Raw genomic sequence first — 130,420 nt, 5'->3', positions numbered from 1 at the left:
TCTAGATGTTAAGCGTTCGCGCGCGAAACTGATAAGTCCTTGGTTTGAATCTCGTGAGGTGTGATCATGGATGCGCACTGCTGAGTCCTACAATAGGACGAAACGGCCGTTCGATGCTTTCAGGTTTTCCATGGTGATCTAGCTTCAATTGACTCGTGATATTAACTGTTGAAATTCCTAATATTTTCTACAATATGGTAAACGAAACATTACATTTATGTAAATGTGGTGAAAATAACATCAACCGACTACATTGACATTTTGTGAAAATCATTTTTCGAGATAAGATTGTATCATAGTGACACAAAATTTTTGGGATAGATTAGTAAAAAACGCAGCTAGGCAAAAGAATAATAAACACTTGTGCCAAAAGTTGCAATGTTCGATATTCATATCGTTTATATTAAACACTGATTTCCGATTTCTTTGTTATCAAGTCTTGGCTTAACTTAGCAGGTCATTTATTTTTATGTAATTCTAATGAATTCATAGTTTGATTGTGGGTTGAACTTAGTAGTTGGAAACTGTGAAACACTTGATAACTGTTTCATCCTGCCCGGTATGGAACTCTACAGCAGACCACATCCACTATTTTAGAACCTTTATTTCTCATGGCGAGCATTTAATTGTCAGATCACTAAACTGGCATCCAATTATTTATATTTTTAGATTGAGTAAGTCTGCAACATTATGCGATTTTCATCATTTACCATTGGGGGACATCATCTATGTGGTTGAACTATTCAAGTTAGACTTTTTGCCACAATTCCAGGACTTACCTGTGAACAGTTTTCACTAGTGAGAATATGATTATTATTAAATAAGACGTTTAAAAATAGCGTTGTTTTTTTACCCATGCTTATTGCTAGACACTGAATTCTAATAGAATCTTTTGAGTTATTTCTGGAAAAAATTGTTTTATATTAATATAGTCAGCTGTGTACTTATAATAATTTAAAATCATAGTAAAAGCACTGAAATCAATGTACATACATTCACTTTTTGATGTAGTTTTGTTGTGACTATGTAGAATCCAAATAACTGATTCAAAGAAATATTCATACATAATTTTAACCTACACTGCTCCTAAAACAATGAAATGAACAGGTTAATTGATTAAATGGCCGCTTATTTTCACCATTCTAAATCCATACTATATAGATTATTTAATATTTTACACTAGAAAGCATCTAATTGAGTCATGTTTAAGATTAATTAGATATGTGTAAAGTATGTGGGATGATACTTAAATTATCTTTAATAATATAACCTACGTAGAAAAAGTTCCATATTATTTTTAAAATTATCTTTTTGTAACCATTTCAGTTTTAAGAAAAATATCATTCAATCATCCTTTCGGAATGTAACATCAGAAAAACAAATACAGAAATTTAACTTGAAATGAATAACTTAAGGATTTCTAGAGAAAAGTGTTAAATAAGACTGATTTGATTTTTTTTCTTTTGAGATCATTCTAAGACAAACTAACGAGGACGTTCTATTGTATCATAAAATTCAATGTTCTAACTAAGAAGAATTATTTGACATTAGTTGAACATTCATCAAACGTTACATAAAATACGTGGAATTGAAAACGTCATTGACAAGTCTTAGTATTTCTTGATACTTTAACATAAAAACAGACACATCTGAAACTACAATAAGGTTTGGATTTAGCGATTTTTTGATTAACAAAACTGAAATCATTAGACTAAAGTTGACTTTCTTTTTTACTAGTGGATGTACATCAATCGCGAACACATTGTTAGTATGCACGAACAAGCATGTATGGTTGCCTGACTGCTTTTACGCAAGTAAACCAAAAGTGTTTTGGAATATGTTGATAATTCTTATGGGACGTATGTATAATACTCACGATAAACTTGGTAATTTTATACCATTGATCTACAATCCACTGATCTACATTTTCAATCTCAATCAATTTGGAATGTTATCCAACCATCATCCATTGCCAACACTGATACCTGTTTATTACCTGATATAAAGAAACTTTGCAGATCACTGGAAAAACCCCTATTATTTTCAAACACACAGATAGGTAAATACAAAATATCTGCATGGTTTAGTTTCATCCAACTAAGAATAATTACTGTTCAATGACAAGCCTTTTTTATTTTCTAATAAATTCCATTCTATTGATTAAAATCTGAAGCATAAATAATAATTACTTGGTAGAAGTTGAAAATAATCCACGGAATAAATCAATTAATACCATTCCACCATAATTATTATGTTTCCTTTATTAAAAATACATCATTTTTAATAAAGCCTCATTAGTTTCTGCAATAAATACTTCAGAATCCTCAAAAAGAAAAGATGAATCAATTTGGATGTGAATAACGCTGAAAAATAGTTTGGAATATTTACTTAATTTCTGGTACGGTCGAGGGTGGGGAGAGTCAACTCTCCCTCTCGAAATGCTCCCACATAGCTACGCGCATAGAGCCACTACCAGAGCAGTCCCAAACACTGCTTTCCCGTGGGATTACTGTTGTTTACGAAATTGCGAGGACGAAAAGTGAATGTCTGATGCTTTAACCGGGTTGGTGAACACGGAGGGTCCACCTAAGGGGGTCGAAAAACCCTGATTCTGTACGAACGGTGCACATAGACTCCAGGATCCTGAAGGAACAAATGTAGTACAAATCAATCGTTGGTCAGCGGCTATCATGGGACTACATCTCCTGACTTTGCTCCATTGCCTTGTGGATCAGACCTTTAGGTCAAAGGTTCGAGGTGTGACACCTTAAGGAAACCACTAACTTCGGTCTTGGCGCCCGGGCAGTATCACAACCCACATACAAATCAAGTGGTTTGTGTGGCGCATATGTATTTGGTGCCTCTTTTTACCATTATTTATGTGTTCAAATAAATAATAAATTTTTTCAAGACAAAGCTGAAAAATGACAACAATTTAGATTAAACTACTAATTAGTAGTTTAAAAATAGTTTCAAAAGTAGATATTACTGTGACTACTTCAATTAACTGAATAAAACGAATCATCTAATGAAAAATGATTGAAATTTCATCCAGTTCGCTATGTTACAAATAAGTTGAATGATAGAATTTCACCGAATAAAATTTTTCAATGCTCTAGAAATGAACTGAATAGAAAGATATTGTGAATATTGTGATTGCACTCTAAATGAATAATTCTGATATCCAGTAAACTATTGTCTATGGTTTAATTGATATATTTTTTTAATGTAACAGGATTAAAACCTTTTCTTAATTAAAGAGGAAAATATCCAACGTGATAAGAATTATTATTATTACCCTAATAAAAGTGATTTATGCTGCGAACTACAAAAATTCACAAATGAAATACGAAACATTTTGTTGTAATTCTTACAGTGGGACTTTATAGCATCATTGGTAAGATTTTGGATTGTACTACCTTGTTTTTGATATTGATGACAGAATTTCAATTAATCATCGTTGGTATATATACATCCGGAGCTGAGTCCCAGAATATAAACATTTTACTACAAGTTATATAGAACAGCTAGATTGTGACTATTAGGATACACATGTTCCATATATGCCTACAAAGACTGGTCAAGAATTAATCAATAATATCAGCAACCGGATAATCCAAACCTTTTTAATGATTTCATAAATATCCAACCAGTTAGAAAGTTTATTAAACTCCTGGACTCATTAGCTCAGTGGATAACGCGTTAAGGATTTGAAAAGTAGGGTAATAAGTTCAACTCCAAGTGTGTGCATCAATACTGAGATACAAGTTCATCCAATCGACAAGCTTTACATAAGATAAAGCAAACTTTCAAACTTTCACCGCCAGCTACAATCCATCTATCTTATACTAAAGTAAGACTGCTTATAAAGACTTTAGTCAAACAGTTAAATGTATACAAAACTTGGATCAAGACTTTTGCTTGTTATCAAGGATAACAGCTATGAAATCTTGATTCAAAACCTCCTTGTGATTACATTCGTTTATCCATACATTAAATTTAATTCGTTTCAGTGTTTAATTCTGGTCAAATCATGATATATGCCATTCTTGTACTCAAAAAGACTTTGAATATGCATACCTCACGTAAGAGGTCGTGGATGCACCCTGCTGAAGAGTACCATAATGAAAAGAAACACTCATCAAATGCTTCCAAGTTTTTAATAGTGCTTTTACTGAGCTCGGCTTACGATTTCAAGCAAATATTTTCACCTCATTGTGTTTGGACAGATCTATATACTTTTACTGCAGTGTAATATATATGTTAAAATCTTTTATAGACTTATCTTTCGATAGTCTAATTATGGTATTTAGTTCATTAATACCAGTGTTTTAAAGATGATTTTCAGAAGCTCAGGAATCTTTTCAGATCAATTTGGAAAGGATATATATATATATATATATATATATATATATATATATATATATATTAATCTCTTACTTTACAGATTTAAACAAACCAGGGATTCATTCAAGATTATGAAAGTCATTTTCATTTATTTATATTCTCATTTAATTTATTTTAATAAAACAAATGATTTTTCAAGTTTTAATTATAAAGATAATTTACCTCAGTTATATTCTTATCAAACAATTTTTTTAAATCTTATTATAAAACAATCAGAAATTCAACTTATACTAGTCAATATGTATCTAAATTCAAAATAACTTTTACTGTAATTAATCTTTTTTGTTCCCTCAAGTGAATTATAACCAAAGATAATTAAAATTCAAGTAATTTAGTTATAAATGGTCTACTAAATTGATTATTATCAATCGTATGCAAAGTTGGCCACAATAGTGATAAAATATCCTAATGGTTGTTAACATAACATGTAAAATAAATTGTAACAATAGTGAATATTTTATCATCTAATAACTACTATTCTGTACAAATAAAGTTTATCACAAAAAGTTGATTTCAGATCAGGAAGAAATTATTTAATAGTTGAGATCATAAGTCAATTGAAACTAGACCACCATGGAAAACCTGGAAGAATTTCAAGGTCGTTTCGTACTTCCTCAGCAGTGTGCATCTACGATACAGCTGGCGGTATTCGAATCCAGAGTTTTCGGTTTCACGCGCGAACGCTTGACCTCTAGACCAGTGAGCTGGCCGGCATCCAACAGTGTTAATGTCTAACTTCAAATCATTCACGAAATCGCGTGACAATCTTCCATTGTACTGAGGTAGATACCTGTCTCTACCTAACACGGATTAGCTCCACTGGTTTTGCAAACAATATGATATACATGAATTGTAACTAGGATTGAAATTCAAGACACATATTTCGTCTTATTTGAAACTTATTAACGGATGTTTCTAAATCCTTTTTTTGATGTTTAAGCTGTGACTCAATCCCAGTAATCATTTTGTTATAGTTCATCTACTATAAGAACTTGTATCAAAATGGTTATATCAAAGGAATCAACTCTGCATGCATTACATAGCAATAAAACTCAATTGAAATGGATTCCAGATTATGAGCAACGGGATTACTCGAACTCTTACTAAAAATAGTAGGATAAGTACGGTGTAACTTTGTAAGAATTAAAAAGTCTAATTTTTTTAATTCATGAAACCAAACCAAATTTATAACGTTTACTAATCCTACACATGTTGTTCCTTAATCATTTACACACTAATGACTAGCTTGAAGATGAATTTCTTGGAGTCCTAGTGAGAGCTTGTGACTAGTGGAGCTAATCCGTGTCAGGTAGAGACAGGTATCTACCTCAGTATAGTGGAAGATGGCCGTGAAACTCGTGGATTTGTTGAAGTCAGACAATAACACCGTTGGGTGCCGGCACAGTGGTCTAGGGGTTAAGCGTTTGTATGCGAGACGGGAGGTTCTGGGTTGGAGTCCTAAGTGAGGAATTGTGGATGTTCACTGCTGAAGAGTTCCATACTAAGATGAAACGATCGTCCACTGACCTTAGGTTTTCAGTGATGGTCTAAGACTTATCTATTCACGATATCGATCCAAAACAAAAAAGAATTAAATTCAGATAAATGAAAAGACCCGAATTAATTAAACATTGGGAAATTTTTCGAAAAAAGTCCTTATGCGTAAATAAATATGAATGAGAAATGTTTTATCCAACTGTTTTTAAAAGACAATTTGTCCGATCGTAATTAGATAAAAATTGTTAAGATGAAAAGGACTACAATTATATTACTGCAGTATTTAAAATTCGAATAAAAACAAATGAGGTAAATGTTTCATTGAGAAAATTCAAAAGAATTTTCAAAACTTTTTATACAAAGTATTCCGGTGTTTTAATACCTGTCTGTTATATCTAGAGCTTAGTTTCCTAACATACTGCGTACAACTTGAACACTCAAACGCTAGAATCCTTCAAGTCGCAAACGAGAAGATAGAAGACAAATGAAAAAGAATGCTGTTCCAAACAGAGTCAAATATGGTACGAAAATCTCAGACATTTATAGTTTTCAGTAAAAGCGAAGTCATCATTATAATCATCCAGTCCTCATACAGTGGTTTTTTGCATTTGTCCAATAAGGAAGCGACACCTTGCGATTCTGGAATGTTCTTTGAACGATGATTAGATGGAATGTCTCCGAGTCATTCTGAACTTAGAGCTTCCTTGAGTTCACCTGTGGGCAGTTCTCACAACGTCGAATTTGTAAAAATAAAAATTTAATGTAACGTGTTGTAATGAGTTGTAGTGAAATTTTCGTGTTTAAGTTCTGCTTAAACTTTTAATGCAATAACTAAGTAGTGAATCTGTGGACCATTAGTTTATGTCTAGTAATTTGATGATTAAACGAGTAGTATCCTATCATGATGGTGCTTAAAATTCATACAAGAAATTAATTGAAATTAAATGCACTGTAAAATATATGAAAAGGTCTGGCAAACTTTAAATACATAACGGTGTAGGACAGCTATGAATCAGTATCAATTTAAGATAAAAAAAAAGAAGATGGTTAAGTATTTCACCTATCTACACTTAGATTTGATAGATTTGTGATCAAAAATGAACTATGGATATGCCTGATAAAGTTTTGTTTGATTTGAGTATACATAAGTGTTCTGACGCTGACTAAATGTATAACAGTAATTACTTGATTACATCACTTTTGAAAATATTACGGATTAAAGTAGATCCAAGGAATAAAATGTACTGCTTTAAGTAAAGCATGTTAAAAAGTTGATGATTTCATAAACTTCCATTGACATGATTTTACTTTCAATTTTGTACGATACATAATGTTGACGTTACGGATAACTGGATGACGGTGTTAATTAAATCGATACAATCAATCACTTCACATCTAAACCAAGAAGGATGGTGTAAAATGTCTAGTTGCCCCATCTATGGACATTAGACATCAGTATTTGGAGATATTAATAGATATTTCGAGAAATTTATCAGAATTGCTGAGATATATTGATTTCAGATCTAAGTATATTATCAATCTCACTTTTTCTCGCTTATCTGCCTTTCTCATTATAACTGAACACACTGATATGGTTTAATGCAAAGGATATTTAAAGAAAAGAAATAAAGATTTACTATATGCCATAAAATTAATCAAAACTATATCTGAACAAAACATACTTACTTAATCTTTTTTTCTGGTTAGCGGTTTTTTAGCGAGTTATTTTTCTACGGGATGGGGTCTATAACCCCATACCCAACCCTCCTCCTTTATCCGGGCTTGGTGCCGGCAGTAGCCTCAGAAAGGCTCCAAGCGGAGTTCCGAACAAAACATACGAATTGAATAAAGAATAAGTTTTCATTAAAGTCTACATTTATAGATTTGAGTCAATATTCAAAGTCAAAGGCAATTATGTCTCTTAAAACTTACAGTATATGAAATGTCGGAATGATTATTACGTAATGTCGGAATAAGTTTATGCGTTAAATAAAATATAAATAAATAAATCTAAATATATAAAGATGTAAAATTTGAATTAACTAAGTTGAGGAGAATAATGGTGTGCATTGCAAATCAGAAAACATATATATATGGTCAAAAATTACATAATTTGTGAAATGATATGAATTCAGGATCAAATGTTAAGACGAGTTGAATTATAGCTTAATTATTCAAGTCTTTTCAAGATCAGTAATAATACTGCAAAGATATACGAACAAAAATTAGAATGATAATATTACAAATTCAACTTACGGAAAATGTAAATAAGAAGACTTTATATACACTAGCTAAATTGGTTTATCTTATAATAAAGTTGAGTATTAAATAGTTGAATCTGAGGCTGACTGTAGTAAGAGATTTTGTGAGTCGGTACGGTACGGTATTATAGATGTGTTATAGTTAGCCAAGCCTTATCTGGTGAAGCTGATTGATTTTCCTGGAAATGGTTTCCGTTTTCCAAAGCTCATGAACCCACTGCATGGATGTGATTTTGTGAGATCTTTGCCCCTAGGTCTTGGTGCGCGGGTGTTGCCCCAGGGGCAAGCATAATCTACATACATATAGGTAATACATAAGTTTTCATCCATCCCTTGACATGGATATAGGAGAGTAAATGGTCACCTCTGACTTATAATTTATTTACCATAGCTGACTGCCACTTACTCATTGAATACCTACCACTGGTACAAAAGCGTCAGCCCCTGCACTTCATGACCGCACAAATTATCTATCAAGGTTACTTTTTCTACTCAACAGAGCCACGTAGACGCTTTGAGTTGGGTTTTTATGTACTCAAAGCTTTTATTTCCTTCTTATCTCGTTTGGCCATTACTTTCCCTGTTTGGAGGATTTCGAAGTTGACGGATTTTGATAGATAATTATTGACGTGACAGATTACTGTGAACGATTACTTTACACTGGCTGTATGACCATTTGAGTGGAATGGGCTGAGATAGTACTGCTAACTGTATCAATGAACTTCTTTTCTTAACCACACTGGAAGATGTTCGCGTTCGAGGTAAATATAATTCTTAGAACATCTGCCAATATAACTTACTTCATAGGAGTAGCTGAGCTGGTAGGTACAGAGAGGGATCACAAGTCTATGTAAATTCTATTTTGATATCTGTGTCATCACAGGACACGTAGGAAATAGATATAGTTCGCATATTTTCAACGTTCTTTGAAATGTTATACATACCCTCAACACTAACATTTGGCTGGGCGTGTCACTTTTAAATGGTAGCAAGATAATTGCTCCTACAGTTTAGTTTTATTTACACAACTACAATACGTTAATCAATGACTTAATGCATGAACACAGTCTACAATATCATTAGATTAATCTACGATAACCAAAATACTTAGCTAATTTATTGAGTTATACAGCCACTCCTTCCTAACACCCGCTTTTTAAGTAAGTTGCATGAGTGGATTATCTGGAGAAAGTCGACTTACAAACTAATTATTCTTCTTTATAACACAGAACTCTAAATTTCGGATTGAAACCGAAGTTAGAAAATGACTTTAAGAATGAGTTGATTTTTTTATCCTCATGACCATAATTCACTAACATATCAGAAGAATCATTCAAACAGTTATACTCAATATTTATTTAGGTAACCTGTAGGGAAGTGTTTTACCTAAAGACTACTTTTGTCACAAATTAGCATCAAATCAAAAGTCATTGAAAATCAGGGATTGTTTCGTTTAAGCTCGGAACTAGTTGATAATGTACATTTTCGGCCCCATATAGGATTGAGCTCAATGCCTTTGTTTCACAATCAAAATTGCTACGTCCAAATAAATAGATTGAATTTTTTTGGTGGTTATTACCAAATTATTTTTAAGACTAGCTTAACATCACACTGATATTAATGTTGTCTCGAGGCTTGAAACTCTCGATGGTTTTGAACGAGATCTATTGAATAGTCTCGAATGAAAACAAAAGACCGTTTCAAGAGTTTCAGTAGTTATCCAGTGATCATGACAAAAATTAACTGTAAATGCTATACTTGTTATTTCTGTCTATCTATAAACTATGTGGATATAGATGACTTTGTTTTCAAATCTTTAACGTCATGAAAAATTGGTCATATATACTGGTCGTAACCTACTCAACCACTTCTGAAAATGTTATTAACGAATTACTCACTGTAAGAGCCAATTAGTATTCAATGAACGTGACTGGTTTAATAAACGCTGTATATATCTTTTTTGTATTGTACATTTTATTACATCTTTTTGGTATTTTGATATTTTATTTTTTAATCTTGTTGATCATATCAGATTATTTTCCTGACCAAAATGTGATTAATCACATTACCAAGTTAAGATGCTGTCTATCTATTGATTTGAATGAACCATTTACATATTTTCATATCGAACAGAAAATTAACTGAAACTTTAGGCGATGAATTCGTTAAAGGATCAGTAACCGTCCGATATCATAGCATTTCGGAAACTACGTTAATTCTAATCAATTTTATATTTTATTCTGTATATTTGTACCTGAATGTTATTTCCAATAGTTGAGATCATTAATCAGTTGAAGCTAAATCACCATGGAAGACCTAGAAGCACTCCAAGGCCGTTCCATCCTATTGCGGGACTCCTCAGAAGTGCACATTCACGATACCACCTCGCGAAACCCGAAACCATGACCTATCGGTCTCGTGCTCAGGCGATTAACCACTAGGCTGCTGAGCCGGCCGGTATCACATGGTGTTAATGTCTAACTTCAACTAATCCACGAAATTGAGCGACACATCCACCATTGTCATTAGTGAGTTACTACCTCACAATTGACCCGGTTGAACTCCACTGATCACTGCTTCTCACTTGAACTCTAGGATATACATCATGAAGCTAGTCACTAGTGAGCATATGTTGATTAGTATCAGAAGGGATTTTTTTGCGTAGTATAAAGAGTTTCAATGGTTGAGATCATGAGTCAATTGAAGCTAGAACATCATATTATTTTGTTAATCAGAAATACGTTTTCGATAGCTAAGTATACTTTCCTTTAACATTAGTTCACAACAAAATATTTTTTCAATCATTTTGTTTTCATGAGATCTATCATTCTTGCACAATCCACATTAGTGTGTATTCATCACTGGGTAACTATAACTGTAATAAACATGAAAATGTTTTCATCAATAATAAATATACTATTAACTTTTTAATTGTCACTTAGTGGAAATATGTTAACTGAACTAGCTTGTGTATTCATCAATTATCTATATAAAGAACAAGTAATGATTTTTCTTCCCATGTATACATTATCTACCTTAACTGAGCATTAATATCCAATATGGATATAAATGAATTACTTTTAAATTAAATCCACAATTTTCAGTCTAAATTGAGTTATTGTAAGCATAATTCTATTATTATTCATGGGTTGAAATTCAATCACCAACAGTTATCAACAACATCATTCATTCTCAGTTCATTCAATTCTATATTACATCTAAAAAGGTATATTAGTATACAAGTATTGTATGTATGTGAATTTTAGAATTTTATTCAATTACATTAATATGTATGATATTATTTTCAATAGTTTAATAATATCTGTGTAGTAAACACTTAAATTTTTTTTCTCATTATGATTAAAATTGATAACATGAATCTGTGAATAGTTATTAGTGTATTATTTATTCTTAAAACTTTTACTTACTTACACCTGTTACTCCTCTTGGAGGAGCATAGGCTGCCTACCAGCATTATCTATCCAATTCTTTCCTGGGCAATCCTTTCCAGTTTTTATTCTTACTTACTACCCTTATTATCAAAACTAATTTGTAAACTATTTGTGTCTTAATAAATGAATTCACTTTAATTAGAAATAAAATTAAATACATTTATTTTAAAAAAATAAAAAAGGAAATATAATAAATAAATAATATAAATACTTGTGGTGTGTGCCACTAATATTGACATAAGTAGTATATAACACGAGTCAAGAATATAATGTCTGGCAGCAGAAGATTGAGAAGATCGAGAATGTAAGAACGGGACTAGAAAGCAATTAGTATGAAAATGCAAGAACAATGAAGTCCGAGACAAGTATTGAACACTTTGCAAATAATGTATTATAGTATGGTTTTTCTATTTTACCAAATAACTATGTAATTTTGAGCTAAATACGATTCAGTTATTCTCATCTGTGTTCTCCTTCACTACATAACCAGTGGTTTATTTTTTCATCAAAACCAATTATACATGGATGAATAATGTTTCTTTAGTTCATATATAAATAGTATTATAATATCCTAATAAGTAGAAAAGTTATATTTTCTGACGTTTCGTAACTCAATGTAAGCCACTTCTTGAGTAGATAAATAATCAAATCAAAATTAATCCAAGTTTAGTTCAGTATAGTCTTAAACAATATTTATTCCTACACATTAAGAATATTAACAATGACAACCCTCATGTTTGTTTTTTAATGAGAATATGTTGTCTTAACAGTAATAATAATAAATTTTGTACTCTTCCTTTCAATGAGGTAAATTATATAATCAAGAACTATTCACCATCTTCCTAAATAACAGCACTGTCATAATCGTAAACACACACACACAAAAAAACATCTAAAATAAGCTGGATAATCAGAAAATTTATTGTTTAAAACACTGAAAAATAAACATAACATAAATTATTTTTTTAAAAAAAAACGTTATTGAAGGGAAAAAAATCTTTTTTTCCTAAAAAAAAGTCTAAAAAAAGAAATAAGGAGAAAAATAATATTTTGGACTTGATCACATTTGTTTTTAAAAAATTTAATTAAAACAAATCTATTTAGAATAATTTAAAGATTATTTAAATAATTCATACACGTGTTACCATTGTACATTTAACCATAATTTATCTTTTCTTCTATATAATAAAAAGCAGAAATTTTCAAATGATGAATGTATATTTATTTATATGGATAAAAAGTACTGATTACAAACGAGTTTTTTAGTAACAAGAGCGAAATTTGAAAAAAAAGTGAATGATTTTCATTTTTTTATAATGTATAATACGCAGTGAATGGCCGTTTCGTCCTAGTATGGGACTCCTCAGCGATGAGCATCGATGATCTCGTCTCCCGCGACATTCGAACCCAGGATCTATCAGGTTCCAGAGCGAGCGTACACTTTTAACGGTAGTATAAAATCACTCTAATTTATTTAAAAAAACTGATCGTTCTTATCTATTACATTCTTACCTGTGTGTTGTTAAGGTAATGTGTTATTATCTAGAATAGTTTGTATCACTTATTGGATCTAGCCAGACGATTGTTGATAAACCGGTAAGTTTTGTACTAAATAGTGTGAAGCAACATCTTCACTAATGATTTAACTCAACGTATTTAGCAGTCGTTCTAATGACTGTTAAATTAACATCCAGTGATTCAGATCTCTTACTTTATTCAATTCATGATATCTCACAATCATCTATATTATCATCAGTTACACTTGTTAAAGTCCCGGTATCTTTAAAATCTACCAGTGAAACATCCACACCTGAATAGTTGCATACTAGGACGAAACAAATTCTAAGTGTTTTTTAGATTTCCACAGCTTGTCTGATTTCTTTCAGTCCATATTTTAGACTATCTTCAAAGCATGAAATCTCTAATATATTGTTATCTTAGTTAATTTATTTATTTACTAAATAATTACATTTCGTTAACTTCCATCAAAAAACATAAAAATAATTTAATTTATCAAAGTTTCACGATCAATTCGATTAAAATAATTTCAAAGTACCACTACTCTTCATAATTTGATGTTCCACAACCTTATGCGTAGAATCAATTGTACTAGGTACTCGAAGAATTACTAACTTAGCTTAAATGATCATCGAACTGAAATGCATAGCACACATTTAGTCAAGAAAAAACTTCGTTCAACGAAAAGTTCTATTTTCGGCAAATTTATTCTCAAAACCCTACAGTTGCAACTGTTAGATACTTATTTTTCAAAATGATATTGATTACATTATTAGTGATAATAAAGATTTTCGTTATTATCTGTTAATGTTATTATTATCATTTTTGAAAAATAAGTATTTATTTCCGATTGTACAGCATTGAAAATGAATTCACTGAAAAGGGAACTCTTTTCGCTAAGCCAGTCTTTCTTATTTGATATCTCAATATGTATATACGGTTTACATATTTCTTCGCCGAATAAGGTTATATATATATGACTTAGAAATATTGCTGGCGTCTGCTGGGATCACCGGGTAAGTAATAGTGAGGTTAGACGCAGGGTATTAGGGAATGATGGCAAATCAGTTGATGAGGTTGTGAATGATCATTGACTGAGATGGTTGGGCCACGTGTTACGTATGCCTCAACACCGATTACCACGACGTGCAATGCTAACCGGTGTTGGAGATGGTTGGAAGAAAGTTAGGGGTGGCCAAATCAAAACGTGGCATCAGTCCTTGAAGTAACTAATTTCTAGTCTGGGCCATGTTGGGAGATGTAGACTACTTGGTTGGGGTCCGTGTGACTATCGTAACCAATGGTTGGAGACTCTTGGTGACATGGCTCAGAATTGGTCACAATGGTGTAGGTGTATACACTCTCTGTCTTCCCTTAAACTAAGAGATTAAAATTGCTTCATATCTTTCTTTCTATAAACTAATTCTTTCTTCCTGTACTATATACTTATACACAATCTTTTTTCTATTACTACCACTGAAGTAGCTGCTTCTATGAATCTGGTGTTCATCTTGTTGTGCAAATGCGGTGTGACAACTTGGACCGATGCATAAATGTGCCTGATCCTACGTTGTAGCTGACTGAATGATATATATAAAGCTTTTATAATGAGAAACGTTCACAGACATACAGATGCACATATGTTGACACACGTACATGCAAGTGCAGAAGAAGTCAAGTAAATTAAAAGAAATAAATAAACATAACATAAAGAAGTAGGAAAAAATAGTAGTTGAAGAACAATGAATTACACATTAATTTATGATATTATCATCATTAGAATTTATATATATTTACACAATATTTGTTGTAGAGTACCTAGTATTCAACTCATAAAACATTTTTTAATGCTTCAACCGACGCAAAAACACATGCACAATTATATACGCTCGTATAACTGAAAAAGTGTACATATATATACTTATCACTTGTTTCATGTTTCTTTCATGTTTTGATGTACTACTATTGTCAGTAGTAGAAAATTTAACACTAGTACTTGTTAGATATAGATAAATATATCCAATGAAATAAACAAATTTAGTTGAATAAATAATACTGTATTGACCTTTAGAAAGCAAAATTGAACTTTCTCTATAAAAAAAAACAACTTCAGAGCATCATCGAAATAATGATAATGATAATGATTATAATCACTAATTTGTATGTTTATCAAATTTGATTGTTTGATCTCTGTAACCGACAGAATGCTAAAAAATGAAACTTCAAATTTTAACATTGTAATAATTGCTTAGCGTGTGTAATTTATACTACAATAATTAATATATAGGTGAATAGATTAGAACAAAAAACAAAACTCTGGCTATATATTACATAGTTTTATGGTTTTTCTTGTTGCTTCAAGTTAAAGATGAGTATGAGAGAACCTAAACGAAAAGTTAAATGATGGATCATAAATCTACAAATAATTAGTTTCTGCCTGAGAAATTAAACAGCTGAAATGATGTGAAAATCTCAATATTATATTTGACTTAACTGGTTTGCTTTAATTTTCTCAAAATAATATAAAAATAATAATAATAACAGATGAAAAATGAATTAGTTACTTACTTTTTCTCATTTATTTCTTAATTAAAATAATCAAATATAAACTATAGGAATCAAAAGTGAATAAGAAAATGACATGATGATGATGATGATGATGATGATGATGATGATGATGATGATGATGATGATGATGATGATGATGATGATGATGATGATGATGATGATGATGATGATGATGATGATGATGATGATGATGATGATGATGATGATGATGATGATGATGATGATGATGATGATGATGATGATGATGATGATGATGATGATGATGATGATGATGATGATGATGATGATGATGATGATGATGATGATGATGATGATGATGATGATGATGATGATGATGATGATGATGATGATGATGATGATGATGATGATGATGATGATGATGATGATGATGATGATGATGATGATGATGATGATGATGATGATGATGATGATGATGATGATGATGATGATGATGATGATGATGATGATGATGATGATGATGATGATGATGATGATGATGATGATGATGATGATGATGATGATGATGATGATGATGATGATGATGATGATGATGATGATGATGATGATGATGATGATGATGATGATGATGATGATGATGATGATGATGATGATGATGATGATGATGATGATGATGATGATGATGATGATGATGATGATGATGATGATGATGATGATGATGATGATGATGATGATGATGATGATGATGATGATGATGATGATGATGATGATGATGATGATGATGATGATGATGATGATGATTAGTAAACATTCATGGTATACAATGTTCATTTGTTGAAATCACTTAAAAATCCATTTTAAATTATAATTTTTTTTAAAAGGATTCTAATTTATAAATTACTTGAGTGGCCATATTTGATTTAATTTTTGTGAAAATTAATCAGTTTATGATGTATTGTAATCTTTATACAAGTTTCCTTGGAAATGAAGTTTTTTTCACTTTCAACTTCATTGACTCTATAGATTATAGTTTCACTTTAAGATTTTTGTAGGAAAACTGCATCTTGTATCTGATGGCTGGTAAGTACATGATTGTTCGTATTATCTTTTCATTAAATTAAATATTCTAAATTTAGAAGTTTCAAGTCTTTTTTTCACAAGAATAAATCATATCGTGGATTGGTTGAGGTTAGACATTAACACCGTTGGATGCCGTCTGGCTCAGTGGTCTAGAGGCTAAGCGTTGGCGTGTGAGATCAAAGGACCTTGGTTCAAATCTCGCGAGCGGGCTCGTGGATGCGCACTTCTGAGGAGTCCCACAACAGTTCGAAAGGGTAGTCCAGTGCTTCCAGGTTTTCAATGGTGATCTAACATCAATCAGTTCATAATCTCAATCAGAAATATCATAGAATGTTTCATATAATAAAATTCCAATGAAGTTAGATACTAGAAGATTATGAATTGACTGTTGTTACATAACTTATAAATGTGCCTTAATTTCAAATGTTAGAAAACCAATATGATAAACAATATGTAATTTTTATAAGAAGTAGCAATTAAGATAATTAAAGTGAATACAATTAATTTGTTTGATAAAATTCTGTCGAGCGAAGACAAAAAGCATTGTGAAATATAATGAACTGATTTCTTATTATCTTCTATAATTCGTTTGGATATGCAATTCCCTTATGTTTTTTTTAAGATGCAGTTTACATGAAGCATCTTTGAAGATGTTTCGTAATAGTAGACTGCCTAATCATTAACACACTCTAAAATAATTAAATTTTGAGTTTTTAATAATTGAAATCATGAGTCGATCTATGCTAGACTATCATTGAAAACTTGAAAGCACTGGACGACCGTTTCGTCCTAGTAAGACTGTTCAGCAATGCGCATCAACAATCCCACATGCAGGGCTCAACCCCAGGACCCTCGGTCTTGCGTGCGGACGCCTAACCTCTAGACCACTGAGTCGGGATTCAACGGTGTTGATGTCTAACTGTTATCGATCCATTCAGTTTTTCAATGATGATCTAGCATAGATCGACTCATGAATTCAAATCTTAAAGCTTATTACAATTTCCACAAACCCCCATTTTAATAAAAAATTCGAAATGTTTACGAAGAATGCAAATGAAAAGGTCGATTACGTAATCAACACTAAGAGGATATAAGCTGATTTATATTAAATAGGCACATGAGTTGATAAAATTGATGGACGTTTACTGAAAGTAGAGTTATAATTTTAATAATGATAATCATAATTATATTTTAGGAGAATATACAGATTCTTAGGATCAAGTATGTTAAAGATTCATTGACTCGATATTAAGGTGTTAGACACAGTGCAAAAGATGAAGAATATTTGTGATATTTATGAATCAAAAAATAATAAAATATTGGAAGGATTCACAAATTAATTTTGAGATACAGACACAAAGAACTTTGATACGGAATCTGGAAAGGTTGTATATTGAGCTAAGTTCCTATACCACATTAATGGAGCCAGATGAAACTAACAATGTTAAAGTTGTCGAAATAGTGTGTAAGAAATGATAAAAAGAAAGACTAAATTTTGGGAATACAGTGTGAAATGACAGATGACATTAAGCGACACTGGAACTCAAGGTTGAAATTAAAATAATGAGCTAATTCATCCACGCACTTACTGATGGCTCTATACTGTATTATACGAAGTCACCAACTACAGACAGTGATTTTCTCCTGGACCCCATCCATGTACTCTGCATCTTCCAAAACGGCTCAGACCAGTAATCACTGACTTCGTGGATAGATTCTACCTTTCAGTTATCAGAAGAGTATTTTATGAACCATAAACCCTTTTGTGCACATAAGCTGAGTTTTAAAAGTCAAATTAAGCATGCAAATGAATTATCAACAACGCACAACCTTGGTAACCGAAACGGTCACTTCATGATTACATTCACTTAATGATCAAGTCTGCTTACAAAAACGTCGACATAACGTTTACATAGTCTAAATAGTCACATTACTCTATCTTTTGCGCATTGATCCAGCTTCAGGGTCACTTCAGTAACACGTTTAACGATCTCTTTAAGAAATAAAATCGTTGAAAGCAACGAATAGTGTGTACAAAGAAGTTAGTTTTATTGACTGCATTAATCTACCATTATGTTCGTTTATTATTCCGAACGCTGTATTTGGATCGCTTGAATGGCATAGATCAATATGCAAGCAAAATGATACTAAGCATCATTGGGTTGTAAATTATCAAGCTTTTCGTCATATGTCCAAAGACATCCAGGATAGAACCCTCTTCTTTCTTCGGAAATGAGTGCTTCTTCAAGCAGAGGTAAATGTATACAGTAATGAAAGATCTTAAGCGCGCGAGGTGAAATAGATTCATTTAATCGTGCAATGATTGTTATTTGTCCTTTACAAAATAATAGGGAACTAAATATGTAATTCCAAGATATTTCGCTCGACACTCACCGAACGATAGCATTATAGTTTTGCTATTTAAGTTATAAGGACTCAAATGAAAGACTAATGCACAGAAAGTAAGGTAAAGTTATTCTCATATATGTTAATATTATTTCTTCGTAAAAAGAAAATAAATTTTGCATTCACTTTTGTTTGACATTTATGGTGGGTTTCAAAGAAAGACAAAATTTCATTTTAATTCACCTTTTTTGCATAGTGACCAACCAGTATAGTTCAGTTTTTGATTAAACTTTGTTTTAAAATGTTAAGTAATCCTTTATTTGATTTTAACTGTAATTATTTTATCTTCGTTAATATTCAAGATGCAACAGAATACATCAAGTTTCTTCTATACTGATCAGTTGTTTAATAAAAGAAGTGTTATTAGTGCACATTGAATACGTCTAAGATGGCTATCAACACCTGTTTTTACCATAGAAATCATATTAGTTCTGTAAGTAATTTACTTTCCTTACTATTATTCACAAGAATAACAATCTACCAAGCAGCATGAAAACAATATAATTAATATTTGGTTGAGCATAAATATTTAATCATTATAACTATAGACATTATTATTGTTAGTACTATAAACTAACTGAATATCATAACTTTGATGTGCATATGATATGCCGCCATCTCTCTGTCTCTATCTCACACGCACTTTAGGCATAAGTAGACCTCACTATACTGTTAATTCAAAGTTTTATTATTAATATTATTCTAAACGATAACAATTATTATTACTATTATCATCATCTTAATTGTTATTAGTAGTTACAGTTGTAGTATTAAGAATAACTACTAACAAATGTAATTTGTATTAAATAGGCTAAGTAAACATAATTATTTAGTCTGAAAATTATTCATGCAATCAAACACACACTCAAATATATATATATATATATATATATATATATATATATATACACGCAATATAATAAAATGTCTCAGTAGGTAACGCCACTAAATACATTTGTAATTGCAAAATATAGACCTAAAAAGAAAAAGACAAACAAAAGTATAAATAAATAGTAGTAACATGATAAGTAGTTTGTTAAACATACTTATATGAATAATAACAGTACTACTATTATTATTAGCTGCAATGATAATGAAAGCATATGTTAGCCGACCACATCAAAAGACTATTAAACAAATTAAATTTATGTGTGTTAATAAGTACTGGATACAACTACAATTATTATTACCCAATGAATAAAATACTTATCTTTTAAATGGTAATTTTAGGATAGAGACAAGAGAACATAAAACTGACTTGATGAATACTACTTATTTAATTAAATTGTACATGATCTACATAGTAGGTAAGTCTACACTTAGTTCAATGAGGAAATGACTTCACGAGAATGATATTACAATGCTTTCATAAAATATGAAAATCATACATTAAATACATTATTTTCATGTCGTCCATTAGTTGTCCTTTACTTACTTCATGATTCTTCTAATTCAGTCATTATTCCAATCGCTCCCTTCTTTCTTGCCTTCTTTAATTCAATCTTCTGCTGACAGGCATTCTACCTCTGAATAGTGCTACATAATACTTATATCTGTCAACATAATTAGAATACACTACAGTATTTACAATACAATTATTAACTTAAAAACTAGTTTTTTAGGTAATTTCTATCATCTCGTCTAATTAAAACTTGATTTGTAAGCAGCTAAAAAGTAGATCTTATCAACTAAGCATTTAAAGTTATTTAGATAGCCACTGTTTGTTTATGTTTTATATCTTTCATAAATGTTTTCTTAATTTCTGGAAGTCGGAAACCTGGTGATCTATTCAATGCAAGGTTTACGTTTCGAAAAGTAAGCAAATCTTTCAGTTGATCCAACTATAACTGAAAACCTCAGCGGTTATTAGTAATCACATAATGTTTTGAAATGCGTTTTAAACTAAACAGATCAATACAAATGCTTTTACTATCGGATACAGACCAATTCAGTGTTTGTTACTAGTCATGCATTACAGGGATTACATTTTGATTCTTTCATACATTTTGATCTGAAATCAAGGTAGTTGGATGAATTAAGCACTCGATCTAGACATTACGCTCTAGAAGCCATTTCCATCCAGTAAATATTTACGAAATTTATTTCAAAACTAGTTATCAGTAATCACAACACTATGATTACTTATTTGAGCTTCCTACAAAAATCTGTACATTTTGAACAAAGTTTGCGTCATAAACTAGTATTTCCTGTAAAAACCCTTGAAGATTAGTAAGCGTTAAGTAAGGCAGCCAAACGAAAACGTGGCACCAGTCCTTGAAGTCACTAACTTCTAGTCTGAGCCACGTTGGTAGATACTACTAAACTACTTGGTTGGGGTCCGTGTGACTATCGTAACCAATGGTTGGAGACTCTTGGTGACATGGCTCAGAATCGATCACAATGGCGTCGGTGTATACACTCTCTGTCTTCCCTTAAACTAAGAGATTAAAATTGCTTCATATCTTTCTTTCTATAAACTAATTCTTTCTTCCTGTACTATATACTTATACACAATCTTTTTTCTATTACTACCACTGAAGTAGCTGCTTCTATGAATCTGGTGTTCATCTTGTTGTGCAAATGCGGTGTGACAACTTGGACCGATGCATAAATGTGCCTGATCCTACGTTGTAGCTGACTGACTGAAATAAATTTGTCTCAAATAGTTTTAATGCTTAGGTTAATTAATTCTAAATTTTTTTCAAATTAAACTATGCAATTTACAAAATTCATAAAGAAAATATTTACACAATCTTTATGCCTGTTATTTTTCAACAGAAGGTCGAGTGTGGAGTTCATTAAGCAGTAAATCACTTTCATATCAAACCAGTGAAAGTTAATTTAGCTAAATGACTAACAATTTAATTTGCTATTTTAAACAAAAATTCCCTCACTTTTCTCAGGATGTTTTTCAGTATTACTATTATTGGAACGAAAATACACTAAGCTGAAGAGTCTCAAATGAGATAAAACACGGATCTTAAATTTTTCTATTATCTGTAATCCGAAACTATTTTTTAAGTATCTCACTTAACAAACAAATAAGACATAAATTATGATCGTTGTTGAAATAATTTCATGTCATTTATGGTTTGATTTTTTAAATCAAATCAACATTTATCAGTATTGGGTTGTGGAGATTATTAGGTATTTTATTGAGATCATGAATTGATTGATGTTAGACCACCATTCAAAACCTGGAAGCACTGGACGACCATTTCGTCCTTAGCAGTGCGCATACACGATCATCCTCGCGAGATTCGAGCTCATGGCCCGCGGCCTTGATCGCGAATGCTTAACTCTAGACCACTGACCCAGCACCCAACGGTGTTAATGTCTAATTTCAACCAATCCACGAAATTGCGTGACCATCTTCCATTATACTGAGGTAGATACCTGTCTCTACCTGACATGGATTTGCTCCACTGACCACAGCTTTTCACTAGAACTCCGGGAACTCCCTCACTCTTGAGGAGTCTCACAATTGAACGAAACAGCCGTCCAATGCTTCCAGGTTTTCAATGGTTGTCTACCGTCAATCGGTTCATGATCTCGATCAAAAACATCCACATTTATTTGACTATAGGCTATATATATATATATATATATATATATATATATATATATTAAGAAGTTGAAAGTTGAATATTCTTTCATAAAATCTTATTAGTTCTTCAAAATGTAAGTTTATTTTTATACATCAACTTCTTGAACAATTTTTAAATCGACAATAATTTTTCTCTCTTCATTTTATCTGTTAAATGTTGCATAATTACAACCAGGGTTGTAGACAGAAGAGTTTTTCTCGCTTTATATTTTGTACATGAAATTAAAAGAAAACAACTCACTTTTACCTTTAAGGGACTTCATATGATTTCCTTTTTAGAAAAAAACAGTTTTTCATCATTAATTGTTTAAGTTTTAACTTTTTCACTAGTGAGTGAATTAAAACCTACATTTCAATAAACAGCGAAAATGTCCATACAATATATTCGAATCTCTTGCATATATATATATATATATATATATATATATATATATATATATATATATGTACAAAGTTGACTTTTTGGAACTTACCTGACAACAGTTATTCAAGTTTGTAGTTATTGTTGAATAAACCAAGCTAGTTTGTATCTCTTGTATCGCTTATAGACTTGATAAGGGTATCCACTGACTGATTGGTCAGATAATATGTATACATTTGTAGTTGAGTCAATTACATTTCATTATCAATATATATATACCCGTTTGTAGAATAACTAAAAGCCTAGAAATACTATTTTCCATTGAAGTACTAATGTGAAATCCTTATCCATTGGATTCTTTGGATGGAATCATAGTGAATTACATTTCTTTATTATGTTATTGTGATCAAAATAGATATAGAAGCGTATTTCTCTTTTTACAAATTATAATTAACTCATACAAATAATTTCTATCGAATTCACCAAGCTGAGAAAAAAACAAAGTAAATATTACTTTTATTACTTTTATCTCATTTTATTTTATGTAATACATAAAAATGTTAAGATAAAACGAATCATCACAGAAACGAATCGTTAGACACTCATTAAAATAAAGACATCAATCGTTTTCTTCTTTGATGTTACATTTATTTATAATATTAATATTATTTTACTGAATTTTCTCTTAACTACAAAAGTGTAATAGTTGTTTAATTAAGTATAAATAACAGCTGTGCAATAGTTGGCAGTACAAATTATTCATAAATGTAATAGTTTTCTTAACAATAATGATTATGATCTTGTTCATTAGTTCTAGTATCAATAATAATAGTAATAATAATGATAACAATAATGTTAATTACTATCAATACTACCAGTAGTTACGATTATTATAATTACTAAGATAATATTCTCGGAATACTTGAAGGGAAAACTGGAAAATAGTAAAAGAAACGATTACCCTTTCATACATACATATATATTGAAAAAAGTTGAAAATAAATAGGCCAGTTAGCTTGTATACAGCATCAATAAAGATTAACAGTATTAATGTGCATAGTATTAAAGATGAATTGAAAAAAAATAATAAAGATTTATACCGACCATAACGATGACACACATATGCACAAACCTATGTATATTGTTAATAATCGAGTATTTATAGAGATAGCAGTAAGTAATAATTGTACTAGCGATATTACTAGTAGTTGTAGTGGTAATATTCGTAGAAAAAAACAACAACAAAGAATGAATAAATTTTTATTTACGATTATTTCTTTCGTTATATTATTCTGTTCTGTCTGCTAAAGTATTTATGGTTAAATAGAAAAACATTTATACTGCTTAATGATTAGATAGGCGGATAGATAAAATTTACGAAAGACAATGACTACCTTTTTATAGATGAATTCTCTGCCTCTTATATACATTTACATACGTATCTAAATAATATTGTTCAAATGAAGCCGCTTCCCCCCTCTCCAGATACACATATTGATGCACATTCATGGCAAAATTTAAACAATTTACTATTACACATTAAAAGGGCGACATACTTATTATCTATGTATTGCTAGTCTGATCTACAAGTGATCATGTTTGAAATCAAAACATTTTTTATTCAGAAAAGAAAGGTTAAACTTATTTATTTATTCATTTATTCTCTCTTATATCATTATCTACAGCAATATGATTTAATCACGGTGTAGAACAAAACCAAAGGGATGACATTGTAAGTTAACTTAATAATTTAACATGTTAACAAAGAAATTAGAAAAGCGGCTTTTCTTACATCATTTTCAAAAGGATTCATATATATATATATATATATATATATATATATATATATATATGTAAATTATCGAAAAAAACCTTGATTTATGTACATATACTTAAATTGTTTCACTCGAAAGTTAAGTAAATGTTTGACTGTGCAAGTAGTTAAACCGTAGATCAATTCTGGATAACAGTGCTAATAAATAAGAGGAAGAAAAACAGAAAACCAAATGTTGAATCAGAGTCTGAAAATATATTTTGAAAAACGTGTAAAAGAGAAAAGCGAGAAAGTAAGGATGAAAAAAAGTTGAAATGAAAGAATAAGTGGTTATGACGAAGAAGAAGAAGAAGAAGACCAAGACGTAATAAAAGAAATATATATTGTTTCCATAGTACAATTAAGAATGAGTTGTTCACCTGTTAAAATATTTGTTATTTTACTTGTATTCTAGTAAATGAATTGAATGAAGCATGGAAGATAAATCAGATGAAGAAGGAGAGGAAGAAGTACAAACATGATTGAATCTCACTATTAGTTATACATTTTCATTACTTAACAGAAGCTACTTTTTGTAAATTTCGAATTAACAAATGAATTGTAACATTTTCACAAAAGAAGAGCCTTTCCATTTATTTTATATTAATTGATTTAACATATTTGGTGTAAAATCTGAGATTATTATACTCAGATCAATGTAAGAATTCATTGTTACTGATGCAAGTAGATATTTATTGCTTACCATCATGATAATGTACTGCAAAAATGTGTTAACAAGAATTTGTAGAGAAATGATTCTGTCAAAACTGTTTTAATGCTTATAATGAAGAAATATAGCACAAAAACAAAACCATATAAAACTGGTCCCATCTTCAAATATTCATATGAATTAAATAGAGAACAATATCTACGAAAGATGAGCAAAATCTTAGATATCAATTTTAATTCTATGTAACATTTAGTTGCTACTTGGGTTTAAGAGTAAGTTTTATAACATTCAAGTACTAGAGAAATTTCAATGTATTGTATTTGCCATGCAATTTAAAAGACCTAAGCTTGATTTCATTGAAGTGTTGATTGTGGATTCCTAATGACTTCAATATATTCCAATTCAAAAAAGATTTGAAACTTTCATTGGTTCTTATACATTTAGGCTTAATTCACGATGAAAATTGTCTTAAAAGGCAACTAAGTCCTACAAATCACTTAACTGATTAATTTCAAATAAATTTTCATCTTATTTCATTGTCATTTACAGTTTCTTTTTATTTTGTTAAACTAATCTGTAACAATTCTTAATACAATTAAGTGTATAGTTAGTATTGTGCTATTCCAAATTATTTACCACATATCATGATATCACTAACCCACTTTATAAATTGTAAACGACTTTATTTAATAAGTACAACAACTATAACTGCCTTACTAATACAAATATAATACAACTGACTCATGAATTAAATCATTAAATCACTAAAATAACCACAAAGCTATTCCCTGATTAAAATCATCATATGCTCACTAATGACGGTCTCCATGAGGTATTTCCTAGAGTTCTATTGAAAAGCCGTGATCAGTGGAGTTCAGTCGGGTCCGATGTGAGTGAGATAGTATCTGACTGAAAACAATGGTGCAGGTGGCTCCATTTCGTGGATTGGTTAAAGTTATACGTTAACACCGTTTGATGCCGGTCGTCTCAGTGGTCTAAAGTACAAGAGTTTGCGTGCGGGACTGATAGGTCCTGTGTTCAAATCTCTCGAGGCGGTATCGTGGATGTGCACTTCTTTGGAGTCGCACAATAGGATGAAACGGTCATCCAGTGCTTCCAGGTTTTCAATAGTGATCTAGCATAGACTGACTCATGAATTCAACTATTAAACCTCTAATTATAAATATAAATATTTCACTAAACGTTTTTGTATTCATGAACCCAGTTTTAAATTTCAACTATCATCTAGGGAAACGAAAACAAAATATTATTCTAATCATTCACAAAATTCTAGATTCAACAAACTTAATTTGATATTATTCAAAGTTTATCGATTAATGCAATTTTGTTTTGAATATTTTAATCGATTAGTTCTCATTATTATTTACCAATAAAACAATCTTTTTTATCTTATATTACCATACATGTTTATTCAGACAATTCAATAGTGAAAAAGAAGACTAGTTAAGATCTTTCTCATTTGTTTGTATAAATCAACATACTGTATTTGGACATTTAACCAATTATAAGTAGTTTGAGTATGGTTTCTCTTGGCAAATACTATTTTTGTTTTCTTATTTTAAGAATAAGTTTGTGCATGTGTGTTTGTGTGTATCTGAGGCATCACATATGACTGGATACATATCGGATGTACATGAAGACAATTACTCAAAACATTGATTAACAATAATAAATGTAATAAGTGTCTAAAAGTTTATCGACTATCAATTGTTTCCTATTTGCTTTCAAACCATTATAGACTTTTCATCATTTCTAAAGAATAGATATACACTTTTAACTTATCAATGAAGGGGGATTTATAATGTCTCTATAGTGTTCGATCAAAGTATCTAAAGTATATCACGCTATAAATAAGGAAAAACAATATCATCATATATGACAATCACAAACATAACAGTTTATATCTGAAAATAAAATAATTTGTAGTTATTATTTCAAATTAAATAAAATGTATTTCATTTCTGATAGGGATTTATTAGAATTATTCATTATAGTAAAGAACTAATAACTATTTAATGAAAAACTGATTAGTATACAAAGCAGATAATCAATAACAATTCATGTAGTACTTTGGGATAGTTAAATTATTGATTTTTAGTATTAAAAGTGGATTTTACATTATTTTCTATGTTCATGTCATATTGTTTCCGTTGCATGAATAGTTATAAGGAATTAATAAAGTATCTAACAGTTGAGATCATGAGTCAATTGAAGCTAGATAATCCTGGAAGACCTGGAAGCATTGGATAGCCATTTCGTTCTAGTAAGGGACTTCTCAGCAGTGTGCATCCACGATACCGCCTAGCGAGATTTGAACACAGGACCTATAGGTCTAGCGCTTGAATGCTTAATATCTAGACCACTGAGCCGACCAGCATCCAACGGTGTGAATGACTGACTTCAACCAATTCACCAAATTGAGCCACCGTCCATCATTGTCTTGAGTCACTATCTCACTTACAACGGACCCGATTGAACTCCACTGATCACAGCTTCTCAATAGAACTCTAGGAAATACCTTATGGAGACGGTCATTACTGAACATATGATTATTATAATCGGGGAGCGGTTTTGTGGATATTATAGTAATTTAATAGTTGAGATCATGAGTCAATTGAATTAACAAATATTTGGGAAGGTTTTGTTTAAAATGAATACATGATTGTAGAACGTTACATAGTCTGAAGTATTCACGGATTAATCAAGAACTCTAATTCAGAACCTATGTATCTTTTGTCGATCGGTTCAATACTCCTTCAATAATTTTTTTTCTTTACTTAATCTGTAAAGTCTGGTTAAGAAGTTGCAAACATTATTTTATTTAGTATTTTTATATGTTGGCAAAAGCCTTGAACTCGGGAGTTGGCGGTGTGCAGCACTCAATTATAATGTATTTGAAATCTTTATCAAGTTGATAGTCTCTCTCTCACTAAATATTTAAATGCACGTTAATAAGGAGGCACACTTCAAGATGTTATCACTGTTCACTGTTTAGAATTAATTAGTCACCACAGTTTTTAATTTTGTAGTATAAGATAAGGTCGGCCAAGGCTCTGAATAATATAGTTTAGTGTATACATTGCAAAAAAATTAATACTATTCGATCATCATTATAGACTGGACAATCATGTAAATGGTCAATAATTCTTGATGGATTAGCCTAAAGATGTTTACGTACTATATGTTGATTACCGCAGAATATGAAATGAGACGTACCTAGTAATTAATATCTGATAACTTGAATATACTTTGTATTACACTCAAATGTAAATTCTGGTTATTATGAGACCCATAATAATACTATACTCAATACTCGTTTGTCTCGTGCCTGACACGTATCGGGACTACATTGACCATATTGTTTTTACTGTTGTTAGTTACGTTTATCATCTAGTTCGTTTTCTGTAACTGAGGATATTTATTCAAATAATAATTGTTTTACATCTAATGAAGAACTGTTAGAAATATCATGTCTCAAACTAATTCACAAGCTAATTTTAAGTCTATGGTCAACTGATTAAGGCTGTTAATTACAAATATAACATTCAAGATGAATTGATCGACCAAACCATCCAGCTCAGAGAACAAAACTCCATCAAAATTTGGTACCATATATGTGAATACTTTCTAACCAATATGCGTTTATACAATTAGTTACTTTAAATAAGAAATGCTCTGTGACAACACCAAAGTATATTGACAACAAAATTCAGATTATACATATATATATGTGCCATATAGTTCTTATCGGATCCTAAAAATTCAAACTAGCTAACCACCACCTTCAAGCGTCATTCTTTTCCATGTTACTCTTCCCATACTTTCCTATAACTTTTAAATTTCATATGTTCATTTTTACTCTGATTTATTAATTTCATTTTCTTGCATAACTAGTGGAATAACGTAAACTTTGGAAGAAAATATTAGAAAACTTGTTGACGAAAGTAAGATTACACTTCTTTTGTCAAAAAAAATTCTTTTAACATAGGATAATCATAAATATAAGCTAAAAAAAAGATAAAATAATAATTTTACACAATTAAAGTGCGTGAGTTAGCCAGCTAATCATTGTCAGTTTAGTTATTTAGCCAATCAACTAAGTAACCAGTTAGTGGGATAATAAATAAATGATTAACTGTACTTAAAAGTATGGCAACAATAATAATCGTAATAATAACACTCACAAAAAATATATATATTGATGATATGGCGGTAAATTTCAAAGTAGTTTGAAAAATCTGATAAAATACAAAATGAATTCTCATAATAAATACTGTATGAAATTTTCAATGCTATAGAGTTAGTATCAGTTATTTCATATAAATAATGAAATGATATTACAGTAATATGATGTTCTTACTATGGTAATATGAACAATAAAGTAAATAGTACAAAAGGAACGTTGTCTGCATATATATGTATATATATATATATATATATATACCATATACGTACATGTGATAGACGAAATAGGAGAAATGATAACATAAAGATTAAACCGACGAAAGTATTTGATGTTTAAAAATGTTGTTACATATTCAGTAGCAATGTCTGTAAAGTAAAATAGTAAATTTTACGAAAAATGTGTTAATATGTATATATATATATATATATATATAAGCTATTAACTGTTTATTCAATTGCTCAGACAGTTTAGTTTTATAATTTTTCTTCTTAAATACTATTTAACATCCGATTCAGTATTTGTTTTGATGTAATGTTAATGTTTCATTTTTGAAGTAGCTCAGTGCTTATGTATAGTATAAATTATTTAGAAAATTCCATCCGAATCATGTAATGACTAACAAGTCTATTATGATGAATTTCTGTTTGTTAGCAATATACATACTTACAAAGTTATTATTATGGTGTAATACACATCATCACCGAATTTTTCTTATTTTTCGAAAGTTTAAAAAAAGAAAAGGAATTGTAAAAATATTAATGTTACTTGATCTTGGTGTTATGTAACTGATAGAGTTATATATAAGAATGTTTGTTACACTATCAGATGATCATTACAAAGAAAATGTTGATATTTCTAATAACATAGTGGAACTTTCTATAAAATTTTCTACGTTTTTATACAATTGGGTGACAGTAATCTTACAAAAGTTTTACGAAAAAATAACACTGATTGAAATCATTAGTCAATTGAAGCTAGACTACCACGGAAAACCTGGAAGCACTGAAAGACCGTTTCGTCCTGGTATGGGACCCTCGGCAGTGCGCATCCACGATCCAGCACCCCGCGAGATTTAAACTCAGGATCTATCAGCCTCGCGCCAAGCGCTTAACCAACTAGACCACTGAGCCAGCATCCAACGGTGTTAATGTCTACCTTCATCCAACCCAAAAATAACAGTCAGACATGAAACATACATATATATTTAAGAAAGGCAAACAAACATTCCTCCATTATTAAGTAAAAAGCCATCATTATTACAATGTTGGGCTAAACTTGGAATTTTGACTGGGGTCGGTAGCGAACTGCAAAGACCTTATTTTCTTCCTAATTATAAATTATCATCATGATGCTTCTACATTTCAGTGTTGTTATTTTAATTGAGATTACAAATTAACACTAAAAGCTTTGAAGGGGAAAGCATAATTCACTTAGCTACTGAGACTTGTTTAACGAGTGTTAAATTATTTTCTATGTCAAATGCTGTAGATGTACAGTCTTTTAGTGTATAAGGTATTGACGTTTTTAATCATAAATACTCATTTCGATTGTCAAAGTACATATCAACACTGAAGCGGATACATTCAAAATGTCCTTCCTTAATTCCAAAGTTGGCTAATTTCAAACGTAATTGAACCATGTGGCTAAATGGCATAATCAAAGGAGTCTTCTTTGAATCCTAATATAAATAATAAAACAAGTGAATTATAGTCATTAATTTTGACAATGAGAGATATAAACTTACAAAAAGACCTATGAAGATATGTAATTATGAAATTATAAAGCATAAGTATTATTTCCCCGCTTCTTTACTAGATCAGTCTTGTGAAACTTTTTAATGTTGATATTTCCACCAGAATCTAATTATTCATATAATTCCATTGACCATTTCTCCTTCAAAGCCTATTTAGGAAATCTTTTCAATGTCAATAAAAAGTTTAGTTGATGAAAACTTTCTTTTAAAAATATAACATTTCGAAGAATCAAGGCTTATTTCATATTTTCAACACTTAATAGATAAGAGTTTGTTTAAGTACTTAACTTTCAGCCTATTTGATAAGGAACGGAAGTACTACTTAACTACTAAAACTAAAGTATATCTTGTGATGGCTGTAAGTTTGCAACACATAGGTCTTCACATGTTAGTTTATTAATGCCTTGGTCAAATCAATAAAGTAACAAATTCATCTGTAAAATAAATCATGAGCTTAATCAGTGGTATAGAAAGAATTCAGTTGAATAGAATAGCTTTTAATATCACAATTATCAGTTTAGCCATTACTAAGTAGGTGTTGTTTTAGAACATCTACAACAAATCCCATTATCAAAGTTGTAAACATAATACTGATAACGTATTTCTATGTTATATAATAATATAAAAATGTCATAGCTTCATTTTAATCAACAGTGGGATCGAATCGTTCAATCATTATAAGTCTAGTTTATTCTTCTATTGAACAAATCCACTTATAATATGTTAAATTAAACCATTTTTTTCTCCGCTACCTTCAGTTAGCTAATTAGAATGGAAACATTTTTATAAGATATTGGATATTATTTAGTTGAATAACCTAGTGCAACATCTTATAGTGTTTTCATATGAAATTAACAAGATTATTCCTTTTTAAGAACAGATTACAAATTAATAGTATTTGTTTTGATTTTACTTACTTACTACTTATATCTGCCAACATAAGTAGCACACATCACATTTATAGAAAAGAAAACAATATTCACACCATTGAAATTAACTTGTTCAGTAAAAAATAATAAATAAAATAATCTGTATGATAAATACGCGGAAGAAGAGTAAGAATGAGATGTACTTAACACTATAGATTTTTCTTCCCATGTTCTCCAAATAACTCCTCATTGGTATTCTATATTTTTTACATTTTGTTCTAATGTTAACAATAAAATGAATGATAGACATATATATATATATATATATATACATTAGTTTAAAATTTGTTTCCATATCATGTGTATTTGCATCAACTTAAACACAATAATTGTATAAATGAAGAGTATTTGAGCAAACGATTGTTTTCAATAATTTCATCATTAGGCTCCACAGTTAAAAGTCCATAATTATTGTGATATTTTACAAAGGCTAAAATGAGACATGCATTAATAATTTTGGCAATGCTAAATTACGCCTACTCTACATAGCTGAAATCATCTGGATCAACTCCAGAAGACCTGACTTATGTATCCAGAAAAAGTATATCCAGCCTATATGATTATCTGGGCCTACGACTGGATAAGTGGATACCTAAACTGAATATTATACATCTCATACCACCCTCCCATTTTTTTGGATTATATCTATCGTAATCTCCATATTCGCTTTTCCCAATTCACATGAATTTCTTGAATAGTACTTTAAAGTTTTCATTGATACGAATTAGGACATTAACATTAGTTGTTCTATATATGTATTTTTAACTGATAAATCATGGAAAAGGATTCAGTTTACATAGCGTATTTCATTACTAGACGCTGTTAAATATAAATAAATAATATATTTGTAATATCCCAATGAGTTGAAAAATTAGACTTACTGACGTTTTATGACTTAGCGTAAGCCACTTCTTCAGAGAATAAATAACCAAATTAAAATTAATCCAAGTGTAAATAGTACAATGGAACAATAAGAATAATTATTATTGTTCCGTTGTACTATTTACACTTGGATTAATTTTAATTTGGTTATTTATTCTCTGAAGAAGTGGCTTACTTTAAGTCACGAAACAGCATTAAATCTACTCTTTGGGATATTACAAACGCATTATTTATTTATAACAATCTACCCAATGCTCAATTTATTCGAAATTATTAAATCAAACCTTGGTAACGATACCTACATGTCGTTAAATATAGTTAAGATACCAACAAAAACAAAATGTAATTAGTATTGTTTTAAAGTACAATAGTAAATAGCTGATAATAAATATCATTTAACCATTTCAATATCATAAAATTGAATTAATTTTCTATTATCTTGACGCCAATTTTTTGTCTAGTTTTAAAGTAACTATATTCTAAGTAAATTGGAATTAATTAAATCTAATTTATTTACATATACGTAAACCTGGAGCTAATATTGTTGTTTAGTTCTACATTTTATTCTGTTATTACTGTATACTAATAATTATATTTTACCAAGTTGGTGCATAAAGTAACTTACGAAAGTCATTTTCATGATTTCTAACATGGTAATAATGTGACTGAAATATAAACCACTATTAACAACTATTAAAAAATTAGAAGCACTTCATTCTAGTATGAGATTACTTGGCACAGTGTATCCACGATCCCGCACACTGGACTTGAACCCAGGACCCCCAGTCTTAAGCAAACCCAGACAATTGGGATGGGATCGAACGGTGTTGATGTCTAACCTCAAACAATCCATAATATTACACGACCATCTTTCATTGTCTTTGGTTGGTAATTGCCTCACATTCGACACGGTTGAACTACACTGGTCACGGCTTCTCACAAGAATCCCAAAACCTTTCTCTCATATCTAGTCATTAGTGAACTCAAGACAATCTTCAGTAAGAAGTTGTGAAAATTGCCGAATTTCACTAACCAATGGAGCTAATCTCTGTTGTGTAAGAGATGGTTACCCACCGAATATAATGGAAAATAGTCGCGTTATATCATGGATTGGTTTAGGTTAGGCATTAACACTATTTAATTCCAGCCCAGTGGTTCGGCGGTTAGGGGTTTGCCTGTGACTGAGAGTCCTGGTTTCAATCTCTGTGTGCGAACTTGTGGATATACACTGAAGAGGGGTCCCATGTCAGAATGAAGTGCCCGTCCACTGGTTTTAAGTTCTAATTGTGATCTGACATTGATCAGATCATGATTTCAGTGTAATTCAAGGGTCTCCACTTCCATATACTGAAAATTGTAGCAATGTCTCATTAAATACCAGATTTTTGGCTATAATAAAAAGTTCCTAGCATAAAATTAATTAGAGTACAGCGAAGAATATTTTGTTTCGTACGAAATCATTTACTGAAAAAGTCATGCACTCTTGAGATATTGGCAACTTACAGATTCAAATCTGAACTCTGTATGTAAAAACAAAACTTTCGACCTCCCATAATTCCATGGCCCTAATTCCGTTCTCCAGTATTTTTTCATCTTGTTTTTGTTTTTATGACTACTTTTTACTTTTTAGGCCGTTCTCACTTATAATTATCTTTTTTTGATTTTTAATGACTTTCAGTTATTATTATGACCTGTACATTTTTTTCATTTTTGTCCATATATCTGTCAAGTGAACAAGTATCTCCCATATTTCTGATTCATAAACTATACTCATCCTTTTCTCCTTCTCTAACTTCTAGATCATTATGCAACCATCTGATATTTGAAATTTCGGATCATTTTATGATGTCTTATATTCTTCTGTAAACTAATATATTTACCAAACAACTATAGATACGAATTTAAGACTTAAGTACGTGATTTCATTGAAAAGAAAAAGTATTTTTCTGAACTGTTGATTTTATTCAATGACACAATGGGTTACTTTAATCATCTGAATATTTTTCCAAATTACGTGCAGTACTACTAGGAAATTCATGTGTTATGTCTATCTATGTGTGAGTATTTAAATACCCAGTTCCAACTCATCCTAAGCCGTGATATATTTTGACCCATTCTAGCATTGAGACTTTTTCATACATTTTATGGTTAATGCATAAATTCCCAATTCAACTTCTTTCTTAAAATCTAGACAACTGCATACTCGATATAAGTGAAACTTCTATTATAATTAATGTTAGTCAAATACAAGCACAGTTCATTATTATTGTTAACAAAATCAATTCACTTCGAATTTGGACAATTTTGTTTGTAATTCACAAGGTGAGAATTAAGTAGTTTAACTTTTAACATTCACCTGACAAATAATTCCTTAAGTTGAATCATAATTTTGCTTTCATACACCAATAGTTATTTTCAAATAATAGCTAAACAATCCTTAATTCTTTCAGTAATAACATCACTGTTACTTAATGTTTTTTTTTTTCATTATGAAATCCTCGTCATTTTGTTGGGTATGAAATAAAAAGGTGATATTTAGTTTCGATGGTATAATGAAGCATGGAGATGTAGTTAACTAGTTCGAGTCCTCTGGATTCAATCAGGGATTTGCTCTATCTGTCTTTCTTATTCACTTTTGTTCGAGGAGTCAAGTTCGATTATTGGCTAGCATACTCTAGATGTAGGTTGTAATCTGGTGAATAACGTTATGGGTAGACATTGAGATAGATTTTCTATATACGATGTTGTATAACATAACTACTCATTTCTAACTAGAAATGTAAACATGCTAACATCTCTGACATCATTGTATCAACTCTGCACTAGTTTAAACTAGACTAGGTCATTCAAACCAAGTTGAAGTGTTATTATTTCATACGTGTTCTGTCTGATAAAGTAAATTAATCACAAGCTATATTTTTATAATTTCACTGTTCATAATACTATCTTGATTAAATGTACATATCTATTTGTCTAAACTGGTAGAAATACTTATAGGTTTAAAATACTGAGATTGATAGCATTTCACTTTTTAGCTGATCTAATCAGTATTCCTTCGTTTGTGTGTTGTTTTAGATTAATTTTGCCAGAATGCTTCATTTCCATAGACAAGTTTATTATTTGTATTTTACAATGTCAAGCACACAACATTTTCTTAAAATTCCACATAAGATGATACTGTTATTCCTCAAGCAGTTAAGAACAAATCATTTCTAATAATGTTGTTAAATATTAACTAAAATGTATTCCAGGATCTGAAGCTTCTCTAAACTAATATTAAATTTTAGATACATAATCTTTTCATAAAGCAGTGTTAGGTAATCTAACAATCGGATATTTAAATCAATAGTTGTCATAGAGACTAATATTTACTTCAGTAATTAATGGTGTAGAGAAAAATATTCATTTAATATTTCTCAATACAAATAGTCTGTTCGTTGGCTACTATTCATCTAAAATGTTTAATAACCTAGTATACTTGAAATACAAAATTTTCCAAAAACAACTAATTACTCTAATATTTTTACAAATTTTTTTATAGATATTCCAACCCGTTATGGTCAAACCTAAGCAGGTGAAAGTTTATTATTATTATTATTATCAGAAAGGGGGTTTTCGTGGATATTACAGTATTTCAATAGTTGAATTCATGAGTCAATTGAAGCTAGAGTACCATGGAAAACGTGGAAGCAATGAACGGCTGTTTCGTCTTATTAATTTTCTCAACTACGTTTTTACAATTCTCATTCTTACTATTAATAATCTGATTATTCATTTATAGGATGGAATAGTTTGACAGTTTATAATCAATTGATTAATGATAATACAAATTAATAACAACAGGTCATGTTTACTGATTCATGATTTTGATTTATCTAAAGCTAAAACATTGTGGAAATATGAAGATTTTTAAATGTGATTAGCAGATTATTATGTTATGTTATTATTAAAATTCTGTGATCTTAGTCCATATAATGTTTAACTGTGGTACAGTTAGGTTTTATTACCTTAGTTATTTCACAGGTTGAAATCATGAGTCGATTGAAGCTAGATCACCATGGAAAACCTGGAAGCACTGGACGGCCGTTTCGTCCTAGTATGGGACTCCTCAGCAGTGCGCATCCACGATCTCAAATAAAATGCTTATTGTAGTTAAGTCAAGTAGATTTTTGTTACAGTATATGAGCCCCAAATATAAGTGAAAGTTTTAAATTTGAAATATTGGAAAACTTTTATGAAAACACTAAGTAAAAAAGTGCATTGCTAAGATTACGTTACTGACTAATGAGATACAACTGGCCACACACATAGATTTATTGTTTACATTTGTCTATAAATATTCTGATGCATAGCTGCTTTGTATGAAATCATACAATTATTTATTTTCGAAGCGATTTATTTTAACATCTTCCTGAATTCAACTTTTCACTAATATTGACTAAAATGATGAGCACCATATAGACTTGGAATTCATATGATTGTTTGTTGCGAATGATTTTTAGGATCGTCACATTCCTCGAAAATGTAACAAGTTCTAAAAACATGAGTTAACACAAATCATCATTCTATATGATAGTAAAGCAGTTCTGCTACATTCGATTTCGAGTATGGCTAATTTTTGTTAAGCCATTTTATTAGCTTACTTAACAATGTTATTCGATCACTCTATTTCTTTGTAGTATTATGATCATTATTATGTCCGTATAAACGAGTACGCTTGATCACATGTGACAGCCTACACACATATCTCTACCTAGCTTAAATGTTAATATCTTAAATATCGCTCGATGAATCATTCTCTTCCCTATGTGTATATGTACGCGAATCCTATTAATAGATTTTGATTTACCTTGCTGTGCCTTACTGTGCGACTTGACTATAAATTCGCCTTTGTATCCGCTCGCATACACACATCCACCTTTTTGCTCTAAATTCTCTCGACATTTTTCTGTGCTATCCGCTAATAAAATGTAGTCACCGCTTCTCATTGCCTTCTGTTTTTGAACACTGTTGGGATTTATATACAAACGGTTATCAAGGTGATTGATTAACGAAACTAAGCCACTACAATATGTAAAATAATTTTGTAAAATAACGTTCCAGTAATTTCACTTATCTGACTTCGAAATAACTACGATTTCATGAGCATCGGAAAATTACTACTTGTACAAACAGACTCAAATATCAAACCATTTAATAACCAGTATTTGAGTTTACATACATCAACCTTCTTAAGTCATAGCTTCTGGAACATATTTATCCATAACCAGAAATTTTTCGGGATTATTCTTTTCATCGAGTCTTTCATCTTTATTATAATAATTTCCGAAACCATATGTACTCAGTGTGTTTGTTCTTTAAAGTTAAATTTTACAAAGAATAACGTAGATCTATTCTATTAAATAACCAATTTTTTAAAGAAAAGAGTGTATTTGACACTAATAAAAAATATAGACAATAAATATAAGGTGAAATCATTGTATACAGTGATGTATGAAACGAATGTGATAAAAGATGGTAACTATAATTTTTTAAAGAAAAACAAATACAAACTGGAACAAACTTAAAACGATAAAAACCGGCACTAATTGTTTGCTACTAATCTTAATACATCATTACAATAGAAGTTCATTTATGTTAATATAAAAATTACATCAAAAGAGAAATATTAATAATTTTCTATGATACTCCTTTCTTATTCATTTTTTTACTACAATATCGATAAGCTTTTAAATCAGAAAAAATGCTTTACATAACAATTGATGTATGATAAGGTTGAAGTTTATGAGAACTGTTTGATTAGAAGTAAATTTTCATCATCAATTGTAATCAGTTGGAGAGCAGATAGAAATTTGAGGTAGGTATGTCCTTGTTTCTAATCAGCATAACCTGAAAGTGCTAACATGTTAATCGAAATGTATAAAGTATATATACGTTAATAAGCAAAGATGAATGGTGACTAGCAGTGGAATCTAGGGACTTGCCAGCTAGATGTACCTGCGTCTCAGAGTTGAGGTTCTCTCTAGGATTTGAACTCATTATCGTTCCCTCAAACGCCATCCACTTAGCTACTGAGTCCTGGTAGCCAACTGCTTGTGAAGTTGTTGTTTGCTTGTACCTTCTTATTGTTGTTTAGGACTGCAATTGAACAGTTTCTTGTTGGCATATAATGCATCCTGTGCAAATCGCCTCAATATTGCTTTAAGTCACACCTTAAGTCATCCATCTTTGCTTATAAAGCTTGTGACTTAAGGCAATATCGAGGCAATTGTCACAATATTCACATATGCCAACAAGAGATTGATCAAATGCAGTCCTAAACAACAGTTGGGAGATACAAGCAAACGATACCAAGTGGATTTATGAATGTTAATAATTTGAAGAAAAAAACTGCATATTTTTCATTCGACTTTTAAATAAAATACAAAACTATATCGCTTCCTACTGATAAGAACAGTTATTTTCAAATGAAATGTACTTTACAAATATTTTAAAGTTGCCATCATTTAACTATGTGTTATATTCTTTTAGTTATAGTAAAATAAAAACTACATTATTGTATTAAAATATGGTATTAATTAACAGTACGTGCAACAGCCAACTTTGTATATAAATAACCAGTTAGAAATTAAAAATTGAAGACTGTCATATTCCCTACTGACGACTTTAAATATACTTTTAATTATATCACTGACAACGAATATAATTAAGTACCCAAAATACACTATTTAGTTCAATGAGGAAAGTTGGAAAAATTATCATTTTTCAAGTCCTATCAGTTGAATATTCAGATCTCCAATGAATAACTTTTGTTCTTTCTATTCGGTACAACAAAACAATGACGTCATTCAGCATGTTCGGTAATTCCTAACATACTACTTACAATAAACGGTCTTTATTTTATTGTAAACATCTACGTAAATTTATGTGGAAGGGATGACGATTAGTATGATGTGAATTCTCCGTATACTCCATTGTTCTTTGGTTGAGTCAACGTCTGTCCTCATCCACTGAGAACAATTCCTTTATAACCTCAACAGTGAACGTAGAAAAAAAGGTAATTTTAAATTGTTTGATCATCTACAGGATTATGCTTTAAAAACTATTAAAAACAAGTAATTCACTAGGTTTAATACAAAAATGTAAACAAACATTTGGCACATAACCTCATAAATAATATAATTTTAAGATGTAAATCCTCATTAGTTCGGTCAGTTCCTGTCAATAAGATCACGTTTCTCATGATTGGTATTGTTGTTAAGCCAGTAAATGGAGACAATAATATGAATTCGTTGTTTAGGTCACTGTTCATGATCACACTTTATGTCTATCCAGCTAGAAATGTTATCAGATGGCAGTAAGGTTATTGTTTAAAAAAATTTTGAAGTTGAACTTGTTAAGTAAATTATATGATAAAAAATCTTCTAGTGGACTTTGTATATAGTGCCTGAAATTTTGGTACTGGATCATAATATAGTAACAAATTTGAAGATACTAGTGATAGACTGTTGATGTCACAACTGAAATTCGCAAATATAAGATCTTGAGCATGTCTAAACGTGATGAAATATAAATTTCTTTAAAACTCTAACTATTAGTCGTTAATGAATATACCTTCTAAGAAAAAGTATAATGTGCAATCATTTAAATTAGTAATAATATTGTATTCATGAACCATAGCATAAGTCTGCATTATCTGCCATCTACCACAGAAGACACTTTTGTTAAATTTGCAGATGATCTCATTGTATCTATGCCAATTTCTGCCTCATGATATCTCTTTTTAAATGAATGAGTTTTTGTCTTGTATTGAATGGTGGTCTGTTGTTAATGGTCGCATACTTAATCCATCTTAATTTCAAGCTGTTAACTTAAGCATGAGACATGAACAGCATCGAAATACCATTTTGGGATCCCATAGTGCTTGTGCCATTGGAGACTATTCGATAAACACAGTGTCGAAGGTCAATTATCTTGGTGTTACCTTTGATCTATTTTGGTCTCCTCATATTTTACTGTTATCAAAGAAAGTTTTCCGTCTGATTTACTACATAAAGAGGCTGTATGCTTTGGGACTGCTCGAAATTTACTCCTATAATTTCTCAATTCCTGCTTATTACTTATTATTCTTTACTGTTCTCCTTTATTCTTTCCAGGACTTTTGAGAAAAGACTCTGCTGTATTGCGGAGAGTGCTGAAGGCAGTTAGCAAGGTATGTGGTGAATCTTTTGATTTCATTATTAACATGGTTGTGAATAGACATCTAGTCTTTCAAACTCCTGTCAGGTGTTATCTTATCGGATGTTAACCATACACTTCATTCATATCTTTCTTCTTGTATATCTTCTGGTAGAACGAGACGTAAATATATTAAAATCCATGCATGCAAGTAAATGTATAAGAGTTCTAAAATACCTTACCTAGCAAATATACTCTGTGACGAACAGGTTGTTAGAGTTAACCTAGTCAATAACCTGCATTCTTAACGTCTCTAATTTGAAAAGTTGTACAGTTTTTCGGTTTTATATTTTTAAACCTTTTTTTCCTCTTTTTTTTGTTTGTTTTTTGTAAAAGAAACTTGTTGAAATACCTCGTGCTGAGAATTCTATATTGTACCGAAATATAATATTGAATAAAGCCAATAATAATAATAATAATAATAATTTGAGGATTAAGTAGTATGACATACAATATTACCGCACGTATATTTATAGGATGGATAAAAGTTTTATTTTTTATTTATTTACCACATATAAGTGCTGGTACAAGTGTGTACCAGAAGTACTTGTCAAACAAATAGGAACACCAAATTATCTAGAAATAGAGAATGGAATAAGAGATAGTTAAAAAAATAAATGAATAAAAATAGGCGAAAAGAATAATGGATTATAGTAGATTCAGTTCAGTTAAAAATATAACCAAGAATATTTCTTTCTGTTAAAGGAGTTCCTCTCACTTTTACAAAGTAAAGTAGTAGAAACATTAGTTTATATTTCTATCCTTTCTTGGTATCATCTAACGCCACTGAATCGTACCATCTAAAGGAACTTAACCAGGGAGTTTCAACAAAAACGGAAGAAATATCAGTCTTAGCTAGTTTTCTTACATATTAATTGAATACAAGTGGGGGGTAACATGAATTTATGTATTTATAACTTTACGTGTATCTGCCAAACCAGCTACATTGGCCGAACAGAAAGGAGGGCATATCTCAGATTTTTTGAGCATGTTCCAAAAAGCCTCAGAACAAGAGAAAGAAAGACTCTAAATAGTGCGATCACCAAACATCTCTTTGATACAGGATATCAGGTCGATACCCTAAAATCATTCAAGGTGATTGGTAAGCAGCCAAACTCCAGTCTTCTGAAGTTTGCTGAAGCCGTTGCTATCAGACGCCAAAAACCTGATTTATGTGTTCGAAAGCAGATGGTTATTAATCTTTCCTAGCCTTGGTGACTAATATTCCTTCGCTGTATCTTAATTTTTTTTCTTTTTCTTTAAACTCTTTCTTGCATCTATCACATCATTGAGTTTCATTCCAACTATCTTCCAAATTAATAACCTTATTTTATCAACTGAACTCTACTCATTTTATTCCTATCAATATTTACTCATTATATAATCACTTGTTTCTGGCCGTTTGAATTATTGTCACAATCAGTGTTGTAGAATGTTCTTTTACATAGGGTACATATTTACAATATTCAGTCTATTAAATTTTTTCAACACCCTTGCTATACTATACTAATATGTCTTCAATATAACTTTCAATCATACACTTTCATTTAAGTAATTTAAACCTATTATGTAATTATGATGTTTGAATATCACAGGTTGTACGCAGCTGACGAGAACGAACGCAATAAAAATGAATTCATGCTATTGTGCTAGAATGTTTGTTCTTGCTCTTTTCAAAATGATAAAGGGAACTATGTGTATGAAATCTATCTAGATATACCTTCCATGAAAACACCATTGTAGCTTATCCCAACTTGCTAGGTGAAAAAAGCAAATAAATGAAAATTTGGAGCTTGAAATGAAATACTGAATGAAAATTATTCTCTTACATGAAGCATCCATCCATTAAATGAGCAGAAAAGCGCTCCAAAACGCTTGATACCGCATGCACATTAAATTTTGAAAAAGGGGTGCACTATAAACTCATGGACATATATCTTACCTCTTCCGCTCGTCAATAACTAATACTGGGTGTGGATCCTGCTGGTATGTCATTCGTGATTCACGTCCACGCCACCGAAGCCGGTGTTTCAAAATGTTTACATTAACTAAATTATCACCATCGCATCTAAAAATATCGTCCAATCTTATCATAATGAACATGATGCTGTCACTGGATGTGGACAGTCCTTTTGCAACAAATATGATCAAGTACAAAGAGTCCCCAAACATCTTCAACTTAATTTTTTGCAAGCATAATGCAGAACTGCTCAGATCAACGCGTTATGAAAATGAACTTTAACAACCAAACTAACATAATAACGGCACCAAGTTAAGCATGAACCATTTAGACTTTCGCCATCCCTAGCTTTATTTTGCTTATCTGCTCCCAAATCCCCTGGTACACCTAAGAGTGGGAAGAGTGATCTATCCCAGTCAAAATGTTTTCATGTGGCCACCATGCATTTATACTTTATTGCGTTTTAGCTGTGGAAGATGTTTTTTTTTACAAAACTAAGAAGACGAAAAAGAGCTTCCAATGTTTAAACTAAGGTGGTAAATACGAAGGATCTACTCAGGGAAGTTGGAAAACCTTTTCTCCGAATCAATGGTACATCTGAGCTTTAGGATCCTGAAGGAAAGAATGGCATGTGGACCTATATTTGCAACCGGATACTATGAAATCGCATCTGATATCATTCTAATGTTTTGTGTATTAGTTCGCTAGGTTAAAGGTTCAGGAAGTATCCTCCTAAAGAAACCAACTGTTTCAGTTTTAGTCATCAAAGCAATACCCTAGCTCATAAATAATTATATTAATCAATAATTATGAAGAAAATGCATAGAATATTATTCTACCACTTGTAAATAAGTGTAATATCACTAATTTGTACAATATGACTAATCAAAATTCAAATAACCAACCAGTGATCTATTTATATTCATCCATTACTGTATAAAGTAAATAATTAGATGCAAATTTTATAAATGATTAAACTTTTGATTGTAATTTTTTGGTACAAAAGTAAAAAGAAAATCATTATTTTTCTCATTATAATTTTGTCGGCATTTTCTTTTTATTTGTTTGTCATTACAATTTTATCTTATTTTCACAATAAAGACAACAACGACAGTGCCAATGATAATAATAATAATAATAGAAAGAAATTAATGCATATAAATTCAATGCAACATTAAACGTACATAAATGACAAACATGTAGTCTCATTCAATCAATGAGAGGAAAAAAAACATAGTAAATAACAATTTTACTTTACATTTAGTCCAGTGACCTGATTAAATTTTACATACTAAAGAGCAATACACATGTGCTTTTGAATAATATTTTACTTGTATAGATTAACCAATGAACATCTAATATTCATGTTCTTCTAACGTAGGATCGTTTAAAAGTGCACATCTATGATTGTTAGATTTTACATAGAGTAGAATAATTTTTCAACTAAATAGACCACACTCTAATAGACTATAACATCTGACACTAATCAACATATGCTCACTAGTGACTAGCTTCAAGAGATATATCCTGGAGTTCTAGTGAGAAGCAGTGACCAGTGAAGTTCAACCGGGTCAGTTGTGAGGTAGTAACTCACTAATGACAATGGTGGATGTGTCGCTCAATTTCATGGATTAGTTGAAGTGAGGCATTAACACCATGTGATACCGGCCGGCTCAGTGGTCTAGTGGTTTAACGCTTGTGCTCGAGACTGATAAGTCCTATGTTTTAATCTCGCGTGGCGGTATCATGGATGTGCACTTCTGAGGAGTCCCATAATAGGACGAGACGGTCGTCCGGTGCTCCCAGGTTTCCTATGGAGGTCTAGCTTCAATTGACTCATGATCTCAACTGTTGAAATTACTACAATCTCCACAAAACCTTTTCTGATAGCAATTTCAATTAATTAATAATATAGACTATGGCACTGTTACTGTTATAATTGATTATCTCGAGTGGTTCTAGTAATTGTAACTAAGACAAGTCTTAATGATTATTGTAAACCGATTAATCAGTTTAAACAATCAATAAGTTCAAAGAATTAAGATATTTCTGAGATTATTTTAAATAATTTATATAATTCTCGTAAAATAATACAAGATTCTAACATCACCTTAATATTTAACTAATTCTTCAGTTGACTGACTTCATCCGCAGTGTTTCAATGTCTATCAAGTATGTTGTACGTAATACTTTTGGTCATATTCCTGTTCATTTATTGGTTAATTATTGTATAATAGAGGGAAAGTTTGATCAAAGATTTTATTTGAAGAGTATGAAGTTATCAACAGCTATCTGTCATAAATACTCCAGTGAAGAACCATATGAGATCTTTAACGAAAATCACACACTTAGTAGATATTTAGGCTTGAAATAATGTCTTTCATAAGAATTGTACACCATTATAATAAGAAATTTATATTTTTCAAATTTTTTATTTGTGTTTCACTATTGAGTGTTAATAGCTGGATCAAATTATGAGTAAGCCAGAATTTATAAAACTTTTAGCTAATCCGATCAAGGTTCTATAGTATGAAGTATTTGTGCCTTTTTTAGTGAATAGATTGATAATAATAACGGACAACTGTAGATTATTAGATTTGTTAAGTGTATGAATTACGTCTATTATATATCAGTCACCCACTAAATGAATGGAAAAAGGACTAGAAATCCTGGGTACAACATAGTGAATATTGAAAATGTTAGCAATACTCTCAACTCTTCAGTTTTTTAATATGTACTTTTGCAGTAATTAGTATCAATTTGGTAAGTTATTTACTTATTAAAAACATAAAATGATTTTCATGAGGAAAAAAAGCTTGTTTACTCCATTTGTTTTTCATTGTTATGTTTATGGGTTGGAAAACAACTAATTTGAATTCACTGTCAATGTGGTATTAATTATAGAAGAAATTCATCAAACGCTATATTGATTTATAAAGTGGATTTTATCTAAGGATTTAGCTTATCAGTATAATCTCCTTGTATACCTTACGAAGATTATAAATAAGATAGATGTGATTATGTATAAGTATCGATCAATAATATTGAAAATTGTCCAATCGAGTTTTTTTTATAAGCAAATGGTTGTGTAATGGATGTGGTCGCAATTATATTCAACGATACACAGATACTTTCTCTTGATTTAGAACCTCCATAAAATTAGCGTAACAAGCCCTTTCCATGGTCTGTTACAGATGTAAGATCTACAGTGATAACTTTGATGGCGATTGCGATAACACAAATGTCAGCTATATTTGCTTTTACCCTCTCCCCCCTAACTATTTTAAAAGGTCAATCTTATCATGGAGATTTATTGGACTGAATCAAGGAAGACTGAATTTACATTCAAGCTAATATAATCATGTATTGATTCAAAATCACTTGAAATCCATAAGCAAAATTAAGAGAGATATTCTTTCTAGTGGATTGTATTTGGAAAGATTGTATTTAAAATACTAACAATTAATATTTTCAGAAGGGGTTTGTGGAGACTGACTCATGATTTCAACCAGTGAAATTAATATTTTGTAGTTTGTTAAAGGAATATTTGTTGGTATTATGCTTACGAGGAGATTAATGTACATCCGTAAAACTGTTCTATTTACAATTTCTCGTCTTCTTTGTGAATTGGATCAGTCCATCATCTAAAGTAGAAAAGTAAAGAATCCATCCTAAACACCTACTTTCAAACCCTTGTAACTAGGTTGCAATACAACCGACATTACAAATGACTAGACATTTCGTGCAGTTTGTTTTACTGTCAAGCATTCAGAATTAGTCAATAAACTCTAGATACAGATTTCATGCTAATCGATACTTATCGAGAAGTGTGATGAAGGATTTTGAATGAACTCATGCTTCATGTGGCACTGGATTTGGTAAGTTAGTATTTCACCTAACAAAACACCTATCTTCATTACTATGGTAGGTTTTAGGACGTACACAAATTTACTCATAGACGATCTACAAATTGCAGACTAATATGGTAATAAGTATGTATGAATATGTATTTTAATCAATCCAGTATAACTCGGTGACGTTAAAACAGATCACTTATTGCTATAATGTGTACTATGTAGTTTTTGTAACTCTAACACTTGTGAACTAATAGGGATGAAGTCTCCATTCAGAAAAACTCAAATGTCATATACAGAGAAAGTATAACGAGAGTTTACCGAATGAATCATATACAGAATTCATCACGAAAAACAAGATTCAATCCTAACGAGAGATTTTTAATTCAGAGCAGTAATTCAGTGATAGTTATCTGCTAAAACTCTTTAAGTCTTGTGATTTAATACAAGCAGGAGTCTCTATTCTGATGTAATTCAACAACTACAAACAAACAAATTCTTTCGATTAAATGTAGTCAAAGTAAATGCAATTTTAAATTGAACTGAATGACAGTAAATTATATTCAATTTCTATGTGAAAATGTAATAGTAAAATATATAACTATTTAGTGTAACTATGATATCTAGTAAACATTGAATATGAATATTATTATGAATTTATATTTGAAAGTATTTTCATTTTATTGTTCACTCAATTTTATCCATACTATTACTTCATGTAATTGATTAAATTAACATGAAATAAGCGCATATATTAGCTTGTAAACCAACTGTAAATTATTTCATGTACGAATATATGTTGTTTAGATTTATCAAACAATTTGTAAATATTAATATCATGAGCGAATTAATGATAAACCACTATTGAAAACATGGAAGTACTGAACGGTTGTCTCGTTCTGGTTTGAAACTCCTCAGCAGTGAGTGTTCACGACACCGTACGCGGCACTCGAACCGTAGACCTTCAGTCTTGAACAAACACCTAACCTCTAGACCACTGAGTTGACATCTAAAGGTGTTAGTGTCTAGATTCAGCCAATCCACGATACTGAGCGATCATTTGTAATTAAAAAACAGTTCAATGAGGATTTATTATCATTAATGGTTTAATGTGTAACCATTGTTATAAGTTATTCATTTAAATCAGTGAAATATTAGAATGTTTGAAATAATGTAAAAGTTTTTAAATAATTAAGCTTCTACTCTTTCTGAGCGTTTATTTATTGGCTCAACGTGGAAAGTACAACGAATGTGTAAATTCTATATCTTGAATAACTAACCCTTCAAATGTCGATTTTAAGGTAACTTACTTTTGATATACTTTTACAAAGGATAATATTAGCTTAAAGGTTTAGTTCTTTAGAGCTAGTCACATGGTTTTTCGGTATATATATATATATATATATATACAAATGATTTCACTAGGTATGTAGTAGTTTATCCGCACAAAGTAACGCAATAAATAACAAGAAAAGCGCCAAGGTGAGATAAAACCAGGAAAAAAAGAAGAGCACGCGCAAGACAGAACAGAAATGTATTTCTCTATATATTTATTTGTGTATGTTTGTTATAACTGAATGCCAACAGTTAAAAGGACAAAGAGGAACAGAGAAAGAAAGAATAACTGTCTTTTAGTTAGTTAGAACTTGTTTTAAGCTTAAACAATAAATACTACTTATAGTGGTAGCCGTCGTCGTTGTGGCAGTAATAATAATAATGATAATTATAATAACGGTACTAGTAATAATAATAATATTAATGCTATTAACATCAGTCGTTTTAGTATCAACATGTATGTATTACTATTCCTATTGAAACAAACATGCACACGCACATGCGTGCATTCATGCATACATATACATATATGTAGTTAACTAGTTGGGTAGAGATTCCTGGTTTCCTTTGAACTAATGATCGGCATTCTCTAACTTAATGAAGATGCTTTTTTTGTTCTTTGATTTACCGCAGCCATTTAATAGTGAATATTTTCATAACAGAACTAGCCATAATAGGTTTATTCAATTTTATGCCTAATAAAGTAATAACATTGAGTATCACAATCACTAATATTACTATTATTATTACTACTAGTACCAACAATAATATTGGTATTAATAAGAAACTAAAATAGGAAGAGATATAAGCGATAATTAAAAATAAAAAATAAAAATTGTAGTAACTACATTTGAATAAGTATAAACAAGTAAATATCAAATGTTGATTATAAGAGAAATTTCATCTAACATAGATAATGCAGTTAGAGTAGTGTAGATTACAATAAAATTTGAATAGAATTTCATGAGACACAAATATTAGTAATTGTTGTGATTTACATCCATATGGTTATTACTTCCCGTACTCAGGAAATGTTTTTTTTTCTTGGAATGATTATACTGACATAAATAATGTGACTGACTGTATAAATAAAACTCAGTAATCATGAACATAGTCTAGTGAATGAGAGCACAAGTGGGAACAATCGAATGTATTTGAATAGAGTTACAGAACATCTTAGTAAAATCTGTTAGGCATACAGTAAATACTTCATTTGCAAAATGTCAATCACTTGTCTCAGACTTCATTATTCTTTCATTTCCACACCAATTATTCTTTGTTCTGATTACATTTTCTTCGATCTTTTTAACTTTCTTCTTCCAAGTATTTCACTTTCAATTGACGATACATACTACTCATATGTGTTGATATCAGTAGCAAACACCACAATAGTAAGCAGTTTTTATTCGATCCAACAAAAATGCTAATATTTATTAAATTCGCGTTTAATTTGATTATAATACTATGAATATATCATAAAATAGAGAGATTGTCTGGGCTTAATTTAGAATTTAATAGAATTTCAGTAAGAAATGTATTTAGCTTACATGGTATACAGGTTGTGACAGTTAAGTTCATAGCACTACCATGATAGTGTTATTTTTTCCATAGCTTGTTTTAATTTCCTTATGAGTTAAGATTAGTTATATTTTTATAAATCACCCATTACAAATTGATAGTCACAAGCCAGTTAGAACAGTTAAGTTGGATGAAATATGTAAAATGGAATAATATAAAATCGAACCTCAATAGTGAAACAAATGTTATATTCATTGATAAAATGGATTTATTCCTTTACCTTTGATGATCAATTCTAGTTGGAGATAAAATTATCCAATCTCCGAAAATTCCATCCTTAAGAATTGAAGGAATAATCTAGTATAAAACTGATTAACCATTTTAAAATTAATTTAAATGTTTTATTTTTAAGAGTCTTCAAAGAGTTTACTGTATAAATAGTTTTGCGATTCCCAACAAAAATTACTATAATATCGACAAAACCCCTCTCTGATTATAATCATCATATGCTCACTAATGACGGTTTCCAAGGGGTATATCCTAGAGTTCTAGTGAGAAGCCGTGATCAGTGGAGTTCAACCAGGTCTGTTGTGAGATAATAACTCACTGAAGACAATGGTGGACGGTTAAAGCTAAGCATTAGCACTATTAAATGCCGCTCGGCTCAGTGGTTTAGATGTTAAGCGTTCGAGCGCGAAAACCGATAGGCCCTAGGTCCAAATGTCTCGAGGCGGGATCGTATGTGCGCGCTGCTGAGGAGTCTTACAACAGGACGAAACGTTCATCTAATGCTTCCGGGTTTTTTATGGTTGTCTGGCTTCAATTTACCCATGAATTAAACTATAAGAAATAGTTATACTTGATTATATATAAGAAGGACAGTGCCAATCCCTGATGCATCCTACTAATTCCCAGTGTATAACAGTTTTATTACGACCAAGTTTAATAAGTTAAACATTTAATTCTTGATTTTCAAAGGGCTGTATTCATCTACTTAATCATGCAATCTTTTATTTCATGACTAGTAGTCTTTTGTTACTAACTCCTTCAACTTTTTAAATCATTCGTTTAATAACTTCACTACCTCCGAATTTTTAAATCCGATTTCATGTGAGAAATATTAATAAATTTCAGTGGTATTATGTCCTCTGAAAAGAATAATTTTATTGTGGAGAAATCATTATTGGTGTAAAAAATCATCAACCCTGTGACTCCACACAAAACTATTTCACATATGCTTAGTTAGTTTGTTCTGACAATATTGTTTACAACTAACTGTTCTTTTAGGTTCCATTGGTATGTTTGTTTGCATTTCCCTTGATCATTTTGTTCATTTGATCTCGGGTCATTTAGTTGACTAGATCTCCTCATAAGAACTGATAAACTGATTATTTGTTGATGTGTTAATTTTTATTCCAATGAATCATTAGAGTAGTGTTCACCGTTCTATAGTTTTGATTTAGTATGTAATAAATCTTCATTGTTACAGGGGATTTTTGTTTTATTGTTCTTTCTAATATATTTCAATTAAATACGTGAAAACAGAAACCACCATAAATCATAAAGTGGTGAATAACTATTCTGTCATGGTTAGGGATACCTCAACAGTATGAACTGACAACTGAAAACAGACAACATCCTGGAAACATCAAATGTAATGGGATGTACAATACCTTTAGACAACTTAAACAAAATACTAGTTGTTCACATATCCGATTTTAGTCGATTCGCAGTATAACTTGGCCTTAATACGATGTCCTAAACGATATATTCCGTACACCAAGATTGTTTGAATTATTTAATTTACACCACTTTTGAATCGATTCTGATAAAATTACATTCTATAGATGAGTTTCTCTCTTACGAGTACTTCATATACTTAACTGAAGAATTATATGACTTCAGAAAATAATTGGGATTTAAAACTCTATAACCTCAATTTAGGAAACAGTACGATCAATCTTCGTCGAACGGTACTGAAAATGCGTAGACTATATCCTGGCCAGTCAAATGAATGCTAACTGAAGGTCTTTGGATTAAACAACATGCAGAAATAATGAATGGTTGCCGTCCAGTAAATTCTATCCGATAAGCAAGTAATGAAGTTCACGATGCAAAATATGCAGTTAAGTGAAATCTCTTTTAGTAATCGTTCATATCTAGGAATACAAATGACTGATTACAGGAAAACTATAAAAAACGTTAATGTATATTACTCATTATTGAGTTATGTTAATAGAATTTTTATTGTGATCATGTTCAACCAAAGTTGAAATAGTTAACAAAAACCAAAGAGCAGTGGATGATGTAATACTCTATGTTATATTTCTCGAAATATCCTAACTTCAAAATTTTCTGTCATATTCACTTTACTGAAATTTTTGGTTCATTACGACGATACATATCCATTTCTAGACAACTTCCATCTACAAGTATGCTAACTTCTATGATAAATCTGATCTTAAAATATTCTAGGTTGTAGGAAGCTGATGAGAATCTAACTAAATAATTTTTTAGCAAAGGGAAAAAGGATGATGATGATGATTGTAGAACTTTTATAGTTTAAACCACGGAGTGGTCTTAGCTAGGCTCACTGAAAACCTGGGAGCACTGGGTAGCTGTTCCTTTCTAGTACAGGACTGCTGAAGAGTATCCGCAACCACACCACCGACGAACAAAACTAAGACCTTCTGTCTCTCACTTAAACACCCTATGTCTAGATCACTGATCCAGGATTCAGTGATTTACATATCTAACTCTAATCAGATGTGCTGTTTTGCCCAACTTTTTGTTTTTGTTTACTCAGACTTTAAACTTTGATTTTTCGTGTCATAATTCTCCAAACTGAAAATGGATAATAAAACCATCAACGTTCAGAAAGCTCCGGATCGCCTTTTGATTAGATAAAATGTGTCGAAAATTCCTCGGACAAACTAAATCAACATTTTAGTTTTCTTTTTAGTTTTCAAGCCCTTTGTTTACTTTTGTTGCTCATCATTAATAACCACTTCCAAATATACCTAATATCCATAATTTTACATCACGAAATTTTCGTTACCTTTTATTAATTATAAGAATTTCAATGAATTAGTTCCAGAAATAACTTGGAAACGTTTTATTGAAAAAGTTTGTTAAACTAGACCATCTCATTCTGATTGGCTAGAATATACAATGATGAATGGATTCTATCAACCAATCATAATTTCTCGACATTACTAATTGGTTAGTTTGAAATAAGACACCAATTTTTTAATAACAGCTGATATTTAAAGGAAATGTTTACTATTTTAAAAACAGAAAAAGCCCTATATGTTAATTTCACTAGACGTTTGATGAGCAGAAAAAAACATTAACACAATCATTTGGAACTACTTACTCATTAATTTGATTTGTAATTTCTACTTGGAACTGGACTAACTACTAGATACACCCATCTCATACTTCTCATATCATGTATCAAACTTATCAGTCTGTTCATTCATTTGATGCACACACCAAAAGTACAATGGCATATATGTATAATTTCAAGGTATTCATAGAATTTTTATGTCTTACTATTGTGTGGAATTCAGTGATTGCTGTACCACTCATATTCCAAAGTGAAACCCTGGAAGGAAAAACCTATCCAACTGTCGATACAATTGCTCAAATGAATAACAGTAATTATACCATCAGTAGCAATGAAAACAATGAAACAGTAACTACGACAGTGAGCAGTATCGAAGGAACTGGAGGTGTTGTGGAAATACAAACCGTAAGTAGTGTTTGTATACATTTGACTAGATTTGGTTGATTATTACTTTACTAGGTATATTTACATGACCCCATTAAAACCAATAATCAGCATATGTTTATTTTTAAACTGGCTAATTTTAAAAATTAATAAACAGATTGTTGTATCACAGTTGTTACATAATATAAATGAGCCATTTATTAAATTCCGCCAATTATATTAAGCCTAAATAAAACTTGCATTTCAACTATACTAAATACACACAATGTGACTCCGCTTATCCTAATTTACTATTACTTTGTTCTGAATGTGTAGTAATGCTAATTATTACACACTACCATCAAATGATATAAATAAATCTGACTCGTTAGAGATGGAGTAAACAACTTGAGTATGATACATAACAAGAAAAAGAATGATAAAGCTGTCTGTTATGGTTTAAAAACCAAATGATTTACTTTTTTATTTTAAGGTGTTACTTATTAAACTCAGTTCACATAACATTCAATGTAGAGTTTTGGATTCTAATGTCAGTCATGACAACAATAATAAGAATAGGACTTAAAGAGATATATTACTCATATGATGTTCATATAACAGACAACACAATTAAAACACTTATATTGAAAAATAATAAAAGTCAGTTAAGACAACCAGTCATTAAACTTCATATATTGTCTAAGCATATTCGATTATTAAAATAACAAGTTACAATACTTCTTGAATAGTAAACACAATAAATCTATTGTCAACTATTCATACTAATTGATTTTAACGAAGAACCATCTATTACCTTATAACGATGTTGAGTATTTAATTGTACTGTAATAACAATAGTAATACATAGAACTAGTTTATTGATATTTGTTCTTGGAAATAAAATCCAACAAGATGATTAAAATATGATTAACAAAACATAAAATGTAAAATGATATTATGCATCTGACTAATAATAATAATACGTTTTGCCTTAAAAACACATTTACTTTAACATAGTTGTTACATCCATCAGTTTATTTACCTAAAGGCGAATATCATAGAACTAGAGATTTGTATTGAACTCATATTTATCACTTATGCATTATAGTATATGATATATACTCCTGTTTTGTATAATAAGTATAATATTCTTGGAAAAAAACTATCAACAATTGCCCTTTATTATTAAATAAAAAGTAAAATAAAGACGGGTATATTTTAAAAAAGCGTCCAGATTATTTAGAATATCTCTTTAAACTTAAGACTGTAACAAATGTATTCACCTTCAAGGTTCATAGCCTCTCAGATTATCATTTGTAAATTTAGTCGATGTAAGCTTAATTATATGTAGCACAAGGTACTCATTATCTTTACACATTGTCGATTTCACTTATTTCATTAAAGTATATAGTTTGACTTGGATACATAAAATCATCATTTTTAATTTTTTTATAAACACAAAAAATTAGTTTAAGGTGGTATGTAAAGATCACGAAGTGACTTACGTTTGACAACCAGGAAACACGGGATAGTTGTTTAGTCCAAGTATAAGGATGCTCAGCAGTGCACATCCATAGTCGTAATGGTGACCGAGACCGCAAGCTTCAGCTCTTTAGATAAGAGTTTGGACTATGAACCACTGAATCACGATCGAGTAATTAACATATTTAACTTCTACTGATTCGTGAAATTGAGCAACCATTTCTCATTGTGTTCTAATGAAAAGTCGTGACCAGAGGGTTTCGGTCGTTTTGCATGTAAGTCAGTTAGCTACCAAAGACTAACTTAAATCGGTTTGTAATCTTAATAAAAAATAACTAGACTAAATTTATACATTCCATGTATAAAAACATGTGTTTTCCACATGTACCACTATTTAATTGTTAATTTATTATTTATTAGATTGTTTGATCAGCTATTATCCGACATTTCACATACTGACATTTTTCATACATGTCATATCAATTTTATTCACTTCTGATTGAAAAGAGAAGGATTATTATTAGTAGTAATAGTAATAATAATAGTAGTAAGATTATCATTATTGACTATGTACACTTTTACAACACTACAATTGAGCATCCATAAATTGAAATACATTACTTCTACAAATACAAATACTAAGAAATCGTAGGAAAGCTTTTATTTAACGATAAACATTTATCTAGTTTAATTTGACTCTAGGCACTTAAAAGACTAGTTAACTTCCCGATCAAAGAGATAATTAGGTGTTTTTACCCTTTTAAATATATATATATGCAGTCCCGGTAAATAAAATATTTTAACTTCAAATTCTTTGTTAATTTTTGTAGTTCAATTAAATACATACCTTTATATACTTATATGTGAAAGATTAAAGCATATCGAAGGATTTTCATTGAATAGAATACTCGTTCATGTGCTTGTCTCGCTATGTATAGACATACATATATATGTGTGCGTACGTAATATAGCTTGATAGTGTAAACGATTTTACCGTAATAATTAAGTATTACTATTAAATAATGTTAAATATTTATTCATTAGTAAGACAAATCTCTATTTAACTTTATAAATTCAAATATATTGCTACGGTAATTATAATCGGTCAAATTCGAGGAAGTAAATTTATTTTATATGAGACAAATAGAATAGTTTTTTTTCTAGAAAACAAAATGTTTTGTTAAGTTAGTGTATTATTACTATTATCATAGTTACTGGTTTACATTTTGATCAATTTATTGCGCAATTTGCATGCCTGATTATCTATAAAACCCTTACACTCTTTCTCGCTGTCACCCTATATATATATATATATATATATATATATATATATATATATATATATATACTGTCTGCTTCGTTCTTTTGTCCATTCACATCATGCAGTTCCAGTATTTATGACCTTTATTTATATTTTATAATATGATATAAATCATAAACATTGCGTTGTTCTTTTTTTCAGATAACGATGATGATAATGTTCTTTAAGTTAATTATAGTAAGCTTTTGATTGTTTTCTGTCAATCTCAGAAGTTAAAGTAATCAACAACAAAATAGGTATTTGAAAGATTTAGAATAGACTTACCGGTACAAGGAAGTAAACATTAAGTAGTTTAAATATCGAAAATTTGACAGCAAGATTTTCAATATGTCAGAATAGTCCAATTCATAATAGATTTCCATCAAGACCAATGTTCAATATTCAAAATATTCACGATATGATAATAGTAAGCAACTATATTTATTAGGGAATTTAAATGATGATTATCATGGTAATATATATCAAGTTATCAAAACTGAAAAGCACTAAGAAACGAGTGGTTAGACAAATTTATAGACAACACTTCTATTATTGACAACAGATTTTCAAAATATGTTTAAAATAAACTGGTTTATAACTAGTTTTAATATAATTTTAGTATATTATTAACAAATATCATAAGTTTTTCATTCTTATACTGTTAAAATAACAACCAAACCATCTTAACATATCTTAATATTGAGCAATTAAATTTCTAGTATAAATTTTAATGTTCAATAAAAAAATAAAAAAAGATGTTCACTGCTGAAGAATCTCAATCTAAGACAAAACAACCGTTTAATACTTCTACATTTTCAATGGTGGTCTAGTTTATATCGACTCAGATTTTTAACTATTAAAATAAAAGTCGAAATATTCAATTCAACACGTAGACAATTCTTATTTATTTCTATTTTAAATATATAAATATATATAAATGTATATGTATTATAGAGATTATTTAAACCTCCAGTCAATTCCTTTTTTTGTTCTTTTAAAAATTAACAAATCTATATGTCTCATTTAAACTAAACAAGATTTTTCTTATCTACACCCTTAACAACTACATATATATATATATATATATATATATATATATGTATATATACATCTATACACATATATATCTATAGAGGTAATATTTTGTGCACACTTGTTCATTTGATGTTTTAACTGAATACTAAAAAGAAAAAATAATAATAATCTTCTTTTTAATTTTAGCGGCGACATTCAAAGTGATTTTTGTTGATCCGTTAAACATTTAATGAATATCTGTATGCATTATAGTTATTGATTTTTTTCAAAATAAAATTTAGAAAAAAAAAGGAACAAGAAGAAGAAGAAGAAAGAAACGGTTATGTGTATAGACGTTTATTATAAAGTAAAAGCATATAGTAGAATAGATAGAGGTTTTTTTTATTGATCTTATTGGCTTGTTCAGTTAAGTTTAATAAATTCACTTATTTATTTAATCATTCATTTATAAAATCATTTGAGTATTTCTTATTCTTTTCCTGTGCTTCATCATAAACTATTGTTTTCATTGAATTATGAAACATTGATGATATGATGAATGTTTTCACTTTTGTTTTTATTATTGGCTTGTGTAATTCACCAAAAAGTTTTTAATCACTATGATTTTTTTATACGTATAATTTTATCATTTTGTTAAAAGTAAGAATACAGTTTCTAGTAGAATAGTATGAATTCATTTATTTTTCGTTTGATTCTTGTTAGTTGCTAACAACCTGTGATATAACAAAATGGGCACAAGTTACTTATAAGTAATTTAAACCTATTTTGTAATTATGACCTTTAAATATCACAGGTTGTAAGCAGCTGACGAGGACTGTACAAAATAAAGTGAATTCATGTTATTCAACTACAATCTTTGTTCTTGCTCAGGTCATTAAGATTTTATTAATTTCTAGTGTAATTTTGAAATTACTTATTAATGGTAAAATCAACATCAGTATTATAACTGATTGCCATCACAATGATTATTACTAATGTTTAAAAATCTTAATGAAATTTCATTATCAATAATTTTCTTTCATTCAACTTGATAAAACGGAAATTTTTTTGTCGAATACAATCTATACTACTTTAGTATATAGTTCTTAGGATGAATTTTAATACTTAATTAGTAGCATTCCATTGAAGAACGCATTGAGAAATATAGATCATAAGGGATAGTATACAATAAGAAATAATTTATCATAAAAGGTTAATACATTTATAATGACAATATAGTTAGGTGAAATAACTCTGTATAGAATTTTACCCCTTGACTTTTCAGTGACTAATTTAGCTTAAAATTTACTCAGTCGGTGTTTCTCTCTTTTGATCTAATAATTATACAACAACTATAATACATTATTCTTATTAGGTATTCAATGGTTTATATTTTAGATATTATTCTTACTTACTTTTATCTTGTTGCCGACATAACGACCGACCGACTGATTAGTTACACTTCATAAAGCATTAAAAATATATATATACACTACATTCAAAATATATACGTGTAATGGAGGAGTATTTAATTTCAATCAATACAAGTATACGTTTAGAATGGAGCGTGTGTTTGTTTTGTTTTGTTTCAATGAAGTGAATTTTCAAAATGTCAAATGTTTTTTTTAAATAATAATCGAGTTAGTGTAAAATAATACAAAAATAAAATGCCATTTACAATGATGTATCAAGTGTGGAAATACACGATAAATTGTGTAGGGTTTCTTTTATTACCCATCATCGTAATTAGAATTCAGTTGAACTTTTAATTTCCTGTTGTCTTAAAAAAAAAACATAACGAGCAGAGAATGTAACAATAAAAAATTTATCATTGAGCAATAGGTTTAATTGAATTCTATATTTATAGATAAGGCAATGAATTTTGTTGTTTAAATCAGTTAAATATTAAAGTGCCGTTTCATTAGTTAGATTAGATACTCAATGACTGGTGTCACTGAATAAATTTAATGCATCCAGTCCAGTGTATTTAAGCAGTTTTTTCTTGTGTATTACAATCGAAATTCATTGAATTAATAATTAGTGGCTTACTATTATTATTATTTTTGCATTAGCTGACTGACTTGGATTTCGAGCATTCAGTAGACAGACCGTTAGTAATAAATGATCGAGAAAAAATTTACTCCCGACTAAGAACCGAACGTGGATATATTTTACAGCAAATATTATATTTATCATCCCAAGGTTACGTCTTTAAAACATTTATTCAAACCTGTAACTTCAACTAACTAACAGAAAATATTACTCGATTTTAATGTTGTTACAATTTAATCCAAAATAATCTAAACGTAGTCACACACATACAAATATAAAGCCCCGACTAATACAACAAACACAACTAGTTAGTCTTCATCAGCCACTGGCTCTTGTTACATAACCATTACAACTAGCAAGTATTGAACAGCTGCTTGTTCCCCGATGTAATTCCTTGACAGGGTACATCGAAGATTGTACTATGGACCTAACACTAGACCTTCAGGGATTGGGTTGGGTGTTACTTTTGACTATTGAGTTAACCATGGATAATTCTCTGAATAAATACTAGAAAATGATTGTAATTGCCAACTTAGCAAGTTAAAGTTAACGAGGCCACCTTGATCCCTGTAACGCCTAGATTTATGCCCAGGCGGGGTCACGGTTGGACACTTCTGAAAGGTCTTATACTAGGGTGTCTATTAAAAGAATTGATCAAATTTACATTGATGAAGTAAACAGTTAATTAATAGCTAGGGTAACCTGATAACCAATAGCATATTATTCAGATAAACTTCTCAAACTGAAATCAGCAAACAAAATAACAGAAATTACGTTAGCTACCTAAAATAAAAAAGCAAGTATTATAAATAACCAGTAAAATAAATCAATATAGTCAGAAGGTAAACTGTCATAAATCCTTAAAAAATAAGTGGGTTAGCGAAGTGCTCATTAGAGGCAGAAACTTGATGGAAGCAAATGAAATTAACGTTAAAGGGACAAATATATCGTTGATTAATAAGGTAATAAATTCATCATAATTATCTGGTGATATGATGACACAGCTAGCTAATCAGTAATGTTTAAGTTTTAACTGTTCACTTGATTAACATATTTCCTATTATTAAAGAAAACTGTCGTCAAATTAAAATTTTAATAATATACCAGTCCACAGTATTTTTGACACGATATAGATATGTACCAAGACATTAACTGAAATACACATGGGATTTAAGTAATGAATAAATAAGGATTTTTTTGATGAATCACTGACCATCTAAAGTTAGGCATATTTACATGTATAGGCTCTCTCCGTCTCTCACACATACCAATATACACATACGTACACTCATATGTATTTATCCACACATACATATATGCCATTATTTCCCTTTTCTGTAGCTTATCACTTTTTGCCATACACATTGTTTCCTACTATGACAGTGAAATGATAAGTGATTTTATTTTAAGAAAATGGTTTGCTAATATTTTTCTTAACAGGAATGTATTGCTTTTCTTTTGATTTAGCCTGTTTATGATAAATTTAGCAAGGATGTCTAGACTCTAGTCAATAGCTAACAATGAATGGTCGGCAAAGATGAATGGTGGCTAGCAGTTGAATCCAGGACGCGAGTTTCATCCTATTCGGGACTAGTCAGCTGGGTGTACTTGCATTCTGGAGTGGATGTTTGCTCTAGAACTCGAACTCAGTACCGTTCGCTTCAAACGCCATCGTGTAAACCGCTTGGCTACTGGGTTCTGATAGCCGATAGCTTGTGCAATGGAGTGAAGTGTAAATTAATTTTGTATTGTTTGTTTGTACCTTCTCGTTGATGTTCAGGACTGTAGTGGGAAGATTTAAACAAACTATAAAAAATGAAGGAAATGGCCAGTATGTTGTCAAATGAAAAACTTTAAACAGAAAAAATGCAGTTGATGATCTAATATTAAATAGTTTCTACATATTTGAGATGAAATTTTTTTCCTAATTTTTGTTTCTTCTCCCATTCTTTGTTTCAATAATCAGCTGTCTTCAGAAAACTGCTTCTTCATTAATATGATTTTAGCAAAAAACTGGATTGTTTATAAGCTAATTTCAGCTGAATGGATCTGTTAATTTAATGTAGGACTTTTAAGTATTAACTTTATTGAGACTGAAACAAACAACAGCAATACGAAAGTGACAGGCCATGAAAACTGTCAATATTCAAGTATCAAACGAATAATTCAGTCAAATGTATCTTTATTGTATAACCTAACGACTAACAGTTATCTTTAGACTTAAACAAGAATCTTTTGTGTTACAATACTATTGATCTATTAAGTATCGACCTCTATCAGTTAAGATAAATATTGACAAAAACATTTATGCCGAACATTAAGTTGTGATTTATTTGCATCCCAGTGTAAATATCATAATTTCTAAAAATCTTTGAATGTTAAGTAGGTAAGTAAAATACCATCATCGTGTACTTCAAAAATCAAGAATTTTTTATTGAATAATATCTAAAATTCATAGTGACAAGAATTTACTGGTTAAAACTATGTATTGTGATGTCTAAACTAATGGGATTCTTCTTTTTAAAAGGAAAACCAACTGGATTAATAACACCTAAGAATTGTTGAATGTAATGGATTTATTTACTGAGGAATGGTTAGTGCCATCCTTTTTGACACTCAGTGATTAGTTCACTTGATCATCATGGAATACTTTATTTTTAAATGATTCTATATTAACAAATTGAATGACTTAACTGTTCCATAAATGACTAGCAACTTTTAAAAATTAAGTTATCTTCAGCTCAATTTTTATCATATTTCGGGATGATAATCATTTCACAAATTTATTAGGGTGAGTGTTTAAAACCTCTAAATCCCACACTAATAGACGGTATGCTTTAAAATCAATATGGTACCTAAACATTTAAAGGGTATAGTTGGCAGTTAGTGGAATAACAAAGTATTCTATCGCTAATTTTTATGGCTGTACACAGAATTTTTTTACCATGATGTTTATTTGCATGCGCAATACGCATTTGCTTCAACTCACAAAATAATCTGTTTCTACCTTTTACTATGGTTGGTTTGAGTTTTCTTCAATTTTCATTTACCATAACTTCTAAGAATAATCCTCACACTGATTGTAGAATGTTTAATAGATGAATTAGCTTCTTTCCACGTAATACACCACACACGAATATATTAATCACAACTGGCGCATGATCAGTAGTAATAGAGTTTTGATTAACCCATTCAAAATCTAACTAAATTATGATCAATTGATCTAGATGAATGAAAACTCAATAATTTAAACATTTAACTTCCACCTGTAATATCATTAGAAAAAAATCTGATCCCATTACCTGAGTTTGATTAGCAGAATATTTGTCATAATATACGTAACAATATCGACATACGTCAATGAACTGGGTAATTTGGATGGATGCTTTGTTCAAGCACAAATAATTATACATTTATTTTCAGTGCGGAAGTGATTCTGACCACTATTATGAAAATATAACTGAAGATTCACAGAAAAACGAAAGCTTTTAGAATCTGGCTTTTAGATCTCAGTTTTAAGATGTAATGATAAGAACTAATGCTTATAAAAACAATGGATTCTATAGAATAACCTATAATCTAACGATAAATATTAAGTATTCTATTAAGGTATAGTAATATACCTTAATTTCTTTTCTATGCACCATTTGAATACTGGTCTATCAATCATAAACCACTTGGAGTAATCATTTCTACGCAAAAAAATATAATAAACAAAACAGTTGGCAATTTATTTTATTTTACCAGAAGTATTCACTACTCTGAGAATATATCTTGTAATATATAGAAAAGGTAAACTGTTTACTATCAGTATGGGGCTGTGGAGATTATCAAGTTTTTGATTGGAATCATGAACCGATTGATGTTAGACCACCATTGAAAACCTGAAAGCACTGGGTGACTGTTTTATTCTATTGTGGGACTCCTCATTAGTGCACATCCACGATCCCGCTCGCTGGATCATTATCAATCATTTCATGATCTCAATCAAAAACTTACTAATCTCCACAACCCCATACTGATAATTACCACGTGCTCACTAATGACAAGCTTCGTGTGGGAATTCTCGGAGTTCTAGCGAAAAGCTGTGACCAGTGGAGTCCAATCCATGTTAGGTAGAGACAGGAAACTACCTCAGTACAATAGAAGGTCGTCGCGCAATTTCGTGAATTGTTTGAGATTAGACATTAACACCGTTGGATGCTGGCTCATTGATCTAGAGGCTAAAAGTTCGTGAGCGAAACCGATAGGTCCTGCAAGTGAGATTGTGGATACTCACTGCTGAGGAGTTCCACACTAAGGAGAAAGGATCATCCAGTAATTCCAGGCTTTCAACGATGGTCTAACATCAATCGGTTCATGATCTCAATCAAAAACTGTTTACTATTCATTCCTAAATGTTCTATTACCCTTGTATGAAAAAGAAAACAAACTTAATTGTAAATAATCATAACAACAAAATATCTTCTTTTTTATTTTTACCTGTACAAATTCTTTCACAAAAAATATTTAACTTTTATTCATATAAAAAGATGATCCAATATTTATTGAATGTTATAATGTAACTAGCACAGATTATTTTATGATTGTATTTAAACATTAATATTCATTATGAAATATTGATTTACACCGAACTATTGAGTGTTATCGGTCTAAAATAAAAATTCCTAATTCTTTTATTGTAACTCATCATGTGATAGGTATCTTTTTTTCTCTCTTCTATGTGTGTATGTTTATGCGTATGTATGTATGTTATGATTATAAAGCTATAAAAATGAATGTCGGTATTTACTGCATAATTAGTAACTATATAAATATATAATGATTGTTATTATTTTCATTTATAAGTAATATCAATAGTCTATAATAATTTTATTAAAATTTATAATTTAAAACAATTTTTTAAATATTGTATATCTTTGTAGATTGGACGTTTCATTCTAAGCATCCGGTTAATGTAATAAGTCTTTCAACATAAAATATAGATTAATGTAAAGCATATCGTAAATGTGTTATATGACTAACTATAATAGTGATTATAGCCTGTAATCGATAAATGTTTCAAAATGAGTTCATATTTAAAATGGAGTTTCTTTGATAGACAATGATTTCCTTAATAGTGTGTGTTGGTCATCCCACTCAATATATATATAATAATAAGATATTTACATACATTGTAGTAGAAGTGATCAAGAATCATTTGCGTATACTATTTTACTCATTGTTTTATACAATAATGATCACCGTTGTGTTTTCTTCCTTAGGGTGATATACATCAGTTAACCTATTGGTATAGACAGTGAATGGGCACTGCTAAATTAGAAATGTCTAGATTTATAAAAAAAAAACTTCACAAGCACTTAAAGTGATTCACACACGCACACATGCACTGCATATATATATGTATATTAAACCAAGAAAGACCATATTTATCATGCTGGAAAGAAGAAAGTATGAAAAAGATTAAAGTATAAGCGATTCAATAGAAGAGAAGAATAGAAAAATCTAATGGTAGAGATTGTAGCGAATACAAAATAAAAACCCACTCACTCAATTATTCATTAGTTCATTTATTCACTTATAAGTTTTAATTAAAATTTATGTGTATATAAAAAATATAACGAAACGAATAATACTATACTATTACTAACTATCGTCTACTAATATCACTGAATCTGTAATAAAAATAATGTAACGCATTACCATTCATTTGATTTGTTGTTGTTATTGTTCTACTAATTTATACAAATATCCAATAGAATTTGTGTACATTTAAAACTTGATGTTTATCTTGCATTTTCGACATAAATAAATAAAATATAAAAACAAAAGTAAACAGATAAATATTCATAATCATTTATAGAATTACTACTATTATTACCATTATTATTAATAATAACAATATTAGTAAGTGTAATAATCTAGGGAATACTAATCCAATATTTATGCATATATCAAGCTAATTATTATCAGTGGTAGTAATAATAGTAGTTAGTGAATAAGACCAATAATTAAGGTAATATCGAGGCATACGCACAGTATGCACATATGCCAATAACAGACTGATCAATTGCAGTCTTAAACCTCAATGGGAAGATACAAGCCAAACATTACCAAGTGAATAGATTTTCACTTTTTTTATTAATGTGAAATTTATAAATACTTTTTCTTCATATGAATGATGGACAGTAACTTCATAATGAAGTGATTATTGAATAAATCATCAGTTTACATAAATTTCACTGGTTCATTTCTTATTTCTACTAGTTTTTGTTATTAGAAATGGGTTCAAATCTCGCGAAACGGGATCGTGGATGCGTACTGTTGAGGAGTTCCACAAAATAGGACGTAACGGCCGTTCAGTGCTTACAGGTTTTCCATAGTGGTCTAGATCCAATTGACTCATAATTTCAAATATTAAAATTATTAAAAATTAATTTACATTTGAATTGGTGATAATGAAGAAAAAGCAAATGACTGGCATATTTTGAAACGAATTTGTAACAGTATGTTTATATACCATCATTTATATTATAGATAATATTCCATGATAAATATTGAATGCCAGTTTATGATGGGCCAGCGTTGTTTGCTGTTGGTTGTCAATGTCAGATCAATTCTAGATGAATAAGAATAAATTTTACTACTCAAGTTATTCTTATCATTCAATAATAAAAGAAGATACTCGTTTATTTCATTCTGATAATTTCTAAAATGTATAGCAATTTGAATAAGTTAATCAGCATGAAACTAGATCTATTTTCCAACAGTGAATAATCTAGTTTTATTATCAGTATAGGGTTGCGGAGATTATTAAGTTTTTGGTTCAGATCATGAGAAGATCGATGTTAGACTACCATTGAAAACTTGAAAGCGGTGGGTGGCCGTATCGTCCTAGTAGTGGGAATCCTCAGAGTGCACATCCACAATCCCGCTCGTGAGCTCGAACCCAGGACCTACCGGTTCCGCGCACAAACGCCTAACCTTGAAACCAGCGAGCCTAGTTTTATCAGGTAAAAAGAGCATTCCAAGTTTATAAAACTTTTAATTGCTTAAATTTATAAACTGTACTCGAAATATTACATACCATATCTTCTATAAAGATTAATTTTTTCATGGTATAAAAGTAAATTTATTATTTTACAACTGTTTTTAGAATTTCACTTTGAAATTCTTGAAAGTTATTCATTGAACTCATTCACTTATCTGACAATAATCATTTATTGTATGTAGACTTAGAATAAGTAATGAAGACCGAATTCTATTGTTATTTCACTGTTTTTCATTGTTTGATAATCATTGCCTTATTAATATATTAGCTAATTCAAACAACATAGCAGTATTAAGTATTTGTTTTTCAGTAGTTAATTACATAACACAAATTTATCTACTACTACTATCATTAGTTGACATCATAGACTAATCAGATTGTAATACAGAAAATGTAATTTTTACTGGAAAGTGAAATTTACTTTTAAATGAAATTCTGTATGAAATATCTTGTCAAAAATCAGTTGAATGAGTAGCCCTTCTTCAATATATATATATTGCAAAATGTACTTAGTAAGTTTATAAGTATCAATGCCAAGGTTAGACTCGGTATTTTTAAAAAAAATTGAGCATTGGGGTAGAACGTTAGTAATAAATATATTTTTTTAATGTCCTAATGAGTAAAAAGATTGTACTTCTGACGTTTCGTGACTTAAAGTAAGCCATTTCTTTATTTACTTCGAAGAAGTGGCTCACATTAAGTCACGAAACGTCAGAAGTACAATTTTTCTACCCATTCGGACATAACAAGAATGTGTTTTTTTTATTAAAATGTATTTAATTTTATTTCTTTACTGATTTACCTGTTATTACAAGGATTTGCTGTAATTTATACTAGCTAGTCAATAGTGTAGTAATACATTTTGTTTACCTAAAAATATAGTATATCGAACGAACATAATTGTTTTGATACTGATGTGTAAATAATATTTATTGTAAGTAGTCTCGCACAGAAAAACGCTTTTATATATATATATATATAAGGTAGTTTAATTTTCAATTCATGCAAAGCAGAAATATTATTCAATATGACAAACTGGTTGAATTCGGAATTATCTGGGCAATATTATCATAGCTGAAATGAGAAATGAATGTATTGGGATTGACTCAGCATTAAATCAGTAGTTGATCACCGTCGGGAAGTCCTGAGCCATTAAAAGAGAAAACTGTCCACTATTACAAACGACATTATTGTCATAAAAAGTTGTCTTGTTATTTTCTAAATTAGCCACAAATTCAGAAACTCACTCGTCTCATCATTACCATTTTATTTTAGTAATGAGAATTCCACTATAAATGCGAATTTCCGGATATTTTGCTTTAAGTCAATGTTATTTTGGTTAATTTAAGTACTTGGAATTGTGAACTATTTAGAGCTAAATTAGTGCTCTACAAGTAGTACACCTTTTAGAGGCCTAAAGGTTTAATCACTGACAAGGTGGTGTATATATATCATTTAGAGTGCAACACATGAATGATACAGTTGTTCAATTGTCCCCTGGTTCTCAATCCTTGTCTAGATAGACTCAGTCTATAATGGAGAATATTTAGCAATTTGAAATTATATTTCACACTGAATCTCTTCTTTTTAAATTAGAGGGAAATAATTCGCATTTGTAAAAAGGATTATAGATACACTTTCTCTTCTTTATTTTTTTAAAAAAAAACGTAAACAAAAGAGTATAGTATGTTTGACTTACATCAACAGGATGTCATTTTCTTCTAGGTCTACAACAATAACAACAATCGTAATTTATTCGTCAAAAGAATTTTGTCTGTGTTATTTGTATGAATTAATAGACTAGATCTGCCATAACGATTTATTTTACAATTTTAACATGATAAATGTACTTGAATGTTGTCTGCAATAAGATAGGTACTTTATCCTTATCTTGGAACATTCAACAATTATATACAGATATATATATATATATAAGCTTTTTTCTCTATTCATTTTCAAAGTAAACATGTTCATTATATTGCCTACTATGTAGAATAATGCTTGTTGGTAAGTTTCTGTTACAAACATTTTGTTTTCATTACATTTTATTCTCCCTCTTTGTACTTAAACTCAGAACTATTTATCCTTATATACAAGTTATATTTACATACATTGATTTTACTATAGAAACATTGTGTTTTTTTCTGTTTACAAGTATTTGAGTTATAATTTACCACATTAATCTGTAAAATGCTTGTTGTATTAAATACATAGTGCCGATATTTGTATTTATAAATCAGCATCTATAGGGTAGATATGTATAACAAAAACTGATGGTCACTTTTTCTTTTCTGGCAAATAAACGAAATGTAAAACTGCTTCTTTAAAACTGGATATAAACTGTCAATTAAAACGATGAAAATAAGGAGTGTTAAATTCCGTTCTACTGGCTTTAAGATTACTGAGATATTTTTTAGGTTCTCAGTTCGATATCACATAATGATGTGGAAACGTACTATTAAAGCATCAACTATTTATTCTTTTCTGAAGTACATTGGTTTTAAAACTGAAGTTATTTCATTAATAATGCTTCATAGTTTCTCGCCCCCCAAATTCAAAACTTTAGTTGATTAGTCTCCGATGCTATGTGTAAATCCTAAATTTCAACGACAAGAAATCATAAAACATTGCTAATAAATTGATTGAAAAAGTTAGTGGCTATTTAGACTCAGTGACTAAGCAGCTAACTGACTAGCGTCTAAAGAGGAAAGCATGAAAGCAATAGAGTCCCGATACATTCAGTTGATCAGTTGCGAATAGGACCCATCACTAAGCTAGCTTTTACCCTAAAATAATACTATAAAATCATTCAAAATTTATCATCGAAGGTATCATTTTCACTGTTTACAGGAATTATAGATTGTACAAACTCACAAATAAGGAAAAAACTATTTAACACATGCTATATGCCAAGAGTTGTATTAATCTCGTGTTATTGAATTTTACGATAATTAAAACCCAATGAAGTAGTTATGAATATCCCATTATCATTATGTTTACCACTACCACTACTTTTATTATTATTATTATTATTACTACTACTACCATGATAACCACTCGTATCGTGTGTATCACTACCTTTTAAAAAAAAAAACCCGATCAACAAAAATTTTAATCATCTTAACAAATGATTATGTTGTTTTTTCTACCATTCCTACTTATTTGATATACCTAAAGGAGTTCGTGATGAACAACATTATTAGCTGTTATCCATTATCATTGTCGGTAATAATAAAAGCTTTCATTTGCAATAAGGTAATGCGACTTAATGTTATATATATATATATATATATATATATATATATATATATATATATATATAATGCAGTAAAACACCTCTGTTCCCCTGTGTTGGTATAATGTGCAGACAAATAAATTTTAGTCAAATATGCGTATAATGCTAATATACATGTAAAAATTTATATGGAAGAAAGAAAATAGACGCAGGAATTCATTAGTTAACTATTTTAATAATACTGACAGTTGACTATTATTATTGGTATGTGGTTAAAGATTCACGCATAAATGCATACATAAAACAGAACATTTCATATAGTCTGCTATTAGCTTCGATTGTATTTAAGTCTAATAGTTACATAAAATAATTTAAGAAAAACAGTTGTTATAGATATACATATTCATAGTTAAGCTTTTGGATTAATAACCCTTAACATAGAAGCAAAACACACACATATATGTTATGAACAGTAAAACACTATTACTGACTTCTTTTTATAATAAGGGGTGCTATAAATTAAAATTTTCTGTCATTACTATCGTGTAAGTCTAAATTCATGAGTACACATATAAATGTATATGTTTCTAATGGTATATTGTCGAAACATTTCATAATGTTATTTTCTGCTGAATATTTCTTCATTATTAATTAATTTAATATAAAAGAATAGATATTTACGTCAAATTATGTATAGTGTATACTTTTATCATTATATAATTCGTTTTTCTCTTTAATTAACTGAAATAAGCTGATGAATTACTAGGGACCAAAACAATAATTTCATCTTAGTACTAAAATCTTCTGGTTAGCGTTTTTGGAAACACGGCATACAATGGACAGCTCAGAACCAATTACACGATTTGGACTTCGCAGATAACCTAGCCCTCCTATCGCACACATATGAACAAATGCATATGAAGACAACCAGTGTAGCAGCAGTCTCTACATCAGTAGGCCTCAACATACACAAGAGGAAGACCAAGGTCCTCAAATTCAAAAAGGGGAACAGCAATCCAATCACTCTTGATGGCGAAACTATGGGAGATGTAGAATCCTTCACATACCTGGGAGGCATCATCGATTAGCAAGAACGTTCAGATGCAGACGTAAAGACGAGGATTTGCAAAGCAAGTGCCGCATTCCTACAATTGAAGAACATATGGAACTCAAAACAACTTTCAACCAATATCAAAGTGAGAATCTTCAATACCAACTTCAAGGCAGTTCTACTGTATGGAGCTGAAACTTGGAGAACTACAACAACCACAATCAAGAAAGTACAAGTATTTATAAATAGCTGTCTACGCAAGATACTCAACATCCATTGGCCGGATACCATCAGCAATAGCCTTGTGTGGGAGAGAACAAACCAACTTCCAGCTGAAGAGGAAATTAGGAAAAGACGATGGAAATGGATAGGACATACATTACGCTGCTTATCAAACTGCATCACGGGGCAAGCCCTAAATTGGAATCCTAAGGGGAAGCGGAAAAGAGGAAGGCCAAAGAACACATTACGTCGGATAATAGAAGCAGATATGAAAAGGATGAATAACAACTGGAAGGAGCTGGAAAGGATTGCCCAAGATAGGGTTAGACGGAGAATGCTGGTGAGCGGCCAATGCTCCTTCACGAGGATTAACAGGCGTAAGTAATTAAGTCTAAAATTTTCAGGGGTATACATCAACAATCTTAAACAGGGGTAAAATCCAGAATCTTACTCATTTGTAACAAATTATTAATAATGGATAGAGTTTATGAAAAAAAATATAATCAAGCAAAGTTAATTATGCTTAAAAAAATGTTTAATTTCACTATCGCCCTAATGTTCAATAAAACTATACGAGAAAGCTGATGTGATGTGTGCCACTTATGTCGACAGATATAACTAGTATGTATTATGTAGTGAGTGAAATGTCTGGAGGCAGAAAGTTAAGATCAAAGAAAATAGAATGAGAACAGAGAATGATTGGTGTGAAAACGAAAGAACAATGAAATCTGAGATGATTGGTTGGCATTTTGCAAATAAAGCATTTGCTGTATGATTCTCCGATTTTACTAAGATGTTCTGTAATTTTGTGTTCAAATACACTCGATTGTTCCCATTTGTGTTCTCGTTTACCACATTGTATCTAAAATTAGCTTAACTGTTTTCCGTTCTGTACAAATGCCTAAAATATTCAGTACAAATTTATAATCAATAGACTGTTATAGTAAACATAGTGACAGGAGAAGAATCTTCCATCTTATTGTGGTAACTTGTCACTGGAAATTCGATTCAAACTAGGGACATTATCATATTGCTTGATGCAGCTAGACATGTCGAGAATAAAATCACTGACATTGGATGATCATTGCATTTTATCACTGAAATGATTGGAATTACAACTAAACCATTCAACATAAACCTAATATTTCTAATAATTAAGTATCCTCAACATGAACTGCAAGTTCTTGGTTTGATCCCTGGTTCAGCGGTTAGTGTACAATGTTGAGCAGTCTTATATTATTAGAAAATAGATTTCCAGCGCCATCTAAATTATATTGACATCTTAACTGAAATTAACTTGTGTTGAATGCAACCTATAAATACACGACTTATATAAACTATTACCAATTTTAAAAAATAATATTCAAAGCAAAACCTGCCTTTCTATCAGTTTCTTTAATTGAAATGATTGACAATCATCACTGTAAATTAATCTTAAAACAGAATATTACTTTTATAATGAGCCTTTATATGTCTTTTGAAAAACCACTAGAACTTCAAGTCTTCATTTGTACTGTAACGGTTATAATACTGTCCAATAATTTTGAAACTGATAGAAGGAAAAAAATAAATGTGACTGTCACTCACCAATCTAGTATATGTTTGTATATTCTGTTTTAAAACATAATTTTTTATGTGAGAGTTGTCATTTTCACCTGATTTCTCTGAATGTAATACATGAATTTTAAAGTTTAGACCTTCGATTTTATAACAAAAATCTAAGCTCTTACAATTCTAATCCATTTCTCTACACAGAGTTATATGTACATACAAATCGGTAGATATATTACAGACAAATAAATTGATAGAACTGATAAAAATAATTTATTTCCAAGTTGTTGTATTTTTTTTCCTTTACAATATACAATATTGTTACGGTAAACTATCAGAGTTGGAGCACACAAACCTCGTTAAACTTTTAATAATGTATTATATGGCGGGAGGGAAGGAAAGGAATTTTTTATATTGTATGTAAATATACTTTTTTCACAGACTCTCATGACTGAATAAGCTGAACAAACGATTATATTTTATGAAGGTATATGTATATGTGTATGTTGCATGAATTTATTATTCATTTTATATTCATTATTGTTTGTTAGTATAGATTTTTCTATTTCAGTAGGTGCATACATGTGTGAACCACATCTCAATGGTATAATATACTATAATTGTTTAATCTTTTGCCGCCAATACAGAAACAGCCTAAAATTTACATTGTAAAACAAAGCTATAGTATTTCTAATATGCAAGCTTATAGATATATTGATCATAGATACACAAAGCGTAAGCAAATATCATTACAAGTGTATACTTTATATATATATATATATATATATATATATATACACGCATAAATACTAGTTTAAACGCATGCTTATGGTTAAGATTGGTACTGTTCATACAAAAAAGGTAAACACCATGAAGAAGACAAGAAATAAATGTATAAACACTGTTTTTGCAAATGAGGCGACAATATTATTAGGAAGAAAAATAAATTTATATAGAGTATTGTCCAAAACCAGTTTAGTGGCGACAAGTTCAATATCTATAGTGAAAACGGCAAATTGATATTAATAATGTTGGTGGTGAATTAGATGATAGGGTAGAGATGAGAATGAAAATACGATCAGTGATCATTGTCATTATTATCAACCATTAACAATAATATCTTGGTAGACGAGTAAGTCTGAAGAAGTTGAGAGATTATTTGCTTTAAAAGAAAAACCAAATAATTTATTCCAAAGTAAATTTTACCATTACTACTAATGCTGTTTAATATTGTTTTATTGAACACTAAAAACGTATAATAAAGGCTAAATAAATCAATTCTCAAATCGGTCCATGACAGTGCCACATCAAAGCGGTATATATATATATATATATATATATATATATATATATATCGTAAATCAAATACTTTAGATTCGTTTCTGTATTGTTGTTTTATTATATTTTCGAAACGGAAATAATCCATTCTTTGCATAAATTTCTATCTTCAGTACATTTTTTTCTCTTGAACATTATCGGTTAATAATTACATTAAATAGTGATCTATAGGAAAGGGGTACTGATAATATGACTTAGTGATAATCTTTTGAAAGAATGAGATTTTCAAAATGTCCATGATTTAATGTTTATTTAGACAGAACAAAAAACTTAAGTTGTAATTTGTTACTTAATAGTAACTTAAACTAAGTGGTTTGTCATAGTCATACGCTAAAATTTGTTAGTTTTAAATTGATTATCATATAGTATGCAATGGATTCATTGTGGTACTATGTCAAATGTTATTGTAACATGGTAAAAGTCAAACGTTTTCATTAATCCCAGAAAACACCTTCGGGAAGATAATCACCGTCGATTCATGTTTAAATTTATCGTCAAACTAACTTATGTATTATTGTTTATGATATTTAGTAGTATAGAATCATTTAAAATAGTCGTCATTACATACAGACATTTTTAGTGGGAATTATTTTTGATGTTTAAAGTTCGATATGGATTTTGTTGTTTCTGTAGTGAACAAGAACACAAGTGAGGACAATCGAATGTATTTACCACGAAATTTAAAAGCATTACACTACAATCTGAGAATCATATAGTAAATAGTTTATTTGTAAAATATCAATCTATCGTCTCAAACTTGACTGTTCTTTTAGCAAATATCAGTACATTGTCTCATATTTCATTGTTCATGTATTTTCATACCAATTGCGTTCCGTTCCCATTCTTTCCTTGTCGATCTTCTACTGAAATACATTTTTATGCCTGACCATCTTTATATACTACTTATGTGGATATAAGTAATCCATACCACATTTTCTCTAATATTGTTACTTGTCAGCTGTACGTACTCATGATTGTTATGTTTAATGGTGTACAGTGTTAAAAACATAATTCTTTAATAAAATAACTTGAAACAAACAATGATGTACTGTTTATTATTATTTGTTTGAAAAATATTGTAAAGAATATTCTATAAAATCAGTTATATAATTAGGGATTACATAATTATCTCTCAACAATTTATAGTGACCTGTTTTATAATGCCTATTTATATCGATTGGATTTTGTAGTTAGCTATAATTGCATACAGTCTGAACAATGACTTATCATCTATTTAACCATAAACTATAATTTAATTCACAACTTTGCCTAAATCATTAGACAATTATCTAAATAACTTGATAAATAGATCAATATCTACATGGTAAATAAGCTATGCACTACAGAATACATCAATATTTATTTCTGAAATAACTTTTTTTATACATTTTCTAGTGACTGTATATTGAATTCTTTCACTGCTGAACAAAGTTTTAGTTTGGGCTAAATCAATATTGCTTAATATACAATTACCAATACCTATTTATCTCAAACCTGATTATGAGGATGAACTCTCGCTACAATCATAATTAAGATTTGAAATGTAATTACACGTTTCAATTGAATATGTACCTATCAATTCCGAATTATTAATGTGAGATCCATTGTTTCTATGCTAAGTCTACTATGATATTCAACAACTAGATAGACTTTTCATTTTCAATTCTTCATTTTTCTTAGTTTTTATTCGGGACAAATATGTTTTTGATTATCTCGTGTAATTCTCTTCATTAGCTAAACTATTACACTTAATTCTCTACGTTGAAAATAGGTCAATTGTAAAATAGAACAACATATTCAGTTTCATTGTTTCATTAAATTTGTAACAATAGTTCACATTAGTTACTTTCTACAAAAACATTAAAACGAGATTAACTATTTATTGTAAACACGGAAGTACTGAAAGGCCGATTCATCCTATTATGGGACTCCTCAGCAGTGCACATATACGATCTTGCACGTGGGACTCGAACCCAGGACCATCGGTTCCGCGCATAGGATCGTAGATGAGCACTGCTGAGGAGCCCTGTACTAGGATGAAACTGTCGTCTACTGCTTCCAGGTTTTCACTGGTGGTCTAGTTTAAATCGATTCATGAATTCAACTAATAAATTACTACAAATTCCACAATTCCCTATCCTGATAATATTTATTGTAAGTAAATTTAACTTGTAAGAATATTGAAAATACAAAAATACATAAATAGGAACTGGTATTTCATAATGAAAAGAAAAGAGGGATAATTACAATTATCATTTGATTTTAATTTGCTAAAATATAAATGTCGATAATAATTTTTGAAGATTGTTTACTTATGTATCATATCCCATTTGACCGTGAATTTTTACAATGAATAAACCATTATTTATTGTATTGTGTTGCGGTTAAATGAAATTGAATATTTTGTGGACAGTTTTCTATCATCATTGCCAATTTGTTGTTTCACAAAATAATTGGTTTGATATTTAATTTTAGCTACCATATACATACAGATTTACGTATTTTATCTTTTGTAAAGGAACCTTTATGTTGAGTGAATTGAAAGAATCGATCATATATGTATTTATCCTATTTAATCCATTCGTAAATATATGTCAATTAATATTGTTATTTGTTTATATTGTAAGAGTATTTGGCATTTTTTTTACTTTAAAGATTCAAAAGGTTGTCCAAAAGATGGTTCGTTGTAATTTAAAACAGATCGAAATTATTCATATCTTGTGTGACGTTTGATCCTATGATCACCACATACTCAAGTCGAGAATTTATACTCAATTGGTTTCGGTGTATTGGGTACTAATTAAATCAAACTAATATAAGTGGTTGATTGACTTGTGGTTGAATATTTATAGTTATTTGATTTCCGTTAGCTAGAATCATTATAAACTAACATAGAAACAGATTAAGTAAAAACTTCAGTTAAATGTCATAGTCTATGTTAATTTTGTATAGGATTCCCTTTCTTGACAAATACCTCTAATAAATAAAAGACTGTCTAGTTCCTTTTGAACAAATAACATCGTACGTAATTTTGATCACGTAAGAAATGTACTCTCATATAAAAATGAGTCGGATTTACGATGTTGAGAACCTTCATTAATGATAGCATAGTTTATGAAAAATTCATCTAGCTAACAAATAAACAAATTATAATTTTCTTTCGTTCTTTAGTAAAACTCATTTGTAACATAAGATTGTTAGACATTGATAAACATATATGTAAATATATATCAGTAAAGGGTTTTGTGGAGATTGTAGTAATTCAATAGTCGAATTCATAAATCAATTAGATCCATACCAACATGGAAAACCTGGAGGCAATGGACGGTCATTTCGTCTTAATATAGGACTTCTCAGCAATTCGCATTCCTGGTCCTGCCAGCAGGACTCGGACCAAGGACCTATTGGTTTCGCGCACGAACGCTTAACCTTTAGACCACTGAGACGGCATTCAACAGTTTTAATTCACAACTTCAACCAATCCACAAAATTTTGTCATCGTGGGTGAGCACAGCTGAGGAAACCTATACCGGGATGAAACGCCCGTCCAGCACTTCCAGGCTTTCCATGGAGATCTAGCCTTGATTGGCTCATGAATTCAAATATATATATTTCATCTTCTGAAGATAGTATAAACTAATAGCACATCTAAAACATAAATAGAGTCATTAGGTAATTAGTTAAAATGCTGAAGAAATGCGGAGTAATATACATATTGTTGTGTGGGTTAACTATATCCACATAAGTAGTATATAAAGATGGTCAGGCATAAAAATGTATTTCAGTAGAAGATCGACAAGGAAAGAATGGGAACGGAACGCAATTGGTATGAAAATACATGAACAATGAAATATGAGACAATGTACTGATATTTGCTAAAAGAACAGTCAAGTTTGAGACGATAGATTGATATTTTACAAATAAACTATTTACTATATGATTCTCAGATTGTAGTGTAATGCTTTTAAATTTCGTGGTAAATACATTCGATTGTCCTCACTTGTGTTCTTGTTCACTACAATATATAACAATAAACTGGCTAGAAAAATGTAAAGAAATAATTGTCTTTTCATTTCACTAAAAAAAGTAAATATGAAAAGTAGATTGAAACTTCATATTAATTTATATATATAATTTTATTTACTTATTGCTGGAAACAAACCGAACTACTATCAATCGTTTATTTGAACTAGAAATTAATTATTAATATTTAAGAACTTCAATTAACTTGTACAAAATTTTCAAAGTGATCAATTAAAGATAATGAATGAAAGATTTAACTTGTAATTATTCATCATTTATAAGTAGTATTAGTAGTATTAATGGTAATGATAAAAAAATTTGCAAGTAAAAACAAAAAGGTATCATACATTTATTACTTTTAATCTAACGAAATAAAGATGAACTTAATTAAGTATTTTAATTTTAAACAGATTCATTCCATTCATTTCCAAAATGATAAATTCAACATGATCATAGATTCATTTTTATAATAAAGTATAAGAAAGATTGTTTTGTTTTCGTTTTGTGACTAGTTTTATCGACTAAATTGTTCAACATATTCAATATTCATTGATCAATGGTATATTTCTATAGTAAATGAATGAAAAAGGTCTATGATGGGAAGTTTATAAATGAGTAACTAATATTTTGTGTTGATATGTTATGTTTTATTCCCCTAATGATAATATTTTTTTAAAAAATAATAATAATAACTACCTACCTCTACTATGTACAAATTCATAACTATTCATCTGTTCTTTTATTCGCCTCGCTTACATCTCTCGTTTTTATCTACCCACTCACCCACTTACTCTCTCTCTCTCTTTCTAAAATTCATCGTCATCAAAAGGTTTGGCGGTTTTAGTTATTTAATCCTTATTATTTTATTTTTAAGTAAAGAGAATAAAAGACAAATAAAACATTCATAGTAATAATAGTAAAATAAGGAGAAATAATCACTTTGAGGGGGGGGGAGGGAGGCAATGAATGAATAGTTTTAGTCAAATATTAAGTAATATATAGACAGATATGCATGCATAATATTACAAAAGGCAAAACCCAAATAAGTAAGAAAATGATATACAAATGATAGAAAAATAAATTTAGATAATGCATTGTGAATAAGGTAAAAAGAAATAAATTTTGATAGGGGAAAAAAATAAAAGAAATTTACTACCGTCGTCTTTGTTTCTTTCATTACTTTTTTTTCTTTTTTTTACATCTTCAAAGATTGAAACAAGAGAAGAAATGAGGATAGTTACAGCAAAAAAATTATTCAAAAGAAAATACATCTTTGAATAAAACTATCGATATCACTATCAATGGGGTTTCTTTTTTCTTTTTTTTTCTTTTTATACTTCGAAAACTTTTATATTCGATTTGGTTTACTTAGCAACGAATTAAAGTTGAAAGGAATAGAAGAACAAAAATATAAATTTGGTAAATGTATCGATTGTATTCTTTAGTTTATACATAAATATGCTTAATTAAATACCGGCAATAGAAAAGTTTTTTTCTTAAAAAGAAATAGTAAATCACTATAATTTATACTATTTAGTTCATATTTAATAAAATTCATAAATACGTAAGTTTATAAATGATTTGATTGTTTGAAACTTAACAAATCAGGTAAATTATACTTTATTAACTAGAAATTTTTAAATGGTAACTAGGATTTATTTGACAGTTTAGGACATTATTATGATTATTATACAGAATAGATGTCTAGTCAGAAAGTAATTTTCACTAATTATTGAATCTATTTGTAAATTGTCAGTTTGATCTTGTGCATAATCTGAAGTCAACACTCTAATGAAGACTTAAACTAGGGCATAAAACTTATCTACTACTCTGTGGTTTATAGTTCTTCTATAGATATATCATTCAGTGATGAAATGTGGCAATTCTTAAATTGTTAAAACCTTTAATTAAACAAAAAAAATACTCTGCACAAATATGGCACTATGAATGATTTCTGTGAGTCCTTTTTTATGTTGATTCAAGTGTAAGAGCGATGCACACAAATGGAAATAGCATAAAATTGACAGTAATCAAGTTATTATTTACTTATTATAATTTTCCAACAGAAAATTCTGATTTCTTTTCAAACATTCATAAATTAGGTATTATCTAATTATTCATAGTAAGAATACAAATTATAAATTAACTTAAAACGTTAAGACTATATTTGGAGAGTAGTGTCCAAAAGAGAATACATATTATATGAACTATTTTTTCATTAATTACTTATTCTTAGTCCAACAAATACACGAACTAGATTACTTAAATAAAGATTAAAAATTATTTTCAAGAAATTTATGTATTGATGAGGCCTATAGATATAGATACAATACTGAAGAAAACAGCGCGTTTTTTTTGTTTAAATACACCACTATTCGGATGACTGTTTTTAAATTGGATCTACTAGAATTGTTTGCGTATATGACTTTTGCGTTTAAAAAATATAAAGACGATAAAATATAGAGAAACAATGTCACCAGGTAGTATGAATTTCAAGTCCTTCCAAGGATATTTCCAACAAATGGAAATGTAAGCAAATGAAAAGTATTTAAATAGGATACTATAAATATACCCCAACTTCTGTAACCTAAAGTTTTTATGCATTAAATTCTTGTGTTGCCTAGACAGAATAGTATCCAATCAATAATGAGTATCTTTTAATTTTTGAAATATTAACAAGCATTAAATACTATGATCATATTAAATTTCTAATGTTAAAACACTATGTATACATACAATATATCCATTGCTGGATAAAGTAGATAAGAAATCCTTTAAACTTCCAGTACTACTATCCTTAAAGTTTAAGCATTTAATACCAAACTGAATTACACTTCATTCAGTGAAATTCTTACTCTTTTTTCTGAGTTAAAATTTTCATCGATTTTTTTTTGGAAAGTTTATCTTTAATTTCAACAAAACCATCAACAGAATATCAGTTAATCTATAATCAAACATGAATAGCTCGTCTCATCATAAAAGATTCTTTTCGTTAAAAAAAAAATAGAATAATAACCAATTCAAATGAATACCGATTAACTCTATGATGTATTGAATTCTTTATTATTACATCCATAAATAACAATACTACTGATTATTATTATTATTATTACTATCAGTATTGTGAAAAACATATTGTTTTGTCTATTGATCACTTCTTTTCTTAATTCTTTATTCATTTGTGCGGTTCTTATTCATCAAAAACAGACATACATACATATATATATATATATGTATACGTATCTATGTATGCACATAAGAGGACCCATGTAATTTATCTCAATTTATGTTTACCGAATCGAATAAATATCTGAAGTGTATGTGTGCTACTACTACTACTCTTTCTTTCTTTTTTTCTTTTGCAGAAGCAAAACATTCAGTGAATTATCATTTAATTTATAGAACCATATGCTTGTGTGGGTGTGTAATTTTTTTCTTTTATTTTCTCCGTCATTGTTTCTTCTTTTTTCTTCAGATTTATTTTTCACCGCCTTATCTTCACTTTTCTAATTTATTCATTGTTTAATACATTCCACATTGTTATGATGATATTGTTTCTTATTTTTGTCTTCTTCAATATTTATTTATTTGCCTTCTGTTTTTTCTCTCCCAACCTTGTGCTTCATCTTAATACTAACATTAAAACTATTATTACTGATTGTTCTTAATGTAATACTACCATGCTGAATTGTTCAATGAAAATTTATTTCAACTATGAAACACACCTGTTTCGTAGTTGACCTAAAAGACTGACCATGTAAATATATATATATATATATATATATATATATATATATATATATATATATATAGCCATCGCCAATGAAATAACTGGGAGATTACAGCAGTTTTTCTTCAGTTATTGTATCTGATATACAACCAATAATCTTTGAATGCTTCCTTTCCATTGAAAAATTGAATCCATTCAATCATTTTTTTGCTTAAATCTCGTTAACTTTTTGTGAGATACATCTCTGAATATGAAAATGAAGGAAAAAGATAGCTATAATATTAAAATCAAATTCAATAAATAAAGTTGAATAGTTGTTATTGGTGAAATCTACGATGCCCGTTTCGTGGTGTCTTAGACTCATCAGCTGAATATACCTGCATCCACATTAATGTTCACATCGAGAATTGAATCGAGTATCTTTTACTTTAATCACACAACGTATTATCCACCTAGCTACTGAATCTAAATAACCACTCACTTGTATAACGGAAACGAATGTGATGTGTTACCATGTAGATGTATCCTAAATAGAACGAAACGGCCTTTCTAGATTCCACTACATAACTGTACAAAAATAAATGTGAATATATGGGAATATAAAGACGAACCTTTGAAGATGTATTTACGTCAAAAGCAACTGACTAATTCTAGTCCCGAATATATCAATTAGAAGATATAAGGACCTACGAAATAAAGAGAATTAAGATGGAAATAATAAACTACCTGAAGCTATACATTTACAATGTATATTTTTCTAATGAAATTAAGGAAGGAATAATTTTCGGCATCATTTACGGTATTAAAATTAGAAATAGTCAGAATACGTTTAAAATAACAAATCATTTTTGTGTATGTAAGGGTTATTTAAATTTTCTTATGACTGAGCCTATTGTAGACTTAGAATTAACCTATAGAAAAGTAAATGTGTAATCATATACTTTTGGAAGTATTCACTGAGTGAATCTGTCACATTTTAAATTAACTCCATCTTCCCTATTATTTAATAAAAAATCTAATATTTGTAACCATTTCTTATATCTTAGCAGTACACACATCAATCACCTTTAAAATATTAGCTAGATATGTTACAAACATTACCAGTAAACTGTCCGGTCATTGATTCATCTCCTACATAGTTAAAATATTAACACTGATTTATGACTGATGAATAACAATGATGATAATTTATTTAATTTGTTGATTACTATACAAATTCGATCAACTTGTTGCCACGTGTATATGAATACCGAACAAGTAATCAGAAATTTTTAAAATAAATTTTACTAATTATCGTAAATACGCCATTTTTTATCATTTTAATACTGACATTCAAATTAAAAGAACGTTGTTCATAATGAATTTTACAAGATATTTAGTTTTTGTAGTAGATAATCGCTATGACGATATCATGTTTAACTATTTATAATAGAAACAAACTACATGGCAAATTATGATCACTTTGATAACATATTGAACCAATAAAAAAAAGTTACTCATAATCTTTACCGACTATTTTGTATTGATGTCAACTGAATGAACTACTCAAAAATTATGTCTTAACAATGATTAACAACAAGTTCCCAAGTTAACTTCATTAGAAATAATTGTATACATCATTTAAGATGAGTATTAAACAAACAGAACACATTGATTAGTCTATTAGTTTAAACAATAAACCAGCAAATGAAATTAGTAAAAAAATCTTGTCAATAGTTGGATTATTTAATGAAAACGTGTTTTTATCGGTTAAATAATAATTTGTCATTATGAGAAATTATAAGTTTATTTACTGAATTTATGCAATATACCTTAGATACAATTACAAGTAGAACTATATTTATTGTTTTCTATCTAGAATAGATTCGATATTCCATTTGCTTTATTGTTCTAACCTATTAGTTTTCTTCTAACATGTTTTATGACTGGATGTTAATGAGTAAAATATTTTAAAAAATACAGTAAGTGTCTTGTTTTCCTGAATTATTGATCCATTAAACTTTAGCGAAGTTACTTAAATATATATATATATATATATATATATATATATATATATATATATTAATTTAATTGATCTTGTATAGTCCATTGTATATGCATACTTTACTTCATATAAGTTATTAATTACATAACATTATTCTATTCTTTGAAGTCACTTAGCAACTTCAATTAATATCATATTTGATGCTGAATGTATCAGTAACTTTACCTAAAATTTCTTATATTCGTTACATATACACCAACGTAATAAATTTTGTTTTAATTAATGTTCATTCATTATACTCTATCTATTCATTGATTACTCTTGCTTACTTTCAAGTCTATTTCAATGCATTTATATTAATTTTTCTTAAGTTTTATCTTATTTTCCATATGATTTAATAACCTAATATTTAAGTTATGGTCAACTCACTTTATTTTCAAATTTCTTTATGAGTTATTATTTCAGTAGTATTTTTTAGAAAAAAAGTGACAAATAATCACAGATTTTAATCAATTTCTCAATGATTCGGTAACTGACGTGAGTTTTATTTCTCATAGTTACAGAGTTTTATAAGAGATATTTTGAATTGTTATTTAACAACTCGCTTAGTATAAATAAAGTACTACATCTAAAAGTCGTGACCAGTACAGCTAATCCGTGTCTGGTAGAGAGAGGTATCTACCTCTGTACAATGGAAGATGGTTACGCAATTCCGTGGAATGGTTGAGATTAGCCATTAACACCATTGGATGTAGTCTCAGTAATCTAGATGTTAGGCATTCGTGCGCAAGACTGGAGGCCCTGGGTTTGAATCCCGCCAGCAGGATCGTGGGTGAGCACTTCTGAGGAGTCCCATGTTAAAACGAAACGGCTACCCAGTACTTCCAGGTTTTCAATAGTGGTCTAACATCAAATGGTTCATGATCTCAATCAAAAATAAAAGTTGTCTTAGTATAATTTGCATTCTCATTTTATTGGCAGTATTCTATTTTGTATTGTGAATACAATGAATTTGTTTTGTTTTCGGACATTAATTAAAGTAAATCAGAATAGTAGTCTAACTTTAATTAACTCATAAACTCGACTACAATCTCCACAAAAACCCTACGGAAAGTATTGAACATTTCACATAAATTTTTACAACATTTTCATTTGTTTTCAAATGACTGCCAATTTTAGCATGGAATTGCATAACGCATATAACGTGTATATGTATGTATGTATTACTTTTTTAAAAAATCAACCCCATTTATTCTGACTACAATTTTCACATTTAAAAAGGATTTTTTTTATCTCGAACAGATAGTCACAATATAATAGTCAATTTTATACTGTATGTAACCTGGACGACATCATTAGCGTAGACTTCAGCTAGAAGTGAAGTGTTCAAATTTCTCCACATGTGGTTCACAGCTTGTCCTATCAACCTTAGACCTGATGGACTATTGTTGACCTTCAACCTGTCATTGTTTACTTCTGTGTTTTGGTTATATAAAACCAGTGTGAGATACAACCGAAACACAGAAGTAAACAATGACAAGTTAAAGGTCAACAAGAACCAATCAACATTGAGGTTTATGAGACAAGGTGTGAACCACATGTAGAGAAATTCTAACACTTCACTTTTACCTGAAGTTTGTGCTAATGATGTCATTCAGAAGAACGATGGAAGCTCCAAGACCAAATCATCCAGTTCAGAGAACAAAACTCTATCAAAATCATTCACTTGAGCTACAAATCTTCTCCACCATCTCAGGTGAATCAATGATTAATACGCACAATTTTTGTCAACTAATATAATAATAGAAAACTTTATAAAACAATTTCTATTAACATATTCACTGAACATTATTATTATTCTCTTATTTAATCAGGTAACTTTTATAATACCGCCAATTATTTGTTAAACAATGATTACTCTTCTTCGTGTTGTTGTTATCATTATTAGATTTCTTTTCTTTTTCTCAATGTAATAGAAATTCATTCAAAATCCGACATCCAGTTGTATGAAAGTTCATTGGTTCAAATTAATTATTTCTAAACTATATATATGATCTGTTTTATTTTAGCTTAGTGATTAATACATTCTACTTTTAATCTTAGTAATCTCAAAACTTTTAATTCATTTTATTTATTTTGATTTCAATGTAAAATTAGTCTCTACTAGCTTTTAAGCCAAATACATAAAATTGTAATAAATTAATAACATCACTGTTATCATTACTATCAGTTACTTCTATATTTATATACATGCCCAAAATTATGCATCAAAAGCTGTAATCTTACTTCACTTATTTCACTAAGTAAATTGATGATCAACTACATATTTAGGAACCTTGGAATAATCAAGTATATTTATAATTTATAGTGTGTTTCTTCCTTTTTTTTGTTTCATTTATCTATTGACTATTTAACATAGTCAATATTATAATAAATAGTTTATCATTTTAATTTAGGATAATTGTTTACAGGTGTTCTTAACAACAACAAGGAAAAAACCCATAATGAACATGATAATTTGATCTAGAAAAAATTCTTCCGCTCCCCCTTTCTTGTTTTTTCTTTTTGTATTTACCTAATTTTATAAATAATTTTCTGTAATTTTTAAAAAAATTACCATTTTTTTATTATTGATTGTACAGAATTTATTAAATCTAAAAATTAAAACAAAAAAACCAGTAATTCAATTACTGTCATTATCTTTCATTACTTTGTACTACAGTCGAAATGTAAAATATTCGTCTAAGATGTTTAATACTATTCTAAATAACTTTATTATTGCTTACAAAGCTTATGACTTAAGACAATATTAAAGTGATTCACACAGAATCCATATATATACCAGTAAGAGACTAATCAATTACAATCCGAAATATTAATAGGAAGATTCAGTTAAAACAATACCAACTAAATTTAAAACATTATTATTATTATTTGTCAGAAATTTGTTCATTTCAATAGATGAAATCATGAGACAATTGAAGCTAGACCACCATGGAAAATCTGGAAGCAATGGACAGCCATTTCGTCCCATTATGGCACTTCTCAGCAGTGCGCATCCACGATCCCGTACCAGATTCTCATACTAGGACGAAACGACCATCCAGTGCTTTCAGATTTTCCGTGGTGATCTAACATCAATTGTCTCATGATTTCAACTAATGAAATTACTAAAATCTTCGCGAAATCTCTTCTGAAAAATTTGTTTTGTTTAATCATTAATAAGTATTATTTTTAAATAAATTAAATAATTGCCAAATTAAAAGATAAAATAGAATGATTTCATTAATAATTCAATTATTCATCTAATCTAACTATTAGTTTCATTTTATTGTTTTAAGGTGTTAAATATTCTATGAAATATCTATTAAATGAATAATGGATTTAAAGTTATTTTCATTGGATTGAATGTAGATAGACAGATACAATAGTAATAGATAAACAATCAGTCAATTTGTATACAATGAATACTTAACAACATATAACATCCTTCTTTTTTTTAGTGTTTATTCTATTTACCGTCAATGAATCGTTTTTTATCTTTTATAGAATATAATTATTGTTTTTTAATAAATAGTTAAGTAAATAGAAACAACACATTGATTATTTAGTGTCTAGAGACAGTTATCAGGATCTAATGATCATATGATCACTTCATCGATATATTTCAACCAACTCTTTAGCCTAGACATAATATTGATTACGATCAAATGATCAACAAAGTATATGATATACTATTTAATCCCAATATCTAACAATCTATCTAGAAAATATACAGAAGCAAATGAGTCTATATGAAATCATTTATAATATTAATGTAATATTAAATATGTATAATTTAAATGGAAAGTTTCCATTATTATTCTGATTATATAATATATAATGAAATTCAATGATTTTCTCATAATTTACATATTAATTTGGTTTTATTGTTAAACTAGAATAGAACTAAGAGTTCACTGACGGTCTTAACACCTGTTGTTAAGATAAATTATGATGACTAGTAATTAGGAAACAGATGATATTAAATAACTGTATATGAGATCATTAGTAATAATGATATTTGGGCATTCAAATGAAAGCATAACATTATGTCTTAAATTACTTAAGATATAACTATTGATGTTGTAACACTTATAGTTAAAATCTATTAAATATCTAATAAGAAATATTAGTCTTTCATATATTTCCTTTTTGAGGAAAATCTTACATCTAGTTTACGATGTCCTTATTCATAACAAATAACAGTTTGATATAACACACATCTCAGAATTAAATTATTGTCAGTATATTCTTAATTACTCTCATTATTCTTTGTGTTGAAAGTCATATTTGAGGTTACTTTCATATGTAACTTGCTTTATATCGATTAAGATACCATTTTAAACTAATGACCCTACAGATATCTGCTTCATCTTGGTATGCAACTTCTCATCAGTGCGTATCCACAACTATACTAGGTCTCAAATCCAAAGCCTTTTGATCATGTAGCGTGAGCCCTCTAAGCATGGAATTACGATCAAATCATGGCATAGTGCAAAAATCATTCAATACTATTCGTAGTCATTATGTCACGACAGGAACTAGCTTTATATAAAAATACAAATAAAAAAAATTATCATTCTCTCCCTATATATTTTATTAAAAAGTTACTTCCTTGTCATAGGTATATTAATGTACTTTTATTAATAGACAAAATATTAAATAGTCTCCCCCCCCCAAAAAAAAGAATAAAATAACAACACATCTACAATAATAATAATAGTACAATAAGACTTGAACTACTGCAAAAAATTCATTTAAAGCAACAAACAATTCATATATATCCGGTAGTAGTTAGTTCATTTAGATTAAAGTCAACCTTAAAAAGGGTTGATTAAGAATTCATCAGAGAAATAAACTATTTCTACCACTACTTACCAATCATCTATAGTAGTAATTATAGTATTAGTTTAAAAAAACGTATATACTGATCAAAACATACTGTTTTTCATGAATTAAACTAAAGATGAGAAAATAATCAAAGAGATTTGCCGACAAATTATTCAAAGCCTATAGTCTGCCCTCCTGAAACAATTGCCTTTCAACCCCTAGTTTTTTTTCTATAAAAAAAATAATAATCAACCTACACTATCTCAATATTTATACTTACTTGTATGAATATAATTTCTATGACTGTCATTATAATCAACAGTATTATTCACAATCAAATCATTAATGCTAACTCTCTTAACCAATGACTCAAAAGAACAATTCAAAAACAGAATGATTTCAATGATTAAGTTCATTGTCTATTCAGTTATATACGTAGTGAGCTAGTAATTGTATTACTGTGTATTAAATTATAAATTACTTAACAAAACATTTGTAATTAATTATATTATTATATTACTTTTATTAAAATCTCCATATTATTAACATAGAAAATGAATAATATTCAGTTAGTAACTAAATTTCAGGAAATAATTTGTACTTTTAATTGAATATATATTTTCGTATCATCATCTGTATTACGTTATATATATATATATATATATATATATATATATATATATATATATATATATATATATATATATAGTATGGAAGCTACACAGAAACACTAGGTATCTCTGATATATAATACAAGTCAGTAATAGATGATAAAATATGTTGAGGTTATGAGTATATGTCAATTAATATACACATTAGACTAGTCACTTCATACTTAGTTTTCAAATTCGTTGTTATCAGAACATGTTAATATTTAGAAAAAAAGGCATGTTAAACTGTAATATCCAATAACTTAAGTTGTATGAAGATGTGTAAACTTGTTTGATCAAGATTAACCAGGTACATCAGTTGGCACATCCAAAAATTATAAAGGAATTAATGCAAATTCAATAAACTTTTTTATCATTTTACCACATCAAAACAATTGAACATTTTATTGTCCTATTCCAGTTGTTTTTCTTTTATGTTTACTCTTGCTAAAATCACTTCTTCTATACCGACGAGAGTTATGTTAATAATTCAACAGTAATAAATGGTCGTTTCAAACAATTAGTTTTGTATTTTATGATCAAACAACTATATTAAATAATTTTTCGTTGTATTTTACTAATCCTAATATAGGTAATTTTAATATTTAAATCAATTTAAAGATTGAAGATAATCTACTGAAAAAAACAACAGTTTTCATGTATGTATCCTGTTCTGACTCGCCTAATACTAAGATTTGTCTGATAAAACTCATAAAACTTCATTTGTCATTGTGAATGAGTTACAAATTACTTCTACCCAACTGTAAATCACAAACTTGTACGTAATTGTTTGTAATAAGTTACTTAACCATATAAATTAATATATATCCACTTTTATTACATCAATGAATAAAAGTTTAGTCATTCCTATGCTATTACTTACCTATTTAAAGATAATGAAATTTAGTGTTTTGATTTATAATAAACGAAGGTTATTTGTTAAAGTAGGCTGCAAAGTTATAGAATTTATTTTTGCCTACTTATAACTTGTAAGTAGCCAAAATGTTAAAAAAAATTTCTACTGGCCTATGATAGCAAAGAGATGTATGCGAAGTTACTTATGCCACTGTCTTTATTTCAATTTGTCTTTTATACTGCATGTTACAAACTTTCTATATCTGGGGTGGAAAATCTTTACGCCATCAGCACTTAGTAACTATCGTGTAATAGAAACAACATTATGAAGGCTCGTTTATATGAATTTTGTGGGAACATCTTAGCAATATGATTAGCCTCTAAATTTACCATATATGCCTAGTTAAAGATAAAGAAAACGATTTTTTCAAAATTGGGTTTAAAGTTTATACATTAATTTAGTAAGCATTAAATAATATTCATGAGTAATTTTCATTAGAACACTATTTATTCAATTCAACAGTTTTAAAACCTAAACATTACTAAATTTTCTAGTTTAATGTGAAAAATTGATTGAATTCTAGAGTTTGGGAGTTCACAGTAGATTTATGTGATAATAATCGCTTTAGAAGATAGGGTATCTGTAAAGAGTTTTCATATCTAATCCTAATTTGTATCATACAGTGAAATCAAATGGTGAATTACTGAAACCAGAGAATACTTGACACGCTACATATCACGCTAGCTTGAGACTTGTCAACAATGATCCTAAACAGAGAAGAACATAAAAATTTCTGAGGCCATGACAAATATTGTTCATTTAACCCATCTACTTGCAATTGAAATTTTAAGTTTACAGCTTCATTTAATTTTAATATTTTATGACCATCTAAATGAAATTTCTACAACTCAATCAAAACTAATCGGTTTAAGTGCACTAGAAAATTTGCTGTCGATTAAGATTCATTCAAGTTGGATCACAAATATTTCAGTGTTTACTTTTACAAGTATTATTTCCTCTCAAAAAAGCTTTTACCAAATAACGTACAACTATTTTCCAATTTATCATGACAGTAGTAATTAAATTTAAAATCTGTGTATTATTTATTTCAGGAAACTTGTGACGACCCATTAAAAGAATTTGTATCTCCTGTACGTGGTATACCACGTTGTTGTCGTAAATGTGAACCCGGCAATGGTATGTTACGTTTATGCTCAAATGCAGAAGATACACAATGCCGACCATGTAAACCAGGTTTTGAATTTTCGCCTTTCAGAAGTGCAACAAAAAAATGTTTGCACTGTCGACGTTGTGAAGAGGTTAGTGAATAGATAATGAGATTATTAATCATAGATACTCTTTTGTTTAAGTATTTCTTATTGTATTAGAATTTCAATTCTCAGTAGAGTGTTTTATATTCACAACATTACTGAAAAGTTCTATTCTATGAAGTTTATCAACTTCGTATAAGCTTTTACTCTCACTTTATGTGTACAGCATACCAATCCGAGTTATAGGTGTATATATGTGAAGGTTCTTACGGAATACATAAATTAAGGAGTATATGAACAAACAATAATAACTCAATCATCCTCGATTATAAGTCTACGATTATTTTATTATGATGAATATCAAGAGTTTATATTTTACTTTTTTATATTCTCTTTTTAGATTCATCCATTAGCGAAAACACGTAATGAATGCACTCCCATAACAGACACAATATGTCAATGTGAAAAACCATACTATATGTCAGAAAAAGAACAAACATGCAAACCATGCACTGTTTGTAAACCTGGTGAAGGTATAGTACAGTAAGTTTAGGTTCATAATGTTATCCTACTTATTAATTATCTAGTAGTATAAATTTTTTAAACTAAAAAATCACCAAGATTCACTACTAGCTCATCGTATAGATGTTTTTACATAAAAATTTATACAAGACATGTAGAAATCAGAAATTCACTGTTAATGACCATTACTTATTCACATAAAAAACAAAAAACGTTATATTTAATGTCTCGTATTTTAGTATTCATCTGCTTCGGTATATATATAAACACTTACAAACATTAATGTTTCTTTGATCTTGATAGAAATCACTTACTTTTTCGTATATAAAAAGTTTTACGTGTTACGCTACTTATTGATATTATTATTATTATCTACAAATATAGTGATATGTGAATAAATGTGAAGTGTTTTGTTTTACGCAAAATTCACTTTCGGCTTTAATAACCTAAATAGCATTACTACATTATATGCCTTTTATGTATGCATAGTTCAATTTTTTTCTTTCTATCTGATATACCTATACATGTACATGTGTAAATTATCCAAACACAAATGGTTATGTGAAGTAGGAATTTCAAGAACAGCTGTAATGATATCAGTAGGTGCTATGAAGTTATTTTTATTATTTTTTTTAAAAATAAAAACAGTAATTCAAGTTCATTCTAATGTGAATATGAAATCATGGGAATTGCATAGAAATGAAGACTTTTATCGTTGAAAGTTATTCAAAATGAATTACGAAAATGAATACAAGAATATATATATATATGTATATATATATATATATATATATATATATATATATTTAATAAGAACTTTTGTCTTAATCTGGTGGAATAGTTTCACCTTATTTTGGCGCCGAATCGATGTGAGACATTAAAGAGGAAGAATGTATTTGTAAAATCTCAGAGAATGAATTTGAAGTAAGTCTAATTTATCGTCTGGTAATCTAGTTCAAGTTTTTCAAGAAAATATAATCAAACATATTCGATAATTTTGATGTTTGATTTCTTGAAAATGCTTGAACTAGATTACCAGACGATACGGTAGATTCATTCACTGAGATTTTACAAATACATTCTTCCTCTCTTTATATATACATATTAGTTTTAAGAGATTTTACAAATGTGTTCAGTTCCTAAGCAACTAGACCTATGAATATTTTATCATTAAATCATACAATCTGAAAGATTTAAACTTGAACTTGACATTTACATGAATGAATTTAAACTCCTTTAAATTAAATCACTTTCTAAACATAATTTTCGTTCAATTTAATTTAATTTAAACAAAACAGAGAATAGTTTATATGGTAACGGATTTGTAAAGTATTCCACATGGTTTATTTATGTAGAACACAAAATGAATGATTAAATTATAAAAATAACTCGATTGGTTTAATTGGAATTTCCATATTAATAAACTTCTTCAATTGAGTATCTTTATACAAATAATAAAACCATTTAAACCATATAGGTAATTTGGTAGAGAAGTGATCAGATAAAAAAAAAGAATAAGGCCTTTTCATTTGATCAGTGTGTATCCTTTCAACTTCAACTATGAATGGTTATATTAATCATTTTAATAATAAAGGATATGATATAATATCTGAAGTGATAAAGGTTTAATCACTAGGATGAAACGGTCATCCAGTGCTTCCAGATTTTCAGTGATCATCTAATACTGATCGACTCATAATCTCAATCAAGAACAACTGAAATAAATCGAATTTATGAGGTTAAACAAAATGACAATTAAAATAAATATATGACTAATCGTGTAACAAGTACTAATAAACCCAATGTTGACAAAATAATCTGTTAGTCATTTATGAATAAATTCTAACAGCTTATTCCTATATTAAATGTATTGTGATGATGTTGTCTAACAGGATAATTAAAGTTTAGAGAATTAAACACTATAATCATCCTTTAGAAATACAAATTTGACGAGTTGTCTAATTAAACTTACTGATTACATAATTTCGAGATATTTCAGTTAATAGAGCTGAATTAACTTAATTGATGCATGCGAATTCGTTGAAGTGAGCACTTTCCAGTGAATTTTGCTGTTAAACTTGTTTTTTATTACTGTAATAAGTTTTGGCTGAATGATGATATTAAAACGCTAATTAATTAAGCTTGACTCTGCAAATAACTTCAGTAATTTTGTTTTAGATCTATATTTTACTAAAATGATTCCATTTGATTTATTTTCCTAATTACATAGTAAGATTCAATTTTGACAATCTTCACTTAAATAGTTTCTTATTATTATTACGATCATTTCTTTAAGGGCATGTGGTTGGAATTCCGATACACAATGTCAATCATGTCCGGCTGGTTTCTGGTCTGCACAAAGTATTGATAATGTAAAGTGTATACCTTGTCAATCATGTGGAAAAGATCAAGTTTTAGTAAAACAATGTTCACCAACATCAGATACTCTTTGTTGTCCATTAAATAATCCCAACTGTACACATGAATTGTCAATGTATTTCGGTAAGATACTAATAATAATCTAATATAAAATTTATAACATAATAATTCATGTAGAAATTATTTATTATTTTCCTATTTCAGTATGAAGTTAATAATAAAACCAATGTTAAATAGTACATTAATTACGATTTATTTCATTTAACTGTTTTAACGGAAAAAATTTCAGCAGTTGAATTCATGAGTCGATGTAAGCTAGACCACCGTTAAAAACCTGGAAATACTGGAAGGCCGTTTCGTTCTATTATGGGACTCCTCAGTAGTGCATATCCACAATCCCACATGCGAGACTCGAACCCAGGACTTTCGGTTTCTCACGAGAACGCAAGATCTGTGATCTTGCGAAGACATTCATTCATTGTCTAAGGTAGATACCTGCCTCTACCGGACACGCACTGAGCTCCATTGGTTGCAGCTTCTCATTAGAAAATTTTTTATTCAATATCTGTATTATTCTACTGAATATAAGCCATAGAAACCAAATAACAATTTATGAATAATTATTTTTCATTATAAATTATATCTTAGTATAGTTGAGTATTAATAAACTGTGGATTTCTGGTGAATCTATCGGTAGTCATAGAATCATATTACTGCAAGACTCAAAACTCTTATATTTAACAGTCCACATGATCATGACTTCTTATTCTTAATTATTCTTAAGTCAGAACAAAATAGTTGTGCCAATGGTTCTTGGTTTTGTAATATTCGGCAAGCGATTTGAGTTCATAACGTAAAATATCTTCATTAAAACTCTCTTTCGTCTTGATTAAATATGCTTCTCGTTTAATCAATTCTAATGATTAATTAACTCAATTATATGTCATCTCTATAGTTTTCAATAGGGATAAAACTAAGAATAACTTTCCACAATATATATATATATATATATATATATATATATATACGCGACTAGAGGGAGAAACTTTTTCAGCATGAAATCAATGTCAAATCAATAATTCATAAGTCATTGGTCTGAGTCCGACCACCAATACAATTTCTTTGAATTTTGTCGGACATTCCTATCTATATATAATTATATACAGATTTTTTTCACAGCTTTTAACATAAAAAGAAATTTTCGGCTTTTCGAAAGTTCTTTGAAGTAAATCATTATACTAATGTAAGGAAGTACTTTGAGAGAGAGAGAGAGAGGAAGAATAATTATAACTGGTGAGTGTACACACAGTAGAAAACACGAATAATAACAACAGCAAAATAACAAAGGGAAAACAGCAATGACCTTTGATGTAAGTTGATGAAAAAAGAGGAACTCTTTGTAAATTACTTTTTCTTTACCTCTCATTGTGTGATGGCTACTTTACCGTGCAGTCATGTTCATGCCATAATAATTATGAATAACGTTAATATCAGCTTATTACTGACCATTATTTCCTTCTAAATTATGTGTACAAAACGCATATAAATTTAGTCTATATATATATGTATATACCATGAATATGTATGTAATTTATGTTCTACCTATTTTCTACATTTTAGTCAACTGTTGGTTATTTACACAATTTTACGTTATTTGAAATTGTTATAGTTTTTCATTTCGTTTATTTTTTTTCTACCTTTTATTCTTGTTACGGTTAGTGATGTTGTTTTTATTATTATTATCGTTTTGTCGGGAATAATCTTTGAAGTTTCGCATACACACTTAATGCGCCATCAAATAAATCATCAAATGACCGTGTAGCCGGAACCATTTCCTTTTTGTTAAACAATAATAATAATAATAACAGTCATCGTAATATATTTCACATTTAAGTGCATTTTTATACATCAATGGATAGACGTTTTATATCTATTTCTATGTAGAATAAATGAATGAATGAATGAATGAATGAATAGTTCTATATGTATATGTCTGTAATATGTATGTACATTTGTATATGTGGATGAATTATATGATTATTAATTCAGTATATTGTTGTACGTTAGTTACTTAAAAATTCATTTAACAAAGTGTATTTGGACAAAATGAAGTCATAAATTCATGTATATCTCTATATATCTGAACCTAGATTGGTGTGTGTGTGTGTGTATTGTTATCTCTCTGTCTCTAAACAAAAAAAACACATGTAGATACAGTGTTGTTATGTGCTTATAAATTTATTCATGAATCTTATTGCAACAAAAATATTTTAAAAAATACTATAATAAAATCAAAAATAATCATTTACTATGGAAAAAGGGGATTCTTTGAATATTATGCCAAAATTATTTCAAATAAATAATAATGTGAAGATTGAAAAATTGAGCTTATGCTAGAACAGTAAAACAAAGTATATATATATATATATATATATATATATATATATATATAAAGACAATAAAGATGATATATGTATGCGTATATAAATCTAACTATATAGACAAAATCAAAGAAGCTACTAGAATTTAACCGACAAGATTTATGGTTAAGCAATAAGATTGAAATAAAAACACATGGAAAAAGAAAAAAAAGAAAAAATTCTTTTCTTTATTCAGACTAAAAATGGTTTTAAAACATACACACATACAAAAAACAAACAATATAAGAAAGAGAATGGTAACTAATCTTTAGAAATCCGAGTTTTGATTTTATATAAATATAAGGTTAATAATAATTTTGAATTCCTTTTTCTTTTTTACTTCAATGAAACAATGTATTTCCATAAGGTGGAGGATGATAGTGGCGCTTATTTAAATGAATGATTTACAATACTAGCATAACATTATGTTTGGTAGTAGTGATAGTAGTTAAAATTAAAATCATAAATATTATCGATAAATTACTATGAAAGCTTAAAGAGATAAACAAATGGAAAACTTCATTCAATTTTCTAATTAGAATAATGAGGAATTAATTCTTTTTCTTTCCCAAGAAGAAACTTATTTCATCTTTCTAAAAGTACTTGTTTCGGTAAAAATTTTTTTAATTTAGTGATTAGTTAACTCATATTTATTGCTTTGTTGTAGTTGATAATTTAAAATTGAAATATTTTTCATCTTTTTATTTCAATTCTGCCTCTGTTGCAAAATCATTTGGATCATATTGCGAATCAAGCAGCACTGGATAGTTATTCTATTTTTTGGCTTTATAAGCCTAATAAGTTGTGTACACGTACTTTCAGCTCTTGAGTTTAATCACTTAGATCATTGAACTACGACACATAGAGTACTGAATTCAACCTTGTATAACATTTTAAATGAATAGTTCTTGAAAATTCCGTTTAGGATGAAACCTTATCTGGGGCTCCTCTGAATGTTCTTCAATTCCCTAGTTTGTTATCCAAAAAACCCATATGAAAACTAAATTACCCTGATTTTATTTCTCCAAAAATTGTTAGCATATACATAGCTATTCATGTATTTTCTACAAAATTTTTACCATTAACCGATATCATCTGGAGAAATATGAAAGATTAGCGAGTACTGAACAGTTATTTTTTTCAAAATAATTCATTATGTTTAATTCATTTTATCAAGCACAAGTTTCGTATACCTACTCTTTAAACCTTAGATTAATGCGGTATGCTTAAAGAAACTACTACCACTGCTACTAGCTAAATACCGAATCCAACAAAGGTGAAACAGAGATCGAATTTACAACTCAATAGTTAAAAGTCAAGTTTTTTTACTGTTAAACTACAATTCGGAATATTTATTGAAATAGATTATACGTATCTCGATATATCAATGCATAAATAACTTTCAACTGGTAGTACATTCATAGAATTATTCATTTCTTAGAAATAAAAAGGATAGTTCCTCTTATTTTGCGTCCATACCGTGTGGAAGATTTTTCTCCATATTTCTTTCACTATTTTATTTCTTTACCTCACTGTAAAATGTTTTCGTGATGAATCACCTGCTTAGAAATAGAATAAAATAAAAAATACACCTTTATCTGTATCGCAAAAAGAGGAGGTTAATATAGATAGTATAATAAACATATGTACTATATATATATATATATATATATATATATATAATTCGTGATATCTCATAACAGGAGCCGACATATTCACTGTTATCCTGCTTAGATTGTCTTTAATTAAGACCAGTATAGAAACAGATTAAATTTCACTTATTCACAATGTTCGGATGTAATTTTAGGTTTGCTTGTTCGCTTATCTGTTATCTTCTTTCCATAGTGTTTTTTGTTGTTAAGAAAAATTATTATTTTACGTTCTAATCAGGAGTAAAATTCAATTAAGAAAAGAAACAACCACCTATTTATTGACCAATTTAAAGAATTTGTACGCCATTATTATCGTTGATATTATTATTAATGTTAATGATTGTCAATATTTGGCTTTGTGTTTGTCTGTCTATTTGTCCCTTGGATGCAATGAAACAAGCATATATGTATATCCATATATATGTAACATATTTTTACAAAATCTAAAATGAAAATATGCATGAGACCAAGTAATGGATCAAATATAAATTGCATGAACTTTTCAGATTGAAATAAGCGGAATAAACTAAAAAATTTTGATACAACTGCTAAGAAATGAATAATGTAGGTAGTTTTTAATGATCAATCGGATAATCTACTGAATAGCTGTTTTATCCTAGTCTTAAACTTTTATTTAATATGGGCTTATAACTTTCAGGTATTGTAAAGAGTTTAATTAAATTTGGTTATAATTACAAACATACCCTTCAAAAGAGTTATTTTACATTGATTACCAAGAGAACTAGACACTATTCAGGCTTATCACAGTTTGAACAGCATAACTCAACCTTGTGATGAAGAACCCTGAGGGATTATTTGAAATTTACCAACCAAAATTTCCAACTTTAGATAATTAGTGGTGTGAATAGACACAATTCTATACGATTAAAAAAATGTACCATACAACTTATTTACTAAATTGAAGTTTAAGAACTCAGATTTAAGCCACTGTATGTATGTGAGGGTCAATGTGATGTCACCTGGTTGCACATATTGGATTATGTGGAGTGAACTGTGAAACCGCGACTTTCATGCTGAATGTTCAGTTTTTTTTCAGTTGTTTAATCCCCGCTTGACTGTTTTGCTGTAAAAGTATTTCGATGTTGAACTATATATATATATATATATATATATATATATATATATATATATATATACATAACCCAGTAGCACTACTATGAATTTATCGCTTCTCATACATATAACTATAACATATGAGCTAATAGTGCATAGCTAGAACATTAATTTGTATATATTTATGTTTTTCAGTTGAGGTTTATTTTTAATTTCATATATATATCGCAACATTCTCTATAAACCCTTATTACTAAAAACACTATAGACATTATTACACTGTATAGACAGATATGTGAACGAGTAGTAGTTATACTACAATAGTTGACGTCACAAATATACACAAATAAATGTACAAACAAACTACACATTCATCATATATATATATATATATATATATCTGTACACAGAAAGCATCAAAACAGAATTACTCATTTTGTTGTACATGCATAGTTTACGCTATTTGCAATATTACTGTTTACATTTATGAACAATGTAAAAACTAATGATTGATGAGATTGAGCATCAAAAGAAGGAATATATCGAATGTAAATTTATTCATTTAGTTTCGATTGTTTCCGTTTACGTCTGAACTACACTAACAATAATGATAATAATAATGATATTAACAACAACGGGAGTGATAAAGAAGAGAACAACGATAAGCTAAAGAGAAAGGAGCTAAAAGAATAAAAAACAAAAAAAAACAATGTGAGTATACAAAATAAAACACAAACAAACGCATACATTAACATAGCTTATTCGTACTTGTTCTTCAAGAAAAATGGATACAAGTTGAATGTAATTTTCGTTCCTGTTTTCACTTTACCACAATAATTTACTTAGTTAAGGCTGAAAATCTCTGTATACACGTATATATGGTGCCTACACTTGACAATATGAAATAAGTTATATTACAAAGAATACATTTAGGTGGAAACTATGTGCTTTAAATTTTTGCTCATAGAAATAAAGAGATAGTTGATGTTATCAGTGAAGTGTAATGACTACAACAACAGGAAATGACGATAAAGTTGACGATATTATTAACTACTTACATTTATGATCCCTTGTCAATTTAAACATTTAACTATTTCCGTTTACTCATATCCTCTTTGACTATCATTATATCAATTGGAGAAAGAAAGACTCTAAATAGTGTAATCATCAAACATCTCCTTGGTACAGGATATCAGGTCGATACCTAGCAATCACTCAAGCTGATTGGTAAGCAGCCAAACTCCAGTCTTCTGAAGTTTGCTGAAGCCGTTGCTATCAGAAGCCAAAAACCTGGTTTATGTGTTCAAAAGAAGATGGTTATTAATCTTTCCTAGCCTTGATGACTAATATTCCTTCGCTGTATCTTAACATATTTTTTTCTTTTTCTTTAAACTCTTTCTTGCATTTATCGCATCATCGAGTTTTATTCCAACTATTTTACAAATTAATAGTCTTATTTTATCAACTGAACTCTACTCATTTTATTCCTATCAATATTTACTCATTATATAATCACTTGTTTCTGGCCGTTTGAATTATTGTCACAATCAGTGTTGTAGAATGTTCTTTTACATAGGGTACATATTTACAATATTCAGTCTATTAAATTTTTTCCACACCCTTGCTATACTATACTAATATGTCTTCAATATAACTTTCAATCAAACTCTTTCATGTAAGTAATTTAAACCCATTATGTAATTATGGTGTAAGCAGCTGACGAGAACCAACGCAATAAGAATGAATTCATGATATTCTGCCAGAATGTTTGTTCTTGCTCTTTTCAAAATGATAAAGGGAACTATGTGTATGATATTACTTAATTATTATTTTTTTGGAGTAATTACTAGCACTTTCGTCATTCTCTTCATCACAATTAGCATGTTTGTTGTACTCGGTTACGTCACGATCGCTCTCTCTCTCTCCCGTTCAATTATTTCAACTATAAATTGAATTTGTATGAATATGGAAAGTATTTGTAATCCTTTTGTTGCTAGTGTACTGAGGGATTTTAATCTATACTATGCATAAAATTACATTTGTAATAGATTTTATTTATTTGTACAAGTCATTACGTATGCAAAAAATTAAAGCACACGAACGACAATAATTTCATTTTGTCCTCCACTTTATTGAATTTCTTGACTCAGAAACTGCCCTGACTGGTTTCATGCTTTACATATATCCATATAAATATTACTGTATATTAGAATAAGGGCTAATGAAGATGAAATTGAAAGTGACTTTGTTCATTTAAGTGTGTTGTACAGACAGTAGAATTTCATATTATTATTATAGATAGATAGACTTTCCTTTTTACTTATCAGTTATCATTCAGAAAACAATGTTCCATTACATTAAAAAATATATTAGACAATATTGTTTTGAAAAAAGAGAATTTTACACTTCATGACTATTAAACTATACATTAATTTTTTGAAGCCTTTAAATGCATACGTTTTACCATTAGAATTAAGTTTTAGGACCTGAAATATTCGATTTGCATTGAAACAATCAACGTTGTAACTGTAAAATTATCAGAGGAGAGTATATAGAATTGTTTAAATCACTAACAAGAGTGTCATAAAATGAAGTGGATTATAGTGTGGTAGACAGGATCGAGTTGGTTCATGAATACAATGAGATATCCCATTTGACTCCCTCAATAAAATGTTTTATGACTTCCGTAATTAATATAGGTTATTTGAAGGGTATTTTTCATTGAGTGGAGCGCAATTTACTCAATCTTTAGGAGCTTTAATTGTGAAAATATACTATTCACACAAGCTTGACCTCAGTGGTTACAACCTTAACACTGAATAGTGTATTGCTAAGTGATAAGTATTTCCTAAAACAATTGACAGATTTTTTTCTATGAAAATGGAAACTTTACGAAATGATAGACTTATCATTGTAGTTTCAAATATTCAATATATTAGTAATTTAAAATGTTTGGAATCATATGGTAGTGAAGATAAACTATGACTAACCAACTAAATAAAATATAACAAATTCAATTACAATGTTGGTGGTCAAATTGACTTGAAGGAGTGTAGAAATTTTCTTGAACAATGAAATGTATACAGTTTAATGTTTGGATTTTCACATTTACTGCATGAAGCTCAAGAAAAAAATTGACGCAACTACTCAAAATAAATTACTTCAGGTCTAAAAAATTGATGGAATTGATTAATTAAATATGAGTAATTTGTAATTAACTTTTTTGATCTGAATTAAGAGCACAGTTATTTGATCCCTGCGTAGTGATCAATGTCACGTATGTCCAGTTCTTAAATCCTGATTGAATTCCCTTGGTCGAATTGGAGTGTGACTGCTAGTCTAAATAACTCGACGTTTTGTGGACTAATGTTGAGGTGTTATATGGTAAGACTATCAGAAAAATATGAGACTAATCGCTACTCAGCTACCAATTAATTATAAATAACTCAGTACATTCACGACCCTGCAACCGTGGGATCGAAACTGGGACCTTCACCCTCGTATGAGGACGCTAAACCTCGAAACAACTGAGCTGAGATCCAGAGGTATATAAGTTTATTTCCAATCAATCTGAGACATTATGTGATCATATTCGATTATCTTTGGAGGATGCCTTCCTCCCACTCACCACAGTTGAACTCTAATGGTCACGACTTCTCGTTAGAACTCCGATTATGTGATTATTTTACAAAACATAAAGTTCAAATTGACAGAAAATGTGTTCAAAAGAGATTTCTTTGCTAAAATTTATGTTTTTAACCTTATAGTCTGAGTTACAAATGATTTGTTGTCTGAAGTTCCATTTGTACTAGAATTATGACTGTATAATGCTAAAATCTGAGAAATAAATTATATCCACTTATTATCAAAAGTACAATTAAAATCACTTCAAATATTTCATCATTTTGTTGATGATTGTGTTATTTTAATGAAAATATTAAAATCGGGATATCTAAGTTATTAGCGTGTAACGACTAAAGTATTTTAAACACAGTTTAATGTGAGTATCAGAATTCACTTATTTTTGTTTTTACAATTAAAGTGTGACAGACACTATCTTTTTTTCGGGATCATTTCGGCCTCGTAAAAATTACCAAACAAAGATTGTTTTTTTTATGACGATAAAGTAAATAAAAATAAAAAAACATTTTTTTTGTATTTTTTATCTGTATATTTTTAAAACGTTCTCTTGTTTCATATGATATTGTTATGTTTTAACCATGTGAAAAATAACCCAATGATAAATGATACACGTGGCCATACAACTTTGTAAGTACAGACAGGTATATTTTTATATTAAAAGGGGTGAATACATATTGGCTCATACAGTTTTCACATAGTTATGTCGTATAAATATATGTCTATCCTACTGTTGTAAAGTATAATATATTAACTTATCAAATGGATATTTATTTACTTTTCCAAATACACATGATTCAAAGTCAATTCAATTGATAAAAAAAAAGAACTCAACTAATCACCGTTTAATTTACCTAATTTCATTTGATTTTTGGATGTTTAATAAATTTAATTTTTAAAGAAAAAGAGAATATACTACTTATTTACAAATTCTAAAATTTTAAATGGCACCTTTACTAATAACAAATAATGTTTTAGTATTAGATACAACAACAATAAGACCATCTGAACTACATGTTAAAAACTCGAAAGAATATGATAAATTCGATGAAAATGAAATGAAAGATGAGATTGAAATGAAAGATTTAAATTGGCAAAATTTATTGCCAAAATCATCATCTGATCAACTAGAGAATAGAACTTATCCAATGCAAATACAAACAGCATTTCGTATTGATGGTAAGTATGTTGTTGTCTTTTCTTCTCGTAAAAAACAACTAGATAAGAATTTTATGAGATGGTGAAGATTTGTAGTTTAGGTGAAAATTTGTTCTCTAAGCTGGATGGTTTTGTTGTGGAGCTTTCATTGTTCTTTTGAAAAACATAATCAAAATAAACTATAGGTAGAATTTTGTGCTGAGGATGTTATTCAGAAGAACAATGAAAACTCCATGATCAAACCATTTAGCTCAGTGGAAAAAATGTCATTTAAGAATTATATGCTTTACTTCTTTCTTTCTATATGGATATTTCGACGATTGTTTAGGTGATATATACTGATAATATTTGAAATCCTGTCGAAAATCAAGCAGTTCTGGTTGCGCATGTTGATCCATCCGTAGTATATGCCCATGACTCTAAACAGCATCAAAACTCATAATTTTTATGTCTAATGATAAATGTGACAGTATCCGACCAGCGAATTAGAATCCAGTGATTAACATTTCAAACTTTATCTATAATAAGACATTATCTATCAGTATAATTAATAAACTGGTCCCAAGGCTTTCACTTAGATATTCTTGATATTGGAAAATAATTACTTCATTTTATGCAATTTTCAATGATTCTTCGAAACAACCTCAGCCAATGATGAAAATCACCTTAAAAATGATAGTTATTATGACGAAATTATCAGTCGATTGTTGACAGTAAATTTTCTTACTATTAGAGAAATTCCCTTAAATTGCTTAAATATATGGGATATTTGACTGGAATTTGTTAGCCTCGAATAATATCCATTAAATTGATCTGGTGATGAAATCTCGTTATACATATCAGGATAAATGAATTTCTCCTGAAATTACTATCATAAAATTTTGAGATCAGAACTTTAAAGAATGTTGAAAGATATTATTACCAATAATATTACTAATAGTAATCGTAATAACGAATGCCAACATTTATGTAAAATGAGTTCGTCAGAAACATGTATAAAATATAATCAAAGTTACACTCGAGTAAAATATATGGGTGGTAGAATAAATGAAAAAAATTAAGATAATTCATATGTCCCAAGGTCAGTATAGATCACGTGTGTAACAATACTAAGTCAAAGATATATCATCATGATCTGTTAAATGATTATCAAATGTTCGTTCAGCGCTTCGTTTCCAACCCATTCTAATAAATACTTGTTAGTTATCACTAAGATGAATATGCATGTTAGTCATTAAATACTTACAATTTTTGGTACTTCAGATCCTAACTGCATTTCGCTGATATATATGAACAAGTATTGAACTGCAGTTCAACAATTCTAGAATATGATTTTGAGATACATCAGTATAGAACACAGGAGATTCACCATACCCTATGACTATACGGAATACTTCATCCATCAAAGTTTAACTCACAAGCAATAATGGTGTTTTTTTACTGTTAGATAGGAATAAGAGATCAACAAATCAGAGCCTTGATTTAAGATAGTATACTTAAGAAGCTAAACAACTTTCAAAGTATCCACATTTAGAAATATGTTCACTCAGAATAAAATACAAATGAGTGTTTATTTATTTTTTACACAACCTATATTTTGTATAGATTAAGCAATGTGAAATTAACGCCTACATCTCTTTATTAAAAATAAATAAATAACCTTAATAATTAATGAAGCTACAAGACAACATTTTTTTTGTTTCCGCTAAATTGTTTACATCATGAATCAGCACAAAAACTAAAAGTTACATTATAAGATCAATTAGTATTTATACAAAACAACAACTTGACAGCTATTTAACATGAAAGCTAAGTAAATTACTTGAATAATCAATATATCACATTAACTGTATTGATTTATTGAAATTATAGATTGAAATCAGTGTACAAAAGCTATTTCTGTTTTAATACTGATAAGTTAATTTTTCAAGCAAAAAACAAACAATCAATATACCGACAAACTACTGTGCCAACAAAAAAAAAACAAAGCAACAAAACCTAGAATTAATGTTGAACCGATGTCACACTATATGAAATGGAATTTTTTACTTAAATATATACATTTTTTGTCAAGTTAGTTTTACATAATTTTTTTTAACTAAAAAGGAGTATTACTTGGAAATAGATATGTATAGTAGAATGATGATACGTTTTAATTTAGAACTCTTCAATAGAGCCGACAGTATGAAAGAGAATATATAAATTTATAGAAAAATAGGCAAAGAACAGTAACACATTGACAACAATTTCGATGTTGAAAATGACAAATGATTCTATCACACAACTATATAATTGTAATCATATAAAATGGAAAATAACAATGTATGTGACTGAATTTTTTTAAAAAAAGAAACGAAGATCTTTATCGCTTGAGTATATTTTCTAAACTGTTACTTTATAATGAAAAAATTAAAACTTTTATATTCTGTTCATGAAATCGATTGCCTGTTTTTTTTTGTACTTTTTTTAAAAATTAACAGTCAACAACATACGTGTATGTTTTGTTTGTGAAAGCGGTTGATACAATTATGAATATTATTGTTAGATATTGAACAATTTCATTTAATGAGGACAGATATGAGAGAATTCATATGACTACTAAACAGTATTTAATGTAGGAATACTATTTGTAATTATTTATTTTACAAGTTAAATTGATATTGTAATCTATGCAAACAATAATGAAGATTATAGTAATTTATGGGTGTGAAACATAAACTTTGATAATAGAGGATATTCACAGGTTACTAGCATTCAGTCATAGGTGGCCTCAATCCATTGATCGTGTATTTGGGGATCATCAGGTTAATCATTCTGGAATTAGACACAGAATACTAGGAAAGGATGGAAAACTGGCTGATGAGGTAGTGAATCTCTATCGATTGAGATGCTTAGAACATGTTTAACAGATTCCCATCTACCGACAACGTGGACACGTGATGATGGGTGTTATAAGAGTAGGTTGGTTGGGAGTGAACCAGGGTAAACAGATCAACTCACGACGTCAGTCCGTAAGCATACTGACTATTGTAGTGAGCTGTGTGTGTGTTTGTGCAAACGGACTACATGGTTGTGGTCGATGTGACCATCATAACTAGTGATTAGAGACTCTGAGTGAAATGGCTCAAAATCGTTTGGAGTGGTTCAGGTTCATCCACTCATTTTATTCTCTTAGATCCGAAGTGTACAAATGTTTTTATTATACTAATTTGTATATTTTTCTTGAATGGTATCTCGTATGTCGAATCGTTTGTACTACCATGAATTCTCTTACTATTGTGTGATTTGCACTGACAATTTGATCTTATCGTGCTAATGGGTTGTGTGAACTTGGACCGATGTACTAACCATAGGAGAACAAGACAAAATATTCACATAACAGGTATGCATGTCTTGGAATCTAAACTATCTTCTCGTTTGATCTTCATGTGTATTTCCTAAGCCGTGCTTTTGATGTACTACAACAGTTCTCTCCGTCAGACTACTAGGACAGCTTCAAAACCACGTTCCACCATATACTACTTACTAGCTATCTTGTGAGTATCGTACACCACACTATGTTCTACGTTACATACAACTAGTCATACTATTTTTCTTTTAGCCAGTAGATCGAAAGTTCCAACCCCGTTCAGTTTATTTTACTTTATTCAACTAAATATTGTTATTACTATCCCTTATAAGTAACCTTCAAGTATTTGCTTCGAATTATAACCACAATTCATAAAGAAAATATTCTTATAATATATAATGATTATAATATGCTTATATTTCAACTCATTTACTAATTACATGTTTATACACTGGTTTTTTACACGATTACTTTGTGAAGACTAGTAACATCACCTACTTGGACAAACTGACCAATGTCATGAATGATAAGAATCTCCGACTTATTAATTAAAAATTGAATTGACACTTTAATTATTTACTAACTCAGTATTTTATTTTAAATGACATTTACCTATATGTGAATGTTTATGTTGACAGGTTTCCTAAAATTGTATTTGAAGAGACAAATGTTCTATGTAAATTTAGGTAGTATCTTAAATTAAAAATGCAACTAAGCATATTAAAATATTCTTAAAAAATTTTTCTGACAGTTTTTTTTCCTCTTATGTTGCCTAATAAATATAAAGGTATCTTACTTAGTAGAAAAAGTAGTATTTATAAATATGGAAAGTATTTGATAATGACAATCAGTGACCCTTAGAATAATCATTAATGAAAATATTTTATCAATGAAGCATCTCCATCTCACAAGATTAGGTAGTAATTTCTATTGGACTAGTTCAAATTGATTAACTTAACAATAGGGAAAGTTAGAAGTTCTAATATTCACTATCAGATAGTTATACAAAGAAAAAATTCGATTTATATAAACGCATATACTAACTAATAATTCTTTTTTTAAAATATAGATATCAGTGATCTCTATATAATTAAATGTTGACCTGTTAGCTTCAACTTATTTGTATTTACAATTATTAGACTTCATAAAAATAAAGAAAAGATTCAGATGAATGAGCCATCTTATGCTCCAATAGAGTAGTCTGTTCAAGTAATAATTCACATTTCTTAATATTTCAATGCTGAACTTCAAAATAATCTGTACACCAGTATTTTGGTGGAGTTTTGTTCTCTGAGATGGATGGTTTGGTCGTGGAGCTTTCATCGTTCTTCTGAACGACATCCTCAGCACAAACTCCAGATAGAAGTGAGCTACAAACTGAGCTACAAATTTTCTCCACCATCTCAACACCAGTATTTAAATGATACCTAAAAATGAAACTACTCGTAAGTAGTATACATTTGTGTTAAACAATTTTTTAACCATGATTACATGATTTAAAAATAAAACAAAAATCACAATGGATATTCAGAAATTCGCATATTCAATCGTTTGTTTGATTCGAATTCTGGTAAGTACTCTTGTTTTCACTGTAATTAATAATTCAACTAAAAACTATTCAATACTACAATGGAGTTTCTAACTGTAAAGAGAGATATTTTAGTATTAACTGACTTCTGTCCACAAACACAAATAATTGTGAATGCAACATGTAATCATGTATCAAGTAACATTATGAAGTGTAAAATACTACAACATAAAACGTTGTCGAATGAGAACTCTTCATTTATGGTGTTGTTTATCTTGCTTTCACGGTCAAATTAGTTTTTTACAAATAATCGTCAATTTATAAACATCTAAAAATCATTTCAACCTAATATAAATTAGGTATATTCTTGATAAAACTATACGATTTTTATTATATTCGCCATTCGTTTTTCTTATCATTGTAATATGGTTAGATTTTCAAGGTCATAAAATTGATTTATTGCAACAGAAATTAGACGAATCGTTTGTAGTATTTATCCACTGAATAAACAATTACTTATATGTTGACATTACATTTTATACTTTAAATATATAAACGTTTGTTTACAACGATAATGTACATATATCGATATCGAATTAATGATAAAAACATACAAACTTATAGTAGATTCATTCATTAAAATTATAGTATCGAGAAATGTATAGATAATAAACTTTGATTATACCGATTCTTCAGTATGTATACAATGCATTTGTTAGTTCAGTTATTATCACCACTTACCATATATATATATATATATATATATATATATATATATATATATATATATATATATATATATATATCAGTCTATTTGTCTCTTGTAACTGGACATATATAGTCCTAGCTATCTCCTTGTGATTCACCAACCAACATATGAAAGATAATGAAGTCAATTTAACTCTGTATTATAGTCCATGTAATATATAAATAATTGTTTAAACAGATAAGTAGGTCTAAATGGACATATATATAAGGTCTATAATACTATTTTCTATCTATCAGTGTATTTTCGTGATAAGGATATTATTATTATCCCTAGGAATATTATATCACAGTCAAAAACGTACTATAGCGTACATATTGTAAATATGTACTCCTTCAAAAGTACATTTTCTGGGTTGAATATGATTTTTGTCGTGAACAAATATCATCAGAAAACCTAATTATAGATAATAAATATTACATGACTTTCAATATAATTTGGAATTTCTGAACACTATACACTTATCATCTCTTCAGAGGTTGAACCTAATGAAATAATGTTATACTCAAATCATTTATATTTCTATCCGCGATTACAAGTTGATTTTATTTACAAATTTCTATTCTGAACATATCCAATGTAGTGTAATCTAGCGTACTCAATAAAAAACAAAATAATAAAAGTTACTGTTTAAAATGAAATCTTCGACGAAAATCACATCCTGTTATACAACACAATCATAATAATAACTAGTTTATTGTATTTACAATAATCAAATTGTACATAATCTACAAGTCACTTTAGTAATACTAAAATAAATTCATATCACACTAAAATGTTTACCTTTTATAATGACTGAACTAGGATATTCTACACTTAAGTCTTATTTTCTCATACACATATACGGTGATATAAAGTGCCTACCCCTACTACGACTCAGTCACTACACATTCAACTGTAACTCTAAACAAAAAAACTTCTCTGTTAAGGAGGACACATATATTATTATCGTTAATTATTTCAGATATCCTATTTGATAAGTATGTTCATATATTTTCAGTGTTTTTTTTCGAAAACAAACAATTTATAGGTTATTTTACGATCTACAAAAAAAACTTAACATAGACACAAATGAAACTGAAAAGCTTATTGAATCTACAAAGAACTTAGTCTTTGAAATAGTTCAAAAAAACAAAAAACAACACCATTTATTAACAAAAAAATAATTTGAGGTATATATTAGTGTTAAAATAACAAGACTCAATTCAAATAAGATGAGAAGTACATGTATACATATTAGTTTATCTATTTTCTATGTTACTACTTTTAAGCATTTTGTTTGTTTGTTTTATTTTAGATAAATTATTAGATAAATATCATTTTGAAATTCACATTGATGAATTTCAATTTAATAACTTTAAAAAGGCTAAAATCAGTTATTATAACAATAATAATATAAGAAAAACAAAATAAAAACTGATTAGTCACTAACTTAAAACACACATGAAAAATTTGAATTAAATAATCAACCTTAATGTAACTAATTATGTTTTCTAAACGATAAAAGTAAAGTAAGTAGTAAGTAAACGATAAAAGATGAATTTGAGTTCATTATTTATGATAATAATTCATTAAGGGATAAAATGTGATATAATAGAGAAGTATAATATATTTCGTTTAATGTTTGTAAGGTTGATATATCTCATGTAATATAAGATGGTTAGGTGAAGATTAAACATTAAAATGATAAATTAATTATTATGAACGGATAACAGGTAACAAATGAACAGCTAATAGAACATATTTTGATGTTTTAGTTAACTAATCAGTGAATCAATTCAAGATGACTTAACATACAATAAAAAAATCATGACTAGTGATGTTCCACTACGATAGGTTTGAGGTATCGGATAAGTATCCACCTGTGCTATGTTATAACTGAAATTAAAAATATATAAACTATTAGGTTTTCGATTGAGATCATGAACCGATTGATGTTAGACCACCACAATTAAAAACCTGGAAGCACCGGACGGCCGTTCCGTGGGACTCCTCAGCAGTGCGCATCCACGATCCTGCTCGCGGGACTCGGACCCAGGGCCTTCGGTCTCGCGTGCGAACGCTTAACCAACTGGACCACTGAGCCGGCATCCAATGGTGATAGTTTCTAACTATTAAATTTTAACTCAGTAGTCTAGTGATTTGATGTTCATCATAAAACCTACAGTTTATGAATCTAATCCAATGTAAAATCACAAGTTCCTACCATTGAGGAGTAGAAAACTATAACAAAGAAGTTATTCAGTTCCATTTGTTTATCAATGATTACCCAGTTGATGATATGACTGTCACCATTATATTCATAAATGTTTTCATTTACCCAAAATATAGCTACAGTACAAAGGGTTGTATACTTTGTACTTTAGGTCTCCATAACGTCATCTGTGTAAATAGTTTAGTGACTTGAAAATTTGTGTTTATTTTCTCAAAAGAAAACAGTCATCGCCATTTTCATACCAATCATATATAAACTTCTTTAACATTTTTATGCAATCTTTCATATTATAAGAGATACAGATATTATTAATAATCAATTCTTATATTCCACTGTATGTAGATGTTTATACATGTCTTTTAAATTTAACCTTCTTTAATGTCTATCAAAAAGAAATATAATAAAGTAAACCAACCCAGCAATTGAATCGTTGCATATACAAGTTAATATTGGACTATGAACTATGACTTATGCATAGGTCTAGTGTAAACTATCTATATGTAAATTGACTCATTCGTTTCGTTTTTTTTCTTTAATTTTTATATAAAAGTTTGTAAATTTTAATTCACTCAGTTGTTTATCATTGTTGCTTTGTTTACCTATTTTGTTTGTTATTATTATTATCATCTTCATTATCATTATTTTATTCATTGCTTATTTTCATTGAATAAAAAAAAACACAACAAAATAATATCCGGTATGAAGAATAGTGTTTTTCACGAACACAAAGAAATGATTAATTCTTTACTGAATTATATTGACTTCTCTCTCTCTCTCTCTTTATCTTGTTTAGGTTTTATTCTCTTCTCTATTCGTTTACACAGCATATATATATATATATATATATATATATTGTATGCTTGTTAGATGTTGTTTTGTAGTAATTTATAAAAGGAGTAAAAACTCAATGAATAAATTGTATCACGCCATTGAAATATAAACATTTGTTATTCTTGTTTTATGGTTTATTATCATCTTCTTTAGTAAAACAAAACATTTTCTTTTCTCTCATCATTACTAATTTATTCACAATCAAGTTACCTGTAAATAAATGTATATTAGTAAATAGTTATATTGTCTTTTGATAAATGATTATTATCTTGATGATAATTTATTGTGATGTTCATGAGTAATCGTTTTATTGGTTAAGAGTAAATGTTAGAATATTCTCACACTGATCAACCATTTAATAATAAATCAATCTCTTTTTGCTTGATTGTTTATTGTCGTTGAACTCTATTGATAAAGGTAACAATAAGAAATAATAAATCGATCATTATCAGATTACCATTAAAGCTGTCCAATACCTCCAGGTTTTCAGTGGTGGTTTAAATTAGATCGGTGAATGATTTCAATGAATAGAAAAGTACTTTGAACTCGGATTCTTCGATAATATTGAAGAGTACAATGTATCTACGATTTTAAAAATACAGACACAAATTATTACTTATTAAATGTATCTATGTAAGGGTTTATTCACTCCATAAACTATGCAGTCAAATCATTAACGAGTGTAAACGAAAATTCACTCATCAAAACCAATACACAGAAGAAACGTCTTTCGACATTTGTGTGTACACCATATTGAAAGAGATTACTGTTATTTTATGGCCATTTTATTGTTATTGACATTGTGTGCATAATCATTCCCTGGTAAATGGTTGATTTGGCACTTATACAGTATTTTCGATCCTTTTCTTTAAACCTAATCAGTCAATGAAAGTATTATAACAACTAATATGATATCTTATCTTTTTCAATCACTACAAATATTTCTACCAAGAATTTAAACAATGTGCAAAGACCTCGTTTGAAAATATAAAAGAAATATGTGACATTTTAAATGTATTGAACAAATAAAATTTCTTTTTTAAAGTTGATGTAACTGCTATTGATAAATGATACTTTACCAAGCGAACTATCAGGCTAGATGAAAGTAATATTATTGAATTGATTTGCATTAAGAACAGGTAATAATTGGGCATTCATTGAAAATTGGTAAACAATGGACTAGGGATACACCCTAGTATGCTACTCTTTAAACGATATTCACCTTTGTAACTTCAACCACATGGAGAACACCCGATAACATCAGTAATGAGTGTTTTACTTAAAAAATAGGTGAATTCCACTATTCATTGCTCCCTTGATTCTACCACGAAATGTACTTCCAAACTAAATAAACATCACAGTATCCTTATCTTTATAATATTATTAAGATGAATCGATTAGAATGAACAATTGATGGAATACAAATAAATACAACAGAAAAATAGTTCCAAAGACAACTATTTACTTAAAAGTTAATTATATATGTCCTTAAACGATTTGGTCTGTTTACATGGAAACAGAATGATTAAAATAGTGATATCAAGTGACCGTCAGGAAAACGTAACTCTCTAAAGAATCTAAAACGGAAGTTAGTCTCAAGTTATATAATTTTCCACATACATTACAACGATGATTACCCTTTGAAATTTTCACTTAACATCTATTAAAATAGATGAGATACTTGCTTTCTCCGCTTCATGATAAATTACTACTTATGAAAAGAGATCGTTACCAATCGTAATAGAGATCAGTAAAGAGGAAACCTTCTACCTGTCTTACAATAATTATTACCTTCATAGTTATTTTTTTATATGAATCACGTAGATTTTTGATAATAACAATACATTTATGGTATCGATGTCTTACCATTGAATATTCTAGAATTTATGTTACTTAATTCATTCATTCATTTATGTTTTCACATAATAGACTATTCAGCATACGACCAAGAATCGGATATATCAGACAATAATAACAAATCTAATCAAATGTTGCCAATTTATTGTTCCATCATGGGTTTAATAATTATTTCATTATTATGTTATGTTGTATACAAATTATGGCGACAAAGAGAAGCGTCAAAAAATGCCAAATTAACTGATTCGTACAATAGTAACAAAACTGATTTATTAGATAGAACATCTTGTTTGGATAATAATCATTTACAACATCGAAGAATCTCATCAGGTTTCATAAATAATAATAATAATGCTCATTTACCAAATCATTCACCTCAGTCTACAACTGAACTTAATAACACTATTAATTCAACACCCGATAACGATATTAATAATCATCTTCAATTTAATGATATTATTGTTGGTCATGAAAAAGCACCATTACTTGGGAAATTAGATTATTCAAACAGCTCATTTAGTAAGTTATTATTCCTCAGTAGTTTTTTTTAAAATTTTTATCCTATTTATCTATATTTTCTGAAATCAACAATAAACTATATTATTTTGGGGAGATTTCTGAAGACTATGGAATTTTCATGGTTTCAATAATGAAATGATCTTAACTAAACTACCACTGAAAGTTTGGGAGCAATAGTCGGTCTTTTCGTTCTAGTATAGGACTCCTCAGCTCAACTCGGGATTGAAACTGTCCAAATTCTAAAATCTTCAAAAATCCCCCTAAACTACTAATAATCACTTGTGAGCAAGTTATTAGCTTGAAGATGAAACTCCTGGAGTTATTCTGAAAAGCTATGACTAGTGGGGTCCAAGCATGTTTGGTGTGTAACTGCTATCCACAGAAGGCAATAGATGAACGTCGCACAAAATTGCGAATCGACTGAAGTTAGGTATTAACAACGTTGGATACCGGCACACGGGTCTAGGTGTCAAGCGTTCATGAGTGAGACTGGAGGTTCTAGGTTCAAGATTCGGTGGCGAGTTCGTGGATGTGCATTGCTGAGGGGTTCTATGCTAGGACGAAACAGTCATCCAATCATTACGAGTTTTCAGCAGTGTTTTAGCTGAGGTTAATTTGTTATTTAAGCTGTGAACACTCAAAAATTTCCACAAGTCCCTCTCTTTATAAGAAAATACAAGATTATCCTAATACCCTTTTTGTATGAACGCTAGTGTGTTTTAATGCATAATAACTATAACCTTTTGTATTACCATATTAAAAATTAGAAAAGTCTTTTATTGGTAGCGGTTGTATGCAAGGGAATAAAAAAAAATAAATCTATCTCCTTAGACTTTTCCATTGTGCAAAGTGATGCCTTAGTGGTCGATATATTTGTCCTTCAACCAGTAAGTCACTTTGTTCAACCACACTTTAACTAAATTCAGTCTAGACACCCGACTAGTATCATTATCCTTGACATAGAATTCGGCTAAACTTATGAAAGTCAAGAAACTTACAATATTATTATCTTTTAATTTAAATTAAAATACCACCAACTTCGTTGAATATCATTTTTATTCATTTGTTTATTTTCGAATTTCTTCAACCAAACGGAAAACTCTCTTATCGTTTTAAATATAGTCTAGATGTGTTAATCACTTCTACCATTAGTTTTGCATACAAAAAGCACACTATATTTGAAGTGAGGGGATATTTTACAATCTTGTTACACTGTACTCAATTTTTTTTGGACAGTTTCTTTTTCCATCGAAAAAAGTAATGTAATGTAATGTCATAAATTAAGCTTCATTCAATTTAACGATCCTTAATTATTAATTGGATATCTTATAAAACTTGAATGAAACTTGTGAGATAGGCTTGTTTTTTGAAACACTCTATAGTAGGTTGATCAAATCCCAACATTTTCAAATGAAATTCTCACATACATGAAACATTAGGATTATTTATTTGTGTAACTAGTATCTAGTTGAATAAGATCAAGAAATTTCTGTCTATTTCTATTTCCCTCTTGATCACTCTCATGCTAAATGATTATTTATTATTTACACTTATTTATATGCATATTTTAGGTAATTTTGAACAAAAACCAATATCAGTAATTCCAATGAATATACTAGGAGTTATTTGTTATCGTTTATCTCAACACGGATGGCAGGAACTGGCTAATATAATGGGTAAGTAGTATTAGATTTCACTATGATTTTTTCAAAGTAATAATTTTATGTATACAGATATGTTTCTTATTGAAAAAAGGACCAAATCATGCATAAACGTGAATATGATTGAAAAGTATACTTCGAATATTCCTCATGATATGCATTTAAAAAAAATTGTAAAATACATCCTACCGACCAGCAGACACAAGTAGATAGATTTTATAATAGCACAATGATATAAAAAGAATGAATGGATATAAAGTAAAGATTTGTTGGAAACCAAACGTATACAACATAGTTCAAGAGAAAAGGGTGAAGTAATGAATAAAATCAGCAAAAAATCAAAAATATAAAACAATTCAAAATGAATATATTTAAAGCTATACAAGGTCAGTTGGCCAGTTACATTTAACGCAGAACCTGGTACATGTGTACATCTGTTCAAGCTCACACAACCCATTAGCACGATAAGATCAAATTGTCAGTGCAAATCACACAATAGTAAGAGAATTCATGGTAGTACAAACGATTCGACATACGAGATACCATTCAAGAAAAATATACAAATTAGTATAATAAAAACATTTGTACACTTCGGATCTAAGAGAATAAAATGAGTGGATGAACCTGAACCACTCCAAACGATTTTGAGCCATTTCACTCAGAGTCTCTAATCACTAGTTATGATGGTCACATCGACCACAACCATGTAGTCCGTTTGCACAAACACACACACAGCTCACTACAATAGTCAGTATGCTTACGGACTGACGTCGTGAGTTGATCTGTTTACCCTGGTTCACTCCCAACCAACCTACTCTTATAACACCCATCATCACGTGTCCACGTTGTCGGTAGATGGGAATCTGTTAAACATGTTCTAAGCATCTCAATCGATAGAGATTCACTACCTCATCAGCCAGTTTTCCATCCTTTCCTAGTATTCTGTGTCTAATTCCAGAATGATTAACCTGATGATCCCCAAATACACGATCAATGGATTGAGGCCACCTATGACTGAATGCTAGTAACCTGTGAATATCCTCTATTATCAAAGTTTATGTTTCACACCCATAAATTACTATAATCTTCATTATTGTTTGCATAGATTCAATATCAATTTAACTTGTAAAATAAATAATAACAGAAAGTTTTCGTCTGCCACATCCTCGATCATCACATCACAACATAATAGCATATTGCGGTCAGAATCCTTTTTTTTAACCGACAGACAATTATCTTAGCTATCCTACAAGTGTCGCAAATCGGTAAAAGCCTATAGAAATTCCCGAATTATTTAGGCCCCAGCCTACGGGGATTAAGGTGATTCACAAGATAGGTGAAGTATATCTTGTTTATTTACAAACACAACAAACCTTTTGCAATTTGGTTTATTATTATTTTTATTGATATTATTCTTACCTGCATCCATTTTAGATTTAGAAACAAGCAAATTTGATCAATTACCCTCAGAAGTAACATCAGACTTATTATCAGCTGCTATGGAAGCTCAAAATACTGTTGAATCCCATTTAAAAGTATGTAATCAAGATAACTCTAATACAATACAATCAATCACTCATAACAATCCTAAAAATAACTTAACAATGACCGTTTCAATGTTTCAATATATGTGTCTACAAAATACAGTGAATTTAGGTCAACTAATGAATTCTTTACAAAAACTTAATCGTTCAGATCTTGTCGCCTTAATTCAACAACACACTGGAATAATAAAATCGAAAAAATCTATCAATCATTCAAATGAAGAATATAAAGATAAAACAAAATCAATGAAATCCAAAGAAAATTTCCAAATAGAAAACTAATTACAATTCTTTATTCCTAATATAAATAGATTATCATTGAATAAAGAAAATATTTAATTAGTTTTACTAGAATAGTACTTTTAATCTAAGTCAAAATAATCATAGCCTTTCATTAATTTACTTTACCCTAAGTCAAACATTATAATTAATTTACAGGATGAAAGGATAAAATACATTGTTGAATTATAAGATCTTTTCAATACTTTTTACAGTTTAATCATATTTCATTATTATGTAACAACAATAACAATAACAAACTATAACAAATCATCTATTTGCTATTTAATTTTAATATTATTTCAAACCAGTGAACTATTAAACATTTTTTTCTATTGACAATTGAATGCATTTCAAACAAAAAGAATATCACAATGAAACGATAGTACGTAGAGAGTCAAGGCATGAAATTAAACAAAAAATTGTCAATATAAAATACCCATTCTTACTTTTCTTTTGTGTGTATGTGTGTAATCGAATATATACTTGTTACATGTTATTGATATGTTTCATGGTTTTATCTCTGTATATTGTGTGCTAACTTGTTCATTTGTCAAATATCCAACATCTTTTTTAATTCAAACATTTAATAAAATCGTTTATCTGATCATGTTATTTTGTTGAATTTTTCTATGATAAAAACAAACAAACATACACTTGAGTGTTAACTTGAACAATGTTAAACAAGAATTGAATGGTTTGATTTGTGTAAAATATAATAAGTGTTTATCTTCTATACCGGAAATATATTTCAATGATAGAATATTCTTAACAATGATTGAATGATGTATGGCATAAAAGAACATATATACAGAACCAGAAATTGTTTATTAATTAGCCGGTGATCAATCTATTAAAAAAAAACACAACATATATATTGACAATTGTGTTTAATGATCTATTGCTTTTATTGTAAGTTTCCAATTTCTTTTTATCAATATTACAAAACTAACAATAACTATTGTTACTATTCCCTTTTATTATTCATATCGCCTATTTGATTATAAATTAATAGTTATTTAAAGAATCTTTATACAACTGTTTACCTATTCTCATGTTTATTTTGATTTTCTGAATAAAATAGGATAAAATAATATTCAATGTTAACTGAATACATTTATTGAGACATTTTGTACATAATGAATCGCCTTACATATTAAAATCCATTTTATATTGAGATATAAACAATAAGTGTTTTTTCTTCTTTTTTTTAACATACACTATTCCCCATTTATTTTTTGTTTTGCTTCTTTTCATGCATAAAATGCAAGAAAAAGTAATCATAATAAAATTTAATATGATAGCATATATTACGTATTAATTAGGTTGATTTCCTTATTGTTTCTTTATTATTTGAATTTTTCTGTACAAATTACAATTACTTTTACTGAACACACATACATGTATACTTCCGCCATTATGTTTTCTTTGCTTTGAATAAATTTATGATATTTCACTCTGATAGTGATTAGTGTTATGATTATACTAATAGATAGTTGAGGATTCTCAACAATTTACAGCAACACAAATGACAATCATGTTCACCAGAACAGTAAACTATTAATTAGATTATGATAAAGGAAAAGACTTACTTACGCCTGTTACTCGACGTGGAGAAGCATAGGCCGCTCACCAGCATTCTCCATCTATCCCTGTCATGGACAATTCTCTCCGGGTGTTTTCATTTCTACTGATACTTTTCATGTCTGCCTCCAATTCCCGACGCAGTGTGTACTTCGATCTACCTCTTTTCCGTTACTCTTCAGGATCCCGGGTTAGCGCTTTCCTCGTGATGCAGCTTGGCGATTTCCACGATGTATGTCCAACCCACTTCCTCTTCAACCGGAAGCTAAATTGTTCTCTCCCACAGTAATTTATTGCTGATGGTATCCGGACAACGGACACTGGGTATCTTATGTAGACAATCGTTTATAAATACTTGTACTGTTTCGATGATGGTTGTAGTGGCTGTCTACGTTTCCGCTACGCACAGTAGGACTGTCTTGACGTCCGTATTGAAGATTCTCACTTTTATGTTGACTTGCAGACAATGGTTTTGAGTTCCATATGTTCTTCAACCGTAGGAATGCTACTCTTACTTTGACAGTCCTCTTCTTTACGTCTGCATCCGATCCTCCTTGTTCACCGATGATGCTGACCAGGTCTGTGAAAGTTTCCACCTGTTCCAGTGTGACGGGTTGGTGTCCTCCGTGTTGCATTTGAGGATGTTGCTTTTCTTTTGTGTATGTTGAGGCTTGCTGATGCAGAGTCTGCTGCTACACTGTTTGTCTTGACCTGTATTTATTCATGTGTATGAGATAGAACTTGGTGGTCGGAGAAGTCTAAATCATCTAGTTGCATTCAAGCTGCCAAATGTAGTCCGTGCTTCCCCTCAGATGTCGAGGTCTTCGTAATCCAGTCAACTACTAGATCTTCCACATATTTCTGCTTGTCAGCTCTAATACTCCTCTTCACTTGCTTGTCTGCCTCTGTGTATTCGGTTTGTGTCTTTCTCTGCTCTTATTTGGCTGTTGAAAATTTCTGTCCTCTTGTTCTTCCTTTCTTGAATTCTGTCCAGAGTATCGATAGGAAACCATTCCTTATGATGGTGCTTCTTGCGGCCCGGCACCTCCTGAAACTTTGAAGTCAATGCTGTTTTAATCCCTTCCCAGTTGTCCTCCATGGTAGCTTCTTCTTTCAGTAGGTCCTGTAAATTTTGGAACCTGATGTCTATAGTTATCCTGAATTCTTTGAGTTTGTCAGCATCTCGAAGGAAGGTTGTATTAAACTCTTGTAATGCTATTTCTTCAGTTTTTCAATGTTCTTTCAGCTCGTTTCATTTTGGCCATAACCGGGTGGTGGTGATCTGAAGCTATGACAGCTCCTCTCCTGGTTCTCACATCTCCCATTGACCTGAATATCTTAATGGTACGAATGTGACCGATCTGGTTCTTTGTAGTGTGATCCGGTGAGACTCATGTAGCTTTTTGTATGCATTTTTGGGGTAATATAGTGCCTCCTACAGCCGTTTTGTTGAATGCACATAAATTTGCAAATCTGTCGCCATTCTCATCACTTTCTCCCTGTCAGTTCATAGCGTCCCGTGATGTCTGCATACTCAGTATTGTCTATTCCGACTTTCGCGTTTAGGTCTCCGGTCAGGTTCCTGAGCACTTCACTAAGATCAATTGTAGCTTCTCGTAAAACTGGTATTTAACGTCTTCGTTGCTATTATCGGTGGGTGAATAACATTCATTGTGATCCCCTTCTTCTTTGTCTTGAAGGATACTTTGATGATTCCGGATCTATGAGATTATCATCCTATAAGTGAGTTTTGTGCTTCTTTGGACAGCATCAGAGCAACTCCCTGAGTGTAGATCATTTTCTTCTTCGTGACCAGAGTATAAGTGAGCCTCTCTCGAATCTAACCTTTTCTGTCCAGTTTGGGTCCAATGTGTCTCACTGATTCCGAGCACCACCACGTTGTATCTCCTCATTTCTGTAGCTATTTGACTGGTTCACTCGGTCTCTCACATTGTTTGGACATTTCATGTACCTACATTAATTGTTGATCTAGTTGTTAGAGGGAAAACCGGACTAATGGCTTCCGAACAATCTTGGTTTTTACCATGTGCTATAATTTTTCTGGACGAAGATTCAAGTCGGACGGAGGAGTTTGAATTGTCTATTTTGGTTAGTGTTTTTCAACAAGGTTATTTTCTACGAGATAGGGTTGCTGACCCCGTGCTCAACAATCCTTCTTTACTCGGGCTTGGGAGCGATAGTAACCATAGGAGAGCTACAGGGAGACTTTAAAGGAAAAGGCGAATTAGAGAATATTGTAATATTTTCTTTACAATGAAGTAAAAGTCATCCAATCAACAAGTAGAATTAAATATTCTTTTTTCTTAATGATGTATACCAAATAACTGATGACAATATTGAAATGTTTAGTGCTGACGATCTAAATGTAACTTCACAACTATTTTGAAGTAGGAACTAATTCAAATGTAGTATTAATATGACTACCCCGATGATATGTGAAGGTTAGTCTAAGTAAGGATATACCTATACAATGATTGATAACGGAATATAATGACACAAGAATAAATCGTAGGGCGATGATAGCCAAAACACGTGATATGAATTTTATTACAGATTACACAAAGACTCACAAGTTTCAACAGTGAGACCAACAAACTTCCATTCTTAAGAAAATAGATTTTTTAATTAGACGAGAATTTGTTTGATAACAGAATAAGATCAATAGATACTGAGTAAAGTTATAGTCTAACAAGATAAGTGCCTATCCATCAATACTATTAGAAAAATATTATAACGGAGGATGAAAATGATTTACGGGTCAGAATTATGAAGGATAATTGTCCGCTTGACAGATATATGAAGGATGAAAAAAATGTAAAAGTCATAATCATAACTGAATAATAATCATTAAAAATTGTTAAGAGCTTAAAATAAGTGATTACGGTTTAAAATTATACAACAATAATGAGAACAAAACAAAACCAAAACATACTACAGAAGGGAATCAGGGTTATGGAAGGATGAATGATATGTGGTAACGAGTTGGACATACAGTTCTTGCACAGAATTCGCACCTGAATTGGTGGATCGCCAATAAATTTATATAATAAATGCCAAATATACTCAGATTATCTAAATTATATTTATTAAAATATCTGCAAAAATACTTGTGTACTTAGTGTAAAGTCCCGACCGTTGTTGCTACCTTGACGTGGTGGTCGGGCTTGCCTATCGTGATGAAGCAACCGAGCTATACTGGCTGGAACAACCGTTCCTCAAGGTCCTACCATGTCAGACAGGTCGGTTGAAGAGCGGTAAGACTAAAAGCAACAAACCCAAGGTCCGAAGGCGAAGTCGTACTGCTGACTGTACAGAGGTGTGACAGCAGTAAGGTGTTTCCTTCAGACAACCAGCATGACAGCGATGCTGCCTTCCCATAAGGAGGGGTGGGGTTAGAAAAGGTCGACCCTAAAAATGCACACCTCACCTTACCTCACGGATTTCCGTCTCCGGCGGTAAGGCCCTTTGAAGAACGGAGCTAACACGTCAAAAACCTCCCGCGAAAAGGCCGTGCGCGACCGGTCTCAAGCAGTTGTCTCTTGGGCACTGCGGTCACGCTCTCAGGCCACTGAGACCACCTCTAATCCAATTTCCTTTTCAGGTACCTCCAGAAGAACCCTTCCTCGGTGTGGGCAACCGGGAAGTGATAACCGCCCTCATACCTCTAACAGCACTCGAGACCACTGTATTCATAATCAACCTTCCTCTTCAATTCCTATTATTCCTCCTACATCGACTATCACCTCTAAACTTCCTCTTTCGGCTTCCTCCTCAAGTGTCACCATAGCCAACGATTCTAGTGTTCAAAACACTGTCCCAGGTCTACTGAAACCTCACTCCAAACTACACATTGGAGCCTTCAACGTACGCACCCTATGTCAAATCTGTCAGCAGGCTTCCTTGGCTAAAACCCTAGAGTTTCTTTCCATTGATGTATGCTGTGTCTCCGAAACACGCACACAGGATTCCAGTGTGGTCATTCACTTGACCTCACCTCGGCAAAACGGAGAGCCAACGAGATACACCCTACGTGTATCTGGTGACCCGATGGCCAGTTCTCATGGACTGGCAGGTGTAGGCATAGCACTAAGCATGAGGGCGGAACAAGCACTGTTGGAGTGGATCCCCGTCAACAGTCGTCTATGTGCTGTTCGGTTAAACGGCTCCGTAAGAACTCGGAAGGATAGGGATACACGTCGTTGCCTTTTCGTCGTTTCTGCCTACGCTCCCACTGACTGCAGCTCAGATGATGTGAAAGATGAATTTTACAGAAAGCTGTCTGAACTTCTTCAGAAAGCTAAACACTCAGACAAAGTACTCATAAGGGGTGACTTTAATGCTCAGATAGGTAGCTTAAACCAAACAGAAAGGCATTTAGGTGGATATTTTAGTATTCCGGCACAGCGAACAGATAATGGTGACCGTCTGCTGCAACTGTGCTCGGACAATCGCTTATTTTTAGCAAACACAAATTTTAAGCATAAGGAGAGACATCGTCTAACATGGCGACCCCCTACACCAAACCAACGATTGACTCAAATAGACCATATTGCCATCAGTCATCGTTGGAGAGGGTCGGTACAAGATTGTCGCTCATTCTGGAGTACCTGCTTGGACTCCGACCACGCCCTAATACGGGCACGCATCTGCTTGCGCCTCATTGGACGCAAAAAAGCCACAGTAAAAAGACCCATTCGAACCGAAATGAGTAGCGAGGAAACCAAAAGTAGGTTCCAGGAACAACTGAGGTCACGATTAGGTAGTTCTGAAGACGAGGCTGACCCAGATGTTGCTTGGAATGAAACACAAGCAGCTGTGGAAACAGCAGTGACATCTATCAGTGATTTAAACCACAGGGTTACAAAGAACCAGTGAATTTCTTCAAAGTCTATCACACTGATGGATTCTCGCAAACTCGTCCCATCAGGTTCCGAACATGATGAAGAGCGACAACAAATCAGATCTAGGTTAAGCAAAAGTCTAAGAAACGACCGTGAGCAGTGGTGGGCAATGAAAGCAAAAGAGATGGAAAAGGCGGCGACTATAGGGAACACAAGACAGCTTTACAGACTAATAAAAGAAACTGGAATTAATAAGTCAAGTGTAAGTCAGACTATTTCGGAAAAAGACGACACCCTCATCTGCTCTCAGTCCAGACCTTTAGAACGATGGGCGGAACATTTCAGAGAACAGTTCAACTGGCCTTCAGCTACTCTACAACTACCCTCCATTCCCAGACAGTGTGAATGGAACATTGAAGTAGGTTCCCCAACTCTCGCTGAAGTTCAGAAGGCTATAGTTAATCTGAAACGAGGAAGGGCAGCTGGTCCAGATGGATTGGCTCCAGAGGTCTTTAAGGATGGTGGTCCAATTTTAGCGATTAGGTTGACTAATATTTTAGCTAGGATCTGGGAGTTAGACGTTAACCCATCTAACTGGTCACAATCACTTATCGTCCCAATATATAAGAAAGGGTCAAAATCATCCTGTGACAACCATAGAGGGATTAGTTTAACTAATATAGTATCTAAAATACTAGCTTCGATAATTATCAGACGCCTAACTAAGACTCGTGAACTGCAAACACGAGAGACTCAAGCTGGCTTCAGACCTGGTCGTGGCTGCATCGACCACATATTCACCATTCGTCAGATTCTAGAACACAGGCATACTTATCGGCGTCCGACAATGGTGGTCTTTCTCGACTTGAAAGCAGCATTTGACTCGGTAGACCGCGAGATAATGTGGCAGTGTCTGTCATTAAAAGGCGTACCACAGAAGTACATAAACCTTGTGAAGGCTCTTTACTCGAACACTACCAGTCGAGTCAGGGCTTATGGCGAACTGTCATCTGCCTTTGCAACCTCAAGTGGTGTCCGTCAAGGCTGTCCACTTTCTCCATTTTTCTTTAACTTCATCATAGACTTATTGATGGAAATAACATTCTCGTCTACTGAATTCTCGGGTATTGATCTCCTTCCAGGAGGTCCACTTATCGACTTAGAATACGCGGATGACATAGTCCTGTTTGGTGAAGACGCTGATAGAATGCAGTCTTTTGGTAGCACTGAGCAACAATGCCAGAATGTTTGGAATGCGCTCCTCTCACTCTAAATGCAAGTTTTTGCTTCAGGACTAGTCTGCGTCAACACCTGAACTAAGGATAGGGAGTGAAGTAGTCGAACGCGTTGACAACTTCACTTATCTTGGAAGTCTGATCAGCCCTAATGGGTTGGTGTCTGACGAAATCTCAGCACGGATTCGAAAAGTTCGTTTGGCTTTTGCCAACTTACGTCACCTATGGCGAAGGCGAGATATCTGTCTATCAATAAAAGGACGAGTATACTGCGCGGCAGTCCGTTCTGTCTTAATTTACGGCAGCGAAACATGGCCATTAAGAGTAGAAGACACTCGTAAGCTATTAGTATTTGACCACAGATGCCTCAGAAATATTGCTGGCATCTGTTGGGATCACCGGGTAAGTAATAGTGAGGTTAGACGCAGGGTATTAGGGAATGATAGTAAACCAGTTGATGAGGTTATGAATCTTCATCGACTGAGATGGTTGGGCCACGTGTTACGTATGCCTCAACACCGATTACCACGACGTGCAATGCTATCCGGTATTGGAGATGGTTGGAAGAAAGTTGGGGGCGGCCAAACCAAAACGTGGCATCAGTGCTTGAAGACACTAACTTCTAGTCTGAGCCATGTTGGTAGATGCAGACTACTTGGTTGGGGTCCGCGTGACTATCGTAACCAATGATTGGAGACTCTTGGTGACATGGCTCGGAATCGTTCACAATGGCGTCGGTGTACACACTCCCTGTCTTCCCTTAAACTAAGAGATTAAAATCACTTCATATCTTTCTTTCTGCGAACCAATTCTTTCTTCTTGTACTATATCTCTATAGGCAATCTTTCTCTTATATATTACTACCTTTGACCTAACCACTGCTGTGAATCCGGTGTTCATCTTGTTGTGCTGATGCGGTATGGCAACCTGGACTGATGCACATATGTGCCTGGTCCTACGTTGTAGCTGACTGAATTCTCTCTAGTGGTTTACGACCACAAAGCGGTTAACAGTAATAAAATGTCTAAAAGTTTCAGTTTAACTTGGATTTCACTAGATTCGCACGTTATCTATACCTGTATAGACACATTACTTAAATCAAAGGCTTATATAGTTCTTTTTTGTAAGAAGAGTTCACAATGCACCCATAAGATTAAATAATTATTAAAAAAAACAATGATGTAAATGTTAGTTAGAAATTCGGGAGTAGTTTAAATTTACACCAATATCACAAGTGATATTTAAGTGTTCTCTGAAAGTCATCCTTGGGACTAAATCTTTAAAACATCTATCCATTTGATCACAACCGACTCAGAATCCTTGATTTGCACATTTCTATTGTTCGGAAACATACTCCCAGTGCTTATTTCTCACTATTATTTTTATAATTATTTCAGATGATTCACGACTGGTATCGTTAACTCATCCCATTATGATATACATATTTATGAGTCTCCATGTTGATTACGACTGACTGATTACCAGGAAAGGAACAGTTTCTGCCTACTTAGATGATTTGTAATATTAGTTTGAACACATTAACGACCACTTAAAACCAGTTGCACATTGCATTTGAAGTAGTGATATACTCTGTAGATAATAGATACATTTACTGTCTGATTTATACATACTGTAATATTTAGTGTAGTGTTTACCTATAAACTCAAAAATCTATGTAAATTCACTTTTTTTTCTGTCTTGAAAGTTTTATTTGATATGAACGACTGGGAACTATGGGGAAGATTCGACTAATACAAGGAACTCCATGCATATGCACTTTAAGAACTTAACTAATAAAGGAGCCATGACGGAACAGGATAGATGAGACAACAAATATTAAATACATGATTTAAACAAATTTCTTTTACGTAACCTATATACGTAAAAGAATGCTATACCTAAAATAATCTTTTGCATACGAAGCAGAAAAATGAATATTACACAACAGTAATTCGGTTCAGATTATCAAATCTACCAATAATACAGAGAAATCTAAGAGGAAACTGTTAACAGGAATCAGTCAATATGGAGCATATAGCTACAATGTGTTTAGGACGGCATACGGCAAAATGACAAGTGATGTATCCTTTTGACCCTTAGAATGTATATTATAATTCTTAGTGTCTACAACTGGTCCCAAACACATCGAGTCTTTTATTCAATGTCTACACGTCTTTGATGAATAGTGTTTACATTATGTCATTACAAAGTCTACCATAAAGTACACGTGATAACACTAGAAAAGTAGCGAATATAAGGATAATTTGAAAAACAGAACAACGAGAATCACTGCGCATGTTTATATGTAAAGGTCGAGAGAAGTTACATGACATACAACTGAAGTTACTTCCGCATGTACTATAGATTATGCAAGACAGTTGGTGTTTGAGATAGGTAATAATAACCCGACTACTATTTCCTTAAATCCAATGTCAATAGGCTAAACCATTACTACCTGAAATAATTATGAATTCCATCATTTAATTATCCAGTTCTTTATGCCCCCTGAATGCCCTGGTACGGCCGAGAGTGGGGAGAGTCCGCTCTCCCTCTCGAAATACTCTCACACGGCCACGCGTATACAGCCTCTGTCAGGGAAGTCCTACTCATTGCCTTCTCGTGGCGGGGGTGTTGTTTACGAAAATGAGAGGACGAAAAGCGAATATCCGGCGCTTTAACCGGATTCCAAACCAATGGTGCACATGGGCCCCAGTATCCTGCGGGAACAAATGGCGTATGAACCAGTCGTTAGTCACCGGCTACCATGGGATTGCATCTCCTTACGATGCTCCACTGCCTTGTGGGTTAGACCTTTAGGTCAAAGGCTCGGGGTGTGGCCCCTAAGATAACCACCTGCTTTGGTTTGGGCACCCGGGCAGTATCACAGCCCACACACAAATGATGAACTCTTTATGTCTATGGAAATTATTTTTCTCGCTTCGAAAAACAATCAATTGATTCAAATTATTATCATTATTAATACTATTATTATTATTACCATTATTGTCATTATTACTATTATTATTTTCCACATTATTCACCCTCTTTTATACTTATTCATCGGCACGTCTTTGGTGGAAATCCGACTGTATCTAAACGTTCTCGAGTTACTGTCCGGTTGAAAATTGTATGTTACCACCGAATACGAGTACTGAAGCAGTTTTTCTGAAACCACGTGCACCATTCAAACTGGCTGCCTTCAACGTTCGCACATTTATGCAGGTCGGACAACAGATAGGGCTGGCTATGTCTTTGGAAAGTCTTAATATTGATGTTTGTTGTCTATCCGAGACCCGTATTCAAGACTCTGGCGAAGTACTACAAATTCGATCTCCATCTGTCGCTTCGAAAAGCTTGTTTTACGTGTGGCATCTTCGTCTGGTCTTGCTGGCGTTGGTGTCGCACTAAGCGCTAGAGCTGAGGCAGCACTAGTCGATTGGATCCCCATTAACAGTCGGTTATGTGCAGTTAGATTAGAAAGTCCCATCAAAGTGAGAAGAAATCGGCGTGAGAAACGATGTCTTTTCGTCATCTCCGCCTATGCCCCGACATACTGCAGCCCGGATGCAATCAAGGATGAGTTTTACCACCAGTTATCTGTTCTTCTCCAGAAAGTGCGTTCGACAGATATTGTAGTACTAGCCGGAGACTTGAATGCTCAGGTCGGGCGTCTAGGCA

At 30.2% G+C, this 130,420-nt stretch overlaps 1 protein-coding gene across 3 annotated transcripts; it reads left to right on the top strand.

Annotated features, from left to right (window-relative positions):
* Positions 1-53,578: 53,578 nt before the first annotated feature.
* Positions 53,579-120,522, top strand: TNFRSF4 (Tumor necrosis factor receptor super member 4; the record flags this gene model as incomplete). Of its 3 annotated transcripts, XM_051209002.1 has the most annotated exons (8): positions 53,579-53,803; positions 53,847-54,028; positions 91,510-91,716; positions 92,069-92,211; positions 94,487-94,692; positions 115,131-115,577; positions 117,149-117,253; positions 118,673-120,522. In XM_051209002.1, exons 2-8 carry the CDS (start codon positions 53,924-53,926, stop codon positions 119,062-119,064), a joined length of 1,605 nt encoding a protein of 534 aa, XP_051074415.1. In that variant the 5' UTR covers positions 53,579-53,803; positions 53,847-53,923. The 3 variants fall into 3 exon arrangements, with proteins under 3 accessions (XP_051074415.1, XP_012791959.3, XP_051074416.1); XM_012936505.3 differs by having other exon boundaries at positions 53,579-54,028; positions 118,673-119,064; XM_051209001.1 differs by lacking the exons at positions 115,131-115,577; positions 117,149-117,253; positions 118,673-120,522 and adding an exon at positions 96,289-96,811.
* Between the last annotated feature and the right edge of the window lie 9,898 nt (positions 120,523-130,420).

The sequence above is a fragment of the Schistosoma haematobium genome, chromosome 1, assembly GCF_000699445.3.
Source record: "Schistosoma haematobium chromosome 1, whole genome shotgun sequence".
Classification (NCBI taxonomy): Eukaryota; Metazoa; Platyhelminthes; class Trematoda; order Strigeidida; family Schistosomatidae; genus Schistosoma; species Schistosoma haematobium.
Note: the sequence above shows the minus strand (reverse complement) of the source record. Positions and strands in the feature narration are given on the sequence as shown.